The sequence below is a fragment of the Denticeps clupeoides genome, chromosome 15, assembly GCF_900700375.1.
Source record: "Denticeps clupeoides chromosome 15, fDenClu1.1, whole genome shotgun sequence".
NCBI lineage: Eukaryota > Metazoa > Chordata > Actinopteri > Clupeiformes > Denticipitidae > Denticeps > Denticeps clupeoides.
In genome coordinates this window covers 6,262,526-6,406,704 of record NC_041721.1, presented here as the reverse complement: position 1 = coordinate 6,406,704, position 144,179 = coordinate 6,262,526, and the positions used below count along the sequence as shown (strand labels likewise).

The window sequence follows — 144,179 nt, the reverse complement described above, 5'->3', positions numbered from 1 at the left end:
ACAAATAAACAAAATGATCTGTTTTTAGTGTGCTCTTTTACATACTTTTTCATTTTACTGTGTTTGAGGAATGGAGAAAGATCATGCGCAGTCACTTTGGCATTAATAATGCTGCTTTCTCAACGCCGAGTTAGTAATTATAATAATTACAATCCATAAATTAGCACACAATTCCTCAGTCTGTGTTAGGAGGTTGAACAATGGGCTTTCCTAATGAGGTTGTCATTGCCACACAGTTCACACACAAACTCTAGGCTGCCTCACAATATTTCACACCTTCATAGCCACATGTAGGTCAGTATAATGTCAGCTCTGTCAAAGACCCCGTGCTGGTGCGCTACACTTTTGTGGCGCAGGTGTAGGTGGGATAGCCACTGCACTGCCAGGGTGTGGCATGTTGTGTTTAGACTCTCATTTAAGTTCTTACCAACAACAACATCAACATTTATTTCTTATATAGCCCATAAACACATACAGTATGAGTCAATGGGCTTTAACGGGTCCTACAGTTGACACACTTGATGTCCAAAGTGCAGAGTGGAGCATCTGCCCATGTTTGGAGGCACTGCACAGTGCAGAGTAGGTTTTAGTCCAGTGTTTAGTTTAACATGCAGACTCAAATTGAAATAATTTTAGTGTGTAGGCGGAGTCTATAGGCGGAGTCAAGCAGTCATCACCCACTTTTATTGTGGATTACCCAGCAAAGAGAGCGCGGCTGCTCTTATTGCCCGGTCCTGCACACTTCCTGATGGTGTCTAACTCTCCACCTTCCCTAAATGTGTAACCCACAAACCTCATGCACATACTAACATTAACAGCTATTTATATGCCAACTCGTATGATTTTGTGTCATTTAAATGTTCCAAGTTCACTGAACAGTACATTTTGAATCGCATTAAAGTAGTTTTTTCACTGTAGCCATGTTACAAATAATGACACATACAAGAAAAATCAAGAGTAATTGTTAATGTAAACTATCAACGTTGATGGAGTGCAGCAACACGGCATCTAAAAATATATATATGCAAATAACAGTGCCTGTGGCATTCAGGCTACAAATAGCGTACTAATAGCGATAGTTTATTGAACAACAAAACACACTGATATTACTCAGTCTAAAGGTACAGCAGCTTGCTTCAACTCAGCTTGCCAGCGATGAAGCCTGTAATGCTTGGGCACAATGTCTTTCTGCTGTGTAGAACATTTACAGTAGCGGCACAGATTTCGTTTTATACTTGGGAAAAAAAACCCTGAAATACAAAAAGGAAAACATATTAATAACTGATTAAGTTATTTGTTTGCAGTTCACAACCTTACAAAAACCATAGTGAACTGTGCCAATAATTAAAAAATACTAGTTAAAAATGTCAGTGTAGGAATTATAACCTTTTTTTCAGACAATTTAAAGTTAATCAAAAATTAAGGAGTCCAAACATTTGGCTCCCTCACTGGCGCATTAATTTGCAGTCTTTTTTCTAATGGCCTTTGAAATCCATGTGACATAAGTAAGCATTAGTGGTTCCAGTAGATTAACATTAACTAGGGTGACCAAATTTGAGCTTGTGATAAACATCTTAGCAGTGGGGTGAGGGTGCTAGTGAAAATTCCACATGCGCGAGCGTGGGGTGTGTGTGTGTGTGAGACACAGACAGGTTCATTAGCAGTCTTTATTGTGAGTGATAACCATTACACAGTGGTGTAATGAGTGGTGCTACACTAATACGGGAACAGTGCACAGAAACGCACACTTGTGAAATTTTGAAGCTTTGGCTCTCACCGCCGTTTGCATTTTTTTTCCTGCCCAAAGGAGAGCAGTCGTCTCCCTGACATTTAGCTAATATTAATTTGCAGTTTATTTATATCCCTCTTCCTCGCGTGTTTACGGCCTCGGCTCCACAGAAGCTCCCGAGGGACTAGAATGTAAAATAAAAAAATCTGTTTTCTGATCAGTTTCCTTCTGGCGTGTACAGCACGCCACTGAGAACCTGGTTCATGGGCGGGTTGCTACTGATTTCACAAGGTGCTACAAATGCCACAGCTGCATCGGTCCCATAGGAGAGGCGGCTCCTTGCCAGAAGTTAATGCGGCCATTAGTGCTGGATCACCTTCTTAATTCCTCAGTTTAACTGGTTCTGTTTTTTCCACGCTGCGGCCGAGTGTGTAAAGTATCTCATCCACACGTGCACTCTGGTCACAAAATGCCCGTGCATAGTCAGGTTCATTAAAAAACTTATATAAGGGACATTAAAGGTTCTTAAATGGCTTTTTTTTCCCAGACTAAAGGTGTGGGTTACATGATGAAGTTTGGAGACAGATGACGACAGACTGGGGTGCATAAAGGGATTGTGTGCTGCAGCCACAATAAACAAAAACAATATTATGAAATTGGAAATTATGAAATATGAGCACATATCTGTCTCATCTTTCTCCATTTTTTTTCTCTCTCTTTCTTTTCCCCTTGTGGTGTTTCACTTTGCCTCTGTCTTATCAGCCTCGTTCTCTACTACCCGTCTGTCTCTCTGTTAGTCACCTTTTTCTTTTTTGTAATATCTCTCTTTGGTTTTGTGGATTTTATTGAAATTGACCCTGTTTAAGTGGTTTAAGAAATAAATTGTTGTCTTTCAACTTTTCAGAAGTTCTGTACATTAATGAAAATGCCAGGTCAGAATGAATAGTGTTAAGTTAATGTGTTGATTTGAAATATTGAATGCTGTGATCATGTTCTCCATACACAGATCCCTGAGCGGCTCTTTAGCGCTGATACCGCATATAAATAGAGTCTTATGTAAAGGGTCCTGTCCTCATGTGGCGAGATGTAGGGGGTTCTGGTGGAGTTTTGGCTCCGGGCTATATGGGATAAAGCACTGGCACAGAGAGACAGGCGGGAGGGATGGGGCTGTATAAGGAAGATGGACTGCAGGTGGGACAGTGACAGGCAGGTCAGAAGACTGGACATTGCACCGTTACATAAAGCTCAGGAATGTCTCTGCCTTGGAACAGGAAGCTCCATCGTGCACCCTGCGCCACGCCACTGGTCTGTATGTTTGTGTGCAGCTTGGAAGGGTTCAAGCAATCTGAAGTTTACTGAAATTCACTTACATTCGCAACCTAATTAACTTGGAGCCCCTGTGATGCAACAGGAAGTGGAGATGATCCTTATGTAAGGCTTCCTGTGGTTATGCAAGTGTTTCCTCACATATCTCCCTCTGCCTAAGTATCCCTCCCTCTCATATTTCATGCACAGATGTAATGACACGTTCACATCACAACAAAACTAAACCCTGCTGCCAACACTACGTGACGGTGTGATATGGGTCTTTTTTCGTATATGTTTGATGCATACAAAGATCAAGTCTCCCTTGGAGTTTTCTGCATAGACGTCAGGTGTTTGACTGATACATTCCACTCCTCTGTGGTGTGAACAGTAGGGAGATGATGCATAGCCTCAAGGTGTGTCGTTTTTTACGCTGTTCCAGGCTTTAACTCGAAAGGAAAGTAATCGGTGCCAGATTCATTCCCCAATCACCTCCCCAATATGCTTTTTGGCAACTTTTTTTTTTCTGCCGCCACCTACGACACAGCCATTTCCCTTCTATGGGGGGCAGCATCATCCCATCTCGTTCCATCTTGTTTTCAGACAGCTGGATGCCACCTCCGTGTCAGTATCTTTTGACATCTTCCTTCTGTACGCCTGGTCCTTGTAACAACAGCACAGCATGCAAAATTGCAAAGCTGCAAAGTTCAGGTTGCTTGTCACAGCCAATCTGCATCACTAAACATAACCTTTCAATATTTTTACAAGCGGGGCAATGGCGAATTTCTGAATTTCTGAATTCCAAGAGACTGGAGTACTTTTCATTAAATATGATATTAGGACTAAGACCTTAATCTCTTTCAAAATAGGTAAAAACAGAAAAAGTGGCGAACAGAAAATAATTTGGAACTGGTTTGTTTTTTGTTTGCTGATTTTATTTTACTATGGCAGTTTCCAAATTTATGTTAAAAAATAATTGTACATTTTTTAATTTTTAGTTTATATAAAAAATACATAAACTGTAACAATGTGAGCTACTAAACTCAAGTGAAAGTGTAGCACATATTTATAAATATTAATATTTTTTTTTCTTTATGGCCCTATTTCATGAATCTAGTGCACAATTGGAAGTGGAAATTACAGACATGTCCTTGACGGTTTATCTATTTTGGTGGTGGGAAAAACAGACTTCATGCAGCACAATATGTCATTAAACCTTAAAATCGTATCCACTCAAAATTTGAAATTTCTATATTATTAATTTTTATAGTATTTAAAATATTTTGTGAAGACTCTCAGTGCAAAAATGCTGTTTAACAAAGACAAGGAAAAGAAAGCCTTTTCTGATATTTAAAACCAAGGCTAATAATTAAGATAAGTCTGCCCCTGTCCAAAGTCCTCAGGGTCTCTGGATTTAATGACTCTGATGCTTTGTCCTTCTCCAGCCGAAGCAGCGCACATCCCTGTCCTCGTCCCAGGATGTCCAGCGGCCCAACCACAGCTACGACCCCTCGGAGGTGAGCTCCTCTCTGGGCTATGCCAGTTTCAGCACCAGCCCGCCTGCGAGCCCTCCCATCAGCCCTGCCAACTACTCTCTCGGCTCAACAGAGGACTGTGCCGTGCCCGGTAAGAGCTCTCGTCCCATCCCTCCCTCTCATTACACAAACCCTCACTCACCATTTTAACCACCAGGAGACTCTTCAAGGCTATGGGTTGTCTCTTCAAGATGCTGTGGGTTGTCCCTGCACCCAATATCCCGCACTTCCATGATATGGATTATGCAGTTATGGTTAGTGATTGAGTAGAAAATATTAGAAGGATGATTTGCCCTACAGTCCTTTTGGAAACTCAGCCCTGAACTGATCTAATCTGACCTGACCTGACCTGAACTGAACTGAACTGAACTGAATTTAAGAGTTGTTTAAGCAGATCGACAGCAGATGGCGAGAGTGAGTCTGATTGGTTTCGCACATGCAGACTGACCCAAGCCACTGCTTTCATTCCGGCTTCCCAAGCACAGCTCCTGCTGGGTGTAATAACTCAGCTTCTGAAGTATGCATAATTTATACATCAACCCTGCTTTTAATAATGAACGCAGGATATCAACAGCCTCCCCCTCCACAAGCAGCAATGACAACACAGCCCCAAAACAAGGCTGCATTCCATTCAAGCAGGAGCACCCTAGTGTGATGCCAGGAGTTGGTGGTTTGGCGAAGGAGCTCATAATGGGCTCCTGCTGTTAGCTCTTGGCCGAATAATGTTTTAGGGTGTGCATTTTTGCGGATTGAGGACAGGAAGTGAGATATTCCTGACCACCTGTAGATGTAGAAGGGCAAGTGGGCGGGATCTGTTCCTGGCTGTCAGCAGTGATGCTGTCAAGGTTACAAGGATTGTCACAATGATGGTGGCTATGACGACAGGTTTAACTGGGACCTCTCTGATCCTCCGACCATCTGCTGTTGTACTCATACCGTCTTCCACCTTCCCACACCGGCAGTCAGAGACTAATTCAGTCCAATTTGTTTATTCTTGGGGCCCGCCTGTTACTTGATAAAAGGGTCAAAACCGCAGCGTTCAGCAGTTTCATAAGTGGACAAAAAATGTAAACATCACTGAATGCACACTGTAGTATTCAGATTAAATCTGTTTGACTCATTTTTTGTTCTTGAGCCATATTTTCAGCATGCGGTTATTTTAGTGATCAGCACAAGGCTTATCAGTAATTTCCCAGACGCAAACAGGAGGGTTTAATATGCTCTTGCAGGAGGAAAGTAAGCTCAAGGTGCCATTCTGTATTTTCATGTATGTAGCACTTAAGACTTGGCAAATGCATTTTGCAGTATTCTAGCCAAATTTGAATCATGGCAACGTTCATGGCAACGTTCTTCGGATTCCTAATTTCATCTTTGCACGACTTGCAAAATGACAGGGAAAAGGGGGATTCATGTAAATTAGCTTGGAAGGAGGGAGGAAGCATGTAAATGGAGTCAAAACAAGGCGTGCATTAATTTCAGGTTTGTCTGTTCTCTAGAATCAGCACAAATCTCTGGTGACATTGTGTTTTTATTTGTGTCCTGTTAGTGTGTTGCATGTGTTTATTATTAATTGCTTAATATGATGCACTGGTGAGACCGAGGTGGTACCATTTAAACTTGAAAGAGTGTAAAACCAAGTTAAGCCTGGACCACATTAAAATGAATGTGAATTGTTAATTCGCGGTCACATTAAATGAACAGTTTCTAGCCAACAGGATGTCCCAGTCGGCTATAAATTCATCAATAAACACATCGGCATCCTGTCTTGTACAAAAATCTGTACAGTTTATTGTTTTTCTGTTACCCTGTGAAACAAAAGTGGTACTACAGCAATACTACTACAGTAACGTGGTAAACCGCGATAATACTACAGTGACACGGTAAACTGTGATAATACTACAGCAACAGAATGAACAGTAATAATACTACAGTAACAGAGTGAACAGCAGTAATACTACAGTAAGGCTGTAAACAGAAATGATACTACAGTATTATTATATTTTTTCTTACATAAATCAGACTATGTGAAAGATTCAAGTTAGTCTAAATATTGTCTAAAGAGTCTAAAGTCTTAAACTGCCATTTGAAAATACTCAGCGACTGTGCTCTTCTGACATTGAGGGGAAGTCCAACAATCTTGGGTCAAGACAGAGAAGAGTCTAGACGAGTGTCTTCCTTGTACCTCCAGTGTGTGGAGGGACCCGACCAGCAGTACTGGAGGGTCGGAGTATACGAGGTGCAGTGCGAGGTGTAATAAGGGCTGTGAGGTAGGATGGTGCTACTCCATGTTTTGCTTTGTAGGCCAGCATCAGTATTTTAAATCTGATGCCACCAGCAACTTGGGGGAGAATTTGGGAAGGTTGAAAAAGAGCTGTGCTGCTGCAGTCTGTGTTAGTTGTAGAGTTTGGATGGCATTCAAAGGTAGACTTGCTAGAAGGGAGTTACAGTAATCCAGTTTACTAGGAACTGAACAAGTATCTGGGTGACCTGTGTTGATAGCAGATCCATCTGATATTGTAGAGAAGGAATCTACATCAGCGGTGAAGATTGGTGATGTGAGTCTAGAAGTAACTTGAAGGTTGCATGAAGTTTCAAAAGGAGGGATCTGTGAATTGTCCAGGTAATTCAAATTCAAATTTTATTTGTCACATACATAGTCATTCACGGTATGATATGCAGTGAAATGCTTTTTGCGACTGCTAAAGACCACAGTATTGCAAATGTTGCAAGTATACAATGAAAATCAATATGCAAATTTTGCAAGCACAACCAAATATTACACTTTTATGTCTTTAACACAAAATATGTGTAACAGGTAGGGTGAAGGTGTGCAAATAAGTGAAAGTCAATGTGTAGATTTTGTGCAAAGAGTAAAAAGAGCAGAGATTTTGTGCAAAGTGATTTTGTGCAAAGAGTCCAGAGTGATTGAGAGTGAAAACATATAGATCCTGATGAGGTGAAGAATCTGCTGGATTGAATGTTATTTTGGTTTTGGTGGGATTGAGTTTTATATGATGGGCTGGCATCCAAGAAATGTCAGTTAGAAATGGAGAGAGCGTGGAGGAAGCATGTACTGTACATCTGAGTGAGGAAAAGAGAAGATGAGTTGTGTGTCGTCAGCACAGCAGTGGTAGGAAATGACCTCACCAAGTGATCTTGCATAGAGGGACACAGCACTCAAGGACCTTAGAAAGAAATGAGAGAAGAGACACTGGTCTGTAGTTGTTGATGTCTGCAGGATCATTTGTGGGTTTCTTTAGGATTGGAAGAACTCTGGGTGTTTTAAAGGCAGTTGGCACATGACCAGATGTAAATGAACCATTTATGATGTGAGAAATGAATGGGGATATGACCAGGAGAGATGGTTTGGAGCATTGTGGAGGGGATTTGCATGCGCTTCCGGTTTGGGCTGGGTGCATGCTGTGTGAGTGAATGGTGTGTATGTGTACGCCGTGTGGTGAGCTGGTGCCCTGCCCTGGGTGAGTTACCGACCTGGGCTCTGTGACACTGAGTAAAAGAAAAAAAAAAAGTCTATAGAAGGGTCCCACAGTTGACAGTTCATGTCAGAGCCTCTGAGACAAGATTATCTCAAGGCACAAATCTGGGGAAGGTTACCGGCAATTTCTGCTGCTTTGAAGATCAGGAAACCAGCGTCCTTTCTCTTAAATGAACTTATCCTTCCCTGCTGTTTGGTCCAAAGTGCTCTGCGAATAGATATCTTCACATATTTTCATGATTTTTCTCTCTCTCTCTCTCCATATCCACCCCCTTCACTCTCCAGCTCTCTTTTTACTTATTAGCTTTATAAGCTCTATTGTGTTGTTGCTGTGGCAACAGTGGCTGCGTAAAGCTCATGGGTATGTTTGAGATGGCTTTCATTTGTAATAGGGAATGTGAAGTTAGACCAAGAAAGAAGGAGATTTTTTGAGTGCAAAAATGGCAAAGAGCAGATAAAGGAGAGGAAGAGGAGGAGAAGTTGAAGACATTCTGTCAGACCTCATATGACCTCAGTGCTTCGTGTCTCAGGTCTGGCCTGGACATCTTGCTCTCAGTGGTGATGTAATACAAATGTACACATATCAAGGAGTTCTACCGCAATCACCTTTGACACTACACGTGTTTTAGTGTCAGATTCGTATTTCGAAACCTGACCTACGTTGTTTCAGCATTGTTCCACACTGGCACCAAAACATTGCTCACCGGGAACCAACCAGTGACATCACAAGAGGTGGATAGAGCAAGGAGGGCAACTTAAGATAAAGAAAATGGTGGAAAACAACTTTCACTTCAGAATCATCTGGAGATCAGGAGAAACTGAGAATGGCCTTGACCCGTCTGGGCTGCCTGTACTGTTATTGAAGTGGGACTGTTTAATAATGATGTGCTGGGGAAGATCACTGCTCATCTCAGCTAAAGGGGAAGGTTAATAGGTTTTGGAATGTAAATGAGGTGGAGGCCTTCTGTCAGTATAGACAACATCAAATACAGACTTCGGTTTTGGGAGTTTGGACTTGTCAAATTCAATTCAGCATTTCTTCTTCGTTTTACCTTTAATTAACCACCGAGATGATCTATTTTGGTCCAGGCGCAAGGTGCAGCGCTCAGCACAAATGTCTCAGAGCAAGACACTTAGCCCTGAGCCTGTCCAGGGGGACTGTCCCTGATTGTCTTTCTGGATAAGGGCATCTGATGTAAATGTAAGTGTCTGTAAATGTAAGTACATGTGTCATCATCTCAGGCATTCTTGACGAAAGCCAAGGAACTTTAAGAAATAATCTGTACTTGACTAAATGTGAACTGATAATGTATTGAGAAATAGCCAGATGAAGTACACAAGAAGTATCCGACAGGGCACGTAAATTGAATTTTGAACACTGCTGTGCGTCAGAACCTGTGATTGTTTTATTTCTCTACTCCCCTCTCTCTATTTCTCTGAGCACCTTGCCATTGAGTCATGGAGATGGAGGTGTGATGGAAACACAGAGAAAAATAAGCACACTTGTGCCTGCACACACACACACACACACACACACACACACAAATACATGCACATTGCACTCCCACGCAATCTCAATCCATGAAAATCAAATTCAGTATCTCAGTTCACTTCATCACTGCAGTGTAGCATTTGGCGGATATTGATATTTACGGTAGCCTAAGATCGGAGAACTTCAGAGCTGGTAGCTGCACTTTGATTTTCTGGTAAAACTGCTTATATCTTTGGGGTGCTATGGCTATTCCAGGGGCAGCATCTGTTTCTGTTCATTTTCTATGCTTGTAATACCCCTCATTTATGCAGCCATCAGTAATCATCACAAACATAATCTCTCTTATAGTTGACATATATATTTAGAGTATTTACAATTTAAAGTAAGCAGAGAGTTATAGTGCAGGTAAGATGATGATTGAGCATTATGTGCACAGTGGTACTGGGGGTATATACAGTAGAGTAGAGGTGTAATATTGCACAAAAAGGTTTTTTGCATTTCAAGACATATAAAATCAAGGTAAGACAGTTTAATAAATTACATGAGAAGTGCACAACAATTATTATTTCGAAAACAGCATTACATAATAATAGACATGTGCGGTTTGTGTGCATGTGCAAGTCCAGGGTAGTTGTAGCAGGATATGTATGTGGTGTGTGTGCCCGTGCAGAAGTCCAGTGTGTCCTGAGGTTAATGAGTTATCTTGGGACCACATCTTCTACCAAATGATACATGCAGAAAGAACCAGTGAGTATGACATTAGTGAACACTACCCAGCACTATAGGCTCTGTTTGCAAAATAGCACAGCTCTATATGCTAGTTGTACAGCTTGTTTGTCTTGTGTAAGGTATGGTCCCTGTTTCGTATCTACAGCACAGGCCAAAGGTTTGGACACACGTTCTCATTCGATGTGTTTATTTTCATGACCATTTTACATTGGTAGATTCTCACTGAAGGCATCACAACTATGAATGAACACATGAGAAGAGAAGAGACACTTTTGTTGGGGTTTAATAATTTCAGACACTCACAACGTGTTCTTAAATGATTTCTTTATAAAGAGTTTTTTAAATGGGCGGAGCACAATGATTGACAGCTCTCACATGCAATAAACATTCCAAACTTTTGTTTAGCATCAGTGGTGCACTACGTTTTATATAGCACTGCAAAAATACCCCCGCTTGAAGAGCAATCTCCCAAGCTCCAGCTTTAAAAAGAATATCGTGTGAAATTATGAACTTTTAATTTCCACCAAGAGGCCCAATTGCCCCACAGTTGAGTTGTTGCATGATACCCTCTGTGGGGAAATTAGGCTTATTATTTTATAATGCAGCATTTTGATCGCGCTGCAGTTTTGATCATATATTCTCTTTAAAGGTCTTCCTGCATTTAAGAGTGAACTTCCAGCAGCGTTTGTGCCTTTAAAACTGAAGCGCACACACACCACACATCTGCACCATGTGGGGTGTGCCATTAGACCTGAGATAAACACACACCCACACAAACACAAGCACAAAGACACATATGCATACACCTAGGGGCAGATACACTTAAGCATACACACATTTGGGCATTTATACTCATGCATACACACAAGTAAATGCAAAAAAACATATATTTGTATGATAAATATGTAAATAATGTGCAGAGTAAATGAAGAAGTTAGCATCATAATAGCTAAGTTGGGTTCTGAGGGGTCAGCTTTAGAAATATCAAATAACTGTCCTAAACCTGTGCCCACAGACAGTGGAAAAGAAAATTACTGTCTCCACACACTGCTCACCGGATGCACACAGGATAATAACTTGTAATAACAGGATCATATTTTTTTGCATTTCATGGTACTTAGTATGTGTATGATGTGTGTGGATTGTGACACACTGGTAGTGTTCATTGACAAAACTTTTTAAAGACTGGCTGGTTGCATTTAAGTTTAGGCACAATAAATAGTGATAGTGTTCTGTGAGGATGTTTTCTCTTTTTTCCCCATCCCATCAAGAGCGCTATGTCCAAGACCAAGACAAGACCAAGACACTACTACATATGGTACGGGATGAAGTTCACAGTCTTACCTCCAACCTCTTTTCCTCTTCCACTCAGTCAGGTGTGCAAAGTTCAAATGATCTGCACAGTTAGCTGCTATGTCTGTTTATATTCAGTTCCAGTCTGTTCATGTGCGTCATGTTACATTCACTGTAACATGCATTTATTTTTTCAATTTCAGACATTTAATATTAAATCAGAAATGATATGGAATAATACATGCAATGAATCTGAACACACCAATTGCTCCTACATGTGTAATGAATTTTTCATGTTGAAAATGAGTCCTTTATTCATGTGTGTGTGCGTGCGTGTTTGAGCGTGTGCATGTGTGTGTGTGTGTGCATGCACATGAGTGTAAAGAATAGCTTTGTCATGCCACAGACCCTCAAGCAGGTGCTGTGTAGCGAACAGGAAGGACACTGGTTGCCGTGGTAATATGGGCACTTTAGAAAGCAGGGCTGAGAGTACGAATTCAATATTTCATGGCTGAATCGAGCTCCCCAGAGACTGGGGAGGGACGGGGAGCTGCTGCACATCAAGCACGGCACGCATGCTTCTCTCATTCATTTCTGTCAGTGGACCTCTTCACTGGGTGTCTGCGGTGTGTGTTTGTGTTTATATGTGTGTGTGTGTGTGTGTGTGTTCTTTAAAATGACTGACATGTCTAAGATTGCTCTGCAGTTTTTAATAACTAAGAGTTGCCACCTAAAATAGAAACAGTATCTTGTCTGCTGCTCAGCTGGGACCTACAGTTTCTGTTTGTGTGTGTGAAGCTCCATTGACCAATTGCAGCTTTTTTGAGCAATTTGTTTGATTGTGGATTTAAAAAAAAAAAGTATCTCACCACCTGACAAAAGGAACAGCTGCAGAATAGCAGCTCAGCTCTTTTGTGCGTCTCACCGAGGGTGCCATCACCACAGCACTCACACAAACACACACAAGCACACACCTTCATTCTTGAAACTGCTCATTGCAACAGTCACGTCAATACACCCTGTCTTTGCTGTGGGGATGCTGCCGACTTTAACTGGCTTAGGGCTTTTCTCTCCCTCTCAATCTCTGTCTCTGACTTTAATTGAACTCGGCCCTTTACCACAGCACAGTAAACATTTGTTAACAAGCAATTAAACATGTGCCATCTAATCCTTTTCAGGAACTAGCCATCAGTCACAGTTCTTAAAGAACTTCTGGCTTTGACTGTGTGAATGTATAAGTGTGTGTGTGTGTATTTGCAACCATAAGAAATTCAAAGAAAGGCTCCCTATTTTGCTTTTACCTCGTGTTCATGGCTTTTTGCAATCTTTGAGAAATGGTAGGGTGAAGGGGTGTGAAAGTGTTTAGTTTGTCATGTTTGAGACCTAAAATCAGAATCTACAGTTTTCTTCCAGTTTTGAAGCATAGAAGCACATTCAGAGAGACATTTTTATTGGAACAGGGACATGGTGACCATAGCTTGTGAATGCAAATCATTCAAATAGTTGTGTGTTAGTGTTGCTGTAGAATACTGTGGTTTACAGGAGCTGGTTTTCTAAAGAATTTTACTTATTTATTGCAGCATGGGTCATGAAACCCTTCATTCACTAGCAAATTGCAAGTTGCAAAACAGATATTTTGTATGGAACTTAGCCATCATTCAGGTCACAGTTTCATCCACACTGTGGATGCAGAGACTTCCAAGACTGTCCATAATGCCAAAGCCTCTCCAAAACCAAGGTGTCCAGTAATCCACGAAGCTCCAAAAACCATGGAACAACATCCCAGATTTCCATTGAATCCTTTTTCATTATGATGCCATCAGCTGAGGAAATGGGATTTGTGGACATGCCCAAGTGATGAAGAATATTAATTCTATAGGTTTGCCAAAAATGCTTGGCAAACCCTCTGCAGATAAGGACAAGCTGAGGTGATGCAAATGCAAGAGAGCTGGGATTTTTACTAAAAACAAAATTAGGATGAGACCACAAAGCAGGCAGGCATGCCATACATTTAGCAATTAAACAAAGACAAAGACGAAAAACAAGGCAAGCTGTTACTGATCAACACAACATTGTAAAGTCTAGGTACAGTATCTCACAAAAGTGAGTGCACCCCTCACATTTTTTATATTTACATTTTACATTTACATTTACAGCATTTATCAGACGCCCTCATCCAGAGCAACTTACAATCAGTAGTTACAGGGACAGTCCCCCACCGGAGCAACTCAGGGTTAAGTGTCTTGCTCAGGGACACAATGGTAGTAAGTGGAATTTTGCACCTGGGTCTTCTGGTTGATAGGCGAGTGTGTTACCCACTAGGCTACTACCACCCTTAAATATTTTTTTAGATTTTTCCTTGGGAAAACACTGAAGATGTTACACTTTGCTACAGTGTACAGTAGTCAGTGTACAGCTGCAATTTTTGGTGCAGACCAGTTTTCATGCACACACACACACCAACCTAACTCAAACCTATCACACACACTGCTATCTGCGATCGTCAGAGAGAGGACTCCTATCCACATACTGATCGGTGTCTGAGGAAGGTGTCTGAGGAAGCATGATAGAACACGACAGCTTGTGAGCTGAAGTGTTTCTGTGTATTACCTCAGAGGAGGTATGTAGGTATGCAGTGTTGTGTAACAGCGGAATGTGTTTGCTGGGAAGAGAGTGTTTGCTTGTTAGATGGCAGTTGTTTTTGGCCACAGCTGCTGCTGCCTTTACTAGCCGGTGAAGACGGACGCCTGTCAGCTTGGCTGTTGACGTACGTCAGCTTCAGGTAAGTCAGACAGAGAGGAAGAGCGACAGATGGGATGAAGAAGGGAGAGTCAGGAGCTGGACAGGGTGTGTTTGTTGGATGTTTTATCTTCTGTATCTTATCGCTATGTAGAAATAAATGGTGTTTATTTTTTGGTTTTATTTCCTCACCCCCAAATCTTATCAGTATGTGAACAGGAAACTGATTCCTGTCAGGTTTTAACTTAAGTGATCCAACTGATCACAGTACCACAGGCCTTAAACAAGATGAAGGTCCCAATTGAGACTGGATGCCTTCCGCGCCCTTGCATTCTGGGTAGCAGAGACGGGACATTATTAATAAATACAAATAAACACGGCGCGATGGCCGAAAAACATTAGAAACAAAATGGGGAGAACTGAAACTAGCCCGCAGGCCTGTGCCGATTGCCAGAACTCAAAAACACATCAAACACATTGTCAGGTCCACACAGAAGGTCGAGCTCATAAACGAGTTCACGAAAGTGCCGCCGCTGCCGAGGGGCAGCTGCATGGCGCTTTTAAACTCCTGTCTTGATTGGCTGCAGCTTGAGACACACCCCGGCCCAATCCTGACAGTTAGAATGTTCTTTCCGGCATATCAAAGAGATGCATATCGAGTGCTACGGGTCAGGACACGTCAATACTTTAACACATTGTGACAACATTTACATTACATTTACATTTACAGCATTTGGCAGACGCCCTTATCCAGAGCGACTTACAACGTGCTTTCAAGTTGACAACTAACAATATTTCAATATGACAAATTTAATTGATTAAAAAAACTATTTTATGTTATGATTTAATATTGTTTATTTAATTCATGTAATTTTGAATTCTTTTTTATGTCCCATTTTAAATAATTAATGACACAGTTCGTTTTTAATTACTGGTTTATTTAATTTTGGCACTCGTCCTCCATATTTGCCCTTTTGAACAGTTTTATTTAACATGGCTCATGCGCAACCAGTGAATTGAGGCATGCTTTTATGTGAATTTGAATGAGGGCTTTAGATTTGATTTTGAAATGGTTGCAGACAAAGATTTGGCACTGTGTGCTTTAAATATTGGATTGGCAATGTTGTGCTGTGCATAAATAATTCCTTATCTATGCACTCATTATATGATTGATTGTTTTAGTCTAACTCACATTCCCTTTCTGAAGGCCAAACAGTCCAGGAAGCTAGGGTGCTGTTTCTATGGCTACCAAATGTCACCTGTTGCAGCTGCTGCAGGATGGAGAAAAATGAAGAGAATGAGAGGTTAAATGACTGAAAAGAGCCGCAGAGAAGGGAGTTGAACTGCCGCAAAGTGATTTTAAGCCTGACCTCAACATTATGAGACATTTTTAAACATTTTTGATGCTTTTGCTCACACACAGCCATTCTCTAGGTTCCATCTCGCTCGCATTACATTCTGTCACAGATAAACTGACTATCTTTTGCAGACCACTGACAGTGAAGTGTGAGGTTTGTTGGGACTAGGTGACAGAATCACAGCATCTGAGTGATGATTGGTGCACAGTTTAATGTGTGTGTGTGTGTGTGTGTGTGTGTGTGTGTGTGTGTTTCAACTGTAAAGTGGTTGATGAAAAGCTGACATTTGACATAAAGAGATCTCTTATCATTAGAATTTTAGCCACATGCACTTTTTAGTCTAGGGTTAGGGACAGTTGCAGATTTGTAAATCATATGGGGAGTGAAGGTTCTAATTCTTGATATCATTCAACAAAATTGCATTCCAAAACTTCAATATGCCCTTCAGTTGCATCATTCAAAATGTAGAAGTTGCTAATGAAGTTGCACAACCTAGGTCCTTGTGTGGGAAGTGATGCGTTACTATTTTTTCATTTATTTTTTGGAAATTGAAAACCATTTGCATGGCCATGTCATAACATTTGGATCCTTCAGCAACAATACCAAGTGACACCCAATACCAATGAGTGTAACTTAGACAGAACACATTAGCTGCATTCAGAGCCTATTGGAGCCTGTCAGTAATCACAGTGCTACATGCAAATTAATGAATGGATAAAAGAAGAAATAAATACATTTTTTAAAAAATGTGTCGTATTGACGTGCGCAATTTTAAATCATTCAGAATGAGGAAGCTGCCAATCATTGGACTCTAAAAAACATATTTAAATATTGTGTTCTGGGTGACAGAAACGATGATCAACAAAAAAATAGTTAAAAAAAAATAGAAATGCCTGACATCACAGTATTTGATTAGTGTATTTCAAATGCTTATGGTTTTTTCGTTTTAGTTGCAATTCAGTACTATGGTGTGCCAAATTTTTGATTCAAACCTGATTCCGGCATGAATAAACTAGCTGTAACCAGGATCTCCATGTGTGCTTGGTTCAGTTCCATGCACCACTGGTTTCTGATTGCCCATGCATCCTTTTTTGACGTTGTTGTTAACCTTTATATTCCAGTCGGGGTCCAGTTTGTTGCTGACGTAGACCTGGATTCTGCGACGGAATCAGTGGAAACCGCATCTCTGTCAGTCTCTTCCGTAAAGAAAGGATGGAGACAGCCAGTCCAGAGATTTACCCAGCAGCCCATTCTCCCTCGCAGCAGATTCATCCCTATCCCCTTGTCCGGCCGCTCGCGTGTGTAATTTGATCTTTATCAGGCGTAAACCTGTTTACATGTGCAGGAACACTGTTTTAATGCTGGGGTGTGAGTGGTCATGTATGGCCAGGCTAGTGGAGTGTGGTGGTGTTACCAGCCATGCTCTCTGTTTCACCCGCAGACAATCCAACACCACCTGTACAGCGCAGAAAGGGCACACTGATATCTGGTTCTTTTTTATTGACTTTCGCACCCACCCACCTAAAATATAAAATCCACAAACATACACTATCATTCAAAGGTTTAGGGGATTTATAAAGATCATTGTTTACAGTGAAATAAAGGACAAGATACAAGAAAATAAAGTTGAGCTTTATTGTCACTTCAGCTATATACATATTAGCCAGTACATAGTGAAACAAAACAACGTTTCTCTACAACCTGGTGCTACATATAACATTTGAACAATTAAACAGAGTTACATACTGACATAAAGTGCACGTGTGCCACACAGACAAACTGGGCCACATAAAGTGCAAACAGGGGACACAGGCAGTGCAAGAATAACATTTAACAAAACAAGTAGATAACAATGAGACAAACAGCGCTGAACAGGTCTAATGAATAATAAATGTGCAAAGTAAAATAGTGCAAACACTGCTGTGCAAAATGGAATGGGGCAATATTACGGACAGATAATATTACTCAATATAACAGATTTAGTGTATGTGTCAATCCAAAGTGGAAATTCCCTGAGTGTTTAGGTGTCTGATGGCCTCTGGAAAGAAGCTGTTGCACAGTCTGGTACTGAGGGCCTGAATGCTTTGGTACCTTTTTCCATATGATAGGAGGGTGAAGAGCGCATGTGAGGGGTATGTAGAGTCCATTACAATGCTGGTGGCTTTCCTGATGCAGTGTGTTTGGTAAATGTCCGTTATGGAGGGAAGAAAGACTCCAATGATCTCAGCTGATCTTCTCCTCACTATCTGCTGTAGGGCCTTGCATTTTACATTACATTTTACACATTTTATCAGACGCCCTTATCCAGAGCGACTTACAATCAGAAGTTACAGGGACAGTCACCCTGGAGCAAGTGTCTTGCTCAGGGACACAATGGTAGTAAGTGGGATTTGAATCTGGGTCTTCAGGTTCATAGGCGAGTGTGTTACCCACTAGGCTACTACCACCCTTGCGGTCTGATGTGGTGCAATTCCCAAACCAGACAGTGATGCAGCTGGTCAGAATGCTCTCAATAGTCCCTCTATAGAAGGTAGTGAAGATGGGTGGTGGGAGATCCCTTTCCCTTTCCACAGGAAGTCGAGATGCTGCTGGGCTTTCTTGGCTTTTGAGCTGGTGTTGAGATTCCAGGTTATAAATAAAGTTTATAAAATAATGGTTATCTGAAGAAGGCAAGTTTTATTGTTTAAGGGTTTTCTTAATAATTTCTGTACACAATGGTGGGGCAGTGGTGCCTGTCGAGTAAGGAAGCGGACTCCTTTCATGACTGTCCTCTAATTAAACGTAGAGGACACATTTCATTATGTGCACCATGTGCTGTGTTTTACTTTAATGAGATAAGCTTTTAAAGTGACATAGAATTCCACTGGACCTCAAGACTGATTGAAGCTCTCTACGTTTATGCAGACATTCCGTTAACAGCTATTTTCAGCTACCAGAGTAATTAACAATCAATTTTGATCAATTTTGTGCTGACCTATAGAATATTCATAGGTCTATGAATAGTCTTAGGTTAGGTCATCACTGCAGAGTAAACATCTGAAATGTTTGCTGAGTGAAAATAAATCTCTTTACATAGGATAGTAGTGGAAAATAGAGAATTGTTTTTGCCATTAATTATTGCTTCTGACATTCTAGAATTTGCTCTCAGTCCTGCATGGGATTCATTCCATGCTTGATTAAACCCTGCTGCATGCAGTAGGATGAGAGGAAGCGTGCGATTGGTTAATCACGGCTAAGCGCTGTGATCAGGAGGAAATGAGATCAGATGAGGTCTTGTGCTGCACGTTGCTGTCTGCTGCTATATGTTTCTTATACCTACATTTGGGCATGTGTTTTGCAGGTAGGAAGGCACACAGATGGGCAGACAGAAGGGCTGACAGACAGGATAGAAGAAAACTGAAAATAGTGATTAAAACAAATGTGTAGAGGCGATTTAAGGATGAGTCGCAACCAAGAGCATTACCAAGCAGTTACGGAAAGTGAGTCAGTGTGTAAGCAACGGGTTTCCAGTACCACACCACTTAGTTACAAAGGCTCAAACTCTCGGTTGTATCATGTGTGCATTTAGTGTGTTGACATTCACTTTGCATGCTTAAAAGTGTTATTTACCAAAATTGCTGAAAGGATGCAGTGAATCTATAAATCTACTATGATAAAGGCAGTGGGTGGTTATTTTCAGGAAACTTTCACATCTATTAAAGTAATCTTTTTTTTTTTCTGGAAAAGTGTCATGTAATATGAGCAGGATAAATATGTTGTGACTGATTTTTAAAAAGTGACAACAGTGAAGCAGGCTAAATAAAGTGCAAACATGGGACACTGGCAGTGCAAGGATAACATTTGAGGCAAACAAAACATGTAGACAGGAAAAAGTGACATTAAAGAGTGCCACTAAAACAGTGACATAAAAAAAATGAAGGTGCAAAGTAAAAATAGTGCAAATAACGTTGTGGTCAAAATGGAATAGTGCAGTAATTTCCAAAAAATAAAAGAGAGCGTGTATGCATGACAATACAAAAAGTGGAAAGTCCCTGAGTGTTCAGTTGTCTGATGGCCTGTGGAAAGAAGCTTTTGCACAGTCTGGCAGTGAGGACCTGAATGCCCTATATCCAGATGGTAAGAGGCTGTGCTCCATGAAGGCTACCAGACGCCAGCTACAAAAATCTGATCTCAGCGTCCATCATCAGGCCTTCAAAGACCACGGGCCTCCTTACCTCCATTTCACCTCTGGATGAGGTGAGGTCCCCAGTCTTAACCAGGCCTCTCACCATGGGAATGTTTCCCATTCCAGACAGTACAACTAAGACCTCAACCTGTCCACTGGACCCCATGGCCACAGACTGTGTCCAATCATGATATAAATAATTCCTCCCTACAATTCATGCTTTTGTCTGGACTACTGCAATGGATTGCTGTTTGGTCTCCTCAGACCTCAACAAATTTCAATACCTTGGTTTCTGGGTTTCTTGAAAGAAGCTATATGGTTGGTGTTGTTGCTGGATGTAATGAAACAATATAACTTTAATTAAGCAATTAACTTGGACGTAGCCAGAGAAAGCACAGTGAAGGGAAACACACCTTATAATTAAGGTCTGGTTCTCGTCTCCACCTCTGCCCTCTTACATGACTGAAAGATAATGTGCACTTTGGGGGCGCCCACCTGCTCCACCAATGCTAAAGGTGTCCCACTTTGCTAACGGCAACCGCATCTGATGGCAGCCCAGTGGACACAGTACAGAACCAGTCCTGTATTATACAGGGAAAATGTTTAAATCTTCTTGATCTTTATGACAGTAACTTTGAAACTGTTCCAAAAATACATGTAATAATTTGTAAAAACTGAAGGCTATTTGATTCCACAAACACCGTTGATATCTAGCAATCTGCTAGAACTGTTTGACATGTTAAATAAATAGATAAATAACATGAAATTGAATTTCATGTTATTAATGTTGTAAATGACTGGTAGAGGGGAATGGCCGTTAATGGAATGTCTGTATGAATGTAGAGAGGACCATTATCAACAACAATTAGTCTAAGGTTTCAATGGGATGCTGTGTTCACTAATGCAAGTCTGTCACTATAAAGGCTTGATTAATTTATTGTAATTACATCTAGAATGGCCAGCATCTGCCAAGCTGTAATTACTGCGAGTGGGGATTCTAAATTTTAAAAGTACATTTCAAATAAAGGCCAGTATTTCTAACTAGTACAGTATGGAGGTCTGACTTTAATTTTATTGTTTGTGTTCACTCATCCTTATTTTGGTCGCTTGATCAATAGTATGAATCTTTTGTGAAATATATTTTGGGTCATATTAGTTTAGCCCTAGCGCCGGCTATTAATGGACACACACACCTCATTGGACCGAGACAGTGGGCGAAAGACTTCAGTGACATCCTTTTGGGTCTCATGGACTGAATGCACCCAGCCAAGGGCACATTATCATTTAAAGAGAATACACACACAAGCACACACAGACACACACACATACCCTGGGATAGTGAAGGCGGTATCAGTGGTTGATAAATCACAGTTTTGTGGTGACTTTTCAGTTTTTTTCTTTCTTTAATCATCTGTCTCCCTTTGTGAAATGAAGTGATACACAGCAGCATAGCACACGGTGCACACAGTGAAATTTGTCCTCTGCATTTAACCCATTACCCTGAGTGAGCAGTGGGCAGCCATGACAGGCGCCCGGGGAGTAGTGTGTGGGGACGGTGCTTTGCTCAGTGGCACCTTGGCGGATCGCGATTCGAAGCGGTGACCTTCTGATTACGGGGCCGCTTCCTTAGCCGCTAGGCCACCACTGCCTTTGTCTCTTTGGGCTTCTGTTCTATTGCTGTATTTACAAATCGCACCGTGATCAGAACAGAAAGAGAGTAATTCTACGGGTTTATCATTTAGCTGCATGTTTATGTGTTGTTCGTTTTTTGTGTGTCATCTTTCCAGATGAGCCTGCATATCAGAAAGAGTGTGTGAGAGACGAGCGCCGGCGAAGCTGCATTCCGGAGCAGTTTGCGGGTCTCCTGCATGGTTCCTCCCCAGCCTGCGAGTTCCCCGACAACCCTTACCAGCTCTACGGCAAAGTCCGCAAGCTCTGCGCCCCCGACCCTGGTCCCGTCCCCACCCATTATCACGGCAACTTCCTGCAGGCACCCGAGTTCTTGGTGGCCTCGCCTTTCCCTCGTACAGGAAGTGAGGCCTCCACCTTAAAGGGACAGCGAGATTCCAAACCCCAGGTTCTTTACCGAACCATCTTCCATACCAGAGTCAATCAGAACCAGAATCTGGACCAGGTCAGCCCCCCAGGAACCCATGTGAGGAACGGGGAGGTGCGGAGCGGCGGCAGTAGCGGTGGCACGAGCCCTTCAGCGGGCAGCGTGGGTGGGGCCAGCGTCTGTGGCTACGAGGAGCGTGCTTGCACCCTCGGGAGGATGCGCTCGGTACCCCGCAACGTCCTGGAGCTGCAGCTCTCCCGAAACTTCTCCAAATCTGACTCTAACCTAGTGGCCGTGTCGCCCATAGAAGAGGAGCAAGGGCGAGGGGGCGGCAGGACAGGAAACAGCGTAGTGAAGGACAGCCCCAGCGAGCGGTTAGAGAGGACACCATCCTTCACGGCCGAATGGGAGGAGGTATCACCACCATCATCACACTGGAACTAACCTATCTTGCTTCTACAGGTCCCACGCAGTTCCACTCTGGTGGAGGTCCAGGGATGGAATGGCCAACGTCACTGCGCTCTCATAGTGATAGTGCCATTACAGCAGGTTCCACCACAGAACAAAGATTCAGTCAAAGCAAATGGCTGGTTTAAAAGATACATTTCATTGATTTCTCAACACATTCGAAGGGCCATTTTTTATTCATGTTGAATGGTGCTACAGAGCGTTCATAAGGAATATCTAAATTACAAATATCTCATTTGAAAACACCATGTCAGTTAGGCAAGGTTTGAAAACCTCAGTTGTGCCCTCCACCAAGGAGACTGTGGGCACTGTTTTAGAGTGTAAGGTCATCCTCAGGATTTATATAAATACATAGATAAAACAAGAAGGAAAGACTAACATTTGCGATGATGTTAATGACTCATGTGAGATGCAGGCATAAATCCATCCAGAATGAGGAAGTGTCAATCCCTGGGCTCCTCTCATGTTGAACTCTGTTTATAAGAACATAATTTAATGTCCTGTTATATCTATTTATCTATTTCATCTATCAAATATATACATATACAATTTAAATTATTAATTAACAAAAACTCTATACAAAATGTACTTTGCACATTGGTACACATAGGTTATTGATGGGCTTTCTCTAATTCCCATGACTAACTAGAAAAAAAAGCCTGTAAGCACAAATTATCATACAAGACCTTCTCTTGTCCACACTGGTTGTTGTATGAGAACAAAGTGAAAATATATTTAAAAAAATTATTAATGTCTAATAATACAACCAGTGATTTAGATAGGTGTAGGTGTGTAGTAGTGGCCTAGATTGTAAGACACTCACCTATGTAACAGACACCCATAAAGTCACAGGTTCACATCCCACTTACTACCATTGTGTCCCTCAGCAAGATGCTTGAGGACCCTCCAGGGGGACTGTCCCTGTAACTACTGATTGTAAGGCGCTCGGGATAAGGGCCTCTGCTAAATGCCATATAAGTAAATGTTAATGGCAAGGTTTTACAGGTAATTATTTGTACACTGTAATCACCTCCTGAGCAGATTTACATTAATTTACACTTAATGTTAAACACAGATATAGGGAGAGTCTTCTGTCTGAATGTATATTCTGTCACACATTAGCATATCATAGACAAGTTGAACTGTTCTAATTTATTTAATTAACATTATTAGCATTATGTGAGATTTAATTTAAGTTTATGCATTTATTTGCATTTATGGCATTTAGCTGATGCCCTTATCCAGAGCGACTTACAATCAGTAGTTACAGGGACAGTCCCCCCCTGGAGACACTCAGGGTTAAGTGTCATGCTCAGGGACATAATGGTAGTTAGTGGGACTTGAACTTGGGACTTGTGTGGTCTTCTTTGTGGTCTTCTGGTTCAGAGGCGAGTGTGTTACCTACTAGGCTACTACCAATAATCTATATAAATAAGGCTATAATTTCATTTATTTGATTACAGAAACTACAAAATAACATTATTAGTTTGTCATAAAAATATCCTTGGAGATGAAAGTGTGCTCTCCATTAAGGAATTGTGTCAGTTCTCATAACGAGGATGTGCACTTCCCCCCCGGGGGGAACCAAGCGTCCTTGTCATCTCTACAATTTGCCCTTCCTGGCTTCCTACTCGCAGCCTTTATTAGCCAATGGCTCGACTTTATTCACCAGCGCAGATTCTGGGTCATGGCAGATGTTGAGTCTAAAGGGGAGGGTGGGTGGAATGAGCTGAAGAGGTTTCGCCCTCCTCCAGGGGTGAGCTTTAATGGAATGACGGCATGTCTCTAATGAAGGGACTTTTTATCATTTCCCTAAAGAATGTGATCCCATAAAAAAAAAAAACGTCAACAGCAAGAAACTTCAATCCAAATTCTGTACTTCTCAGTTCTTTAGCGATTAGTAGGTTTTTCACTGAGCAGTTGTAGAATGTGGGAATTGGGGAGTGTGAGTGTGTGGGAAGGAAGCTCTCATTTCAGGACATGGAATCCCCCTCTCACTCTCTCCCTCCGCCTCCTCTCTGTAGATTGATAAGATTATGAGTTCCATCGGCGCAGGCATCGGAACAGGACTGGAGGACGAGGCCAGGGAAGACTTTTCAGGTGCGTGTCTCTTCAGGATGTTGCCTGGGAAACCCGGATTTTTTTTTTCCGTTTTTTTTTTTGGTTGTCCCTCTTTCTTACTTTGCTCTTTCCTCCCTCGCCACGTCCCTCGCTCATCTCCTCCTGTGCCACTGAGTATCTTCCAGCCGTTCCCTCACCGTGGCAACCACAAGTAGAAATCCTGTTTTGTGCTAAACCAGCTATTTCCCACCGACTGTCACAGACACCCACTGCCCATGTGTGTGTGTGTGTGTTGCATGATTGAGGAAATGTGCACGTTTTTGTGTATGTGGGCATGCGACTGAGAGCCTGTGGGTGTGTGTGGGTGTGTGGGTGTGGGGGAGAGAGTCAGCTTTGCTGGTAGACAAAGAGGCTGGTGCTGATCTGATGGTTATTATTGGTAGCGTGAGGTGAAGCTAGAGGGGGAGAGCGAGTGAGAGAAAGAGAGCGAGAAGGGGAAAGGGGAAGAGAGGGGGAGAGAGAGAGCGCCGGAGGAGCACAGAGCAGCAGTCTGCAGGAGCATACAGATGAGTGTAGGAGTAGTTGATAAAGAGAATTGTACCAAGCAGACAGGCAGCGCTCTCTCTACCCTCCCCCTCCTCTCTCACACACACATACACACACTCATGCACGCACACACACACTCAGCACTCCCAGCGCAGAGTCTCGAGCAGGAGCAACAGCTGAGTGGCGTCTTGCCGCGGCACAGCAGAGCCTCTTCGTCTCTGGATCTATGCTGAGCTTCACCATGGCAGCGCCGCAGATGGCCAGACTTTCACCACATCCAGGACCCTGAGCATCCTTCTCTCCTCTCCTCTCCTCTCCTCTCCCCACCTTTCCCTTCCTCTTCCTGCCTTTTTTTCTCCTTTTCTTTTGCCTTTCCCTCCCTCCTTTTTTTTTTTTTTTTTTTGGTGATTTTGGTGATTGCTCGGTACCAGGCATGGCGGGCTCCTTTGACAGCCACTTTGCACGGAACATGATGTGGCAGTGCCAGCTGTCCCAGCCGGACTGCCGCTGCTACCGGGTGGACGGGTACTCGTTGATGAAACGCCTGCCTCTGCACCCTCTCATAGGGCCGCGGTGCCCCGTGCAGTCGGTGGGACAGTGGCTGGACAACATCGGCCTGGTCCAGTACGAGAACCACCTGCTGGCCAACGGCTTCGACAACGTCCAGTTCATGGTGAGCCTCCCCCCTTCTCCTCTCTGTATCAGCGTGTCGGTCAGTGGGTCAGCCGGAGGGTCTCCCTGCCTTCTCTCACTTTGTCACTTTCTGTCTCTTTCTGCTATTTTTATTGCCACCCAACAAAAGCACTACTCACGGTTCCTTGCTCTTTTCATTCATTCATTCATTCATACATTGATTTGAGCTTTTTTTTCTTTTTTAAGTATGTAACTCGTAGCGGTTAAACTCTGGTCCCACCTCTTGTCTGATCTGCCACGTCCCCTCCGTTTCTCTCCTTATCCCGCTGAGCTGCGCCATTTGATGTATGATACGCGGCGCGGACACTGGCACCGCGTGAGCACCATGAACGGACTCCCTTGTGCCAGTGCGTTCATTCTGAACATCCGTGCACATACACAGACACCTTCACTCACACACACTCACACATATTTATTCATCATCATTTTCAGGTCCGCGTGTTATGCAACCACGTACCTCTAACAAGAGTTCTCTAGAACTCTGGTCCTAATATCAGCAACCCAGAGGATATTTTTTAGTTAATTTCATCTTTTTTATTTTACACTTTTCTTGGTCATTCTGGTGTTGATCTCTTGCCTTACACAAAATTCCGTTGCTTCTGATTTTTTGCGTCTTTGCATTCTGCATCACTGCAAACACCTGTTGGTCCTGCAAGCCTGTGCTGAAATGTGTGTGTATCACTGGTGTGAGTGCCCGTCCTGCCTTTCTATTTGGTGTTACGAACATGGCAGGCGCCTATGCAGAATAAACTCTTTTAATGGAGAGGAGTGAGAGAGGAGAATTTGTGTGCGTGTAATGAGCTGCTCTCCATCCTTTCGTTATGTGTTTGTAGCAGCATCATATGTATGCTGTGTCTATGTAGCTAATGACATTCTTTGATGATTTTGTGTGTGTGTGTTTGTGTGTGTGTGTTTAATGAGCCCTATAGTACCCACATCCTTCCCCAGCATGATCTGCTTGCTATGACCTGCATCTGTTCCTCTGGTTGCCCAGGCAACTGCAGTGGGACAATAGATGCAATGTGCTGCACACTGAAAGCTTCCGCATGTGTGTGTATGTTTGTGTGTGCAGAACAGTAAGTTAATAAATAGAATTTCATATAAAAGCATCTCCAGTGGAGGGATTCAGCTCAATGCCTATCATCAGTATCTGATAGCATGGTTCTGTGTGTGTATGTGTGTGTGTGTGTGTGTGTGTGTGTGTATGTGCGGATAAAGCCACACTTAGCCATTTAAGTCTCTTCTCTCAGTGAGGAGAAAGCAGGAGGAACAGGAGCCAGTGAGCAGAAGGTTTTTAATAGGCTGGTCTTCCCTCTTGTCAGCTTTTCCCAGTCTTTCCTCCATCCCTCCATGTGTCACACTTGCTCTCATCACATCCATCTTTGCTTCTCTCTCTCTCCCTCTGATTATTGGCAGGTCTTTCAGCCATTGCAATGGATAATTTTGCATAAAATGCTGGGTCCTGCAAGCTCTCATGTTCTAGTCCCTTCATTGATGTACAAGCTACACGCCAAACTCTCTATTTCACAGATATCCTTCTCACACATTATTGTGTTCATCATTTTGGCACTGTAGTTTTGTATTTGCGTTGGCTACACACTCGTGTCTTCTTTGTGTAATTGTTCCTCAAGCTGTCGCCATGCACATGATCATGCCTGTTTGTCTGTGTCTGTGCATCTCCTTATTACAGGTTAAATGTGTATAATGTCTATGTCTCATTTTTATAGGTTAAATGTCAACCCTCTGCAGAATGTATATTAGAAATGAGTAAAGACTCATATCAATAGACATTTTTTTAGGTCTCTGCAGGGAACTGACTGCTCATTAGATTCAGATCTAGATTTACTGTGGGGTCAAAAACAACAAGTATCCATAAAGAAACATAGAAAGAGAATCAAAGGGATTTTTTAACAAATCTGAATGCAGATTATATCAGGGCAAAAAAATGTAGTAGTCCTGGGACGTCTTGATGTATGCAATGCTTTTTTTTTTTCATTTCATCCATTAAGTATAACGCATAATTAATCATAATGGGTGCCTTAGTTTTTACATTATTAGGAGCCTCTTATTGTAGATATTAGAACCACATGACTCCTTCATCAAATAGTAGATGACAGGGTCACAGACTTGGGGTCCATTAGAACTCTGAATAACATGTCAAAGTTCTTTAGATTTGACCTCTGAACCAGCTGATCATCCAGCAGCAGCTGATCACGTGGTGTTAGGCCCATAATCAGTGTAGTAGCTGCTCGTTTAAGGGCACACGTGTGCTCACACTCAGTATGTTTACATGGTGTAAGCATATACGGGGCGACTCAGCTGTCCAGTGCACCTCTCATCTTTAACCACCATGTGCTTCACGGTTGTATCATGGTTGGGCATTGCTGGGGGGTTTCATCCATTTAGTGTGAAATAGTGGGCACATATCACACAGTTTGAAGTGTGCAATCTCGGGTAAAGGAATTCACACCCTACAGTCATGGCCAAAAGTTTTGAGAGTGGCACAAATGCTAGTTTTCACAAAGTTTTCTGCTTCCGTTTTTATTATGCCAATTTGCATATACTCCAGAATGTTATGAAGAGCGATCAGATGAATTGCAAAGTTCCATTTTGCCATGAAAATGAACTTAATCCAAAAAAAAAAAAAATTCACTACATTTCAAAAGGACCTTCAAAAGGACCTGCTGAGATCATTTCAGTGAGTGTTGACAAGCACATGGCTGGAGATCATTCTGTCATGCTGATTGAGTTAGAACAGCAGACTGGATGCATTAAAAGGAGGGTGATGCTTGAAATCATTGTTCTTCCTCTGGAAACATGTGCAGTCTTGCGTTACATAAAAAGTGCTTTACAGGCAGGATATTGCTGCTACTAAGATTGCACCTAAATCAACCATTTATCAGAACAAGTGTTGTGAAAAGGCTTCAGGGCACCCAAGAAAGCCCAGCAAGCGCCAGGACCGTCTCCTTAAGATGACTCAGCTGCAAGATCGGGGTGCCACCAGTGCAGAGCTTGCTCAGGAATGGCATCAGGCAGGTGTGAGGGCATCTGCATGCACAGTGAGGCGAAGACTTTTGGAGGATGGATTGGTCAAGAAGGTCAGCAAAGAAGCAGCTTCTCTCCAAGAAAAACACAAAGGACAGACTGATATTCTAAAAAAAGTACAGCCAAAGTGATAACCAAGTGGCTCGGGGAAAAAAGCATTGACGTTTTGGGTCCATGGCCAGGAAACACCCTGGACCTTAATCCAACTAGAGCTTGTGGTCAATCCTCAAGAGGCCGGTGGGCAAACAAAGATCCACAAGTTCTGACAAACTACGAGCTCTGATTATGAAGGAATGGGTTCCAATCAGTCAGGATTTGGCCCAGAAGTTGATTGACAGAAGAGGTCTTGCAAAACACTGCAAATATTGACTCTTTGCATAAACTTGATGTAATTGTCAATAAAAGCATTTGAAACTTGCTGGTAATTATACTTCAGTAGACCTCAGAAACAACTGATAGAAAGATCTTGAGAGAGGAGGACGGAGAGGTGACGAGGAGACGAGGAAGGAAGGACGCAATCGCTGACATCACAAAACCGGGGTTTAATGGGACACTGGTGAACATGGAACATAACTTCAAAGACCTGACGGCGAACAGAAACGCATTTGACACAGGTGAAAATGATTAGGGAACATTTCACAGGACAACAGTGAAACAGTAACCCCTTTCAGACCGGATCATGACAGATCTACACTGAAGCAGCTAACTGAAAACCAGTATTTGTGTCAATTTCAAAACTTTTGGCTAAACTTTTGGCCAACTGTACACAAGACAGTAGGGAAGTCATGGTGTCACAAACCCACTGTCCTTGGTACAGTATTCAAATATATATATGTTAAATATGTAATATTTATTGAACTGAGATTGCTGTGACTATTGTGAAGAACTGATAGTCATGTTGTGTCATTTGTGTGTGTGTGAAGCAGTGTGTCTGTATAGTTTAACAGTCAACAGTGGCTGCAGTCAAGCTGCTGTTACAGTTGCAGTTGCAGTCAGAGGATAGAGCTCTGGGCTACAGGCATATTCCCTGTCTGTCTCCACCCTCTCTCTTCTTCTGTCTCTGTCAATGGAAGTAAGGTTTACTCACAGGCTTACTCACAGTTTAACACTCATGCAGCTCAGCCCCTCCCCTCCTGACCATGGCCCTCAGTTTGGCCTCCCATCGCAGCTGAAATTACGCTTTATCAGCATTGTGGCCATCAGCACCTCTCCAAGTACCTTTGAGGAAGGATGGATGTTTGATAGCTTGTTCCTTTTTATTCTTTCCTTTAAAATGATAAACACTGAAACCTCTGACAGAGGTCTCTATGAACCATTGTTAGACGTAATTAATGTTGGATGAATAGCTATTGCTGTGGACGCCGGAGCTTCTTGGATTGAATTGGTTGAAATTCCATTTGTGATTTGCTCAGTTGTGCCCCTCTAAAGGCAGCAAGAGGCGGGTGATGCCGGCCATGTGGGATCATTAGCTTCCTTTTTATCATGCCTACAGTGAAACTCAGCCTCTTAGACACAGAAGATGTCTTTGTGGGATGTCAGAGCTGTGAAGACAAGGGGAAGCAGGAAGCAGATCTAGACCCCTTGAACTCTTCTTCTCAATTTGAACTGAAGTCTGCGCTGTCTAGTGCCCTATTCCCACACATACAGAAAAACATGTATTTACTACAACTTTACCATTATGTTGGGGTGTGGGAGATCGCTGCTAACAATAACAATAGCAGTGGTGGCCTAGCGGTTAAGGAAGGTGCCCCGTAATCAGAAGGTTGCCGGTTCGAATCCCGATTTGCCAAGGTGCCACTCAGGTGAAGTGATTGTCATTGTGAAACACTGCAGCACAGCACACGGTGACACAATGAAATGTGTCCTCTGCATTTAACCCATCACCCTTAGTGAGCAGTGGGCAGCCATGACAGGCGCCCGGGATGCAGTGTGTGGGGACGCCAACTGGCGACCTTCTGATTACGGGGTCGCTTACTTAACCACTGGGGAGGTGGAAGCAGATGATTCCCACAACACAAAAGCTGCACTGTATTGTATTGATTGCACAAAACCTAACCTCCAACCTGACCTACAACCCTGAATGCATCATAGGCATCTCTACAGTGCACATTTCTAATTAAAAGACAAAGCTGGAGAATTCCAGCAGTTTAACACCATGAAGGAGAACTATATGTGAAATGAGAAAAGCACTTTGGGTAAGACCAGGGAGTTAACTAACTAGCTACGTCTGCAAGAAATAATGATATTAAAGCAAGGAAATGTAGCTCACTTGTAATTGTAATTCACTCTAGCTACTTTTGCTTCTAGATAGCAAGCAAGCTATCTTGATGGGTTCATCGGTAAGTCTTGTTCCATGTGTGTACTTGTTCGGTTGTGGAGCAGTGCCAATGTGTCCTTCCATGCACCATGCCGCTGTGACAACATTTTGTACAAAATGCAATGTTTTCCATACGCACATGAAGAGCTTAGTGATGAAAATCACCAGCTAACTTGGTATTCTAAACATCCTTGTCACCTTGGGCTTTGAATGTTACTGTCCTTCTGTGGGCGTTTCCTTTCACCTTTTTCCTGTCCAGTGAAGGATAAGGTTAGAAGAATGATGGGTGGGCGGGATGATAATAGGTTTGGCCGTGTTACCATGGAGATGGTGACAAATTAAATCTCATCTCAGAGCGAATATAGAGCTTTTCACATGAGTGTCATTATGTCCTTGTGTGTGTCTGTGTGTAAACGTATATTCAGTGCTTTTGAACAGACATGAAGTGCAGCGCTATGCACTTAGCATGACGCTTGTTTGGTAGTGTAAGGTCAAAGGCATCACGAGGATTTACATAAATAAAAAAGAATAAAAAAATGGGACTAAACTGGAGCCCCACTGCAATTCACTTTCTGAGACTAGTCTGCCAGAAACTATGCTTTTTGATTGGTGTTTGCTCTGAAAGCGAAAGTGAAGTGATTGTCATTGGCAGCCATGAAAGGTACCCGGGGTGCAATGTGGATCGCGATTTGAACCTGCAACCTACTGATTACTCAGCCGCTTCTTTAACCACTAGGCCACCACTGCCAAAATGTAACACATTCAGAGGCAGTTTTGCTCTCTTCTTCAAAATGCAGATTGTTCTTATTTAGTCTATTTATAGAAATCCTAAGGATGCCCTTGACCTTACTCCAGTTAATAAACCCCACACTTATCGTGTTGCAGTTACCACCAATTAGAAAATAGAGCTCATTTAATCAGTAGTTCATTTGTGCACCATCTCTACAATCAGAGCAATTACTTTTTCAGCACTGATAAGAGCTCAACTGTTAGACTTCAATATGAAAGTATTTACTTAAACCATCTTACCAGGGTCTGCATACCCTATAAACTGCACACACAGACAGGAGAAACGAGCATTACACATAATATTACACATAATAGTGAATCATCTATTTCCTTTGAAATCAATAGTGTCTCCCAGGAACGTTTTACCCTTGAATTGTCTCTGATTATTTCATCATCAAGGATATATGTTAACCCAGCATGTGTCCTAATCGTCTGTGTGTGTGAGAGCGTGTCTGTTTGATTGAGAGAGATGAGAAATCTACATTATTGAAGCTGTTTAAAGCCTTTACATCTGACTCGGTCCTGCTGCTTCTTTTGGTCTTCTTTTTTTTCACGCTATCTCTCTCTCGCTCACTCTTTTCCTCCTCAGAGGGGGATACATGTGATTGATTTGAGTGAAAGGTCTCTAAAGGTCTCCATTTCAAACTAATTAAAGGTGACACTCAGTACAGGGGTTAATGAAGGGTGTGTGACATATTTCATTTCTGTGTGTGTGTGTGTGAGGGAGAGAGAGAGAGAGAGAGAGAGAGAGAAAGAGGTTGTGCGTATGTTTTTATAGATAAACGTAAAAAATAGTTTTAGAAAGCTGTCCCTGTTCTGACAACACATTAAGATCCAATATACTTGAACCAGTCATAGAATTTGTACACATTTCAATTGGCAGTGGTTGTTTTAATAGACGATGCATTTTGCACCACTACAGCATGCGCACATTATTCACACACTCACAGCTACTGCCAATTTAGTCACCAATTTACTTAGCACGCATGCCTTTGGACATGGGACTGCACTGGAGCCCCACTGCAATGCACTTTCCGAGAATAGTCTGCCAGAAACTATGCTTTTTTGGTTGGTATTTGTTCTGAAAGCGAAATTGAAGTGATTGTCATTGGCAGCCATGACAGGCGCCCGGGGAGCAGTGTATGGGGACGGTACTTTGCACAGTGGCACCTCAGCGGCACCTTTATGAAAGTTTGGTGGGTGTTTATTTGAATGTACAAAAAGCGAGGAGGTGGTGAGGAGGGTGTCTCCTGTTAGGAGGAGTTGTGTTCAGTGTCTACAGAAAGTACTCCTGCGGGACAATGGTGTTAGGACAGGACAGGAACTGGTGCTGAAATTTGGCAGCCGATCGCATTCCCCCTGGTGCTGACAAGTCTCGGCGGTCATCCATCTTTCTACTGGAGTTTGTCGTGTTGGGCGGGCTGGTGCCAGGCTCACGTCCTGACAAATGAACACAGTGGAAAAATGAGTCCCATAAACGATTAAAGCACTTTGACTCTGTGTAATACAAGTGAGGACGTCATAACTGTGTACATACATCCACTTCCAGGTAGAATAAGGATTCAGTGCCGTTCAGACATTTGCATCTAAAGAAATCTTCACACCTGAATTTAGAGCTTGTCTACTTGTGATTGGATCTTTCGTGCGACAGCATGTCTGATTGTCGACTGAGCGCTGGTCTGTTTATGTGTCCCTTAGGGCAGCAATGTGGTGGAGGACCAGGACCTGCTGGAGATTGGAATCTTAAACTCTGCTCACAGACAGCGTTTGCTGCAAGCGATTCGTCTTCTGCCACGGGTGAGTTCATTAGGTCTGAATTCTCAGGGACTTCTCTAGAGTGTCTTAAAACCATTTAGGATTTTTTTTTAAGCAGAACGATCATTGGTCAGATCCTGAGGATCTCAACACTGACGATGTGCAACACTATTGAATATAGAGTATGCATACATACACACATACACACACAAAGAGACACACTCCGCCCAGTCTGGGGCAACCCATTACACACCGCCACCTATCGCTTGTGTCTCGCATGCTGCAACCAGCCAAGAAAGCCTTTTCGAATCCAGTAGACCCTCAAACAACCACATACTGCAATACTACATGTTCCAGATTATCAGATGTGGGGCAGTATGACGATGAGGGTTATTACCAGAAAATTACCAGGGATGGTAGTAGCCTAGTGGGTAACACACTTGCCTATGAACCAGAAGACTACAGAGTCACAGGTTCAAATCCCACTTACTACCATTGTGTCCCTGAGCAAGACACTTAACCCTAAGTTGCTCCCTGTAACTACTGATTGTAAGTCGCTCTGGATAAGAGCGTCTGATAAATGCCATAAATGTAAATGTAAAATTGAAAAAAAGAAATCACTCAATGTTATTCTGCAATTGCTACAGCAGTACAAGCAGACAGATATTCTTACAACAGTGTGACAGATTGCGCATTTTGATGACAGAGACCTCTCTTACTCCCAAACATCTCTTTGAATCATCTAGTGGGAAACATCATTGAGGCAACAAATCTCCTCATGATCTGCCATCAGTGCAGAGAAAGTGTATTTTGGGAATCCTTTCATTAGCATTTAAACACAGATATGGATATGGTCTAACAAGAGCTGTGACCTGAATGCAGCCTTATTGGTTAAAATGTGTTTCAACCATGGACAGTAAACCATGGAGGGATTTTGGCTGCATAACAACATGCATCGAGCAGTGTTTCAGGTTTCTTTACTCTTTAGCAGGATAAAATGATAAGGCATGATAAGACAATCAATCTTCTTTTCAATCTGCCTAAGTTTGGCATAGAGAGCTAAAAGGGAAAAAAGGCAAACCTGTCTGAACGTCTCAGTGTGTGAATTTTACCGCTGGTGCCACAAAGAATATATGAAGCAGCCGTAGTGGGTTTCTCTGATGTTCCCCTCCTTGCCTCTGTCAGGTGCGGCCAGTCGGCTATGACGGTAATAACCCCACCTCAGTGGCCGAGTGGCTGGAGTCTCTGGAGCTGGGTGACTACACCAAAGCCTTCCTCATCAATGGCTACACCTCCATGGAGCTGGTCAAGAAGATCTGGGAAATAGAGCTCATCAATGTGAGTCCCACCGGTTTTGATGTGTTATTGATGAGGACGGGGACTGCAGCTTTTGGTCAAGAACATTTATTTAATAGCTTTAAGACCTCAGTAATGAGCACCATAGATGACTCCTCTTTATTAATCACATGGAAAGGCTTTCTGATATAACATATCATCAGCTTGACTAATGGCACTGTGTGTAAAGGGCACCAAAAGCAGATTGCAGAAAAAATCCAGGTTAACTCAAAAGTGCATGTATTTCATTATTTAGATTTGAGGCCTGTGAACTGCACAGTAGATAAATGAATGAATACGACCTTTGGAATGCCGTGATGGGCATCCTGTCCAGACCGGATGAGCAGGAATTGAAAGATGGATGGTGGACATGTGCAATGGCCATGAAAGCCCAGCTTCCTGTGTAAAGCTTGCTGTGTTATTGCACTACAAAGAAAACTTCAGTTGATCTGAATGTATTTGAAGTGCCCTGACAGGTCATTTGAAGTGCCAGCTGCATCTTCTTGAGCAAGCTTGTGATTTGACACTTTGATGAAGTTCTTGTTTTGGTCCAGCTGAGCCATCAGAAGGTGGACAGTCGAAGAGTAACAGAAATATAATGAAAAAAAAAGAGCCATTTATCAATTTCTGACTAGTCACCATGTGTTAAATAAGCAACCATTTGATTAATTGATTGATTGTGATTGAACATCTCTTAGAAACATCCATATTTTTGTATACATAGCTGGTTGAGTTGGTTAAAGATTTCCCATTCCTCACCTCTGATCACTTCTCATGTCAGTCTTTTCTCTCTGATAGCAAACCTTTTAGAACATAAACTATATTCAGTGCCTCTATGATTACATTGGCCCTTTGTGGAGAGTGTTGATGCCTAAAATGCTTTTTTTTTAATTCATGAAAAATCAATGACTTGTTCCAGTGAGAATAAAACAGCAACCCCCATCCCTTCTGGTCTGTGAGCATGTGTGTGCATGCATGTGCATGCATGTGCATGCATGTGCATGCGTAATAGCGGAAGTCACATTCTCAGCAAAACCACAGCATTATGCAATAACAATCAGAGAAAATGTTATATATTGATTATATGGTGGGTTATTAACGAGGGTGATGCCATGAGGGAAGAAACAGTTCCTGTGCTGGCAAGTTCTGGTCTGTAGATAACCATACATTTTTTTGTATTGTTGTGTCGAAATACAAAAATATTCAGATTTTTCTGACTTTCACATTATGCTGTGATGAGTCACTCCCATTGGATGGTTTCAACAAGCTCTTAGCATGCAGAGTTTCTTTGTGTAGGTGTGTGGTGGACAGAGTTGCAGGGATGATGATGATGATGATAAAAATAAGAATAAGCAGAGGTGAAGGCGGGTACGGTCCAGATTGGGCAGAAATGAGCCGTGCCGGGGATTTTGTGTCTACTGCAGGGGAAGAATATTAGAGGAGCAGCATGAAGCAGGGTGCAGATTATATAATGGTGTGGGCTGTGATTTCTCCAGCAAAGGCAAAAACGCCCACACACACGCAAAGGAGATGTTGCAGAAATCTGTGTAGCTTAGTGGCCACAAGAGGGCAGTGAAAATGTAAAACATTTCTGCGTCCGTCCAGGCATTTGGTCAGCTAGAAAGGGTGTAGTGCGTTGTCTCTACATCAGGTGTGTGTGCGCATGTGTGTGTGTTTATTGTGCTCCTATCATTCATTTACTTATCTATCTTTAATTGGACATGCAGGCGACATGTCGGCACCCCCTGACTGATCGTCATTGTTCCCCTTCGGCTGCTCCTGATCCTGTTATGATTCAGTGGAAGGGAGTCATGTGATCACACGTTACTGTATTGAACCACAATAATTCCTGTCTTTGTAAATAGCTGGGTCCAAAATTGTATAGTAACGGACTGTTAATGGATTGTTCTTTTTAATGCACACTGTTTTTGATTGCATTGGAGTGTATGGCGCTAGAGCCCTGCCAAAGTGTCACAAATACACTGAACGCTTTTCACAAATGTCCCAAGACCTGCCAACAGAATGAATGGCTATCAAAGAATACAGCATGACAACATTTGGCATATGTATTTAATTTTTTTTTTTTTTTTTTGTGGAAGCCACTCTTCTTTTTTTTTTTCAATTTGCAAGCCACGCTGTATTTTTTGATTGCAGACTTTTGTATTTGCAAAGCGCATGACATCTGTGTAAGAGCTATACTTTGTATTTATAAATCTTGATGTGCATATTTCCAGATCGAGTTTCATATGTAAATGCCGCTCATTTTGTTAGCAGATCATGGGACATTTGTGAAAAGTGCTCACTGTATTCGTGAAGCGTTGGCAGGGTTGTAACTCCATGAGAGTGCTGTTAGGAAGCCGTGCCAAGATACATTGATTGGTTGAGCTGTTTTAATTGGAATGAATAATACATTTTTATAAGTGGCTTTCTTGTCGCTATAAACAGAACTGACCACGTGGTGGCGCTAGTAACCCTGTTATAAAATCTGAAAACAAGACAAATGAAGTTCTTAGCTGGTCTTATGGAGGGAAATTAAGATGTAGTCTGGATACTCCTGAATTGGAGTGTAAGGTTTCAGTTGTTTCGTTTCAGTGAGTTCCGGCGTGATTCTGCATGCCTGAATGAGAGCATGTGTGTGTGTGCAGTTTTACCATCATTACTATCATTCCACACCAGTCCGAGCCTGCAAGTGTTTTTTTTTTTACTTCTGTACGTTTATAGTACATCTTCCGGAAGAATACCGCGGCTATTCTCTCTCTCATGTGCACATTCACACACACACATCCATAGGGGTATACACAATACTTATACTTCAGTGTTGGTACCTGTCTACTTGTAAAAATGTCACTATATCTTGTCTTGCCATTTACGTTGGGAGCAGTGGCACAACTGGAGCAGCCATCCTCACCTGGGCTCTTCATGTGGAGGATCTAAATGTTCTTGGTGATGGCTATGTGTATAAAATTGCGCCATTCCTCTTTATTCTGGTTGAGGCTTGTTTCTGAGTCTAATTTCCATGCCTGCTGTTCGGGCGGGGCTGCCGGGTGAATGGAGCCCAGCCTCTCAGCCGCTCTTTAGGGACCCGATACTCACAGTCTTTCCTCCAGCAGGAAGCAGTCTTCAGAACCTTAATGGTAGGCGGCCAAAAGTCATCAGCCAAGTAATAATAGTTTAGCGCTTTTATTCCGATCACTGTTGCCATGACGGTTTGGTGTTACTATAGCGACTACTTGCGTGCATCGAGGATTGTTTGTGGATCTGATGTAGGTGTGAGCGTTCATGTATGTTTCTGTGTGTAGTGTGTATTTTTCAGAGTGTGCCAGGGCATTGGGAATTTTTATGATTTTTTTTTTTTCTTTTTTGCAAATTTGAGTGACGTCCAGTGTTGCAATATATTCCATGCATGCAAATTTGCATGAGCTGCTGTGTCCGTTGTTGAGCTGGACTCCTGCTCCTGTATTCATTACCTCTCTGTCACCTCTCCAAATGGACAGATTGTCTCTCACCGCCATGCCAGATGGTGGGAGCCTTCGTTAGCAGAGCAGGTTTAACAGCTACGCAGCACACACACACACACACACGCACTCAAATACACACTACTCTAATGTGTGTTTTCAAAAAAAGCATGCTAGCCATGCGTTCGTTCTAATGTGCCTACGTCCCATCACACTCTCACGCAAGATACACACACACACCTTAATATGCAATTCTCTCTATATACATACATACATATAAACACGCATATATATGTGTGTGTGTGTGTGTGTGTATATATATATATATAAATTGTGGAATTTTTTTTCTACATAGAAATTGTGCATGTAGGACAAGCGAGGAATTCCAGATTCTAAAGGCATGCAGCATGAAGGGAGGGGGAAGATAGCAGCCATGCAAAGCCAGAGAAACAAGAGAGCGATTGGCTTCTTTGTCTGCAGTAAAGCTTCTTCTTTTTTTTTTTTTTTACTAGCAGCGTTTGCCTGCAATGAGCTCTCTGAAGGAGTTTATTTTTTTTTCACAGTGTCCAACGTGTACTACTGCCAGGTTACATGAAAAGCAACAGAATTCAGATATTCAGTCAGATTTGGGCTGGTTTAACACCACTCAGCACCAAAAAGCCTCTGCAACACCAAAGCGACACAGTCACCTGCATCAGCTGAAGCCCATCGCTGGATATGCACCGAGTATCCATGGTAACCAGAGAGAGCGAGGAGAGGTAGAGCAGGGAACGGGCAGAACCATGTACAGATCGAGACTGCCTCAGCTAGAAGACATCGTTGATCGCTAGAGCGCCAAGCCTCTGCAAAAAGAGAGCGAGGGGGGAGGAGAGAGAGAGAGAGAGAGAGAGGGAGAGGGGTAGAAGGAGAGAGAAGGAGAGAGAGAGAGAGATCAGTGCTCGTCTGCCAGCTCTCCTCCGTGGCTTGTAGAGAGAAACGCAGCGAGCGGGGGGAGAGACGGGGACGGGGACCTCGAGCGAGGCTGAGGCGGGAAGAACAGCGGTCCTTTCTGAGCTCGTGGACCTTTAACTTCAGTCGGCGCCGCAGCCCTCTGCTTCACGAGCTTATATGCACCTGCAGACACCAGGTGAGTTCTCTGGAGTGCAGTCTTTCTAACTTCAAGATGATTCGGTGTGGCTTTTTATCCCTCCGTCTCACAGGCTGTGCACTGCTGATTGCTTTGTGTTGCTGTGTGCACTGTTCCCTTTGGGGACATTGACCGTAATTCTGCTGGTGTGTGTCACTGCACTCTGAGTTGCAAGTGTGTTCGATATAGAATCGGAGGTTGACCTCGCACGTTCAGTCGTCTGCAGATAACTCAGAACGAGGCAGAGGAAGAGGATGGCAGCGAAGGGATTGGGAGTTTTTCATTCAAAGTGATAACATCAGGAAAAGGGACACAGTCCTATGAAGGGACTGGCTGGGTAGGAGATTATCAGCCTGTTGTCGTAATGTTGAGTACAGTAGTTCAGATGCATGAACCTACAGTTACCAGCACATAAGTGCTATGAGCAAAGAGTGAGTTTGTGCACAATAATGACTTTGACTCATTATATGTGTAATTATATTAATATGTTATAAATTCTTTTTTGGTGTTACCCAATTTTGGTAAATCTGCAAATCAGAAAAAAAAAACTCTGCATGTACTCCGCACAACATCTGCATGTAAAGTTGAGTGTTCCTGAAGTTAATTTTGCATTCCCTGTTTACCGTACTGAGCGAACTGTGCTGCTTCAATGAGTCAGGGCTCAGCCTACGCTGTTACCCAACATGCACTGATCCAGGGATGAGACCCGTGGCATTATCATTGAATTAGCTGGGTGTTACTCCCGTCTGTGTTAATGCAGACCCATTGTAAGGCACATTTCATTTCCATCTAGTCATATTTGGTAGCTTGGCTCTTTTCTGAATCACCGGGCTATTTAAAACTGCATCCTGGAGGCCAAACACACTGGCAAGCTGTGGCAAGATGGTACTCGTTCCCAGCAGCAGCTGTTTCGAACGTGGACGAGAGACCAAAGGCGGAGGAAAGTCCGTAAAGGCCGTTAAAATTCCACACTGGTACCTGTGCCGCCTAACAGTGTTTTTTGAGGTCAGACTTTTGCCTTAGTCCCTTGATCATATCACACACCCAAAAGCGCTCACAGCCCAAAGTGCCCTTTATAATCCACCCTAATCACATTATACCACTGGTACCCTGATGCCATCCTGTCCAGTCGCCAATCAGATGCAGTGCTAAATGCAGGAGCTGCCGTTTTTAGGAAAGAGTTCATCTCACTGTTTGTCTGTGCTCTGCTTGGGCTTCTCTGCTGGTGCCATAAAATTGCTCAGTAAACAGACTTTGGGTTGGACCATTGATCCACCTCTGGAGTTCTGCTGAATTATGGTCCAACTTTTTTTCATTCTGTGAGCGTTTTGGGGGAAGAAGCGAACTCATTTCTCAGTTTTACGGCCTGCTTTGGCTTTTGCTGTGGTTTCCAAACACATACAGTTAGTGCTATTTTATAGCACTATGTCCCTGACAAGCCATCTGAGCCAAATCTCACTACACGAAACGGTTTGAATGTGCTATTCAGAATACAGGAGGTTGCACTTGCTGTTTATAGGATTTCCAGATTTCTGCATTATAAAGACATCGCACAGGAACACAATCAGTTACCAAAATGCAGAAATACAGATGTGGATGATGCAGATGTGCCAGTTGCCCCATATGACATGCCATATTTTGGACTAAATCATTTCATGTATTTTGACTCTAATATTGAGTTTACGTAGAAGTAAAACCCATGTGTGTTTTTATTGACAGTCAATAAGAAAATAATATGTATTTTATTCATACATAAATTAAAAAAGGTTGATGCTGATATGCAAAAATTATTCACCATCCAAAAAAACAACAAAATGATACAGATACAGTTTTACAAATGAGTTTACAAATATGTATTTTAAATGTATTTCTGTGTTCTGTGAATACATAGATTTTTTTATGGACTGCAATGAAATACATTGGTGAAGACATTTATGTACGCAGTAAAGACACAATCAACTGGTTAAAGTATCCAACCAAAACCCCCACCCCCTGACTTCAGATCTCTTTTCAAAGTCACTCCTCCAATACACATGATAGAGAGCATGTTGGTGAGCGATGGCTAATTCACCTGTGAGGAAAATGTTAAAAATGTCCATAAGATGGAAAACAACAAACATGTCTATTCCCAGAACTCTACTACATTGTTAGCATTTATATTAAAAATGGGACTTATGATGTACCTTATGACACGCCGTGTAACGTTGCTACGTTGACGGATAAAAATAACTGTTTCTTGTAAGCCAATAACAACGGTCTTATAAATGTCCCAGAATATAGAAAATTTTGAGGTTTTGAACTGCTCTTGACTGCTGAATCATATGAAAACATTTTCATTAGGATTTGTGACCCTAAAAATTGGTATTGGTACTGGCAGGCTGGTATTTTGGGGAATTTAAAAGGGATAAAAAAAGAAACATAACCCACATTCCCATTTTCCCTTTTCAAGCCCAGACCATATTTTCACCACATGTCTTTTCCTGAGGAACCCAGAAGATTAACGTACAGGCTGTGTACGGCCCTTACAAGCGGTGGGTCTGTGATTTGCTGTGATTTCTGCCTCACAATCAGAGGCCAGGGAGCTCAATGTTGAATTATCATCATTGCTTTTGCTCAGAGTTGCAATGGTAGTGGCCATTTTTTTTCTCTGCCAGATTCATTAGTGCCATGAGCGATCTCCTTTAGGTCTACTGCACACATCGTGGTTGGAGAGTGTGGAGGGTCGTGTGTGTGAGCTGGTGCCAAAGTCATCACTGCCTCAGGAAAACCCGCTGCACTCCCTGCTGGAGGCGAGCTACACAGATCTCATCTTTTTCATCTGTCGCTTTGATGTCTCCACCAGGACCGTTCCCTTCCCTAACCCAGAAACATATCCCATTCCCAAACATTCCTGATCCCGTTCCCGTCCTGCTGTGTGTTACCCATCATATGACCTCTTCAGGGTCAGAAAGTAAGAGCATATTTATGAAACATGCAAAACATGTTCCTCATGCAACGTTGTGAGGGAGGTGTGTGCGTGTGTGTGTGTATTGATGTGTCTAGGCTTTCACTAAAGCTGTGTAATTTTGTACACAAATACACACACATTCATTCACCCAGATGCACATGTATTGGTCTGCTCATACTGCTCCCTCTTCTGCCATTGGCTCATTATCTGCTCATGAGATGAGATGACTCCCACCATTGGTCGGCTGTCTGTCGGTTGAGAGTGAGGTCGGCTGAATTTTTACGCATAGCGCCAGTTCCCGCCATAGTTGCTAGGTAACTGCCGGTCTCTGGTTTCTCTCCAGTTGTTCTCTGGTTATAAATGAATTGTGGAAGGAGAGGACTGCCGTCCTGTACTGTAACCACGCCGACAGCCAGGAAATTGCCATGACAGCCTTGAGCCACGGCAGCCTGAAATGCCAGTTCAGAGAGCAGAAGGACTTGCTTTCTGTGACCGTGGTCTTATTTTTCATAAAATGTAATTAGATTTTAAATGGACTCATTTGTAACATTTCGAAATACAGAGGATGCTGGGTTAATTTAGTTTTCCTGGTAGGAAAGGCGCAAACACTTGACATTTTTTTAAAAGAATGAGCTTATAATAAGAAAAAAGAACTGCACATTGGCTATGAAAAGAAAATTGAGTTGTAAACAATGAATTACAGGGATCAACACAACAATGCACGATGGTGGGCATTAGACATACTTATAATGGGTCTTGATCACTTGGGCATAATAGGCAACATGTGAGTGATCAGGACCCAGAACACATGGGAAAGGATGCCAGCTGGCAGGCCCATGGCATGTAAGCATCACTCACAGACACACATAAGACTAAAGTTGAAACATGCACTTTGTAAATCTTGAATAACAAAGTGTTCATCACGGGTGGTAATACCCTAGTGTTTAAGACACTCGCCTTTGAACCATAAGGTCGCAAAGTCACAGAATCAAACCCCACTTACTACCATTGTGTCCCTGAGCAAGACACTTAACCCTGAGTGTCTCCAGGGGGGACTGTCCCTGTAACTGAAATAAGTCGCTCTGGACAAAGCCATCTGATAAATGTCATAAATGTAAAATGAAATGAAAATGTAAATCTGCTATGCAATGCATATGTAATCTGCTGTAATCAGATCTACTGTTATGAGAAAACTGCTTGTTGTGGGAGCACACATTTGAAAATAATGTTATGTGTTCCTTGCATCAATCTGTGCCATATTCATATTTATGGAGATCAGTGAGATGAATGATATGTTTGATATAAAGTACTGTGCAAAAGTAGTGAAAGCGGCAATAATTTTCTGGGGATTGATCTCTCTCAACTACAAAATTTAATGAATTATCTTCAAAAACAAAAGTCTTCAGATGGAGAACAATATTGTATTTATACTCAGTGAACAACATAACAGAGCTGTAGAGAATTTTTGTATTCATAATGGGGCAGTGGTGGTCTAGCAGGTAAGGAAGCTGACCTGTAATCGGTTCGATTCCCGAACCGCCAAGGTGCCACTGAGGTCCCCTTGATCAACATACTGTCTCCACACACTGCTCCCTGGGAACCTTTCATAGCTGCCCACTGCCCGCGAAGGGTTAAAAGCCTTCACCGTGTGCTGTGCTGCAGTGGATCACAATGACAATCACTTCACTTTCACTTCACTGATCTTTAATGAAAAAAGGACATTTAGCAATAATAAAAATCAATATTTGATTAATGTTTGACAAGGGTGGTTTGATTTTCCACTCAGGGGTGTATGAAGATGATTTGTGATATGGATAAGTGATATGGAGTAATACTTTTATTTTATTTACAGGTGAGCTGTCTCTGCTGAGCTGGTGCTCAACCAGACCCTGGAGCTGCTCACTGAGAGTTTGACATAAGATGCCAGAAGGTTGTGTCAGCCTCACTGACCTCATGACCTTTGATCTCAGCTTCTGTCCCCTCTGTGTCCTAATATTGATGGATTGAAAGAAATAGATGTGGGCGAGTTGCACCAAACGAGAAAAAAAGAAAAGAAAAAGTCTTTTGTGTGTGCCTGTCTTCATGTCACTTATGGCCATTAGCCCAATCATGTCTGGATCCTACAGACATCAGCTATCAATGGTCTTCTGGGAGGGTGGGTGAGATGGATAAAGAATGAGAAATGGAGCGTGGGATATGGGGCTCACAAAAGAAGAGAAGCAGCTTTGTTCTTTTTATTGGGTCATTAAAAATCCAGTGTGCCGGTGGTGCAGAGAGATTCCTGCCCTTGTTTGTTCCTTTCGAACAGCACCGGCGTGTTGGGCTGACCCACGGGTGCGGCTCTTCAGCGCCCTTTGTGCTTGTGCTGCAGAGCGAAGCTCGTCGGTAAAACACCACATTGTGTTTTGATTGCTTCTGCCTGCTTGTGTCCAAGTGAAGGAGCCACCCCGGGTCACACTATTAACGACTATGATGTTGGTCCCGAAGACATGACAATATTCAAGAGGGATATATATGCTTGTACATTCTCGAGAAAAAGGGGCTATGGGGTAGGTTAAAGTTAGATAGTTTCACATTTATAATGCTAATTCCCATAACACATTGTTATGATCTTAGCTCTTGTACAGCACACAATGTGTCCTGTGCTTTTAAGCATCACACATGCTGAGCAGTGGGCAGCCATGACATGCAGTGTGTGGGGACGGTACTTTGCTCAGTGGTACCTCAGTGGTTCGTGGATTAGAACTGACAACTTTCTGATTACGGGGTTGCTTCCTTAACTGCTAGGCCACCACTGCCCCAGTATGGGTGTGTGTCTCTAGGACAGAGATTAGTGTTTTTCTGCCAGTAAAGACATTACCACTAATCAGACATATTTTTAACATAACATCACCAAACTTTAAGTAAATGATGGCAGTAAGCTAGTGGGTAAGACACTTGTCTATGAATCACAAAGTCACAGGTTTAACCTCACGTACTTCCATCGGGTCCGTGAGCAAGATACATAACCCTGAGTGTCTCTAGGGGGGACTTTCCCTGTAACTACTGATTACAAGTTGCACTGGATAAGGGCGCCAGATAAATGTCATAAAAATGTAAGTAGATTTTAATATTGTGGGGCAGTAGTGGCCTAGCAGTTTAGGAAGTGGCCCCGTAATCAGAAGGTTTCCGGTTCGAATCCCAGTCCGCCAAGATGCCATTGAGGTGCCACTGAGCAAAGCACCGTCCCCACACACTGCTCCCCGGGTGCCTGTCATGGCTGCCCACTGCTCAACCAAGGGTGAAAAGCAGAGGACACATTTTGTTGTAGGGTGGTAGTGGTTAAGAGTGAGTAGGTAGTAATATATATGTGGATGTTTGGGTTCAAATCCCACCTACTACCATTGTGTCCCTGATCAAGACACTGCCCCTGGGACTGTCCCTGTAACTACTGATTGTAAGTTGCTCTGATAAGGGCATCTGATAAATGCTGTAAATGTAAACGTTGTGAGTGCAGTGTTTTACACTGATAATCACTTTCACTATTGATTCTGCGTTCTACAGACATAAATCTAGGGCACATCCTGTTTCTCCAGTACTGCAATGCATGCATGTAATAAGTGCTTGCATTAAGTGTTTGTTTTGTCTTATTATGTCTTACCAAGCCACAATGTCAGGGTGTCCACCCACAAACATTTAGCGCTGTAAAAGCTGCATAGGGCCGTACAGGTACATTTACTCAACACACCAGTGGCTGGTGTTTTTAAACAGGGCTAGTTTAAACAGACTAAATCTTTGCCGAAGCATAGGAAATAGAGAGAGAGAGAGAGAGATTTAGAGAGAGAAAGATGAACTCGCTTCTACTCTACACTCTGCCTGGCTGCTTGACTGCTGCTTCATGCATTTGCATTTAGATTAAATTCAATCTCTGCGCATGTAGGCCACCGACAGGCATTGCAGCGCATGGTACAGTATTCTCAATATACTGCCTGCCGCGCTGTCTGTCACTACTGTACAGCGTCAGCGCTGGCATCACAGGAGAGTTCAGTCAGTTAATTACCCAGCGTTTCCTTTTTCAGGGCTTCCCCTTAAATGAAACAGTTTGGGTTGTGATTAGACTCAACCCTGATTTCTAGTTTTATACTCCCGGGGCCATGTATGTGTGCGATGCAGCAGCTGTAATGAGTCTAATGGAAGGTTGAGTTGGTGTGAGGAATACAGAGACAAAATACCAGAGACAATGCTGATTTGGTTACACAAATGTTTTCTCAAAACTCACAATACTTTTTTAGGGTCTACATAGGCTTGCTAAGCTAACTGAGTGATAGAAGAACAAAATCGACAGACAAACTTTATTGCATGAATCCCATTCCTCGCTACCTCGCAGCAGTGTGTTTGTGTAAAGACCCTCCCCCCTCAGCCTCTGATTGGGGAACTGTGAAGTTTAACTCAACCATAGCCAATTATGATTACTTATCCGGTTGTCTCACCCCTCCACTTTTCGCCACAGCAAAGAAAGAACCTGGTTGGACAAAAACAGTTTAATTACAGTCACTCACCACACACCATTGGCAGTAACGGCGTTGTAACAACGGAAATAGTAATTATTATTTTTTCAGTAACACCGTTATTGTAACATCATCACGGGTGGTAATTTCCATCACGGGTCGTATATGTGTTTATGAAGCCTCTTAATGGGTAATTAGGTTCTCACTGGCACTGCACATTGTGTCCTATTAAAATCCTGTACTGTTCCAACAGGATGGGGGCTTCAGCATCCTCTGGATAACCCCACCCCAGAGATTGTTCTCCATTAATCCCCTTCTCTCGCTCTCTTTCTCTCTCTCTCTGCAGGTGTTAAAGATTAATCTCATTGGTCACAGGAAGCGAATTCTGGCGTCGCTGGGAGATCGGCTGCATGAAGACATCCCCCAGAAGCCCCCGCGTGCCATCTCTCTGAGAGTGAGTCGCAGTCAGGGTGCCTCTGCTGAAACTAATGGCTGAACGTGATGGTCAACAGGGTCAACGTTTATCCCAACCACCATTAGTAATGTGGATCCTTTCTATGTGGACTGTTCGAATGTCTGTTCTGAGTTCAGTAGCATGTTGGGATGCTGGGACCCCAGTTCTAGCTCTTATTGATTTGCGAGGAAGGATATCTGCTCACCGGCTGCTCTAATTAGGTTCTACGTGTTTTCTTTGATTGTTGCTCATGTCCAAAAAGTGAACAGAATCTGCACTCATACCCGAGTGAAGGCATCCCAGTCTCGAAATTCAAGGAAACGCTAAGACACTATGGACTAAATTTGACATCACTGATACTCTTGGTACTCCCTGGTACTCTTATTTCAGTACGTCTCACTGTGGGGGTTTCCCAGTTCCTCTGAAATCCTCATCAATAATCTGACAGGAGGTTCCCTGAGCGCCCCGTCATTTGAAAGGTTTGCTCATAAATGCCTAATCATTCATAGTGAATTAATGAACATTCCTCAAAATAAAGTGACAAAGAGCAATGCCACTGGGACCACCAGTTACGACCTTGAACCATTAAAAATATGCCTTGGCTCTAACTATTGCCATTCAAATTTTAATCACCATTAAAGTGGTTATGAGATTGGCAGTCTTCCTTCTTTACGAAGCTTTCAGTAGCTGTACGTACAGTCCCATATTGTGTCACAAAGGGGACAAATGTGATGACACTAAGGGCACTATTTTTTCTATAAGTGCCTAGTACCATCATGGGCTTGTCCACTAGTCTAAGGTCATAGATATTCTCAGGAATTACATGAATAAATGGATAAAACAAGAATCTTTAATGACATTTGAACATGGCAGGTCTGACCATTAACAGTTTCTCTTCTTCAAGATACAGATAACTACCAAGCTCTTTCTTTTTCTGAGGATCTACACCCCATGGTTAGCATGCAGCATTGTGCTTTGCACCAGTTTGAAAATAGTGGCCTAAATATACTCAGAGGTGGACAGTGCCAGCCTCTGACTATTTACAGGCAGTCAATGGAACAGTAAATGCAGTAAATTTTTCTCCCTCTTCTTTATTGTCCTCTGTTCCTCAAACCAGTGTTTCTTCTCTCTGCTTGTCTAGGTGTAAATGATCATGGTTGATTTAACAAATCAAAATCAAATCAAAGCACTTTTATTGTCACATGACATGACACCGATACACATGCACAATTCATTTGAGTGAAATTCTTGTATGCAAAGCAGAAAAAATACATAGTATATGTATATAAATGAATTAATTGTATCTGCAAATGTGAAATCATTATCAATAAACATATATTGTGGGTACATATAAGTCAGTGCGGTGCTAGTTTGTGGTCAGACCTCAACAAACTGATGACCGATTGCTGAAATATTCCAGTAGTCTGCTGGTCCGTGACAAGTTTGAAGACTTTGTCACTGGGGTGACTGAGGTCTTGATAATTTTCCTCGTTCTCCTCAGACACCGCTTGCTGTAGATGCCCTTTTCAGAGCCCCGACTGCATTACTCTATGCAGAGCTGTAGGCAGTGCTGTTTCCATACCATGACCAGATGTTCACATTTCATTTAGTCAGAGTTAAATTATTAACCAGAAATCCTATTTCAGGTTATCTGTGCATTTCCTTGTTATTTATTACAGTGGTTTGTCACCCCAGATTTCTTTACGATGCAGTATAAATTGACTTGCTTGTAGAATACTACATAGTATATGGAAATGCCAACCTCGACTTGTATTATTAGGTTGGGTGGTGAATTCTTTATGGCAGTGATGAAGTTTGTGTGTGCTAAACACATCAAAGATATGTCCATTTCATAATGAAATTTGATGAGTTGAGGCAAATGATGCTCATTAAATCCTTATCTAATTATTGTGTGTTATTAAGGGCTGGGCCTATAATAAAATTTTCATTATTGATGTAAAATGTCAAATTTTGACATTCTGAGAACATTCATTATAATAACCAGGATTTTGAAGCATTGTTCTTTCTGTTGTGTTTGGTAGGAACCCGGCGGCAACCACACCCCTCCACAGCTGAGCCCGTCTCTGAGTCAGACGGCCTACCCAAACGCCGGCTCTCTGGACGTCCAGCACCTCATCATGCAGGCCGACGCCAGACGGCGACGCAATGACAACTACTTTGATGACGTGCCACGTTCCAAACTGGAGAGACAGATGGCCCAAGTCAGTATGGTGAGTGATTCGATGCACCATTGGAGATGTCAAGTGTAGATATAACAATGGAACTGAAATGCATTATTATGCGTTATTGAATATAGTTCCCTGAACCACTTTTAGAAACTGGAACAAGAATGACTACTGTAGCTGCGTTGACAGGGGTGGCATCAGGACGGTCACAGAATAATAATTCTCCCCAACACAGCACATTAACCTTTGAGTAGAGCTGCAACGTATGCAGTGTCTAAGCAGCACTGAGTTTGCTAGCTGGGCATAGGGGGAGGGGACGGAAGGGTGTCCATTGATCCCATGCCGCCAGTCCCCAAAATCAATGTGCTCACCAGCACGCACGCTTGTCCAAGAAAAGTGTTTTTGCTTGTGTGATTGTGTGCTTGTGGCTGCCATTGGTTTCGGTAGGGCCGAGTGAGCCATGGCACTCATTGTCACCTCTCACTTCAGGTTGTCCTTATTGGGCCCATACAGCATTTTTGAAACAATATATCAACATATATCAACTTTCTCATCTGATGCACAATTTTCCGAGTTGAATTGTCATTCATGTGGTGCATGCAGAGCAATAAATCAGGAGAAACATTTGAGATGCATGATGGGAGCAGGGGGAAAAATGGTTGTTCAAGAAAGCTGTGTATTTTGAGCTGATTAAACCTGGAGGACTCACCCAGCTTAATATAGCACTGGTCTTAATGGGGCGACGGTATTACTAGCAGTATTTGTTAAATATGGATAAAAGAGCAGAAGTCCAATGTGTTTTTTGCTGCTTTTGATTGGCCTTTCACTAGAGTTTACTTGACGCTGTTTAACGATTGTTGGGGTTTTGCTTGCAAAACCGAACGTGCAGCTGACTGAACTGTGTGGACGCTTCAATTTTCCCCACTGATTTACTCAGTCCATGCTCACCTGACACCACAAACATCACAAATACAAGTGTTATGATACATAGATCTTTGTATTGGCATGTAAAATTCTATGTAGATCTTAACAGCGTGCTTCAGACCTTTTTTCTATAGTGTGTTTAGTGCCTTTTAGGCTAGGGCCTTTTAAATAATATAATATATTATACTATCCCCTTGTCTTTTTTTTTCAGCAAGGGGAGTGGTGTGAACCAATCACTCTGCGTCCTCCAAATGAAGCCACATCATCCACTCCTGTGCAGTACTGGCAGCACCATCCTGAAAAACTCATCTTCCAGTCATGTGACTACGAGGCCTATGTGAGTTTGTGAAGTGTGTACGCAACAGCTAGAATGGCACCGTCTTGCATGTGTGTTTGTGTGTGGGACAGGGGGAGAAAGAGAGAGCTTAAGCACCAGCCTGTTGTCTAATATTCCTTCAGCTCTTCAGCTGTGTACAACAGAATCCCTCCCTTGGATTGATAGCACTTCATTCTGAGCAATTCTCAAATCATTTGTATTAGCCAGAGATTATGTAAAGTCACTTTACATACCAGAATATGACCAGAGAAATCTGATTTTCCTTTTTTATGTGGGGGCCATTGCCCTGTCTACACCCAGGATAAAGAGATTTGAAATTGGATTGATTGTCTGATGGCTAAGGAGACAAAAACCTGATCTGATTTTAGACTTTTTTTTTTCTCAGGCTTAATAGAGGGATGAAACACTTGTCTGTGTCTTACGCCACATCCCTACCCGACTTGCCCCAGAAAAGAACAAAGAAAGGGATAAAAAGGGAACAGAATGAGCATAGGAGAGAGGCAGACATCTAATGACTGCTTCATGTCAGTTCATATGTGATGCCACACGTTTGTTGTGTTGCAGCCCCATCATTCCCCCCCATCTCTCTGTCCCACCCTCTTCAGTGGAGCTGTCACTGCTCCACCATGTCTCACCATGCTGATTGCAGTAACATCATTATTTCAGTGCCTGGAGAGAATGGTGAAGCGCCACGGCTTAGGAGACAGCAGACACCGAATCAGTGGCCTCAGATAAACACTGCAGGCTGATCACATACAAGTCAAGATAAATGCACATAGATAGATAGACAGACAGACAGACAGACAGACAGACAGACAGACAGACAGTCAGTCAGTCAGTCAGTCAGTCAGTCCTCTTGGCAGAAAGGCACCCTCAAAAGAATAATGTTTCCGTTTCCATGTTTGACAATGGGGGACAATGTTTGGTCTCATCTGACCTCAACACTTTCACCCAGTCCTCCTCTGAATCATTTAGATGTTCACTGGTGACCTTCAGACAGGCCTGCACATGTGCCTTCTTAAGCAGGGGGACCTTGTGGGCACTGCAGGATTTCAATTCTTCACGGCGTAGTGTGTTACCAACTGTTTTCTTGGTAGCTATGGTCCCAGCTGCATTGAGATCATAGACGAAAATCATTTGCGAAAAATCACACCAGCTTGTTGTCACCTTCTCACCCGTCTGCTTAGCGATGCCCATTCCAGCCTTGTGTAGATCTACAATGTTGTCCCTGACATTCTTGGCAAGCATGGAAGGCTCCCAATGTCAGCTTGTCACCTGTATAAATACAACTGGGAGCCAGAAAGCTTGCTGATTGATAGTGGATCAAATATTATAATCTTTCAATGCATTATGTTATTGTTCTGTCTCTCATTGTTCAAAAATAATCATTGAAATTAGAAACTGATCATTTCTTTGTAAGTGGGCAAACTTCTAATTATTATTCCCCCCTTGACCATTTCAAGTCATCTACTAATTCATCTACAAAACTGGAACCTGTATTAACTTTGCTATGCCAGCAAATCCTGCAAGTAATTCACAGTTTACTTGGTTGAGGTGTGAACAACCCGGGGAGGATAGGTTCCTGTATCTGAGCCTTGCTTCCTCTAAAGGTTTCTCCATAGCTCTCTTTTCAGTGAGATTTTCCTGTCGCCTTTGGCCTGCTCACCAGGGGACCTTGAGCACTGCTCTAAGGTGCTTTATGCCAATGTACATGTTTAAAAAAAAAACTGTACTGTATGTAAATTGACTTAATTTTGTGACTTCATTACACTTGAGAATTGCAGTTGTGCAGTGATGGCAGGAAAAATCTGTCTGGTGTCATTAATGACTATCACAAAATCATTCTTCACATCATGGTCCACCTGAGCGCTGAACATTCTCCTTGTTCAGCACACTGTCGCAGTGGCCCATCCTCCCTTCCACCAGATAAACCGCTCTCGGGCCTTTTCTCTTCTGTGCTCCTCTGATGAAAGCTCTGGAGGTTTGCGGTTGAGACCAGGCAGCAGATTGACTCTGACAGTGTGCAGCAGGGAAGGTGAGGGATATCATATGCACATGGCATCCCTGACTGCTGTAACGTACCCATAAAAATCGGCGTCATGATCTCAAACCTTATTTAAAAAACATACTGCCCTTGACCGTCGGGTCAGCAGACACTCCCTACCGGGGTCCATAAATTGGTATAGCTCTCTACTGCTTTACCTGACTGGATCTTGTGATTGTTGGTTTGTGTCCCTCAGTACCTTGGGTCCATGCTGGTGAAGGAGCTGAGAGGCACGGAGTCCACGCAAGATGCCTGCGCAAAAATGAGGGTAAGAGTCCATCCTCAAGCCCATTCCTGTCACCACCTCTTGTGGGTGAAAGTAGGACAGGTGTGCACCTGCTGTCTGGGAATATTCACACACTTACACACACACACTTTCTCACTCTCTCACTCACACACACACAAACACAATGAGGGCCATGGTAATAAACATTTAGCATATAAAAAAACGACATCTATGTAGCAAGACTAAAGCTTAGTGGTGGTCTTCACTTTAATATAATCAAGAGAACACACACACTACAGTGAGGACTGCACACAGAAGCTGTGTTTTTGGACTCTTTTTCACTGGACCTGTGTAGTGGTGATGCATTATTCCTCTAGATGTACATTTATCGATCGTCTTGTATTCATTCAACACTTATTTTAATGTGTGGTGCCAGTTAAACATTTGAATGCACCTTGTTTTTTATGGAGGCTACAACAGTGGCTGTTTTGAAGAATAGTAATACAGGAAATCTATAATTATATACCCAAAATATATTTATCTCTTTATCATCATGACTGCCTTCCATCACACATCATAAGCATCGTTAACATAAGTGAAGTTCTGAACATAGCAACTCTTTCAGGACTGCTGGAAACCGTCCCCGTTGTCTAACTTAAGGTGGTTGAGAGAAGCCAAGAGTGTGAAATGCTGCCATCACAGCAAAAGTCTATATAGCCTCAAAATGTGAAACATTTTTTTAATGTATTCTACAAGGGCCACACAGTGATGCAGCGGTTAGCAGCATGGTCTCATGCCTTTGAGGTTGTGACTTTGAATCCTTTCTGTGTGCGGAGGCATGCTCTCCCCATGTCTGTGCGGGTTTCCTCCAGGTTCTCCAATTTCCTCCCTCCATCCAAATGCAAGCTATTTGGACTGGCAACTCTGAATTGTCCGTAGGCGTGAGTCCTCGCCCTGTAGCAGCAGTGACCCCGAGTAGGACTAAGCGGTAATGTCAAGGGGGTGAATGAGTGTTTCCTATGTTGCCTGACGTGTTTTACAGTGAAGAAATTAGTCAGAAAAGAAATGAGTAGCTTTCATGTCTGCTGTTAATGGAACTCTGGTAGCCTTTGGGCTTCAAATGTGTGCTGCAGTTGACCTGCAGCAGTTATGTTTGCCGTTGACAACATCCATGACAAAATGTTGATCTTCACTGATTCTGCAGTGTTGTTATTCCATCACACCACAGTGCTGTTACTGGATGCGGGTCAGAAGCAGTTATCAGACAGCAAGGGTCTGAATGCTAACAAACCCTCTGCTGCTCACGCACTCTGTACCCTCATTCTCAATCCTGACAGTGGTCTGCAGCCCTGCAAACATGCTGATACAGATGAGAGCGAGGAGACTGTATATGAGTTTCAGTAGTCAGAGCCCATGCTGACAGTGTGAAGCACAATTACATTATCAATGTTTTTTTTTTACTGTTATTGTACATTTTTTCAGATATAAAGTTTAGATGAGAACATGTTTCATATGTTATATCTGCATAAATAATATACATAAATATGTCAGGCTACGAACGTAAATTTATACAGATCATAAGTCATGTATGTGATGAGTGGGAATCCAGGAATCAGCAGCACAGTTTATACATTAATGCACCACCTTGTGCTGATCTCTCCTGACCTCTCTCTGTTTTCCAAGAAGTCTACGGAACAGATGAAGAAAGTACCAACTATTGTCCTCTCCGTTTCCTACAAGGGAGTGAAGTTCATTGATGCCACAAACAAGGTGAGAAAAGTAAAGCCTTCATTTTATTTTTATATTTCAATAAAAAATATGTGAAAATATGATATAGTTAATAAAGGTATCAAGTAGTTGTAAAGTAATACATCTGAAATAAAAGCGTTTTTTACCATTTAAAAAGCTCTCGTGGTTCTTGATGTTCTTAATTTCTAATTCCTTCCATACTTAGACTATATAGTGATATAAAATGATGTACATGTCAATTTACATAGTGGGAGCTGTGTATCATAACACATTTGTCTCCCTCTGTTCCAGAACATCATTGCAGAACATGAGATCCGTAACATCTCATGTGCAGCTCAGGACCCAGAAGATCTGTCTACATTTGCCTACATCACCAAAGACCTCAAGTCCAGCCATCACTACTGTCATGTCTTCACTGCCTTTGATGTGGTAAGATGGCTAATTATAAAGTAATCACACTTCAGATTAAAAAAGGCACCGTTACGCTGCAAGACTAATTGATTGTGATGTTCTGTCTGCAGAACCTGGCCTATGAGATCATTCTGACCCTAGGTCAGGCATTCGAGGTGGCGTACCAGCTAGCACTGCAGGCCAGGAAGAGCGGTCACTCGTCCACTCTACCCGAGAGCTTCGACAACAAACCAGCCAAACCCGTCCCCAAACCTCGCGTCAACATTCGCAAGTCTGTGAGTGCTGAGCGACACACACACAAACAACTATACATCTATTTAATGACCTTGTTTTTCTTGATTTATCATCCACTTGCTGCTTTCTTCTAGTTCTGTAATATTTTGACACCCCCTTCCCCCCTCAGTTCCAATTCCAACTATATCTGTACATACCCTTCACATTAGTCTGTGTCATATTTTTATCCAAATTAAGGGGTGCTTTTCAATAGAAAGCACTTTCCAACATGGAACAGTTTTTCTTTTGTGAACTATGTGTGTTAATAGAATAACATTTTACTGAAGCCCTTTCTGCCTTTCTCTAGAATTTGAAGGCAGAATGAGGGAGAATTGATTTCTATCTTTTTGTTTTTCCACTTACACTTCCCTTCCTTCCACTTTCCTTTCCTTCCATTAGTCCAACTTCCCACCTGCATCCTCCTCTGCATGTGCACCATCCTATTTGATCTCTTATACCTTATATCAGCTATTGCCCACCAGCATCTGGTTCATGGGACACATGTATAGTCCCCAATGACTCCCACTGACTCCCACGCCATCTTCCTCCTCCTCCTCCTCCTCCACAAATCAATCCCCATGAAGTTCAAATTCAGGTCTTCTTCCCTTATCCTTTCATTCCCATTGCTTTGCCTCTCTCTTTCCTAATTTTTATAATTACTGTTGCGTGCAGATTTAATCAGTCGCATGTGAGCCATCAGCTGTTTTCATTTCATTTCCTGCACCGTGTTGTACCTCAGCGTGCAGCTGCAGCTGCTGTTCCGACTGAAAAGCCGAGAGGATTAAGATATTTAATATTAATGCCTTCCCATATGCAAGACCTAGATAAAGAAATCCAAAGATTATCCATAGCCCTTCATAATGTGCATGTGCGTGTGCGTGTGTGTGTGTGTGTGTGTGTGTGTGTGTGTAAACCCTTGAGTCCTCTCAGAGATGCCAGTGTTCTTGAGCGGGATTATTATGGAATATTTTTACACGAAAGTGAAAGGAAGCACCATGGTAACAAGGAGGAGGCATTTGATTGGCTGAGGTTATAAGACAGCAAGAAAGAGGAGGAGGGACGGTTGTGTAGGTGGAGTCTATGCTGGCGTACAGTGCATATTTTCATAGAAATTTGGGGTTAATTGAGGTAATCTGTTTTTGTTTTCCTTACTTTAAATACAGCAGTATAGCACCTCACAGTCCATTGCATTGCTTATTGGAAAAATTATTATTCATTATAATGATATTTTATTTTGTGCTATTTCAATTTACTGGTTTAATTAACCAGCATGCATATGCTGCATTTAAATATGCAGCATGTAACTATATTTTGGCATTTAAAAGTAACCTAAATAAACCCTTTTTCTTGCTTAAACCTGTAAGCATATAAAGGTGACAGCTTTATTATGTACCGTAAAATAAACAATATATCATTATATCATACAGAAGGTTGCCGGTTCGAATCCCAATCCGCCAAGGTGCCACTGAGGTGCCACTGAACAAACCACTGTCCCCACAGTGTTTATCAGTGTCTTAAAAAGAAATAGTACAGTTATAGTAGATCTGAATCTGGACAATGTCTTGCTAATGCTTTTCTGTTGTCATATAAAGAAGGTCCACTAGATGGAGCTGAATAGAAATGATCTGAAATCTTGTGGCCTAAAACAGCTATTGTTCCAGATTGCTAACTAAATGAATAAATACGGGTGGTGTGCTAGCGATACCCCCACTCGTGCAAGTGGGTTGCTAGCGGTACTTTGACTGGCGTGAGCCAGGGCAAATCTAAAATCCCAGACCAGACACAATTTCCTGGTCTCAAAAAAAGGACATGTCCAGGGCCTAGTCAGTCTATGCTAACGCATTTTGCATTTGTCTGACTGTCTCTCTTGCTCCTTTATTGCTCCAGATGGAACAGCCCTCAATGGACCAGAAGGGCCATGCCAATGTTCCTTGGATAGTGGAGCCTGGACAAGAAGCCAAAAGAGGAGTCAACACCAAGTATGAGACCACTATTTTCTAATATACACCCACTGTCCGCTCCTGTGTGTGTGTGTGCCTTTCAGAGAGCGCCCTCTAGAGGCCCCCCACGAAGCCACGGGCCCAGTGACCTGTGACCTCTCTCTCTCCGGCCGGCTCGCCCGTTTACCGTGGCCTCTGCATGATGACGTTGCCGCCGTCACTCTCAATCTCTCTCCCCCCTCGCTCGCTCGCCCGCCCCATCCCTTCACCCTCTATCTCTCTCCCGACCGCGGGCACCAAGAAGCAGAGGGGGCAGTGGCCTCTCCCGTCCTGTAGGGGGCAGTCAGACAGTCAGGCTGTCCACGCGTCAGTCCCTCCACGCTCCACTCCGCAGATCTCTTCGGAGGGGCGATGCACACGTTATTTTTTATTTTTTTCTATCTTTATTTTAGACAGTATCACTTTCGCATTCTCCTACTCCATTATTTGCTTCATGCTTTTATCAGCCCTTTCTGGTCTTTTCCAAACCTCCCAGCTGCCTGAGCGGGGATATCGAAGTCTAATGCTGCTAACAGCAAAAAGACAAAAGTCAGTCTGCAGGCAGTCAGTTGTGTTCGGGTGACCGGAAAAAAAGAGCTTATCCATTATATCACTTTGAGAATAAAGAACCCACTTTTAAGGACTTTACGTTTTTTTGTTTTGATTTGATTTTTGGATGATGTAGCAAAAAAAACCATCAGCATCAAAACAAAATCAGCCATTCTGTTCTTTTTAATCTCAGTTCATCTTTTTTTTTTTTTTTTTTTGGGAAAGTCGTCACAACTGACTTTTGGGCAAACCGGAAAGAGAATTTAGCTGAGGGAACCAGATTTATTGGAATTTTTGGACCACTTGAGAAGACCACTTGAATCTTGTGTTGAGTAGGGTCTATGAATTATTTTACTTTAAACTCAGACGTCGCTCTTTGTTGTCAGATATGGGTGTGCTGGGTTGACATGAAGTGTAGACTACTTTTTTTTGCCTTCTAAAAGCAAACACTTAAGACGTTGAGTGCAACGTACGTTGTGAGCATGGCGGCCATTTTGGATTGATGACGGAAGGGGGGCCAGCTGAGGGGCGTCTTTTTGAAGGACACTTTGGATAAGTGCTGTAATCTCATTCGCAGGGCAGTGCCGGACGCCCATGTCTATTACTCTGGAATGCAAAGAATGTAGCCAGCCTTTAACATGGACCCTCTCACACACAATGCACAAGGACTACAAACATGGACGCTGTCTCGGAATCAAAACAGTGTTGAAAGACGTCAAACGTGACCCCTGTCTCGGAAATGAAGTCACAAGGACTACAAACTTGAATGCTCTGGCACACCCACGGACACACACACACACATAACAAGGACCGCAACAGCAGCCAGCGTTTTCCTGATCTGAATGTAAACGTTCACTGCTGATCCAGCGGACGTTCTGGGAACAGGGATTCTGTGTTTTGTTCCAGCTGCAGTTATCCAGGTGCCTTGGAAACACTGAACTGGAGTCACTTTTTCTGAGACAGGTGTCACACACCAAGGACTGGCTATTTTTTTTTTTGTGAACAGTGGCATGAAACAGACGATCCGGTTTGCCTTTTTTGATTTACATTTTTTTATTTCTTGTTTTTTTCTTGTTTTTCCTTTTATGGTCAATAATAAAGTATGAATATGCACAATGTGAATGGACTCACCGCATGGGACTGGCATTAAACAGATATGTCTAGTGCAGAAATCTATAATAAGAACGGTTTGCGGACATGAGTTTCTTGTCGTGCAAATCTGTATTCATATTGAGAGACAATTTAATGTTTAATATGAGATTATATTACCATTATTATAATTATTATTATTGTGCAAATCTTGTCCACTGTTGTCTTAATTGTTACATTATTTTTATATGATATGTTAAACTGGGTTAGAGAGTTATAGCCATTTCAAAGAAAATTTTAAAATATATTATAGAAATACAGAAAAAAAATGAATGTGTGGACTGCACCACTCCACTTTGGGTTTCAGGTAAAAAAAATAAAATAAATAAATAAATCATAAATAATAATTTCCTTTTTTTTTTCCATGGGGATAAGAATACCTTCAAGCAGATGTACTATTTTAAATGCAGTGTTATCATACAATTGACCATAGCTCTCTTGTACATAAATATTTTGCCAACTTCAATGTTCATATCTGTAATGTAGTTAAAAGATGTTTGCATTACCCTGCACTGGACACATGGTACCAAAATTCAAGTGTCAAATAAAAAAAAAACAGAGATTGTATGGGGAGTGTGACTATGGCAACATGACCGCAAACTAACGTATGTACATAGGCTTGGGCTTCCAGCACACATTTTGTAAGTTTGTTCATTAATTTATATATTTGAAGAAGCACATGAAATAAAACCGGACTTGTACAACCATCAAACTGTTCTGTATCCCACCCACTGCTATAGCTCTCCCACACTCAGGGCAACGAGGAAGCTCATAGTGACATGGGTTGAGACATCACATTGCATTGCTGTTTTGTCACTGAAACATGTGAAGGGGCGTGGCTAAAATTAGGGAATCCAGGCAGACAGCAGGGGGTGAAATGCAGCGCCCATTTGTTTAAGAGATTAATAGAAGCCTCCTTAGTATGGACAAAGTAGCTCCAAAAAGTACAGTGAATAACATATTATGGTGGCCTAGTGGTAAAGATGCGGCCCCGAAGTCAGAAGGTTGCCGGTTCGAATCCCGAGCTGCCAAGGTGCCATCATCCTCACACACTGCTCAGTGACCCACTGCTCACAAAGGACACATTTCGTTGTGTGCGCCATGGGCTGTGCTGTGTATCACAATGACAATCACTTCACTTTCAGTTTTTCACTTCAATCTGAAAATTGCATTGGTAGAAATACTATCTGTGCATTTGATTTCAATGCACAATGATGCAAATGAGATCTGGGCTAGAGAATGATTGCACACACTCATATACACACATGCATCTGACATCCAGATGGACTGACCCTGTTTTTCCACATCATGAGGAATCTGGTAGATCGGTTGTGACATCACTGTGCTGCTCATTGGACAGAGCGAGTGTATGGGTAAACGACTTAGAACAAGCACCAGAAAAATTTCTCATGTTCGTCTATGATTCTAGAATGTTAGACGTGCCAGCCTGTTTTCAGTCAGCAAAAGCTGAGTGTGACTGAAAATAAAGCGCTTTTCTGAGCACTTTCATGCTGTCATGCTGTCATTGGCGCAGCGAAGCAAGGATTTGACCAGTAGCAGCAAATAAGGTCGTAATGAAGCCTGACACAGTCTATCAGCCAACAGCCTTGAAGCAGCAGTGACGTTTTCTGACATGACTGTGTGTGTACAAGCATAGTGACATCACATGCTAGCAGCAGCCTTAAGGAAGATATAGGACAGACTTGTTGTGGTCGGATTTTCCATGTTTGTCCAATCCTTTTTCGCCTGAATGTTCACATACTTTACATTGCTGTTTCTGTGTTCCTGTGTGATGTGACACAGTGGTCCACTAAGCCTGAATTGGTTTTACTGGTAAAGAACATCGAAACCTAAATAAAGGAGTCATTAAAGGTGCAATATGTAACATCTGGTGAGGATTTTGCAGATTATAAAATGGGGTGATGGTGGCCTAGTGGGTAAGACACTTGCTGATGAACCAGAAGGCCACAAAGTCTCAGGTTCAAACCCCAACTTCTACCATCGTGTCCCTGAGCAAGAGACTTAACCCTGACTGTCCCTGTAACTACTGGTTGCAAGTTTGGATAGGGGGGTCTGATGTAAATGTTGTAAGCCCTTGAATAGCTACTTTCATTGAATTGAACTGCAGTATAAAAAATAGACCAGCCAAAACATTTGTTTATACTATGAAGAAACTTTGGAGAAAAGTCAACATTATATAAGATACAGAACAAGGGAAGCGATCCTCATGTTGAACCACAATTTATAAAAAGAGTAGAAATGGAAATGTATAAAACATTATGGGAAAAGGCAAAGAAAAACCTCAACCATTTATCATGCTGTTATCATGCTGTTGCCAGATTCTATTAGTCCAACTACCGTTCTGAGTTCTACTTTGGAGGTAGATGGAGGGAAGATGGATGTTCATGTAAATTAGGTCGTGAGAGGGGAGTGACTATTTAAATGAAGTCAGTGCATGGCAGCAATTGCTATTTTAGTTCCCATTGCACTTAGTCCTTAAAAAACCCTAATACTGTATCTGAAGTCTCTTTCCAAAATTCAGCCTTGGTGCAGTCATATACATTGAGGGAGTCAGGTGCAGCGAGGAGGGGGCGTGGCCTACACTGAGTGCTCCGAGAACTCTTGTCAAGTGTGCTAAGATGGCAGAGGAGCAGCCGTGACAAGACCAAGGCACTTGGGGTTCTGGTCATGGTATTGAGGCGACCAGGGCAGAACCTTAATTTTCTGGTCAGTTGGGCTTGATTTACACATTTTCTTTACAGATTTACATTTACAGCATTTATCAGACGTCCTTATCCAGAGCGACTTACAGTCAGTAGTTACAGGGACAGTTTCCCTGGAGCAATTTAGGGTTAAGTGTCTTGCTCAGGGACACAATGGTAGTAAGTGGGATTCTGGTTCATAGGCGAGTGTGTTACCCACTAGGCTACTACCACCCTACAGATCTAATGGAGGGACTTGGGGAAAAAACTAAAAACAGAATATAACAGAAGTTGGCATCTATTTTCATTATCGTTCCATTGATGATAATGGGACCTCATTCTAGGTGATTCAAACCCCTTTCAGTCAATACATAACACAACCAGGTTATTAGTTCACTGTTTAGAATGATAAAATACTACAAATGTTTAATATCTAATCGCCACTGAAGACCATTATAAAGTTGTCTAGACCATTATAAAGTTGAATTTTATTGCCGTTATAATATTATGAATATAATATACAGAATGCCTTAATAATATTATGAAGTTTCCCCTCTTTTATCTTTGTGCATTCAGTACATTACATGTACGTTTCCCTTTGCCTCATACGTCCTGTAAATAAACGGCCAAGTTTGTCAGTTATTAATGTCTTCATGCTGCGGCCGTCTGTCAGTCAAGTCACTGGATCGTTTGAAGCGGTGCCACTGGCACCCGGGCATACTCCCTGTACAATGCTCTTTCATCAGAGTTTAATCACACAGACTTGTTTAGGTCTCTGCTGCATTTTTCAGCACTCAGCTTCATCCTGGAAGAAGCATTTTAACCCCAGATCCAGTGGATTTTGTAATATAGGTGTGCCTCAGTTTAACTCATAAATTCAGGTCACAGTTCCTGGGTCGTTCTGTTTATTCCCGTCATTTTGTACAAATGATGACACATTATCTTCAGCAGAGACTAAACACTGACCTGAAAAGATCCCTTTTATATCTCATGCTGAGGAAGATCTCTTTCATATGAGGCACAGTTCACCAGGGGACAGGCCATATGCCACATTTCTGCAGACTCCTGCAGGCTAAACTCCCCACTGCTCTCCCTCAACGTCCTCCTACCACACACAGACCATTTACAGCCTGGCACCAAGGAAAGGAAACTGCTCCCTGCACAATAAAATAGTCCAACCAATCCCCACAAGGCTGTCATAAAAACGTATCATGTTTTATTAGATGGTAAGAAGAGCAAATTAAGGAGTGTGTTCAAGCAAGGAACCAATGGAGAGGGACAGAAGGGCAGCGTGTAGAGCAGCTCCAGTGAGGTAGCTGACAGAGAGACTTGTGTCCCAGATGGTGTGTGTCCTGGAGCGATTGACTAAATTAAGCAGTGGAGAATAAGCGTTTATGTAATAATACTACAGATTAATTAATAAAGACTGAGGGTGGAGGAAAGCCAAGGCCAGTCCCACATCATCCAAAAAAAAAAAAAAGAAAGAATTGCCTTGGGTGTGATGTTAATGACACATCACAAAAAAGCACAGAGGCTTTAGACAACAGTGGCGTGATTGGTTTGAGGACACAGGACAGCAGACCACATGTCAAGGTGCCACTGAGGTGCCAAGGTGCCCAGGTGCTTTCATGGCTGCCCACTGCTAACTAAGGGTGATGGTTAAAAGCAGAGGACACCTTTCATTGTGTGCACTGTGTGCTGTGCTGAAGTTTCACAATGACAATCACTTCACTTTCAAAGTGACTTCCGCCATGCAGCTTGGCCATGGTGCCACAGTGGAGGTGACAGGAGCGACTGAAAACAGGTGCCATATCGCTGTTTCCATGACAGCACACGGGGAAGGAATGGGAAGAGAGTCGTGTAGCAGCCAATGAGTGGGGAAATATTATGTGGGTGGAGCCAAAACAACTGCACTCATTCAGAACTGTGGGCGTAGACTTTGGGCCTTTACTGTCTGAAACTTTGAAGCTGGGACATCTTCAAGAATATATTTCAACATTTTCTGACCTAAACAAGTGTAACTGTGGATAACGTTTGGGTTAAATACTAATCCTTAGAATCATATAGTTTTTTTATGGTTGTTGGGAATGATAATAGCATATAGCATAAATAGCATAAATAGCATATTTGGTGGGTGCCAAAGCAAGCTCACAATCGGAAGCAGAATAATACTTGGTGCATGTTGTGTTTAAGGACTCCACCATTATAACCAGATGCTGGGTAGTTAAATAATACTAAATAAACGCTGACTGGACAACAACACCGGTTTGGTGTACAAGATGGACTTGGCTTGTACACATGGGTTGAATAATAACAGTGAAAATATTTTTTGGTGCAAAAGTCTGCAATAATTTTGCATTGAAGAGTGAAAAGAGCAAAAGAGCTGATGAATTATGAATAACAGTATTATGCTGTATAATGAGATTTTAGAACGGTGTGTGTGTGTGTGTGTGTGTGTGTGTGTGCAATATCATTCGTAATTCTTTTCTAGTGCTTTGTAGCAAATATTCACCATTTGTTTTTCTCACATATGATTTTAGAGAATATGACATAATGGCGGTATCTACATTTATGCTTGGTTGGGTGAATAGCTGAAGTTACAAACTCACAGTTTCATGATATGCTAACATTTTGAGTGGACTTGTATTCTTTCTTCCTCTGCTATGGTCAAATGGCACAGCAAAATAAAACACAGAACGTGCTGTAAGTCTCAGTTTCCCGTTCAAAACCATGTAAGTTAGTTTCAGAGACTGAAGAATATGTCAAATCTGCCCAACCTGGGATGAACACACCGTGTAAATTCAGCTGGACCTGACTGCAGAAACGATGATTAATTGCAGAAATATGAGGTGCAATGAAAGTGCTAAGACAAAAATGTGACCAAAATAGCAGCAGCTTTCACCTTTTTTCCAGACTTGAGGACACTCATTCTGCCACGTTTTATCTAGGCTCCAAGAGAGAGAGGTGGAATCTGCTTGTCAGAGTTAAGAACAAAGCTATGGAGCTTGAGAACCCGTACATCTTCACCACCCGCCCAGCCCGTCATGGGGTAACCAGCCGAGAGACGCTCTCTGAACCTCGCAGCGGTGGAGCAGATGAACACATCTGCTATGGGACCAGATAATGAGCAGCCCCTTCAAAGAGCCTCCTGTGTGTCAGACTGCTGTCTTCCAGACCCAGATTAGTCTGAACAGCGGTGTGTGTCTGTTTGTCTGACTGACTGACTGTCTGTCTGTCTTCTGGTGGTTTCTGGAGCAAAATGAGAGGTAACACACAGCCTCAAAAATGTCTCTTATATGCCACCAGAGTAGAGGAAATGTAATGGCAGCTAAACCACACATTGGAAAGGTCATTCCAGGTCTTTCTGAAGCTCTCATAAGCGGTCCTTGGCTGATAATTCTTTTCATTCTTCAGTCTGAGCACGTAGTCATGGTTGGTTTATGGTGAAATGATGTTCTTTCCCCTTCCACTTTATGATCAAAACAGTGATGACTGAAGGCTTCAGTTTTAGCTTTCCCATGTAGTGTATAGGCCATTACTTTCCATGTAATTTTTGCGCCTTTCTTTCTTAATGTGTCCTTTTTATTCCCTTTTATTACACCTATCTTCATTTCTTTATGCTGGATGAGATTTTACCAAGATCTGGTGAAAATTTTGTGTCATTAGCACCTTCAGAAAAATATTTACTTGGTTACTTGTTGATGTGTTATGCTTAAAAATGTATTTGTAACTTTACATTTATTGTTAAGGTTGATACTTGCATCATGCATCAGTGACCAGTTTTACTTCAAGATGAGGCTGGGCGATATAGCCTAAAAATAATGATAAATACCTTGATATTACCTCTAAATCACTGTGGCTAAACATACCAATATAATTAATTTAAACGTAGTTTTTCTTCTGAACCAAGTCATCCGCCTCCATCCCCAATTAATGTCTCTGAAAACCAGTCAGCTAAGTTCAAGGTAAAAGTATTTAAAAACCAGTCCTCCCAGATGGACGTTACAGCACACAGATACTGAGCTGGTTTCTAGCCACGCCTCTCAATTCGCAATTTAATCAGACACAGCAAGTCTGTGTCTCTGCTGTAGGAAACTGATCCACTAGCGCGAGTGGAAGTGAGTAGGCAAGTAGGATGCCCATGACCTGATAAACGTTCAATCAGCTCAAAACACGGACAATTCTGCAGGACATGTCCAGGGAAAAGAGAACATCTGGTCACAGTATTTTAGCTAATTTGTGAGTCTGCAATATCCAAGTTCCATGAGCCCAGGGAAGTATTACGTTACTTAAATGTTGGTCTTTCTAATCTTTCCTTATCCATGTTTTTGTCCAGCCTCATCCGATTTGCTGTTACTTCCGAGTTCTACTCAATTAATTCAATGGCTCCCTATTTATAATTCTATTATTTCTGTCCCAATAAACAACTTTCCATGTGTTATTGAATTAGAGTTATTATTAAATGCTATTTAAACATACTTTAATATTGGGTTATAAGAGCATCTACAGCAGGCATGGGCCTGGATAAATTGGTACATTTACATTTACAGCATTTATCAGACGCCCTTATCCAGAGCAACTTACAATCAGTATTTACAGGGACAGTCCCCCCCTGGAGTAACTTAGGGTTAAGTGTCTTGCTCAGGGACACAATGGTACTAAATGGGATTTGCACCTGGGTCTTCTGGTTCATAGGCGAGTGTGTTACCCACTAGGCTACTGCCACCCCTCCTGGTAGGGGTGGGGTGGTAGTAGCCTAGTGGGTAACACACTTACCTATGAACCAGAAGACCCAGGTTCAAATCCCACTTACTACTGAGCAAGACACTTAACCCTAAGTTGCTCCAGGGGGGGACTGTCCCTGTAACTACTGATTACTGATTGTAAGCCGCTCTGGATAAGGGTATCTGGAAAATGCTGTAAATGTAATAAATCAATATATTATGCCAACCTAAATAAAATTTTGGTGTTTTGTTCCTTACTAGTGAATGTGCTCAGAACTCACACATACACCATTCTCGCACCTACGGACAACTCAGAGTAGCTAATTCACCTAGTGCATATGCCTCTGGAGGGCAGGAGAAAACCAAGGCAATCGTGCCGACATGGCACGAGGTAAGGTCCAATGAGTTCATGGTCATGAGCTTTAAACTCACAACCCTGGAGTTGTCAGGCCATGTCACTAACTGTCATGCAATTGCTCTTGGGACAGATCAGGTACATTCATTGCTGAATATTACCATTTTGGGTTAGATGGGTCTCAACATCTGATGAAGTGTCAGTGCTCCCACGTCTCCTAGTTAATGGTTAGCATTGGTAAATGAGGACAAAGCTTCTACGAGAAAAAACAACCAGTTCTCCCAAATTCACACAGAAATTAGCGTTTTCTGCTTATTCAGCACCTTTGCTCACTGGACACAAAAGAAGCTGAAACTGGCAGTTGGGAGGGTTGATGGGTATTATCAGCACCGAGCAGTGTACCTCAATTTAAAAAAAAACACTAGCAGATAATCCACTAGTGTCCCTGAGGGAATTTGAGATCTGTCCATCATCCAAAGGCAGAAGAGGCCAGTCCATTTTTTGGCCAAAAACGTCCTGTAACTAAACTCTGATTTGATGTGATAAATGTTCTTTAAACCATTTAATTCACAACCATCACTACACACATGCTTCTGGAAAGTTCTGGACATGAAAATTAGATCTAAATTTGTGCTGAAGGTCATGTCACCAGCACATTTCACTTTCACTGTACTTTCAAGGTCCCAATCAAGGATGAAAATTCTAGAAAGACTTGAAAAGAGTCAGGTAGGAGTTCCGGCCCTGCTGGATATGTTACTGTATTGGAGGCCTGTTGGGTGAGGCATTACACTGACGGCAGTAGCATCTGCTCACAAAGTGCACAACCTGGACACGGGCCATGCGACCCGCCACGAGAGAGCAATATTGTAGGCACGCTGTGGTGCAACCAGCTGACAGAGACCTTCGCTCTGCCAGCCTTTCAGGAGTGCGGGGGGAGGATGTGAGCACGCGGGGCTCAGAGCAGACAGGAAACGCACACCCCGCCAAGATCGACAGGAGGGCCAACTCTAACAGGATGAAGCAGGAGCTCACAGGTGTCAGGAACCGGTGTTGTGCCAACAACAAGACTGCGGGAGGGGGGCAGTTGGGCTGCTAACATCTAGACGCATCAAGTCCACAGCTGCCAGGTACCACAGCGAGCTGGGCGCGGGCTACATAGGTGACTTTCCCCAGCTGCTGTCATGGCAGGGGGTGAGGCTGCCACTCTGCACTCGGCCTACCAAAAAAATCCCTGTTCCTGCCACACACCACCTTGAATGGTACCATCCTTGGGTCACATCAACAGAAGTTGAGCCAATGTGCTCTAGCTTTGACCTAACTCCAAAAAGCCATGTGACAGCAGTCCATGTAGAGAATATTAAGTAGTGAACAGTACATACAGGTAATAGTAAATATAAAAAATAGTAAATAAGTAAACAAATACATAACTTTGATTGGACATTTAAAAAACTCCACAAATTACATTTTAAAAGTATGATTCCAGAACCCCTTGGTCAGGAGATTATGTTGTGAGGGTCATTGAAGGAAAATGACTTGTAAAGGCTTTGCTTAATGATTTCTCCATAAATAGTCCTTTGCATGTGAAATTTCTTTCATGAATACTCCTGCTTTTTACCATGTTTTGCCTAGGTATACACTCTGATATTTTCCAATATGAAATTCACTGTTCTCACTGATGAAATAGGTTTGTTTTTCAGGTCTGAAGTCATGTAAATGGTGATGAATGCATGTGTTTATATTTTGGAAAGAAATTTGATATTGGACATCATTTTTTTAAAGAGCACTGATGTTGCATTGTAGTATCTCTACAATTATAGGCTAGTGGTTTATGGGCCCAACCAGATGTTGCTGTGAAGCGCAATCAGTAATGCACAGTAAAAACAGTGTATGTTTTTTTTAACTTCAGCTAATATCCATCTGCATATGATACAATTTGCAATGTTGGTACAGTCATGAATTTCAAAAATATTGTTATAATTGTGCCATGAAGGTCAGGACAGTTTTCTTTTGAAGTGCATGTGCGCGTGGGGGTGGTAATACTTGACAATGGGTCATGATCAGAAGAGCCCACCCCGACAGCAGCTAATAGAAAAGAGCCATGTGACTTACGTACGACAATACAACAGTGGTGCAAAATATCTTTCAGCAGCATTTTTAGCATGCTGCTGCTCTAATGGTTGCTCAACTAGCAGTTGAATTAGCAGTTGGTTGCTGTGTTTTATGAAATGCAGTGAGCGTGGTTAAAACAATGTATACTTGGATTTAATACATTTATTGCCAAATATGCCAATGGATTTATGTAAATGAGGGGAAATTATTAAGGACTGTTACATTTGCTTGTGATTTATCACATAACATATTCACCATATTAGTTTTGGTACATGGTTCTCTCTTTCTGACAGAGTGTGAAAGACAACCACCATGCTACCATTACCAAGCTGTATGCGTTTTAACACTACACCAGCTACAAAGCAACAGTAGACTCACAATAGGATTATTAAGTTAATACTCTTTGAGTATTAAGTTAATACTCTTTGAATTGCTAAAACATTACTAGATTATTAAAAAAAAAATTTATTTGGGGATTTTTTGTTCGTGTTGACTGTATGTAGTTTAAATACATCCATTTCCAATGGTTGTGTGGCAGAGAAGGACGCAATGACCCCACTCAATAAGCAATGACTTTTAATAAATTATAAATGGCCCATATAAAGACATATGGCAGAACAAGGACAGGACACAGCAAGGGTACATTTATACTATTTCTAACAGATGAAAACAATCATGGTAAAAACTCCGGTCAGGAGAACATGGTCTGGTAAACTGACAGGAATGTATGGGTTCTCCTGGTTCCTTTTTGCATTTGTTCACTTTTCTTTCCCTCACTTGCTCACTGGGTCTTTGGGAAATACAACTGTACCTCATTCCAATCTAAAATCTAATTCCTGTTTGCCACTGTAGTAGCTTTATGGGTTAATTGGTGTATATTGGGTGTATATTGGTTTGTTGTCAAGGAATCTCTTCAAATCTCACACCATTCTGACTGAGGCCAATGTAGTCACCTTGCACCTGCTGAGCGATTGTCACAAAGGCCTTTATGAAAATAAATCTGGGAACCTTTTCCAGAAACCACTGGCAGAGCCACCGCTATGCTGCAATGATGGAGAAGCCGGTCCAAGGTAAATGAGACTACAACTGTTGCCATTTTGTATTAGCAGGTCAGTCGAAGATAGAACTAGATTATTTTTCTCTGTCTTTCTCTCACCATGGACCTCTTCCGCCCGGCCTGCTCGTTCTCATTTATCTTTCAAGGCAGTATGGCACTACAGTGGGTGGCACTGGCTGGAGGGCCAGTGCAGTGGGTTATGTAATGTTTTGAGTAATAGCCTCTCTACAGTAATTTCTCTCTGTGTTTCTTTTGTGTGTGTGTGTGTGTGTGTGTGTGTGTGTGTGAGAGAGAGTGTGTGTGTGAGAGAGTGTGTGTGATTGAGGCCCCCAAAACCATGCTAGGAAGAACACGGCAGCCTGCATGGCTGGTCGGCAGAAAATAAGACAACTGAAAAATTAATGAGTGGGAGAATGAAGAAAGCACGAGCAAAAAAGGTTTTAAGATGAAAATTAAAATCTTGTCCAGACAGCAGACTGAGATGCCTGGGGACTGAATGCCTTAATTCAAACTGAGTCTGTAGAGCACAATGGGGCCCTTCACTTTGATGCGGAACGATGGATGTTGAACACTTTGCCTGACTCATTAGCCCCAACCCAGATCCATCATTGGACGCAGTAAATGAGCTGAAAGAGACCAAAGACTCAAAAGGGCGGGGGAATGAGAGAAGATGGTGGCGCCTTGGTGGTTTTCCAGCACCGTCGCAAGAGCATAAATCAAATGCTTTCATATGGGAAGTTTTACATACCGCAGCAGTCGTCTAGTAATGACCGCTGTCTGTTAACGAAGACTCAGACCTTCCTAATTAGCTCACGTTGCAGACAGTGATTAATATGCACCCTAACTGTGCCTACTGATGCTACCAGGAGCCTCTCTGCAATGATAGGGAGCCAAAGTAAAACCCTACTCAGCATAAATGAGCAGCCATAACATTAAAGCCACTTGACTGCCTAATATTTATTAGGTTCCTTTTTTAGCACCTAATTAGCTTTGGCCCATCAAGACTGGACTCAGTTGCCAATCATTGAAGCACTTTACGTGGTGAGGTGGTGGCATTAGAATTGCATGAGTTGCTTCACTGGTTGGATATCTGGAAAATTTGGAGGTCAAATTAACACCTAGAACTTGTTCTTAATTAGCCTAAACAATTATTTCAATAATTTTATTACATTCACCTAACACATTTTATGAGTGTATCAAAAACCTTTTGAATGATGCTTGAATCTTTTGGTGCCACATCTGGAGGAAGAGGCCATACCCATACTCATCATCCCTCTCCCACCTTGCTGTGTGAGAGTATCACTCATCTGTCTACAAAAGCTTTGCAAAAAGAAACGTGTCTTCATGTATTGATTGTTTTTATTTATGGAGACTGATTCTCTGCTTTTTTTGGCCATGCCAATCATACAAAACACTTTGCACCTTCAGATTTTACAAAATTCTTGAGGGCTGAAGCTCTGGAATATGATTGCCTCCATTGACACCATCTTCCAGTTCCATCAACCCAAAATACAAAAAAAAGATTTGCAGTTAGGTGGACCACATGGACCACTTCGAATGAACTTTTGGAGCTTTAGATAAATCAAGCATTTTACATGACTTTTAAAAGGAGACACGGTGCTGCAGAGGTGCTGGAATATGGAAGCAACACACATAGCAGCACGTGACATCGCTGCATAAAGCGAGCAAAGATACTATAGACCTCCGCTGGTTTTAAACATTGTAGTTGTAAATGTAGAAAAATGTTTCTTGTGTAGTCTTACGGGAACTGTGTACATATATACAGTTGTGTGTCAATCAGATTTCAATGACTTCTCCATGACTTATTCCAAAACTTTTCAAGGCCTGGAAAATTCTCTTTTCAAATTCCATGACATTTTCTGGTTTTTAATGACCGCAGGAACCATGTCTTTAGTACCTCCAGATAAAAAGGACATGAAATGAAATATGCAACAATAAAGAAAATTATTATTGTATGCTCCACTGGAATTTTGTGCAATGTACCCAAGGGACTGTTCATGATACAGGAAATTAACCATCAGCAATTTAGCAAGGTTGTGAGGCCGGACTTTCATAGACCACATACCAATAATTTATAATTTTTTTGTTGCAATACATTTTATTGATTTGTGATAACAGATGAAAAAATGTTGTGCAAACTGGAATGATCTGTCATTGCTTTTCTGCCACAGCGTGTCTCCTGACATTTGGATAAGAGGGAGGCAGGGTGTTGCAGTGTTCTCCTGTCCACCAAGATCTGCACGCTGTCAAAGCAAAGTGTCAGGAGCAGACGGAGCGTAACCACTGCAATGTCAGCATCGCTAGCCTCTCGAGACAGACACACACACACACACACACACACTCATACCCAGTATAAAACACGTGAGTCCACGTGAGACTGCACACACATTAACGCATTGCCAGATTCCCCCCCCCCCCCCCGTTTTTAACAAGAAATTGTCTATCAGCCAACCTCAACCATCAGAAATGTCACCATGACTGAACTGCAATGAAGGGGCATTAGATAAAGTCTCCCAAACAGAGTACACACCGCAGCAGCCTATAACTGCAAAATTTGGAAGGGTAGTTATGATTGTATGCTGCATTTCATATACAACAGGTATTTAATTGATGGAAAGTATTGATCAATTTATTGATAGTGTGTGAAACCCAGAAAAAAAGTCCTGTCAGCAATGTAATAAAGTGTTTTTTCATTAATTTTCCTAGATTAGACCAACAGAATTTAAAATGGTGTAGAACTCAATGCGTGATGTAGGTCAGAATGGATTAAATGGAGTAAAAGCACAGAGCATCCATATAGTATGCATATCTTTGTGCATACTTAGAAATACTTCCCCCTCCTAAGTGCAAGTGTTTTCATATTGTGGATTTCATTCTGTATCAATTGAACTGTAAAGCATGAATATGTGACATTTTCAGGGAACAACATAAATAAATGTACATTGATGCAGAGAATAGGAATTAAATTAAACACCATTCTAGTGATCATGACATGTTAAACATCTCGTATAAACTGCACCTTATAATACAAAAGAACATACAAAAGAAATTAATAAGCAGTTAAAAAAAATACAGACCTTAGCCAATGGCTGTAACCTGAGCAAGGATCTTTTCTAAGGCAATTACAGGCAAATTACATAGACATTGTGTTTAAATTGTTATAATGAACAAATACTTGGTGAACTGAATGACACTTGCATCCAAACTCATTTATAAAGCTGGATCATCAGTAAAATTGCACTAATCAATGACACTGTTTTAGTGTTAATCAGTGATGATGCTAGAAAATCTGGTTCACGAGTTTTAACATTGATTTATAATGGATAGTGTAAATGTTTCATAACTTGTATTAGAATTTTTGACTAGGAGAAGGTCTGGCCTAGCAAAGTTACAAAATCAATGGCAGTTGGTCTTTTTTGAGGAATCTGACTGCATCAGAGAAACTAAAAAAAGATATTTTCAGAGATGAAGGCCTCAATGCAAAACGCATAGGTAAGAATCAGAGCGAGGACAAGGCTGCCTGCTCCTTATTTTTTAAAAATCATCATTTTTTTTTACAAATTTAGGTCGCACAGCATATGGTGTATAATTGAACAGCAAAGACAAAGAGATTGTCCTAAAAAAGATTCACTTACCATCCAAGGCCACCAAGAAAAAAAACTCACAAAACTCAGTCAAAATAAAATGTAAAAAAAATTACATTTTGTAATGTAGAAAGACCATAATGCACATCTTCACAATTATCAAAGTACTGTAAGAAATACATGCCTGTGCTATTAAGTTCATAGTAAGAATGAATGTTTTTACATTTATTCCATCTCAGGAACAACCTTCTTCAGAATATACAGGATCCCAATGTTGTCAATGGTAATAAAGGTGGAGAAGTCAGGTGACACGTGGATCCTCTTCAGATTGGCTCCAGCAGTGTAGAAAGTCTGCAGGGCCTCGCCCGTCTCCACATTCCACCACTGCAAACAAACAAAGAAAAATATTACAAGTGCCTTCAACAGAATCAGAATGCCCTACAACAGGCCCAGTTCTTGACTGCATCAAATAGGGTGGTAGAAGTGCCTTGTGCTGCAATTAACTGTTATTTAATAAGTATTGTTTTTAACCAAAGCTTAAGTAAACTGTAGTTATACTTCATATGTTTTAACCCACTAATAGATTTCTTTCAGCTTCTGGGTCTGTGAATTGTCCCTTTCAAATCACATTAATTAAACAGGGGTGCTGGTCTTCACTATGGGGACATTCCAGCATCCACACCTTCTCCCATCAGGTCGTCCCAGTCGACTGTAATCTGTACCCTTTTTTCCCTGCACTTGCGAGACCAGATATCCAGTTTCTGGATATCCACGGATTCCCTTGTTGCCACAAACATAATCATGGATTCAGTTTCAGTGAGAGCAAATTAAGGGTATAATTAAGCACAATATCATAAACAGTGATAATAATACAGTAACACTGTACACAGTGGTAATACTACAGTAACGCATCGGAAATGCATTTTCTTTGTTAATTTCATATAGACAGCAATGTATTCCAATTAAAGAGATCATTTATGATGTTGTTATTATTTAAATGTATAAACATTTATTTAAACATTATTTATAGTATTGTTTCTTTTTTATTTATTATTTTTACATTATTTTATTGGTGCTTTTCACATCCTAATTATGACTTCAGTTGCATTCGTCAGAAAATAAGGGAAAATAAAAGTAAAACGGTCTTGGTTATCTTTTGTGAAAGTGAAGTGATTGTCATTGTGAAACACTGCAGCACAGCACAAGGTGACACAACGAAATGTGTCCTCTGCTTTTAATCATGACCCTTGGTGAGCAGTGGGCAGCCATGACAGGCGCCCGGGGAGCAGTGTGTAGGGACGGTGCTTTGCTCAGTGGCACCTCAGTGGCACCTTGGCGGATCGGGATTTGAACTGGCAACCATCTGATTATGGGGCCACTTCCTTAACCGCTAGGCCACCACTGCCCCAGTAATGTGCATGCGTGGTGCTACGCACAGCCACAACTAGAGTTGGCATGTCCTTTACATGTTCCTGTCTTAGATTATGCACTATAGCGTGGCCCTTAGAGACAAAAAAAAAACTTGACAGACAGTTCATCTTCACACGTCTATGAGGATCTGTTAGACTGCTCATTAACTCAGCCTTTTAAATGGCAAACGCACCATTCACACCACAGACAGCTATCTCTAGGATGTGTGTCTCCACAAGCTCAAAGGCAAACACTTCAGGAAATTATGAAAGGGTATTGGTGTGAAACAGTCTCTAATGTTTAAATTTTTTTAAACATTGAGCCTGTATATTAACTGATACCCTCAAGTATAAATAACTAACTTTGTAATCAAGGAGAAGCCAAAACGCTGCCGGACCACTGACCAAAATAAAGGACAGCACAGACATCTCGATGTGTATTTTTATCCAGATGCATGGACAATATGACCCTGGCATGAATTTTTTTTTCCAAAACCACAAGCACACACAGTAATATGTGACGAGAATCTTTAATCTGTGGCCTTCTTGTGGGCAAATCAGAGAGAATCACTGCAATTTAATTTTACTTTCGCTTGGTTCGAATAATCACATTTTGGCATCGATTCACAATGTGTCCCTAATATGTCCTTTGACTGCATCCCTATTAACCAATGACCAATTCGTTAGTGTAGCACCACCAGGAAAACAAAAATAGGAATAATAGGATTATATCATCACATACCCATCATGGCCCACTCCAGAATTTTTTTCTTGTTTCCTCTCATCACCCTTATTGTGTGGACTTGTCCATATGTGTATATATATTTTTTAAAATGCAGTTTTCAGTCACACAGTGCCTCAAAATGTGACATTCTAAATATTTTTCCTTTGTAAGAAGTAGTTCTTCAGTCTGATAGCGATGATCAAGAGGCATAAATGAGGTCCAGATTGGTCATCACAGAGGTGCATTGCTCAGGAATAAGCTATTTTTATAAAGGTTCTAGGGGGTAAGGAAGCAACTTTTTACCAACTTAATTACATTGCATTCACTGTGTCTGTCATGGCTGCACACTGCTGAATAATGTGAATGCGGTGTTTCACAATGACAATCACTTCACTTTCACTTTATGAAGACCCCCACTGTATCTCCAAGCTGTGGCCTCCCCCTCACCAATGAGTAGTATCACCAGGTGGCCAAGAGGGCAGCAAATGGCCTGAAGTGACAAGATGGGAAAGTCTTATGGTGGGTGGATGACCACTGAAGCGAACGTAAACGGATTGTCATTGTGAAGGACACAACTGAATGTGTCCTCTGCATTTAACCCATCACCCTGGGGACCTCAATGGCACCTTTGGCGATATGAGATTTGGACCCACAACCTTCCGATTACAAGTCTGCTTCCTTAACAGTTAGGCTACCGCTGCCCCAGGCCCCACTGTATTCCTGTATCAGTGGTTCTCTCTGGACAAGGCACAAACATCTGATTGGTCTGTGGCAACCGTTTTGTAAGCCACGTGTCCAGTATATGAGGTTCAGACCTCATTCGGGAGGTTCTTTCCACCAGAGCTGCTGGGGTTCTTCTCTTCTAGTATATGGGCTCTTCTTCTTCTTCTTTCCCCTTTCTTCTCTGAAGTCCAGGGCTCCCTCTCTGGAGTTTGCTTCTTGCTCTTTCTCTTTTTTCTGTCTTTTTCTCCTTTTCTCTAACTTGGGTCTTTCTGTAACATTGGTACCATTTTACATACAACACTTCCATGTAAATGCAATAGTAATCGGCGTTAATAAATTAAAAACTGTTCATTCATGTAACTTCTATTGTGCCATGCCTCTGTATGCCCAGGTAACATCAGATGAGTTCCAATACAATGCAATTAATTAGTCAGATTAAAAAGGTCAACACATTTTTCTGATTTCTCCACCTTTCACCACAGAGTGGTGAAGAGAATCAGCTACGATATGATGTTGACTTTTTTCAACATCATATCACTAAAATTAAATGTAGAAGAAGTATTGCCCCACATGATACTTTGAGTACAGGAACTGTGTTTATAACATATAAATATGATTTTTATATGACTGTAATAGCATCTGTCAGTGGAGATGGAACGATGATGGCCATTTCCTGCAGAGCTCACCAGAAAAAAAAAAGAGGCCATCTCTAAACAGACACACACAACCCAAACACAGCACAATCACACCAAACAGACTTATTAATCATACTTCAGACTGAATAAATGAGCCTCATTTGCATTTTTCTTGCAATCTTCCTGAGGCAAGGCACTCTCAGACAAGCAATTTCTGTCGCTCCCCTTCAGTCTTCTCTACAAGCATTGCTCCTGAAGGGGAAATATTCCGTACAACAAATGAATCATCTGAAAACGCAATTCTCAACATGATTCAACAACTGTGGAGCCCATGCTCAGCTAAACCTGTCTGACAAACAGATTCAGTTCTACTTCCTTGTAAGGGGCAGTGGTGGCCTAGCGGTTAATGAAGCGGCCCCATAAACCAAAGGTTGCCGGTTCGAATCCTGATCCAGCAAGATGCCACTGTGGTGCCACTGAGTAAAGCACCGTCCCCCCACACACTGCTCCCGGGTGCTGTCATGGCTGCCCTCTACTCACGAAGGGTGATGGTTAAAAGCAGAGGACACATTTCGTTGTGTCACCGTGTGCTGTGCTGCTGTGTCTCACAATGACCTGTGCATGAGTTATTATCACTAATAAGCATTTTTAACAGTTGTAAAAGATTCATACCATTCAGAGTATATGTATTAAAATTATAAACTGATTTGTAAAAATATAAATTGATACATAATAGAAATTAAAGGACTGAATTATTGAATCTGAATAAGAATTCCTAGGACAAAGCTGGTTCTGAAGCTGAATCAGATGGCACAAAAATGTGGCTGTGGGCTCTGGGGATGAGAACAGAATCTAGAGTGCTTTTAAAAAAATATCTCCACTGCTTTTCCCACCTAAGGCACAGGCAGACAGTAACATCCCCTATCTGGAGAGACCCGGGAAGTCCATGCACACCTAACCATTGCACACACACACACACGAATAAATGAGGAAACATTAGTTACATAAATATGATTCATAAATTCAGAGGCATTTAGGCCACTCTACACCACACCAGAAAACATGCAGATTCAAAGGTTACACTCTGCTCTCAACTAATAATGGGCTCAGACTCATAAACGCTGATTGATTGTGGCAGTGGCATTTTCCCCTTCATTTCTACTCTGCTGCCCGCTGGTTACTCCACATGGCCAGGGTGATATGAGAGGGCCAGTCAAGTATGTGATTGTATTCTAAAGCATGAACCCATGCAACAGCCTGCAGGGATTATATGTAAACAACAAAATAAACATGTACAGACGCACACATGCACATTGGCTCAACAATATGGTATAGATGATGAACACTCACTCACAGCAACAACAATTCTAGACCCAATCCAATCTAAATCCTATTCCTAAACCCAAAACTCAGAAACGACATTTTCATACATGGTTTTAATAACAGCAGATGAGGAATGTCATGTTTTGCTGTCTTTGTGGGGACATTTTGTCCTCAATATTATACAAATACACAGACACACACACACGCACACAGGTCAGCAGCATGATTATGAAATCAAGACAGAGGTGTCTGTGCTGGAGAAAGATGGTTTTTAATTATTCACAGCTTGAAAGCCTCTGCTTCTCTGTTTCAATGATTCTGACTCACGTCTCTCTCTTCCCCTCACTCTAAAGACAAATTTAGACATATTAGGTAAGGAGTCAACAAAAGGTAATACATTCGCATTTACACATCCACTAAGAAATGTGACCAAATTAGCAATCATCCAATACTGATTTTTTTTGGCATTTCGTTTAATGAACACAATAGCTTTGGTGACTGTATGATCTATGAATATGATATAAATTATATCATGTTAATCTGGATTAAGAATATCCTCATCAACTGAAGTGTCTGGCATGATTTTACATCACCCAGGAAAACACAGGTGATCATAATGAAACTGCTGTGTCTGCAGGTGTGAAAGCATTTTTATCAGTTTTAGATATTAATATTAATCCAATTGTACATTCATAGACTGGCTAATATGCTTCCAATAAGGCCCTTCAGCTATATCGCTGTTAAGATTTAGGCTACTCTTTCTGATGAAATCTCCTTTTTTCACACCATGATCTCTTTACCCAAAAGGTGCCTCACAAACTTTCACACACTACAGGGTGGTAGTGGCCTAGTGGGCCTATGAACCAGAAGACCTAGGTTCAAATCCCACATTGTGTCCCTGAGTTGCAAGACGCTTAACCCTGAGTTGCTCTGGGCGGGGGGACTGTCCCTGTAACTACTGATTGGAAGTCGCTCTGGATAAGGGCGTCTGATAAATGCTGTAAATGTAAATGTACTATATAGTCTATTTACAAGTACAATAAGATCAGATGATCTAAATACCAAGACTGCAGTAAGGATAACTGGTGATAATACATCAATACAATTCATATATCAGATATAGGCAAAAAAAAAAAAAAAAAAAAAAGACAAACCATCTCCCCATTCTGCATATGCAGGTGTAACTGCATATTTTTTTAAGCGATAAGATATAAAATCTCATCATCGTTAAATCCATGCTTGCTACACCAACACTTGCTACACTCAGCTACTTGAAATTCCTGCAGCACCAATGATTTGATCGGTGTAGGCAGCACTGCATAGTATAAACAACCAAGTAAATAAAACCCCTTATATAAGTATAGAAGTATAATGCCAAAGAACATGAGATCAGGAAAAAAAATTAATTAACGCAGTTTATTCTCTAAATACTAGTATCGGAGCAGTATTCAAGATCAGCAGTGAATAAAAAATATATATTAAGTGTTTGGGACAGACAGGGAGTGCTGGTTTTACTGCAGTAAAAATCTGTCACACAGACACGCATCTCACAGCTATAACGAGATTGTGCAGCTTGAAAAAAAAAAAACTAAGACTACTTATATAGAGGGTCATTTCAAAAGCTCAATATCAAACAGAGTATGATAACTGCTGCTTTGCTGAGGATGATGGACACAAGCAGCACTTGAAAGGTAGTTGGTGAATTTGCCTGCTGCAGGGAACAGAGTGAGCGAGAGGGACTGCTTGTTAGTCATCTGTATCTTGAAGAAGTGAAAGTAAATACAGTTGTTGATTCTGTGTAATTATTTCTGTACACCAAAACAGTTTAAAGTGGGAGTGGCCCTATGACACAAGCTGACACAATCTACTTGCTCATTCTGGATTATTTACACTGTCAATAAGTCGCAAACATCATTAAAGATAGTGTTCCTTTCTAAATTGGTCCATGTGCTTTTGTAAATCCTGAGGATAAACTCCCACGAATAACATTTAGGGTTGCGCTTGGAAGCAGTAAAAATTGTACTCTGAATTATTCCGGAACATAAGTAGCTATTGAGAAAGACACTAGTGGTGGGTTTGGGCTCCTCTAGGCTAGTAAGTAGAGCAGGAAGCTGGGTGAAGAAAGAAAATTACATTATTCATCTAAGGCTCCTCTGTCTAAAATATTGATGTTGAGAAGAATACCTTTTCCACTCGTCCCCTCATTCTTACCCTCTCTCCTTTGTCTGACTACTCACTTTATTCCACTATGTGGCTTCGATGAGCACACTCTGCATGCCACTCAGTCAATGTGTGTGTGTGTGTGTGTGTGTGTGCGTGTGTGTGAGGGGGATACTGTCAGCCATAACATCTCTCTCTGGTAAACACACTGACAAACGTGTTGCAAGGACGTTCTGGGACAACACTGCTTCAACAGGCCCTCCTCAGTCCAATTAGTAAGCAAAGAATATTTAACCCCAAGATTAATGTTAGGACAATTTAAATTATTGATTTTAAATGATATCAGAAAGTAACGTAGCTTCTACAGACTGTGTTTTCCTGTATGGGGTGGATTATGGAATTCTGTCAGTCTTGAAAAGAAAATCAGGGTTGTGTCAGTGAGTGTGCGTGTTTGTTGGCTGGAGTTTCCCCTTTATGCTGCTTATTAGAACGGCTGTAATGCAGCATATGTCTTATTCAAGGCCACATTCTGCAGCTCACAGACATATGAGAGAGTGTGATTGAATGGATAGGCGTGTGGTATCTAAGCAAATGCAGAATGTCTCACAGAGTGAGACCGATGGCATCACGTTTGTGAGTGAGATCAAAGTTGCAACAAAGTAGCACCATGTATGCACTGCTAATACCTTAGATGCAACGGCAACATGCCAAAATGTACCCAGCCATTTAAAAAACACCCCTACCAGTGCAATACATTAAGTGTTATTTTGAAGAAGTTGGTATATGCCAAGAAAATAAGCAACACGTCTGAAAGAATTACTCCCAGTCGACACAGTACTGCAACATGCCGCATGTTTGTTTTTTACATTTGTCTGAGCATCTCTTGTACATGTCTCTGTCATAGTTTTAAATTTGCATTATATAGTATGAAGAAGTCACTGTGATCAGGTTAGAGCAATTAGTCAAAATGTTCTAATATTAATATAGAAAATAATACAGCCATCATGGCTCTACTTACATAACCACAGAAGCCATGCCATGCCTTATGAAAGCATGTAAATAGTGAGTCAGATCACAGTTACTACATGCCGTTTCCTTTTCCTCTTATTTGCAGGGTTTTGTCTACGACTATAATAAATTATACAATTATTGGCCATGGATGCACAGGGAGTGGTACATGGGAGAAGGTGGCAGTGTGCCAGTCTCCATTAGAGTTCAGCCCATCCTTTCATCCTCAGAAGATTACCCGGAGGGACAATCTAATCCTTCATGAATGGCATACGGGGTGATCTCCTCTAAATCACACTCAGCGGTCCAAAAACTTTGATTCCTGTTTACCACAAACGAAGCAAGAAGGACCTCCAACCCAACAGCAAGAAAATCCAGCAGCACCCACTCATGGCCCTTTGTGCATATCACATAGAATAGAGCGTATGCAAGCAAGACCATACGTGTGGTCCCAGGATTCCCACATCAACACACGCACTATGTTCCCTAAAAACATACCACAATCATTTTAATACAAAAATCCCATTCTGAATTGCTGAATTTAACCAAGATATGTACTCAATTTGTATTTTTGTATAACTGGTGTGCCCATTATTGAGCAGAATAAGATGTGCACAGTGATTTTATCCCCATTACTGCACTGTTGCCTGATGTTACAACCATGCTTATGTAAAGATTTCTGCTGTTACCCCAAGGGTCATTTTAAGAGTCTAGCTCTGCCTCTGGGATGCTGCTAGCATGCAATAAGTGGTTTTCAACAATGGCATTTAAGAGAAGCTGTAGTGGAGATAGGAAAGTATTTAGAGGAACCTAAATGTTATGTGATGTTAACAAAAGACCTCTATGATCTGCTTGAAAAGCCTATCATTGTGATTGATCTTGATGGCATCAATCACAATCTAATTCGATGTAAAATAGGCACTGGTAACTAATGTAAAAATAAATAAATAAATAAATATTCTCAGATTCTAATCGATACTAAAGTTTTGTAGCAATTTTGATATCAATTAGCAAGGGTATTGATTGCATCCATCATTTCACAAAAATATCCCCAGCTACATCACTCTGAATTAAATGCAATAAAAGTTTCGAGAGGGGAGTAAAGTTGTTGTTCAAACTTAATATTAATATTTTAATTGCCACAGTCAAGCAATACTGCAGAAGTAAGCTAACTATAAGAATGGCTGTCTTCACTTCTCTCTACGTTTTACAACAATGTGCACAACACATTTCTTTTTCACCTCTGCAACATGAGAAGTGATGAGTGCTTTGTTTAGTTTGGTTCAAAAACATTAAAATTCATTTGTATCATTTATTAGTTTTTTTTTTTTAAATAAAATTAAAATGAATAGGATGTATGTGTATATACACACACACACACACACACACACGTACGTATATATAGTGTTCTGACTATTAGAATAAAAATATTCTAAAAACATTATTTTAATATTAAAAACAATTATTAAAAAGTTAGTTTTTTTCCTCCCCCTGTAGCATCAAAAGTAGTATTGATTATCATGTACAATCCTTATTATTGCTATCAAGTTTGAAACATTGGACCCTTTTCCATTATGTGCATAAAATAAATACATAAATACAACTGCATTTCAGCATGTTGTATCATTTTCACAAGAAAAATCAATATAAAGACCCGTTCATTCTGAATATGTTCACCACAATTTGTCTACATGGCATCCCATTTCATCAGAACATAGTAATAGAGGCCTAGGGACATTGAGACAAAATGTACAATACAAATTTCAGGACAAAAAAGAGGAGCCTTTTGAGTCCAATTTCACAAAATTCATCCACAGCACAAAGAAGATTAGTCTTCCAACTACCATGGACACAGTACTGAAAATTCTGGGCAAATTAATCCTTGTTCAATATCCCCTCCCCCTTTAAATAAAAATAAATGTCAGACCAAGACATTGCTTAGCCCTGTTTACTCCTGCAGAAAAATGTTTTATTTCATTTTTTCAGAAAACAGAAAAGACAGAGTAAAAAGGTTAAGAAAAATTGCTATCCAGACCACCTCCTCAAGCACTAACATTCCAAAAGCATATTTTTCACTCTTAAGACAAGAGAACACTTTACCAAGGACATTCACTCCACTGTGCAAATTTTGTTACTGGAACTATTTATATCTGAATATACAGTACTGTGCAAAGGTTTTAGGGACATGTAGAAATAAAAACGCTGTAAACTAAAAATGATTCCCTAAATCTAAACAAGTTTTTTTTTTTTTTTAACAATTTACTGAATGCAAAGTGATCAAACAAAATAAAATTTCATTATTTGATGTTGGTCCCCTATTCCCCAAAAAAACTGCATAATTTCTTATAAGTACACTTATCAGGGATTTTGCAGGATTATAGTCAGGTGTATTATCACCGATTATACCAAACATGTGGTAACAATACGTAAAAATGAATAAATAAATCACTGAAACAGTGATTTAATGAAACTGAAACGGCTGTATAAGAGGCTTAAAACACAGTGGGGAATAGCCACACTCTATTACCAATGTGAGGTTGTCATGACATACCCCGCAGCAAAACCGAATACCACAACAAGACACAACATCCAAAAGATCTTTTTTCAGAAAAAGATTTCACAGCAGACTGACTCTTCAAGAAGTGCAGTTCAAGCTCTTTTGAAGAAGCGACCAATGTTGAGCATAAGCAGTATAAGCAGTGGCCACAAATTTATTCTGCAGCAAAACAATGACACAAACCATCTTCAGCATAAAAAAAAAATAACAAGGGCTGGAAGTGATTATACACAAGTGATTGGTGTTTCTCCTCCGTCAATTCACTGCATTTTGTTAACTGGTTACTGATTACAATTTTGTCATTTTTGTAAACATTCTTAGTTATTAAAACTTTTTCACGGTTACATATTTAAATAACTAAAATACACAAATGTCTGCCTTGACCACATTCTACATGCAGTTTTATCGGCAACATGTGCATCCCAAAGAATTACTACACAAACATGAATTGTGATATTAAATAGTCATATATCTAACATAGTCAAAACCTTTGAGCTTTTACTGCCACCTATAGGACATGGGCAGTCATGGGCATCACAGAAAATGTGTGCATCTGTTTAATGGAAATGGGGCCAATAGGTCTGCTTTCTCATGCACAGTTTTCCATGTTATTCGCTACCACAGTACAGTGAATAAAATATGTCTACTTTTTATATCGATTGAGGAAGTCAAGCCAATGTCAAAGTTTTAAGTGTGTGTGTGTACACTTGTGCACTTATGGTTGGCTTTCAACTGAACTGTACAGGTTACAGGTCATGGAAATGGGTGATTATTTTTATGTTGCCACACAGGGGTGTGTACACTTTATATTTCCCCTGTAGGGGTAAAACATTGTAAGGTTCAATGTGAAACTAGGCAATTTATTCATACATGTTGTGGTAGAGAGTTACAGACTGAAGGCTAAAGGCTCTAAATCGGAAGTCAGAAAGGGAGATGTACAGGTCCAGGATGGTGTGCAAAGATAAGAGTGATAAGGAGGTAAATGCTCATCAGAGCATGTATAGGAACAGTGACAAAGAACAAGACAAAGAGAGTGGAGCAGAGTGGAAAGAAATGGGTTGTGCAACTGTGCAGTGGGTTTATCATGGAAAGAAGTCATTATTATGCAAATTATTAAGGCTATGCACCTCATTTCGAATGCATAGTAGGTTTTAATAGCTTTTATTGATTCTGTAAACAGCACCGGCCCCAATTTTGTTATGATTTTATTCAATCCAGGGACCTGTGATCAATATGATTTAGACTCTTTAGCTTCAGTACAGCAAGCAATAAAGAAAAGAGACCAAATATTTGATTTAAATATTTTTTGAATTCTTCTCACATTTTAAAAACACATTAAGTAGAACTTCGCCAGGGCATCTGAAAAGTACTCTTGCATTAACATCCATGTGTGGCTTGTATTGACGAACATATCAAATCTGAATTTGTGTGTGTTTAAAAAATAATAATAATAATAGCGGGGTTCATGCATCACTCCTGGATTGTGAAAGAGCAACTCAACCACTGCAGCTCCTTCACTCTACTGCTACCCAAGGGCAGATTAGCCTGGGATACGAGGTGTGAATTACTGTGGGCTTCCTCCCAGCTCAGGAGACAAAATCACAGAACAAAACTGTGTGTGTTCTTTTTTTTCCTGGAAAAGAGCTTCTTCACACATTCTATAAGTGCAATATCAGCACCCCAGATTTTAAATGTGTATGTGTTATGAAATATTAGTGTGAAAGGAAATGGGAATGTTTTTGTGAAACCAAATGCCTGCTGTAAGGAGTGAGTTCTATTCAAGTGCATTATTATAGTCTTTATGAAGGTGGTAGGTGCAAACACTGATTTCAACCAATTTAATTAGCAAAAATGCTTTTACAAATGCAATTCCAAGAAAAGTTTGGATGCTGTGTAAATAAAAACAGACTCCAATGATTAGTTAATCTCATAAACATTTTACATTATTCTAGAATTGTTCGGTTTTGTTTAATTTAATTTAACACAAGACTAGTAAACCTTATTATGGAGGTATTCCAGTGGTGCCAGGTCTAACACAAGCTACAACTTTATACAGCACAGCTCATGCAGTGTGTGTAGGAAAGTGCGAATGACAGCATAATAAACTGCAGCTGAGACCTACGCTCCCTGAGCAGAGGTGTAATGTGTGACCTCCTCTTAACTCTCTCCTCCAACAGGTAATAACTCACCCCCTCATCCAAACACAAGAAAATATATATACTCCCTATACACAAACACTTACTGTCACACACAAGATCTCCAATGTACTAGTTATCATAAAAACAAATCTTTTAGAGGACCTAGGGTAATGACTACAGAAATTTATGAATATGGATCAGCAACTACCAAGAGACATGACATTTAGAACTGTTGTGTTGTTGACTTATCCTGTATTGAACGGCATCATCATCATCAGGCAGCACTGGACTGATGACTGAGGACTGATATGTGCACATCGCATCATACAAATTATTATATAAAAATTGATCCGGAGTAGACATATGATTTCATAGATTGAAGAACACAAATACACCCACCCACCTAGCTACACACAGCCATAGGCATTGGTTTCCTGAAGCTTTTATAAGCTGTATAAAATGTTCAAAAGGGGGGAAAAAATATATTCTTGGCCAAGTGATTTAGTGCACAGTGATCATGCAGCACACCCTAAAATGTTAGTAAATCACGTTGGCATCCCCATCTCAGAGTGAGACGTACACCATCTGTATTTTTATTAAACATAAAGCCCACTGTAAACCCTGACAGCACGAGCCAGGTGGGATTTATAGCTGCTTCTGGCTCCTAAATCTCCTGGTCAATAAAGCCCCAAACTATCTGAGGAGGGAACACATATTTAATCAGTGCCTGTTACAACAATTTTTCCAGTCAACACGTCAATAAATTCAGCTATGCGGCTTTGTGTTTGTGCGTGCAATGCCCCCCACATAGAAATAATACCTTTGAGGCCATGGTGGGCAGATGTGAAAATACGGTGATAATGAAAGGCACCACCTTCAGTCTGAAAACACACACACAGGCACAGCCCTCCTGCAGAACGTGCCAAATGACTTGACAAGAAGTGGGCCATCTGACAATCTTATATCATTATATCTTAAACTGGCATATGGTCTGCTTTTCAGAAGACCCTTGGTTTTAAAATATTGCATAGTTCCAGAAGAGTTTTCGCCGATATTGCACACCCCTAGGACGACTTCCTGCTCCACGCTCTGACATGGTTTAGCATGGATGACCCATTTTGCTCACAATTTTTTTTTTGTTTTTTCCAGCTCAAACTCTCTTATGAGGATTTATCGACTTCTAAACCGTGGAGTACCCTTTTAGATTATGATTTTGGATTACTGACACTGAATCGTAGGCTGTAAATATTTAGATTGCCATTTAGAATATAGTTGTTGTGTTCTCCCTCTGCACTCTTAAGACTGTTTGCATGTTTGTAACCTTGTGCCAATAAATATTATGTGAATGAATTATAAAATCTTTTTTTTTTTTTTTATGTTGCCACACTTTGGCACATGTAAGGATCCTCTGGTGAATTAAAGTAAATGATCATTGATTGTACAGATTGCCAGCCCCTATGTGACCTGAATTCTTGTAAGGTAGAAGGATGAATGACCTTCAGATTGCAACACAGGTTCTGCCAGCTGCAGCCCCCACTGCTTTTCATTCTGGTGCAATCTGGTGCTGCCCTCACACACCATGGTTTCTTCTTCTCTGAGTTCTATCCATCTACAATGCTGTTCCCTCCCTAATGAAGAGTGGGGCGAGATGAACACAGACATTGAATCTAACACCTGCTTCACAAATTCTGCATCAAAATATACAACTGATAATGATATGAAATATTGATATAGATTATGGATATACTGGTGTCCATTATTTTTTTAGGGATTCATTGAAATGAAATTTTTTGCCGAAAGTGAAATGAGGAAACACTTGAAACACACAAAGTAATTATTATGCCATTTTTTTTGTATAATTGCTGTTGCGGCTGGACTGTTGTACTTACAAGGCGTGCCTAAGGTAGACAAATCAAGGCTTCAATGAAATAAACACATTTTGTTTAATTACTTTAAAAGTTTTGTAATGTTCACATTAGTAGTAAAAGACTCCACATAGTTATTAGCTTTAACATCACAAATAACGTGAGAACTGCATTAAATAAAGAAAATATTCTCGGATTTTATTTAAAATAACTGCATTATCACCACATCAGACATTATTATTCAGACATTTCCTGTGGTTGAACTGTGAAACTGGGCATGTAATGATGCTGAGTCTTGGGATCACAGGGGAATTATGGGAAGAAGACAAGGTGGGAGATGAACATGTGAACCTGAACCACATGCACATCCCATCTCTTTATGAGTCCCTACTCTTATATCTTGCACAGCATTAGACGAGACCATTAATGGGAAGAACAGGTGATCATGTGTCGGGACAGAGGTGAGGAAGGTCCAAGACCAACAAGGACTGTAATGTTTTAATGCGGGGAAATTGCTTTACCTTCCTGACAGCAGCAGAGCCACAGTAACGCACTTAATTTCTTAATATGTTTGATCGCTAAAATAAAAATGCAGATACAGATAAATTGAAGAAATTACTGTACGATGATAACCCAAGAGTCTTTCAAATCTCTAGCAGTCAGGGCAGTCTCACGACTCCACAGAACGTAGGCAGACCTGCTGACAATGATGGACGGTGCAGCTTTCAAATCGACTCACAGGCATATTAATCAAATACTGATTACTGGCCCTTCAACAAAGACCTCACTAATTATGGTCACTTGAGGCAATCCATCATCCCAATGCTGGCCTCAGACAGAAAGGCGACAACGGCATTGTCTGTTCAACCCCTTTCTCAACGCAAGTCTAAAAGCATGAGTGCTTTTTCTTTCACTATACAGGGGTGGGGTGCTTCCAATCAGCAGTGGTGACAACTTGCACAGCAGTGAAAGGAGGAATACACCATTGAGCAGAATTTTATAATTACACAAAATATATAAACAGTTTTATATTTGTGTGGTTTTGATTTGAGTGTATGCCTTTGCTTTTGTGAACAAAAGATCTTCAAGCACAAACTAAAATCCTTCCTGTTCATAAAAAAATTGGTCCAAAATAGTGTAGTGACCGAGGTAGACCTAGATCTCCAGTGCTAATCTCTTTCAGCAGGACAGTGCTCCTTGCCAGCCTGTATAGCTTGAGGAACATGACAAAGAGCAAACAGAGAAGCTGATAAAAAACGGAAGGAATGTGTTTACCGTTACAAAGGAGGAAGAAACATGTTTCTTTAATATTTTGATCTCTATGATGAATATTTATTTGCTTGAGGCATACGAAGACGCATGCACACACACGAGCTCACACACAGGTTGTAACACCACTATTGATCAAGGATGTGCTCTTCAGAGCATTACGTCACCTTGCTATTACACACCAGTTTGAGTGCAGCATGACTGGAACACAGTGTGACTACAACCTTAATAATTAAATACATTAGCAGAACCATTTCTTGTTTTCTAAATCACACAAAACGGAGCTTTACAGTTTAGTTCCTACAACAGAACCTAAAGAAGGGGAGGACTGTACTCAAAAAACAGTTTTATCGGATGTATTTATATAGTTTTGTGGACATGGACCCAAAATTTCAATGTTTTGTTCCCCGAGCCACTTAGTTCTCACTTTGGCCTTATGGCACAGTGTGCAATCACGCTGGAAAAGGCATCGTTCTTTACCCAACTTTTCTTGGATGGTTTGGCATCATTCTTTATTCATGGCTGTATTCTTCGGAAAAATTGTGAGTGAACCCATTCCCTTGGATGAGAAGTAGCCCCACACATTGAATGGTTTCAGGATGATTTACTGTTTTACTTTTTTCTGAATATCAGCCTGTCCTTGTTCTTGGAGAGAAGTGCTGGTCAACACTCACTGACATGATCCCAGCAGGTCCTTTTGAGTTTGTTTTTTTTCCCCCATGGCAGGAGGGACTTTACAATTCATCTGAATCACTCTTCACAACATTCTCAAGTATGCGCAAATTGCCATAATAATAGCGAAAGCAGCAAACTTTTGAAAACCAGTATTTGTGTCATTCTCAAAACATTTGGCCACATCTGTACACAGGTAGTGCTGTGAGCTCACACTACACAGATCAACCGATGGAGACGGAATCTAATCTGCATTCAGTCAGATGTTGTGAGTCAGCCAGGTATCTGGCTCCCTGCACATAGTGAAAGTGGAGTGAGTCGTCATTGTGATACTGCAGCACAACACACGGTGCACACAATGAAATGTGTCCTCAGTGGCACATTGGCGGACCGGGATTCGAAACGGCAACCTTCTGATTATGGGGTCACTTCCATATTTTACACATGGATGCTAATTAAAACGTGTGTGCATGTGTGTGTGTGTGTGTGTGTGTGTGTGTGTGTGTGTGTGTGTGTGTGTGTGTGTGTGTGTGAAAATCATCTTGCAGAGATCTAGAGCCACACCACACAGCTGTGGCTGTGTGTGATTTTGTGTTTTATGTCCAGCCTGAATGAGTGTGATAATTGAGCCAAGTGCTGATTACTTGTAGTTTTTAATTAGTGTGCTCCTGTTAATCTGATTCTTTAGCTCTTCAGTACAATATCTGGATGTCTTTCTTCCACACACACTCCCACACACACAACCAATTGAGGACTGACACAAACGTCCTGAAGTAAAACAATGTGTCTGATTTGTGTTCTCTGACCTTAATGTAACCTCCTGTAGACACAAGCACTTTGCTGTCAGGAGAAAAATGCAGATCAGTCACCCATCCCCCGTGCAGAGAGTCCATGGAGTCCTTACTGCCTCGGGAATAGATTTTCAGTGGAGCTCCATCCCGAACATTCCACAGCTGAGGGAAGAGTAACAGGAGAAAATACTCAGGGGGTCCTCAAAATTTTTATCCGCATTATAAAATCAGTATATCAACTAGGTTTACAGCTCAAACATGCTTAATAAAAATAGAGTAGATAATCACAAAACACTAAATACATTAATGATGTCCAACCCAATGTGAAATATTAGGCAATTTACAGGTACACAATACAGAGCAAGCAGAAACAATGGAAAAAACATTTCTTTATTAGTGGAAATTACATTTTGTTTTTCTGAGAAAGAGGACCACAGTACATGCCTTTAAGCCAATACACTTAATGGTCAGCCATCTGTAATACACACTCCTCAGGTGTCTCAACTCACTCGGATCTCTCCGTTGTCGTCCCCAGTCGCCAACCGCCTGCCGTCCCAGGAGAAACGGCTGCTGCGGACACAGTCTCTGTGCCCCTTCAGCAAGTGTAGCATCTTCCAGGAATCACAGCTCCAAACCTGAATGCAGAAATTGAAGGTCAGAGGACACAGCCACATACATTGAGGATAAAAAGTCTGACTTGTTTTGCTTCAGCAATAATGGGGGGGGGGGGGGGCTTTGCCTGATGAGCAATGTCTACTTACAAATGAAAAACCAAAGCCATGCTAGCCTAGTGTTAAGGATTCTACAAAAATTTAAGCTCTAATCTCCAGTCATGCCATAAAAAACCAACAAATCAACCATTGTCCATCCAGGGAGCCGCAGAAATGTGGACAGCACAGGCTGAGCCTTTCATATACAAAATCGATGTGGTAATAACCTATAATAATTGAGTCATGGTTGAAAACACATTCAACAATGCGACAGAAGGACAGCTCAACATGTGTAATAGATTTTTATGTCATTTTAATTGTTGGTGAGAGCTGACTTTTTCCAGAGTCTTCAGTCTCTTAACCTTTGTCATAATGTTCGGACTTAAAATACAGAGACACAGCGATGTTAGTCGATGTGCTCTGGGTATGAAGTAGGGAACTGAAAGCACGCCATGCTCCCGATCCAGTCAAAATGACTGAAACTGACAGTCGAGGGTAAAAATCTTGCACTTTAAACCATTAGTTTGTCAGTCTTTTCAGTTACAGCTCACAAAGCCTGTTCCAAACAGCACAGAGGGTTTAAACATCAGCCTGGCCTGCCCGCTCACTCTGCCCCTCCATCAGCGATGGCTGAGTGACAGGCGTGGATGCCAGTACGATTATCCATGTACACTGAAGGCTGAAAGGCAGCACTAGAACATCGGGCACATTGTTTTACCTCAGGAAGTTAGTGTCAGTCCTCAGTTTGTAGTGTGTGTGTGTGTGTGTTTTGAATTTCATGGTTTCTGCATTGTCATAAATGTTAAGAAAATGAATTTGGAAGTGTATTATCGCATATTATCATAAAAACATCATCCCAACCGTGAAGTAGGGTGAAGCACCGTGAAAATACAGGAAGATAATGTGAAAGTGTCAGTACATCAGATAACCCAAAATATTAAAGAAAGTCCACAATAGAATGGCTTCAGCAAAACAAAACCCACATTTTGGAGTTAGGGTTAGGGTTTGTGCTGACCTAACCCCAGGTCAAAGCCCAGACTTCAACCCAATAGCGATGCTATGGCTTGAAAATCACATGAAAAGTCCAAAAGCTAAAGCAGTTCTGCCAGGAAGAACAGGCTGATTCACAGATACAGGAAGCGCATGGTTGAGGTTACTGCGGCCAGCTAGTTATTAATTCCAAGGGTTTACATACTTTTTCACTAGCAATGAATTGTTCTCAATAAAGATAAATATAATAAAACAACAACACAAGTTATCAATACCCTTGGGTTAGATAAAGATTTGCTTAGGATAGGAAATTCAAAAGGGTTCACATACATGCCAATGTATTTGCATGTGAAAAGAACATTACGTGTAGTCAAGAGGACATTATTGAGTGGGGTGATACACTGCTTTTTAGATGTTCTATGATGTAAATAAGTTCATAGCAGCACGAAATACAGTACAGCACACAAAAGAAGTTGTCTTGCAGCTACCCATCCCCTATACTGTGGGAAAATAACAACAAGATGATTCAGGTCATGCTGATCACGGACTGTGAGATTATTATTGGTCTCTCTATTTAGTTGTTTTTAGTTCAATACCATCCTCATTCTCATTTATGAAGTAACAGAGAAAGACAACATTTCCCATTACAGCAGCACACACACACTCGACTGCAGGCAAACATCTGTCTCGCACTAATGCATACAGCTAAACCAAGTTGAAACAGACAAAGCGCAATAGCAAGCCTAAGCTCACACATTAAGAAAATTGACCAAAACCAAAGATTTTTACAGTGTAACTGAGATAAAGTGTATTACCAATGCACTGTACTTGTTATACAGATATGTGTTTTCACCCTTAAGGTACCCCTGACCTGAAAACCTCCCACATCTGTCTCAACCCTTTTCACTCCATATCCTGTCTCCACTACCGAATGGATATAGACTAGATGGTTGAAAGAGATCCCACGAGGAGTTGTCTGCTGGATCTTCTCATAGAGGTTCACCTCTTAACAGATCGGACCTTGTTTTCTCACCTTTGCAGTCTTGTCAGCAGAGGTGGTTGTGAACCTTCGGCCATCTGGGGACACGTCACAGGAGAGGATGGCTCCTTGGTGACAAAGGATGTCTTGAATCTTCTCCCCGTTGACCATGTCCCAAACCTATGGTAGGAAATCACAGAATATGTCTTATTAATAATCTTATGTTTGTATACTATATGTAAACAGACTACCTCTGCATTCCAATTATATTAATGTTTAAACACAGGCGTGAGTGATAAATATATCCTCAATACCTGGACATCAAATATATCATAAATTACTGACTGTTTTCAGAACAGTATTTAACACAGAATCCAACTGATTTCCAGAAAAGTTCTCCCTCTTCTTCAGCCTGTGGACACAGTGTTCATGATTACCAACAAGAATGCCAAATATGGACTTGTCTGACCATAGAACACTTTCCCACTCTGAAACAGTCCATTTCAAATGAGTCTTGGCCCACAGAACATGACGGCGCTCCTGGACCATGTTCAAATATGGCTTCCTTTTTGGCATCTGCCAAATGCACGGTGGACTGTGTTTACAGACAGCGGTTCCTGGAAGTATTCCTGGGCCCATTTAGCAATGCCATGAGTGATGCAGCATGGTCTGAGGGCCCGCAGACCACAGGCATCCAGTAAAGGTCTTCGGCCTTGTCCTTTGTGCACGAGGTACTGGTGATGTTATGCACAGTCATCCCTTTTACAGCTAATGACATTACACACCTAATATCAATTAACTGAATTAGTTGCAAGATGTTCTCTATGCAGAATCTTTTTAAACATACTTGCTTTTACAGCCATTAGTTGCCCCTATATCAACTTTTTTGGGACCCATGGCAGGCATCAAATTTGAAATGAACTTGATAAGCATTTAAATCATAAATTTTCTTACAAAAGAATAAATTATATATCTGGAGTGGTAATAGCAACGAAATACTCTGCCCATGGAAATGGACAAAAAAAAATTTCTGATTTTTTCTGTTTGATTTTTACAGCACAATATGTATGACACAGTGCATCCCGGGTAACCATTTGTTGCGTCATATAGCCTGAACAGTATTATGGATAAAGACCAGCACACTGTTTCTTTTCTGTCCGCCTCCAAAGTCTAAGAGGCTCCTGAATTATTTTCCGTTTTCAGCCCAAAAGGTCCGTGAGGTCAGATGAGTTGCTGTAAGCCTCTTAGTGATCCACTCTGACCCATCCCAGTTTCACATGACTACCTCGACAGATCCCCTGTCCCCTCTACCCTTCCAGCAGTTTTTTCTGTGACAGGGGATATATGGTGTCTGCCCAAATGTCTAATATGTCACTCACTGTTCCCTGCACTTAATGTTTTGTTCGGATATTCTCCATGCATGTCCCTACTTTTAAAGAAATATGACATTCTAAAGTCCATATTGTTTTGTGTGGTGAGTGATGGACAGTGACATCGGTTTCAACATAGAGCCACTTCTGGGTTTGTTTTATAGCATCAAAAAGAAATTACCCTTTCTCATGGATGTATCCTCAGTATATCTTATAACTTAGCCTTTTGGTCAGGTGAGAGTGGTAAAGGGGCATATTACCTTGACAGTCCCATCAAATGACCAAGACAGCAGCCGCTGAGGTGTGGCAGAGGTGTGAAGCAGAGAAAACCTCCTGACTGGCTCAGTGTGACCCTTCAAAATGACACACTCCTGCGTCCGCCACCTCCAGACCTGCAAAAGAGAGGGAAGGAGAGAGAGATGTGGTTATGCTGCAATTGTTGACCTTTTAACATGGGAATACGGGAAGACTAATAAAGCTTAAAATACATCTGTACGAAAGGTACATTACACCAAGCAGCGGGTAAATTTCTCTATTCTGATTGGTCAATGGGTGTACATCATTGTGGTGGTGACGGACATGATTAATCACCATTCAGGATTAGTCCATGTAAAAACACAGGAACCTTGTAAATGAGCAGCAAGTCTTTCTTTTGTCATTGCCAATGTAAAAATAAACACGCTTGCTCCTGCTTGATCAGATTTATGGCAATGTAGAATGTGGAGTGAACTTTATTTGAAACTAGCCCATATTAAATAATATATATTATTAATAATATGAATTTTTAAATAAAGAAAAAGATTTTGTTTATGAAATCTCAACAAAAAATGGACTGAAAGAGGATCTGTGGTATGGCAGGACGTATCTGGACACCTCTGTACAGGAGCAGGGGAGAACTGAAGGCATGCCAGTGTACAGGACACCCCAGACTTGTCCCTGTCAACAAACCTGCATACAGTGGCAGGTGTAGCAAGACAGCAAATCGAAGGAGACTGGTTACCCTGATGGTGGTGTCCTCCGATGAGGTGACCAGAGTCTGTCCATCATGACTGAACTGACAGTGGAAGACAGTTTTGGTGTGACCTTGGAGTGTCAGGGTATCTCCTGAGGGGACTTCCAGTACCTTAGGAAAGGGAGGGAGAGGGAGGGACAAAGGAACCAAAATTCAGAGAAAGAGAGGGTGAACAATGAGATTACATTCCCCATTTATCAGATGCCATCATCCAGCGTGATTTACAAGCAGTTGAAAAGTGAAGTGTACAGCACACAGTGCACATCTGTATTTCACCCATGTAGAAAGTAGCACCTTGACAGTTCGGGATTTAAACCCACAACCTTCCAACTATGAGTCTGCTTCCTTACCCGCCAGGCAACCACTGACAATCTGGGTTTTTACTGACATCTATGTCAATAGATTTGTTTACAACCCGAATTCCAGAACAGTTGGAACTTTCCTTAATTTGAATTAAATGAAAACTAACAGACTTTCAAATGTGTAAATATTTTAATCACAGCAGAAAAGTGATGAAAAAAAAAATTTGCAAACTGGGAAATTGTACACTAAATTAGCTCATTTAGAATCTGATGTCAGCTACAGATCCCAAGAAAAGGTTGTCATGGAACCAACTACTGGCTGTAAAAGCCAAAAAAAATGTAAAAAGATTCAGCTGGGAAATCATCTATCAGCTCTGTAGCATGATCAGCTATAAAAGAAATGTCTTAGAGAGGCAGAGTCTCTCAGAGGTAAAGATGGCCATAGGCTCTACAATCTGCAAAAGACTTCATCCTCAATGTCAAATTGCAAAGGTTTTGCAAATCTCATCATTTATAGCGCATAACATCATCAAAAGATTCATAGAAACTGGAGATGTGCACAAGGGATAAGACCTTTGCTGGATGCCTGAGGTCTATGGGCCCTCAGACGATGCTGCATCACACATGGCATTACTAAATGGGCCCAGGAATACTTCCCGAAACCCCTGTCTGTACACACAATCCATTTTGCCTTCTGCAAATGCCATCTACAGTTCTATCATGCAAAAAGGAAGCCATTTTTGAACATAGTCCAAAAGTGCAGTCATGCTCTGTGGGCCAAGATTCACTTGAAATGACTATTTTAAAGTGGGAAAGTGTTCTATGGTCAGACGTGTCCAAATCTGACATTCTAGTTGGCAATCATGAATACAGTGTTCACAAGGCTAAAGAGGAGGGAGACCTTCCAGCATGTAATCAGAATTCAGTTCAAAAGACAATATCTCTGATGGTATGGATGAGTATAAGCATACCGTATTGCATGTTCTGGAAGTAACTATGAATACTGAAATGAATGAGCTTTTGTTCGTAAAATTGTACAATTTCTCCGTTTGAATGTTTATGTTATATGTGTTAAGAATAAACATAAACAGTATTACAAGTTCACATCATTCAATACATGAACATAGACTTTCAAAGAAAAGGCTTTTTGGAATAAATGAAATAAAGTGAAATACACTGAAATAGGTTAATTCATGCTTTATTACTGTGCCATGCAAGACAGTGCTTAATGACCACTAAGTGCATTAAGGTCAGTAAAGATGGGCTTCAATAATTAAATAAATTAGATAATGGAGTTCAAAGTTTCCTTCTGAGTCAGACTACAGAAAAAGACACCAGAAAGGCATTTGGTCTGACTGCACAAGGAAGGGGTGTAGTACATAAGTCTCTGTGGGCACTTTTCCTCTCAATTTACGCTTCATTCCTAGTTTCACCAGCCCCCCAAACAGTGGGGTCCTGGGGATTTATTGTCATGAATCAGGGATATAATAATTTGACACTGCGACAGGCCACTCCACAATGATTGAACTAGTTACAGCAGATTACATAATCTGTTACTATGACAGCACATACAGATCCATTGAACATGAACACAAAGGCATTAGAAACCAAACTTGCGAGGCTACAAAGACCTCCTCAGACTAAAACATATTGAATTTAATATGTATGTTCTCTAATGTTCATTATCAAAGATCACTGATCCTAGTTTGCTTTTCCGACTAGTTCTGCCTGATAAGCATGCTTGTTAGTGTGCGGATATGCAAATGATGCTGACACACACACACATGCACTCTTACTATACCTGTACATTGCCTGTCTCTAGCCCTAGTGCTAGCACCTGTCCCCTGTGTGGGGTTAACATCTGCAGAGCCCTCCAGCCAATATGCCACAGTACCTGCCTAGCTGTGGTCATCTTTGCCTGTGACAAACACACACACACACACACACACACAGTTCTGAGAGCCATTGCATACACAAATATGTGAAATCTATAGACTTGATTCTGTTACTGGGGTTGAAAAGAAAGCCGTTACTGGAAAGAAAGGAAAAAAAACAAATGCACCAAATATAAAATAAAATAAATCTGTTTTTGTCTGTGTGTGCGCGAGCAAAGGTTTCAGGCAGTAGTGAAACTAACTAAAAGTTTTTAACAGTCCAATTCTGAACAATCTAAAAGTTTAACACAAACAATAAAGCACTCTGATAACAATAGAATAACAGAGTTATAGAGACTTTAGTGACTCTTTCTCTGTATACATTAGGGATCAACAAATCATCAGTCTGGCCAATAATTGGGGGCAGATTATCGGTCTCTGCTTTTTATTTCAGCGACACCACACATATTAAACAATTATGTGTGCTATTGCAGCACTGCTGCACTCCCTCCCCTCTCGCACTAAAGCAGAGCAGTGCAACCTCTTCATGGATTACTTTACCTCCAAGATTGCACACTTTCGTTCCATCCTCTCTGGTCCAACAATACAAACAGTTCCCTCAACATGTGCCATCTCCCAACCCCTAAACTGCTTTTCCTGGTTTCATCAGAAGAGGTGCAGAACATCATCAGATGCTCGGCTCCTCCTCACTCTTCCTTTACTCCCATGGGGTAAAATGGACCCCAACTCACCTTTGAATCTCACATTAAACAACCTCTGAAAAACCTCTTTCTATAACCTCCGGAATGACTATGCTCCATTCTCTCCCTATCAGACACTGAAAAGCTGGTCCATGCCTTTATCTCCTCCAGGCTGGACTACTGCAATGCACTTCTCTTCAGGATCAGGTAGAATCCTGATGAGAGTGCGCAAACATGAGCAGATCACTCATTTTCCTGTTTTTGGAATAATTCCCATAATTCAAACACACTGCAGCACTGCTCCCTGCTGGAGGAAATCACCCCCCATACATGAACACATTCTGTATATTATATTCTGACTATATTGTTATTAAATATTAATTATATATTCTGGTATGACGCCTGACTGACTGACGCCTGGACAAAAAATATAAATAGAAAATTGCATTGTACTGAAAGAAACTACAGATCCATGTGTATTTAAATCGATTTCTTAAACTGTCAGTTTACACTGGCATTTCTGTGTGCCATACAATAACACAGAATGAATATGAGTCCACTGTAATAATGAACCTAACTGGACAGGGATAAAGGGGATTTAATTCATTTGGAGGTCGCCCAGACTGAACAGCCACTCAACATCAGCCACACCTGATGACTCAGTCCATCCATCTGCCACCTGTGATGGCAAAGTCACATAAAAACCACAGGACACAGAGCCAATGAGAGGATGGCCATGACCATCAGCGCATGGACCCATTCATCAGGGAGCCGAGGGAGGTAGGCTAAATGTTGGGATAACAATAGATATAGAGGCAGGGGGGCAAGGCTACATTCTGTCTCAATCTGAGGTGAACACTGCTCATTACAGAAAGCAACAAAGAACCTCCTCAAGCAAGGTGATGGTTATTTTTACCCACAGTCCTGGCAGAGAGAGTAGCGGGTCGTGCAGCGAGGCAGTGAAAGGGGATTCTGGTCTTACCCTCACGGTTCCGTCCTCTTGTCCAAATGCCATGAGTCCAGGCTGGCGGCAGATGCAGGTGCAGCGGATTCTCGACTCTTGCGCCGCGGATTCAAACGTTAAAGTGCCTGTTGTGCCGTTCCACATCTGAAACATGAACACGGAATGTCACTATTTATTTTATACCTTCCACCGCTGATTTGACTGATTTTGTTCATATTCAGGCTACCTGCAGTTGGTTTTGATTGTTGGTGGAGATCACAGTAATTCCGGTTTCTTCAAACAGCACATCAGAGTCCCTCTTCAGCAACGCCACAGATGAGGTGTGAACCTTGTTTGTCTCCCAGAGCTAAATAAAGTAACATAATCAAAATCAACCCTCCTGCACAGCAAGAGAAGCGGAGCCTGTAGCCTATCAGCCTTACTCTGATGGTCTGGTCATCGGAGCAGGAGAGTAGTTCAGATCCGTCCGGGGAGAACTGCACACATCGTACCCAGCTCAGGTGACCACTGCAGTCGGCCACCTTCTTCTTGGACTCAAAGTCCCACAGCTAATGCATGCAAATGAAACAGCTAATTTATTTAGTAAATAATAAAAAAAGCAGTTAAATTCACATTTATGCATAATGATTCATCTGGCAAGAGCGATAAAATCAATGAATGGGATCCACACTGTTATTAAGAAATACACTGATTAAAAAAAAAAGAATAGCTGTTCACCCTTAAGGCTTAAAGTGTTTAAAAACAGTAACTCGGCAACTCTAAAAATAGAAAAGTGCTTCCCAATTTCTATAAAAATTGGACAGAATTCACCATTTGATTTTCAAATTGCTTACTGAGACAAACTGCTTTCACTGTAATTGTCCATAAATATAAGTACAGTTGGGTTTTGGAATGACATTTATTGTGTACAAATAAAACTAAATGGGAGAATGAATGGGGGTAAATTTGCTGCCATTTGGCAGCATGAATTGATCCCACCTCCACGGCATAGTGTGACAGAGCGATGGCAACCAGCTGGCTGTTGGGGCAGGCGTGGCAGAACTGCACTGTGCTCAGACGGCTCGTCCGAATCTCACACAGCAGGTCAGTGGTGGCCACACTGAACACCTGGGGGCAGAAGCACAATGCAGTTCAGGATTGTCGCATTTATCACTATCTCAGGTATCACACACAAACACACTCACACTCAGCAGCTGTAAAATAAGAATAATTTTAAGGCTATGCTAAATGTGATTACACCCCAGGTCACAATACCACTGTTTTGTGTTTGCTACTTTGTTTTCCCAGTCACTCTTAAATGCCGCACAAAGACAAGCACAGAGACAAACACACACACACACACACACACACACAAATATAGTACACTCACAAAAACAGCATTCTTGGCAACACAGATGATCTTTGAGCCATCGCCTGACCATGTGCTGCATTTAACCAAGACCTCAGACTCCTCTGCTTCCTCCTTCTCTGGGAAGAGGCAGCTCACATCTATGGTCTTCCATTCATTCGTCGAAGATACTTCAAATAGCTGCAGATGTTAAAACCAGTAGAAGAAAAACATTCAAACTCTGTCAGTTACCCACTAGGCTACTACTACTTGATATTGGCGAGTCGGTAAATAGTCCAGTTATAATCAAATACCAACACACTTCCACAGGTAATGAAAGCAAGCCCACCTTCAAAGTACCATCGCTGGAGGATGTTGCCAAGTAAGCATCACTCGGAGAGAAGCAACAGTGGTTGACAGGCTCCATGTGACCAAACAGTGTGTTCTGCGAAGATGCCTTGTTGAGGTTCCACAGCTACAGGTTCCATATAATGGAAAGAAGATAGAAAGAAAAGGCAACAAATGAAGAAGTGAAGATGTCGCTCAGGTGTAGTTTGGCAGGACACAGCTCCTACCTTGGTGTTGACAAATTTGTCATTGGAGCAGGTGGCCAGTAGGAGCGGTCGGGAGGTGTTGGTAAACTGGCAGTGGTTAATCTGCTCTTCGTGTTCCTCTTCGAAGGACCTCAACAGGCAACCCTTCTCTATGTTCCACACCTAACAAAAGAAATTTTGTATGTCATAATGTCATCAGGTGGTAGGTGGGGTCAGGGTCTGCAGTTAATCATTGTGGCCATACCTTCACCTTCCTGTCACTGGAGCAAGTGGCGATAAGTCTATTGTCAGGTGAGAACGTGCAGCATAGAACTTCATCATCATGGGCCTGGAATTCCTGAAGTTTCTCCCCAGTTGTACTTTTAAACATCTAAAGAGGGAAAATTGCATTTATACACACACACAGTGTCGTGATGTTAGCAACCAATCAATCAATATTCTTAAACAGGCCTTACCCGTAATCGTTTGTTGGCTCCACAGGATGCAATCTTGGTTCCATCCTTTGAGAAGCATGCATAATATATGGAGCCCTGATGGGGCTGCAACACTAACCGAGACAAGTTCTCCAGACTGTGTTTATTGCTGAGGAAAATTAGATCAGACATTAACAGATATGCTTCTGTATTTTAGTTACATTTGTGATTCAGACTATGACCATGTCTATATGGGATATGAAGTCTAACATACATCCAGTCTAGATAGAGCGCACCCTGGTGAGCCTTCTGCTTTGCCTGCAGCAGGGCTTGGCGATACACTTCAGAGGAGTTTGGCTGTGACAGAGCCAACTGCACCACGTCAGGGAACGGCCTCTGGTCCAGGTAGTGGCCATTGAGAGACAGGAACTCCTGAAACTGGCCTCTCACCACACCATTCTGGCACAGGAAAGAGAAAGAGAAAAAGAGTGAAAGTGAAGTGATTGTCATTGTAATACATAAAACAGCACACAGTGCACACAACAAAATGTGTCCGCTGCTTTTAACCAGTCACTCTTGGTAAGCAGTGGGCAGCCATGACAGGCGCCCAGGGAGCAGTGTGTGGGGACGATGCTTTGCTCAGTGGCACCTTGACGGATCAGGATTCGAACCAGTAACCTTCTGATTACGGGGCCGCTTCCTGAACCACTAGGCCTATTGTCATATAGTCATACAACATAGTATAACATGCAACTATACTATACACTAAACAATGATAAAATAATACAAATAATAATAATAATAAAAGCCCTATGTTCTTGAATAATAATTAAAGAACATAGGGCTATAACGTAATGGGCTTTATAAAACCGAAAAGCACAGACCTCTTTATCCAGTATGGCTCCATATTCCACGTAATCTTTAATAAGATGGGCTGGTCCCAAAATCTGAGCTTTGGCTCTGACCCAGTCAAGTGAAAACATAAGGGAGTAAAGCTCCTACATACAAACACAGAAACGCAGATTAGGAGTGAAATCAGTCTTCGCTGCAGAATGCGGTAAAAACTTAAATACCTGTGACAGACCAGCCTTGGCCATGTGATGCGGCAGAAACCTGATCCAATAAAGGCACTCAATATCCCCGGATGTGGGCGGGCCTTTCTTATAGTGCTTCTGGAATTGACTGACAACTTTAGTGTGCAGTTCCTACAAAGACACAAAATAACGCCACTTGTAGTTTTGATGTGAAGATGACTCCCTGATGAGTGTTGGGTTGAATGTGAGACCCACCCCTAGCTGTGTGCGATTCTGCTCCACCAGGAAGTCCAGCTGAAGGTCATGCAGGTAGTAGAGGTATGGCCGCTGGTTGCAATCGCGGAAAAGCAATGACTTGTTAACAAACTCCTGTAGCACATCCTCAACTTCCTCCACCTCCAGATTCCAAAGAACAGACAGCACCTGAAGAAGATCGTTTTTTTTCTTTTAACAAATGATCTGATGGAGTTGATTATAATGTTTTATCTTCTCTGTCTCTGAACAAAAATAAAAGTTACACACTCTAATATGTCAATCCAAAGATTTTCAATGAGGTTAAGGTAGCCAATCCATGTGTGAATATGAGGTCTCATGCTCCATGAACCACTATTTGAGCCTGATGAATGCTGGCATTGCTATCTTGGAATATGCCCGTTCCATTAGGGAAGAAGATATTCTCTGATGGAATAACCTGGTCATTCAGTATTCAGGTAGTCAGCTGCATAATGCTGCATAATGCTGCTGAGCCTCGACCTGCAGCAACCCCAGGTGAAGTGGAAGTGAAGTGAAAGTGATTTGTTGTCACATGTACCCCACAGCAAACAGTGAAATATGGTCACTGCTTGGGTCATTTAACCCATCTCCTGAATGAGCAGAGGGAGCCATGAAAGGCACCCTGGGGAGCAGTGTCTGGGGATGGTACTTTTCTCAGTGTCACCTAAGTCGCACTTTGGCAGTTCATTATTCAAACGGCAACCTTCGGATTAGGGGTTTGCTTCTTTAGCCACTAGGCCACCACTGCCCCCATAGGCTATGGTAGGAACTGGGCATGATGGGTATAATCACTTCTTTGCACCCTGATGCCCCCCATTACTCTGGAACAGGGAAAACATGATAGTCAATGATCAGTGACGTTCTTAAGGCTACACAGCTGTTTAGTCCCTTTAGCTTTTGAGCAAGTGGAAATGCTTGTACTGTCACGATTGAACATGGTCGTTTAAGTTCAGCTGTTGTTTTTCAGCAAAGATAAATCCTTCATTCCAGTTTTATATTAATGCGTTGGGCAGTTAACCCAATTTTTAGATATTTTCTTTGATGCATGTCAATACGTTGAACCTTCTGAAACAGGTTCACATAATTTCCATAACCATAGGATATCTGAGTCATCTGACATGGTCTTTTAAGAACACACATACATATATACACACATTTATACACATGTTTGTATGTATGTGTGTGTGTGTGTGTGTGTGTGTGTGCGCGTGTGCGTGTGTGTGTGTGTGTGTGTGTGTGTGTGTGTGTGTGTGTATATATATATTCCTATTCAAGTCACAGCTGGACACTAAAACACAGCTGGACTTGAAGGTGTAGAACCATCTCAAGGATGATTAGATGAAATCATCCTTGAGTGAAAATTTAAGGCGATCTGAATATTTTCTGGACCCACGCTATTTACAGTATATAATCTCAGAATTCCTCTAAATGCCTCTAATGCGTGAAATTACATATTGTGCTAACATCTTCTTAATTCCATTTCTCGTATTGACTACAGTTGTCTGTATGCTACCTAAAATGCTGATATTATGTTAAAACATTCGTCTGAAGTAACATGTTCATTGGTACATTCAAACATGGTGCTGTTGGACCTTGGCTGGAATTTTGACATCTTTCTCCAAGACGGTGAGGTCCCTGTAAAGTTCCTTGTAGTCCTCCTGTAGCACCTGGATGCTGGCATCCATGGCCTGGTCCAGGGCCTCGTAATCATAGGAGGAGGACTTCCTAATTCTCTTGAACTGCTTTTTCTGCAGCTGCCGCAAGTAGTAGTCCCAGCGTTCAGGAAACTCCCTCAGCAGAGCCCCAATGAGGGACACCACCAGTGGAGAACCTGGCAGGAAAACAACATACTCAGCCAAGGATCACGTTTACTTTCATAAAACACCTTCTAGATGACAAGAACTATAACATAAATCGATTCCTATTACATAAAGAGGGCTTGCTTTGATAAACTTATTTTATTATACACATTTTTTCAAGATCCTGATCACATAATGAATTATTAGGGTAGTAGGTCAAAAATCACTGATACACACCCTACACAGCTAACTTACATCAGGTATTTTGCCAGCCGGTGCTCTCCGCGTGTAGAAATGATGCTTGGCATATGACCAAGACCATCACAAAAAGCTGCATGTTACGGAGATGTTATGGTCAAGCTAGACTTCACAATACTGATTAGAATTGGGAGTATGATCTATGCTTACCTTTGCACTCCCTGACGATGCTGAGGGCCTGATCAGGCAATTTCTGGACTTTTCCAATTGTATAAAGAGACAGAATTTCCAGCGCTTTTTCTTCCTCTAGTCCACTATCCACAGGCACATCCAGCCGCAGACCTGTGGAATGTGCATAAAGGAAAACAACACAGTAACAATGGTGCCTTACAAAGCTGAACAAATTAATGTATTGGGCTAGTTAAGCCTAAAATAGACCAGAAAAAAACATTTAGTCTAGGACTAGACTTGAACAGGAAACACCCATTATGTTTCATTTGTATACTGTTATTATTGTAGTTATTATGTACATACCAGAAACTGAATCAGTGAGGCTTTTGTCTCTTGTAGTTATTATGACTCGGCACTGGATGTCAAATGCCCTGAGGACCACACTGTCCCAAATGTCATCGAGGATCAAGAGAGATCTGGAAGAATAAAAAAAAAAAAAGCCTTATCGAGACACGATCTTCATAGTTACTATGCCACTTTGTGTTGGTGACAACTGTTCAGCACTCACCTCGGGTACCTGCGGAGGATGAGGAAGCGCAGACGCTCTTTAGCCTCCTCGATGGTGCTGGGTGGGCGAGGGCAGGACTCACCACTCTGGTTCTGGTCCAGACGGAAGCACAGAGACTGCATCTTCACTAGAAGGTCTGGCCGATCCAGCTGGCCCACAGAGAGCCAGTGAACGCCATCAGGAAAACACTCTGACAGAAGGAGAATTTGAAGAAGAGGGTAAAGAAGGTTTTCAAAAAGCCAGGGAGGGTTAAATTGCAAAAGCTAATTAATAAATATAGAATGTTAATAACATGGGTGCTTTCCTTAATTTTAGAAAATAATTAATTTAATTTAGTCCCTTACACATGTAAAGAATGTTCATTACAAAGCAACTTAGAAAAAAAGTTATTCTTGACAGACATCATGAAGGAGTGCAAAACCTTGTGTGTTTATTTCATTTTTAAAAATGCATTTCTTTAAACACATGGGTGACTGCAAAGAGTGAACAATATTTCATTTCACCAAATGCTTGTGTTGTCAGTGCCAAGTCATTTGTTTTGTTTAATATCAATGTATCATATATTATTATTATTATTATTATATAATTTATTCATATTCTTTTCTACAGTAGAAAGTTTTCCAGCCAGTGTCACTTATTCCCATATTTTGGCACATCATAGAAATTTTTGTAAAGTGCCACCAGAAAGTATTTACAACCCTCCACTTTTTGCACATTACAACCTTTTTTTTTTTTTTTTAAACAAAATCTACACAAAATAGTACATAGTCAAATTGTGAATGTGTTTAAATAAATGTAATGAAATATCTATAAACACAATAGGTACATAAGTATTTACATCCAGGGCTTAGTATTATGTTGAAGCATCTTTGCTATAAATTACAGCCTCAGGTCTTCTTTGGTATACCTCTACAAGTTTGGCAGACTGGTCCTGGGGGATCTTCTACTGTTCTTTCCAGCATTGGATTCAAGTCCAGGCTTTGGCTTGGCAACTCATGGTCATGTTGGACGATGAATCACCTAGTCTCCAGAACAGTCTAGAGCAGGGTATCCTGAATTATATCTCTATATTTGGCTGCTACCACCACCATTCTTCAGGAAAGATTTTGTTTTCACCAGACATACACTCCAAGTGGGCTGCCAATTGCCTTTTAGTAAGAGGTTCCATCTGGACAAGAGGCCTTATTGGTGGAGTGCACTTGCTATGCTTTACCTTCTAGATTGTCCTCCCATCTCCACAAGGGAACACTGGAGCCCTGCCTAAGTGACTTTAGGGTTCTTGGTCATCTCTCTGACCAATGCCTCAGTTTGGAAGGGCAGCCAGATCTGGGGAGGCTTCCTGCTCGTTCCAAATGGCAATTTCTGAATAATGGGGAGCACATTGCAGTTTGGGACCTTAAATGCTGCCAAAAGGTTTTTGTCAGATTTCTGACTTGATACAGTCTGGTTTAAGACGTTAATTAAACTTAGACTTCATTGCTAGGTTTCTTCTCTTGTATGTACTGGAGTTTGTGCCATTCCATATCACTTTTACATGCTGCTTTAGAACTTAAAAAGGCCGTGTGAACTCTCTGTGACAAGGCCTGGCAAAGTCAGTCATTAACAGAACAATAACATTTATCAGCATATGAACAAATAAGCACACCTACAGGGGCAATGAGCACATACACATGCGTAGTAAAGGCCTTTTTGGCCATTTTCTTTTTAGGTCAAATTTCACACTTAGCAAATACAGGTGGAATTAACATTCGGGGACAAACTCATGAAAATCAAATCCATGAGACCAATGCCTGCCTCAATTCCTTAGTAAAAGAAGCTTGCTACTTTATTCACTTCACTTATTCTCTGAGATAGACTTTGACTAAGACACAACCCAACTTTTTAGTTCAATTTCAAGTGTGGTTTACAAAGGTTGTGAACCACGTACTTACTGGGTTTAAATGTTTCCATTCTTTATAATTTTAATAAAAGGATGTCTGGTATCACAACAACAGAAGTAGGCAACCATGACCGGTCAGAGGAAAAGGTTACATGTAAAATGCTGTGGTTTAATATTGATGAGTGTGACATAATGTGGACCGGATTAACCTATGTGTGATGCAGTTCATGTATGGAATATGCCAGAGCAATAAAAACTAACTCCTGCATGATCAAAATGACTGAGTAATACAAAAGTGTATATAATCAGGTGGCAGATCAACAGAAATATGCTCAAAATGTAAATAATGCAGTGCAATAAAATCTGCAAAATCACCTCAAATGTGACAAATCTCAGTTGCACTCCTCACTAAATTAATCATTTTAAACGCAATTCCCAAAACACAAAGTAAAAATATTTATCTGCAGAAGCCATACCAGACACGAGTGTATGGTCCCTCAAAGCCTCAGATGCCATCACAGACTTCCCTGATCCAGCCATGCCGTACACAGTGACCCAACCGGATGTGTTCTGGAGCTGGTAGAGTTTTTTCTGAATTTGGTTCAGCAGTTCGGGGCGCTTCACAAACACCACAGGTCTCTGTGGCACTCCACCCTCACTTAGTTTCATTTGGACTGGTGTAGATACAAACACACACACATATTTTTCAATGTAAGTTTATCAAGCAACTATCTATTGCAGAACAGGATTTGGCTCAGAAATAAAAGTATCACACAGATACTGTCCGTCTCAGACACAAGCTACCCACGGAAAGAAGTGCATCCATCTGCAAAGCTCTTCTCAGCTTCTGGTGACACCAGAGGCAGATCATTGTGCAGTATGCCAGCCAAGTCCCCATAGTTCTCCCTGACCAGTGCATTGTAGAAGGAAATGTAGGCCCTGTTGTCTTTACGCAGCAACACCTCCAGCAAGGCTGCAGCCTGCTCCTTCCTGTTAGACTGGAGAGATACAACTCTGCTAAGCTTGTATCAGAATAATTAGTTAAGTCAAATGGGATGGATTGAATTTTCCCAGACATACCTTGCCCAACACAACCTCCTCCTCATCGGGAGAAAGCACTCCATCGCTGATCATGTGATCCATCAGGTAGGAAGCCTTGATGTCCTTCACCAAAGTGCTGCGAGAGCGCAGTAGACAGCTCCGAGCGCGCTCTTCCATCCTCACGTAAAGGGGCAGGGCAAAACATACAGGCCTGTGCTGCCAGCCACCCTGAAAGGTGACGAACCTGTGGAGCCTGCAGTGTGTAAAAAAAATTCATTGGGTGCTGGACAATAATGATTTTTTTTTTTTTTTAGTTACCAAGTGCGTATATTTTTACAGTCAAGACATTCACAAGTTTGCATACACATAACCCGGTTACAACTTGGACATTGTCATCATGTAAAGAGATTACAACATATATTATAACCATTTGCATATGAAGTTTAAAGATTAGTACCTTTGGTGGGCACGTAGAGAGCATTTCACCCTGTAGGGTCACTTAATGTCAGTGATCATTCAGTAGCGTCCACAGTGTTCCATAATGTGCTAAGCTGGCTACTAAATATATGACTGAAGTACGGGGAAAACAATATTTCATTTTCATATAGCTGCAATTAAAACAACATATTTAAATGTTGATTTACAGAAATCTGCACACTAGCAAAAACATGGCAACCACAGGTACATTAATTAAAGGTGGGTTGGTGCAAATCGGAATTTCAGTACTTAGGTAGTTAAGTTGAAAGTTTCTTGTTCTGGAAGGCTCACTTTATCCACATGACAATTTTATATTTCAGTCAACTTTACATTCAAGGCAAAATTATTTACACTTACAGTTATCTCACAGGCTGCTGTTTTATTTCAATGTAGTTTTTTCAATAATTTGACTCGTAATTATTGAAAGAAAGAAAGAAAAAAAGAATTTCTGATAGTAAAAATAACCATAGAATTATGACAAAAAGGGGTTAAAGTGAGATGGAGAAACACGTGTGCTATTTCTTTATTGCCAAAATATAGAGAACTTACTTCCGCGTGTGTTTCCACTGCCGACGTTTTAGTGGCTTGGTAATATTAAATCCCCTCCAGCTTGAAGTGACTCCGGCAGTCCGTATAAAAAGCCCTACCCAGTATTTTGAAATGGCCACTTCCTGGCTCTCGACAAAAACAGCTTCCCAGGTGGGAGTTGGCCAATAGGGACGCGCACCGCTAGCACGTGGTGTGATTACGTCATGCCGGTCACTGGGCAGACGAGCCGCCTAGCGGTGAATGACGGCAGCCCGGCAGGTCTAATCATGCATGACAACCGGAGGCCATGCAGTTTTCTGTTTTTTTTGTTTGTTTGTTTTTTTACTTTCAGCAAAACATGAACAGCAAAAATATGTTTTAAATGTAATTTAATAAATACTAACAATGTTTTTACACTCACTTCACTTTCAATAGACTTTATTGCATTCATGGACACACTCTGTACGGTATACTTTGTTCCTGGGATATAAAATCTGACTGTGGGAGACAGATCTGAACGTCTCTGCTCTGTGAGGAGTTCAGGAGGGAAAGCCTGTCAGGCAGGACAATGGTCCTTAAAGCTTGTACACGACGCTCTTCCTGCAGCCAGTACAGCATCTCAGTGCGGTCCCACCGCATCTTCTCCTTGTATGGTCTTCCCTGCCAGAGTCAGAAAACTGTTTTAATACATTCCACTTGCTACTAATAACTGTGAAGCAAACCTAATACTGTATTGTGATTCTTATGAAGCCTACAGGCAGAATGTGTACTGAATGTGCACTGTATCCTTAAGTGATTTCATCATCCACATCATGTATATGTGTGTGACGTGATGTGTGTCTGAAAAAGAAACATCTGACGTCCTTATAGGAAGTAGTGTGTGTCTGTGAGAATGACACCTGGCAGGCATGTTACTCACGTTATAAGTGACAGTATCACCGAAGCGCTTAGTGATCTGACTAATAGTTTTGGACAGCACCTTGTCCAAGGTGGCTATCTGCCCATTGAGCTTCTCTCGCTGTTTTGATTCTTCCATCCTAATAATGGATGAACCATGGGAGCCTGTGTGAGAGAAAAAATGAGATATACATCCATCTAGATATCCATCTGCTGAACAAGGATATCTACAGATTATATATATTTCTACAACCTGCCACACTTATTATTAGGCCATTAAGAAATGCTTGAACCCAGTTAAGGTAGGGTTGGAGTCTTTTTAGCACATGTTCTTCCAGGTCTGTGTAATAACCCTTCATACCCCTCCTTTGTGTAAAGTACCATGAAGGAAGAACCTCCTGGGGTCAGATGCATGCCTCTCGAAACACTCCAGCTTACACAGCACCGCCTCCCTCTGTTGGATCAGCCGGGCAGCTTCCTCCCAAGCGGCAATGACCTGAGTCAGAGACAGGGTTGTGAGGTTATGCGGAATATTCCACGCCATATCAACACAGACACAGCAGTGTGGTATTAAAGCACCTGCTCTAGGCGGCTCTTGTATTTAGTTGAGCTGTATTTGATGGCCATGTCCATTCTCTGTGCCTCTGGGAGACAGAGGACCCTCCAGATTTTTTCCAGGTGGTTCTGTTGGTGTTTACCATCCACCTGTTCCTCCACCAAAGTGCTGGGTTCTGTGACCAGGGAACCATCCATCTGGACACAGAAAGCTATTCTAGTTTATTATTGCACTCAGGAAAAACACTCGTAATGCTTATTAGGTAATTGTTTCCAAAAAGGCATGCGTCAAATATTTAGAAATTACTACATTTACATTTACAGCATTTATCAGACGCCCTTATCCAGAGCGACTTACAATCAGTAGCTACAGGGACAGTCCCCCCCTGGAGACACTCAGGGTTAAGTGTCTTGCTCAGGGACACAATGGTAGTAAGTGGGACACACTCGCCTATGAACCTGGGTCTTCAGGTTCATAAGCGAGTGTGTTAACCACTAGGCTACTACCACCCCTGGCTGTTTTAGCTGGCTGTTACTGTGTGCTGGATGTGGGTGAATAAAGTAGGACTGAACCTGATTAAAACTGGAAGGTCTCTCTTCACTGTCCTCTTCTGCAAAATATAATAGATGCTTATAAAGCAACAATTCAGATTCTCAGCATTTTCACATGTGAAATACAATATTCAATCTGGGTGACATAGAATTAGGGGTGGAACCAGTATGTCTTTCTCTAGTGGTAGATCACTGAAACACAGGTATCCATTACTGGTGTATTTAAATTTTGCATAAGAATATTTAAAGTATCATTTTCATTTTTCTTCATCGTATTTTTTGCAAACACAGCGTTGTGATTGCAAATGAGTCAAAGATTTTAAACGGCAAATCTGAAAAGATGCTCACCTTCAAGCACTGGCTCTTTCCACAGACCTCCAAACAGTACAGAATTCATATTCCACTCGCCCTTCACATATTCATGCTTCATCTCCTTCAGAGCTTCTAACATCTTCATGCGTCTCCTATTGCACAGACAAAAACACAATCAAACTGATGACATTTTTTAATCGACATACATGATAAAGTACACGTATTCACACCATAAGCCTTCCCAGTGAAAGGGCACAAATAGCTTTTTCCACAAATTTTTGGTACAAAAGAGAAGAGACATACTGTTTTTTCTCCTCTGTCTGAAGGTTTTTTGCCCTTTCTTTGTCATCACCACATTCATTGTAAAGATGGAAAATGACAGGCAAAAAGTCTGAATGCTGGAAGAATGAGACAGAGGCACAAACAGGAATCAATGAACAGGGTAATATCTTAAAATATACGTGAAATTTCAGTGGAAAGGCTCACCTGATTGTTAATTTTACCTAAGAAGTCATCAACAGAGAAGTCAGATTTGTGATTTGACTCGGTGTATGTAAGAGGTGTCACATCAACGCCCTTCCTGTTACTTTCTGTTCTTTTTCTGAAACTATACAGAGTTGCATATGAAGCATGTGAACAGATTTAAGCCACAAACTGAGACACTAACAATAAAATGCTCAAAACCTCTTCTTTGTCTGGGTCTGAACAGACCTAATGGCTTTGGAATTACCTTTTTCAGACTATTTTAAGAAACAACTTTAAATGTTTCACAACTTAAAATGGTTTTATTACTATTTTCAGTTTAATTAATTTTACCGTGGGGAAATAAATATTTTTACAATTGCAAAAAATGAAGTGAAGTGAAGTTACACAGCAGCACAGCACACAGTGAAATTTGTCCTCTGCATTTAACCCATCACCCTAAGTGAGCAGTGGCCATCCATGACAGGCGCCCGGGGAGCAGTGTGTGGGGACGGTGCTTTGCTCAGTGGCACCCCAGTGGCACCTTGGCAGATCGGGATTTGAACCAGCAACCTTCTGATTACGGGGCCGCTTCCTTAACCGCTAGGCCACCACTGCCCCAAAATGGAAAATTCATTGCAGGTACACCTCAACTATGAACCACATTGTATGGTTTTCATTGAATGAAATAAGTATTTTATCATCTACCAAACAGTAAGAATTCTTCCTCTCACAGACCTGTTAGATCACCTGTATTAACTGCCTCTGTTTGAATTTGTTACCTGTATAAAAGACAATCAACCTCCAACCTCTCCACTATACACAAGACCTAAGAGCTGGGTCACAAGGCTGGGACAGGCTACAAGACAATAGTCCTTCATCTTGGTGAGAAGGCAACAACTATTGGTGCAATTATTAGAAAATTGAAGAAACTCAAGATGGTTGTCAATCTCTTTTGCTCCATGCAATCTTGGCTCTTGCAATATTTCATCTCATCACAGTGAAGTGACGTGATTGTCATTGTGAAGCAGAGCAAGGACCACAGTCTCATTACCATTACAGATATGGACAAAAATTCTGTAGCACACAAGATCCCCATGCTCAAGCCAGTTCAAGTCCAGGTCCATTTGAAGTTTGATGTTTGAAAGATAATCCCGATGAGGCATGGGAGAAGGCCATGTAGTCAGATGAGACTAATATAGAACTTTTTGGTATGAATGCCACTCGCTGTGTCTGGAAGAAGAATAATGAGTACAATCACACAATCACCATCCCAACAGTGTAGCATGGGGGTGAAAACATCATGCTCTGGGGGTTCCTTTTCTGCCAAAGGGACATGACGACTGCACTGTATTGAGGATCTAGTGGGTGGTAGTAGCCTAGTGGGTAACACACTCGCCTATGAACCAGAAGACCCAGGTACACTTAACCCTAAGTTTCTCCAGGGGGGCTGTCCCTGTAACTACTGATTGTAAGTCGCTCTGGATAAGGGCGTCTGATAAATGCTGTAAATGTAAATGAGGAGAGGATTGATGGGGCCATGTATCACCATATTTTGACCAAAACCTCCATCCATCTGAAAGAACACTGAAGATGGGTCGTGACTGGGCCTTCCTGAATGACAATTACCCAAAACACACAGCTAGGTCAGCAAAGGAATGGCTCTATAAAAAGATCCTGGTGTGACCTAGCTAGTCTCCAGGTCTGATTTTCCCTTATTTTCCCCACTGTATAAACTTTCTTTCTGGTACATTTTATGTTTATGTGATGTATACTATATGTGTATGCTGTATATTTGTTATAAATTATATTACGTTTTATTAGCATTTACACATAGAGTGACTATAAACTTTATAAATCACTTATAAAATCCCTTTTTTTATAAAATGTTAAAAAAAACTTTGTAACTCCCTTAGTTAAAACCACAATTTTGGAAAAGTTTGGATGTTCTTTAAATCTGAATAAAATGAAAACTAAAATACTTTTAAAATCATATGAGCTAATATTCCATTCAAAACAGAACACAGATAACATAACATTTGTTTAAACTGAGAAATTGTATAATTTTATGCACAAAATGAGCTTGTTTCAAATTCACATTTGCAATGAGCTCATTTAGTGGATACAATTGTCATTAGAATGAAAACACACGGAGGCAAAACACAGGGCACTGCAGAACAGAAACTAAATACAGGGATCCACCCAGTATATGGATCCTATATCAATTTGAATGGATTCTTCTTTAGCCTATGCTTAATCTTTAGACCACTACAGGAGAACCAGTCGAAAACCACTAAGAAAAATATGGCATAGATAGCAAAGACAAGTGTAGGTTAAAGTAAGTAGTAGTTGTTACCTATAAGACATGTTACTGGTGGTTTGACATTTTAGCATCGTGTTGATTAATGTCTTTTCGTAATTCCTTCTCTTCATGCAGTAATTTTCATCTGTAATGGCCGGCTCTATCATTGGATCCTACAACAGACAACCAACAAAAACTGACATTTCCAGTGTTACGGTGAAAGTAAAAATATTACTTTCAGTCTTACCCTTTCGAAAGTAAAGTACTCAGTTGAGACACTTTTGGATAGCTCCTCTTTAACTTGTGTCATGTCAGTGGCAGCACAAAGACTGTGGTCAAGCAACTCAACACTGGACAAGTCAAGCTGGTAAAAAATGTAGCAATTTTGTGAATTACAGAGTTATGAATTATAGACTTAGGGCACTATTTTCAAACTTGCACTAAGTACAGCACTACACGTAAATCATGTGCTTTGTTCCTTTCTGTAAATTCTTAAAATCATCCAGAATGAGGAAGTAGCATGCATGATTTTCTTCAAGACGCAAATATCTACCATGCAGCTATTTCTTGTAAATTTATACAAATCCTGAGCACGACTAACCTGGCTCTAGGAAACACACTTAGCACATAGTGCTGATGAAAATAGTGCCTTTACTTTAAGTTACAGTTTGTATGAAGCTGCATATGCGTTATTGGTACCTCTCCAGTGAGGTGATTGTAAACTGGAGACTGCACTTGAACATTTATGCTGTCTTTCAGGACCCTGTCAGAGACTCGAGATGGGGACATGTGGATGATGACCTGGTGGGACCTGATGGTGACCGTATCTGCCTGAAAAGGCCTGGATTGCTGCACAACTCTGCTTTTCGTCTGACACCTCTTCTCCTCAGCGTGTCTCTAAAAACGAGAGAGGGTCTGGGTAAGATGCATCTTGATGACTGAAACAGAATCACATTTGAAATCCTCTTACTTCAACTTCCTGTTTTTTGTAGTTCATGTATGATGAAGCCATGATTAAGGGTGGTAGATCTAAATCAGAGACAGCAACCTCAGAGCTCTTTAAAACATCCCAGCCTTGTAGTAGTCTGCACATAAACACACAGAGCTATAGACACAATGTCAATAATGCAAGAAATCAGAAATTTGAGAATAAATTACCTTTTCAGGTCCTTTTCAGAATCAAGAGTGTGCTCTTTGGTGAAGCAACCACTGTTCAACAATAACAGAGGTTGGGGCGGTGTTGACGACCTCTGCAGATCTGGCACAGAATTACAGCCCTAATAAATCAACAAATAGATAGATTTCCATGGTCAACTGTTTACATTTGGAGACACTCGGGGTTATGCGTCTTGCTCAGGGACACAATGGTAGTAAGTGGGTGTTGAAACGGAAACGGTTTTGGGGCTGTCTTTCACGGTTTGGGCTTGTCACCTTTCTTCCAGTCAAGGGCAACTTTAATGCTTCAGCACATACAAAGACATTTTGGCCTTGCTTTCAACTTTGTGGACACAGTGTGTGAAAGCCCCTTTTCAATAAAAAAAATAACATGTTTGAATGTGCTTGGTGTGGAAATACTGGACTGGCCTGCACTGACATCAAACACATTTTGGATTAAATGGAAACAGAAATGAATCATGTATTATAATCATGTAACCAATTAGTTATAATTGATGTTGAGTCTGAGACACTTGGTTCTGAATGTGTCTGTTTCTTGGAAACAAAAGCTGCATATCCATGGATAACTGTGAATAGAAAACCACATGGATACATCCATGGTGTACAGAGATCTAGCAGAACCTACAATCTGTAGCATTTTTTAATAATCATACCTTGCGTCTGGTGCAACAAAGATGATCAGTTACTTCTTTTCCTATTATTGAAGCTTTTGGGTGGCTTGAACTAGCACCTAAAATACTTTGTAGTTCTCCTTCCCTTGTGATATCCTGCAGGTAGGGTACGAAGTCAGAGGCCCCCTGTAAGAACAGTTATCCCATTAATCTGGAAATCATAAAAAGGTCTTTCCCAAAACTACCCGGTTTCACATATTCGCCATTGATTCTGTGAGTCATTGTGAAGTTAATGATGAATGATGAATTATTTTCTTTCTTTCGCTCACACTGTTGCAGATATCAACATTTGTTGAAATTTATTTTGACATATAACTCTTTTGCACACATTAAGGTCAACATCAACATTACATTCTAAACATAGATTAAATGTCACATTTTATGACATTAATGCAGAAAACCAGGAAATTCCAAAAAGCTTCAAACACTAGGCACGGTAATAAATAATAAAAATCATGATAATGATTCAAATTAACCTAAAAACATGTCTGCATTTTTTAAGAAATTGTGTCAACACAAGTATTTTTTACTACAATTTGCATTAAATGATTTATTTTTATAATTTCATTTGATTACAGTGGAGGTTGGTAAATAATTGAATTTTATTAAAGCACACTATAAATTCCAGAAAGGCATGAACATGCAGTACCTCCTGACTATCAGGGACCTCAGTGGCAACTTGCTCCTTCCTGCAGGTTTGACTCATGTGCAGCCGTGCAAGAGCTGAGTGTGTCTCGGTTGGACCGTGCATTTCACCTCCATCCTTCCATTCCATTCCAGATTTCCTCGCAGCTCTGATTCCCATCGTCACTTTCCAGCAAATGTTGTGAACATTCAAACTGCAGACAGAAAGCATCACATGACTCTATCTCTTTCCTAAACCTTGTGGTTTTAAAGTGAATATTTTGTTTCGGGGTAGTCTCTGCTTTCTGCCATCTGCACTCACAAGGTTCTGCAGTCTCCAGTCATCTGAGCGATGACCTGGCTCTGGCTCTTCTGGTCAGTGACACCATGCCTCCTGTGGAAGTCTAGCAAGTACAGGTTGCTGAGGTAAAGCTGTTCAGACAGCCGTAGAACCTCACTGCATACATCAATGCGGAGCTGTTCGTTTTCTCCCAGCGTCAATGAGGGGTCATGTCTAAGGCTCTTTAGCTCTTCCCAAATCAGTCCCAGTTCTGATGTCATCACTGAGGTCTGAAGAAAAAAAGCACACAAGGTTTTTCATAAGCATTTTAAAAGTGAGTTACTAAGATATGTTAGACCCACAATTGGGCTCTGGTCCTCTAGGAGCGCAGGGGGAAGTCCTGCATGTCTCCTTATCTGCTCCTGCAATCTCTGCCAGAGTTCAGATTGTGATTTGGGAAGCGTCCCCATCTTGCCTTAACTTTGATTGTGCATGCTGTCTGAAAAGAAAACCACATACTGTAGAACCTGATAAAACAACAATAAAAATAATAATCTTTACGTTCTTGCACAACCAGACTCGGAGTCAGACTGCTTCTTTCTGCTTCTCAACGTGTACGCATTCATAACATGTTGATTACATAAAAAAAAAACTTGATGATACCTGCTGCCTTATTCGTTTCGTTTACTTCTATATTTCCAATACGGCGTGTACGTCGCGCCCTGGCAACCGCGATCTGCGGTTACTATGGTTCCCCCGTAGACATATGTCGCGTTGACTGCGGCGTATACGGGACCGAATGCGTCGACAGAGCCGCCATCTTGGGAGGGTCTGGCGCTGCTTTTAAATTAAGGAACGTCTATCAAGGCCAAGGTGGAATACAGAATTAACGAGCCATAAAGAAGCGATTTTTGTTGTGTTGGTTCGTTTCAATTGTCAGACATATAAGACAAGCTTTTTTTTAACATAGCACAATTTTAGATATTATTTCATTCGAAATAAACTAAACTACACTCCTACTACATGCAGAACAATGCAAATACAGTACAGGTCACACCTTCTCATTCAATGTGTTTTCTTTTATTTCATGACCATTTACATTGGTAGATTCTCACTGAAGGCATCGAAACTATGAATGAACACGTGGAGTTATGGACTTAACAAAAAAAGATGAAATAACTGAAAACATGTTTTATATTCTAGATCCTTTGCTCTGATATCTGCTTTGCACACTCTTGGCATTCTCTCGATGAGCTTCAAGAGGTCGTCACCTGAAATGCTTTTCCAACAGTCTTGAAGGAGTTCCCAGAGGTGTCATACATGGTATGATATGCAGTGATATGCTTGCAGGGCTCTCCTGTCCTGAATGGTGCTGTTCCCAAACCAGGTTGAGATGTTTCCCATCAGGATGCTCTCTAAGTAGTAAAGTGAAGTGATTGTCACATGTGATACACAGCAGCACAGCACACGGTGCACACAGTGAAATTTGTCCTCTGCATTTATCCCATCACCCTGAGTGAGCAGTGGGCAGCCATGACCGGCACCCGGGGAGCAGTGTGTGGGGACGGTGCTTTGCTCAGTGGCACCTCAGTGGTACCTTGGCGGGTCGGGATTCGAACCGGCAACCTTCTGATTACGGGGCCGCTTCCTTAACCGCTAGGCCACCACTGCCCCGTAAAGAGAAGGAAAACAGGGCTTTCTGTCAGAAGTGGGATTCGAACCCACGCCTCCAGGAGAGACTGCGACCTGAACGCAGCGCCTTAGACCGCTCGGCCATCCTGACCTCTGTGGTGCAGGAGTAGAAGTTCTTATGAAATGTTATGCTTCTGTAGCGGTTCTTCTCCTGTGCTGTGTATTTTTATTTTGCTCCTTGATTCGCAAATGACAAAATGACACCACGAGATTTATTAACCATGAGTATTTTTCTTCACAAAAAGCAACGTTGCATCAGTAAATCGCATTTTCCTCTTTCATGAGCTTCTTTCTTACAGCACATGCCACATGTTCAAGAGAACGAAACCAGGCCTCTAATGTCCTTATGGTCATGTAAACCACTGTGGTAGTAGCCTAGTGGGTAACACACTCGCCTATGAACCAGAAGACCCAGGTTCAAACCCCACTTACTACCATTGTGTCCCTGAGCAAGACACTTAACCCTAAATTGCTCCAGGGGTTACTGTCCCTGTAACTACTGATTGTAAGTCGCTCTGGATAAGGTGCAATTTTTGGGGTGTGATCTGAGTGTTATAACTTTTCACAATAACTATAAATTACACAAACAGAAAATTATAACCAGAAACACTAACAATTAATTAAACACCCAGGTTGTCACTATAATTCCCTTACCCACACCAGACTACAGGTAACCAAAATAAGAAAATAAAAGACACAAAGCACACATTTAGAGAAATACACTTATAAATCTAATGTAAACCACATCACTCCGGCACACCTCGATGAATGAGCTTGGAACCTTGTCCAGGGGCAGTGGTGGCTTAGCGGTTAAGGAAAAAGGCCCTGTAATCAGAAGGTTGCCGGTTCAAATCCCGCCAAGGTGCCACTGAGCAAAGCACTGTCCCCAGACACTGCTCCCCGGGCGCCTGTCATGGCTGTCCACTGCTCACCAAGGGTGATGGTTAAAAGTAGAGGACACATTCACATCTGGTGTTTGTATCCACCTGGCTCGCCAATGACCGCCAGTCCGACAGGCGGCGCTAACTGTGCAGCCGCAAGAGTCCCCGAACCCGGTTCAAAGTTGAAAGGTCCGATCTCCGGCAACATCGTCCCTCTTTTTCGGCGGCGAGGCGTGCGGGTCGCATCACTGAAACGCGATTGAATTAAAAACGTTGGCGGAAACAGGCGGCACTTCGTCGGCATGGTCAGTGCGTGTGCTGGTTTATCACCCTCGCCGTGGTTTCCACGGTCGAGTCCTGAACCGTGCGATACATACAGAACGTTAGCTGTTAGCTTCTTAGCCACGATTGTTCTGCGTTAGCGATTTATGTTACGCACACATTTACATTTTATTTGTATTGTTTGTGGGGTTTCTTCAGACAGACGTCCCAGAATACGCTTTAAACTTTTTGTACTTTACTTTGATTTAACCAGATATTATTAGACAAGGAAATACCTTTTAAAATATTGGCGGATTTAACTTAAACTACCCAGGAATTTCCCACACGCAGTATATCTGTAATAATTTTTTTCATGTAGTGTGATTTTTGGAATTGGCACGACAATACGTAGACTCATTGTCTTCTTTTTTTATTCCTGAACCGCAGAGTTTGCCACTGAATCCGAAGCCGTTCCTGAACGGTCTTACTGGGAAGCCGGTGATGGTGAAGCTGAAGTGGGGGATGGAATACAAAGGCTACCTCGTGTCAGTAGATGGATACATGAACATGCAGGTAATCTATCTGCGTGGCCGTAATGCAGATCTGCCCGTGACTATTACTCTGAAATAAAGTCTGTTCCGTTTTCCCCCCGTCTGTAATAGTTGGCGAACACTGAGGAATACATAGACGGAGCGCTAGCCGGACATCTGGGAGAGGTTCTGATTCGGTAAGTTATATTTATTTTACCAGCACATTGATACAATGTATTGCGTTTTCACTTAACGAGCCTATTTAAGGCAAGGTGAAAACCTGGAGGTCACAAGCCATCTTCCCTCAGATTGACAAAGTTCTGTGGAAAGTCCAGTTGCCATGACTCAAATTTCAGACAAATTCACCTGGATGACAGAGAATCTTCCAGACATTGTATAATTTAATTAAATGTTTTTTTCCTCCCCCCCCTCATTTAGATGCAACAATGTTCTGTACATAAGAGGGGTGGAAGAGGAGGAAGAAGACGGAGAAATGAGAGAATGAGAAACTTTTTTTTTTTTTGTATTTGTTTGTGAAAGATGTTTTGGTTTTTTTGTAATACACATTTTTGATCAGCAGATAAAATAAACATTGCATCGTTCGTTTTTTTTCTTAATGCTTGTGGGATTTATTTGTGGTGTAATTTTTCTATACAGTTCAAGGAAAAGTGACATCAGCTCTGTTCATCAGACTGTGTTAAGTTTCCAAACTTTTCTCAGCTGAGATGAACAATAAAGGAGAATGGTACCATGTTAATACACACGACAATACAAAAACACCCCTGATGTTATTTTTTTGTAAAGAGTGAAATCCAGATTTCTTTGTGAAAGATTCTCCTGTTAAAATATAAAACACAGAAAAGGCTGCAGACCCCAATCATGATGCAAAGCTGACCAGATTTTATTTTCTAGTGCAGTAAATTATATTATGACTATTTTAAGTTATTGTTTTATTTTTAAGTATGTGAAAGTGAAGTGATTGTCATTGTGAAATACTGTAGCACCGCATACGGTGACACAAAGAAATCTGTCCTCTGCTTTTAACCATCACCCTTGGTGAGCTGTGGTCAGACATGACAGGCGCCCAGGGAGCAGTGTGGGGGCGGTGCTTTGCTCAGTGGCACCTGTCATATTTAGAAAAAAATATCATATTCACGTCTGTCTATGTAATGATGATGATCATTAAACTCAGGCACATAAGTACAAATAAATAATCATTAATATTACATTCACTGATCTTCATATTATAGTTGGATGTTCACATCTTCACATCACATCTTCAAGGTTGGTGAATATTTGATGAATATTAATGTTGACTAGTTATCTCCCATTGGGATGCCTACCTACTGCGGTGTATTACTGCTGTGCAACAGAAACTAAAACGGCAATACACATTAAAAAATAAAATGTTTACTGGTCTAACACACAATAAAATAACAATAAGATGAATCATTTTTCTTTAAAACACGAAATGTATCTTGTCTTAATGTGATGGGAATGTGATGATATACAGGTACCTGCTCAGAACTGCCTGCATCATGCAGGAGCTCAAATTCAAATTGTATTTGTCACATACATAGTCATACACGGTATGATATGCAGTGAAATGCTTTTTGCGACTGCTACAGACCAATTGCAAATGATGCAAGTATACAATGAACCAATATGCAAATATTGCAAACATAACAGGTAGGCAGGGACGGATTATGGGTCATGTGGGCCCCTGGGCAAAACTTTCGCAATCCCCCCTCAAAAAAAAAAAAAAAAATGGCAGCATTGTCTGGGATGGCTAGTTGTACATCACCATGCCATTTGTGGGTCCAAACTAGTGCGGTGTACCGTGTTGTAAAAGCAGAATGGTGTTGACAAAATCTTTTGCCGCTTTTTACCTCGGAAAAAGTGAAAAGAAGGTGGCTTAAGTTGATACAGTAAGTTGGATATCAAATTATAATCAGTATAGCCTAATGCCATTACCTCACGTTAATGTTAGCACCAGGTTACCCATCTCTGTTTATAGAGACAGGCAGCAACGTAGCACAACCAGATCGTACCATAACAAACATTATTTGTTTGAATAATCCAGAATGTGCTAGTTTGAAATAGAAATGGAAATGTCTATAAAAGTGAACCAAAATGCCATGTACCTGTTATAATCTGCAATTGTTGCTTTGCAGCTTTCCCAAAGAAGACAATTACATCCTCGTAGCTAGGGGGCAGTCATATCATGAGCAGGGCCAGTGCTGAGCTCATCTTCATTGCTAGAACTCTGGTGACTGCTAACATTAGCAATACTCATCTCACTTTTATCCAGCGGCTTATGAAAAAAGTTTGATATTAAAGGAACATCTTTTAGGAAAACTGCCTGCTTTGTCTCCTTCATTTTTTTTGCTTTTCTTTTTGAAGCACCACTTTTTTGTTTGGGATCCATGTTATTTATGGAAATTATATGTTTTTATAAGGTGATCTAGAATTACTCTTGCAATACTATAGCTAATACTATAACAACAACCTTTTTAAAAGGCTGTGACTGCTACTTAGACTAGCCTTTAAAAAGGCCTGGATCCTTGGTGTACTGTTATTACAACTAAGAACTATAATACAGTATAAAATAATATGCTAGGACTTTCAGCCTGTTATAAAACTAGAAAACCATATACTTCTGGTAATGAATAGTACAGAATATAATATGCATTATATAATATAGTATAATATAATTACAAATAATATTTTATGCAATTATATAGAATAAGAGAGAGAGAGAGAGGTGGAAAGAGAGTGAAAGTCAAGGAGATAGAGGGAGAGAGATGCAATATAAAAGGTAATGAGCCTTTAAAAAGGCTTTTGGTTGTTAATCTTGTGATAACAAAGAAGTATAGAAGACAGTATAGAGAGTACAAAGCAAGTTCTCAAGCTGAACTGTCTGAATGAGGAGTTTTGATACTGGCAGGGGGTTTAATATCTGGAGTGAATTTTCAGTTGGATTTTGAAAAGTGCTCACAACACCTGATTGGCTGACTGGAGGAAATGGAACAATTTTGCAACACTCTGAGTGAGAGAGTGGGGGAGGGGTAGGTACTGTCTACTACAGCATGCTGTCTGCTGTTCTAGCATCGAATGAGATAACCATCAGACAGAAGTCAGAAAATATTAGAACTTGTCCAGTTTTAATCAACAATGCAAACTGATCATGCAGTTTGAATGTCATACAAGTCATGCTCTAAATCAAAGCACTTTTGCTAATCATCCCATTTCTATTCAGTGGCCTGATCATTACCATGGGAAAAGATTTTTCCCAAGATTTTTGCAAGTTCTCCAATGTGAAAAAAACCTGTTTGCGTTGCAAATTGTTTTGGGCTAGGGGCCCCACGGGCCCCCTGCACCCCAAGGGCCCCTGGGCAGCAGCCCCGCTGGCCCGGTCCGTAATCCGTCCCTGCAGGTAGGGTGAATGGGTGAAAGACAATGTATAAGATTAAAAACCAAAAAAAAGGAGTAAAAAGAGCAGAGATTTTGTGCAAAGAGTCCCGAGTGATAGAAAGTGAAAATGCTGGAGTGTAATGGAGTTCTATGTAGTGTTGTGGTTGAGAGCTCGGATAGCCTGCGGGAAGAAGATCCTCCTCATTCTCTCTGTGTATGATTTCAGGGAGCGAAAGTGCTTCCCTGATCGCAGCAGAGAGAAGAGTCCATTGTTGGGGTGGCTGAGGTCCTTCACTATATTCCTGGCCCTGGTCCAGTACCATTTGCTGTAGATGCTGTAGATGCTCAGACAGCTAAAGCAGAAACTGGTTTCTATTTCAGATCATCAGGCATGATGCAGAGTTATACATATAACTTCTCAAACATTTTTTATAATATAGAGGCTTTCAAACAAATGTGATTCATTTTATTCCTGTTGATCATAGATTTGTTTGCTTAATGTATTAAAGCATGACAACTTGCAATGGTAGAAAATGATGAATAAAATGTCAGTCTTCAATGATGGAGTTTGAAAGGTAGTGTGTGACAGACCTGCACAAAAACGGCGAGGGAAGTGAATACGTAGCACCTGTCACAACTGAGGGTGCAAAAGGGGACTGAAGGGTTTTTATTAACTCAAGAACAAAACCAGGCATGATGGCCAAAAGGACAAATAAATGGACAAAAAAAATTATATCAAAATGCAAAGTACTATTTCAAAAGCTGTAGCAAATTTAATGTGGTATAAAATATCAGCATATGAAAAATGTGTAACTTTGTCATGACTACGGGCTTACGGGGGAAGGAAGCGCAGAGGTCTGACATGCTGGGAAGGGGTTTTATTATCAAACAAACAGTAAACACAAATAAACAATGGCGCGGTGGCCAAGAACGGGAAACAAAAGGGGAAAAACTAAAACTAACCCGTAGGCGTGTGGCGATTGCCAGAACTGAGACCTGGAAGGGGCGGAAACATCCGGCATTTAAGCGCTGTCAGGATTGGCCACCGGTGTTTGAGCACAGCTGCAGTCAATCCTGACAAACTTTATCCAGGTTTTGTTCATGTACTCATGTTATCTTAGAAAACCGTGTCTTAAATTGTCGTACTCCTGACAGTCAGCCTGACTGTTATAATAACCTCCATATCTAGGGCTATTTAGAATTTTTATATTTAGAAAATATTTCAATGAAAACTACTGATTCTTGTATTGGGCCAGTTCTGCTTCAGAACCTCGTGGATAAAAACTGAATTCTTGGTGTTTGAGCAGGTTCCTATAATCTATTTGGACACAGTACAGACGCTGATGATCAGGCATTTTGGGAAGTGAAACCAGAATGTGAAGAGATGATCCTCTTTGCATATACAGGGTTGGATGGTTCTGATGCTCCCAGAATAGAGCTGAACTCCTAGCAGATGCTCCTCAGCACCCATGGGCTCTGAAAATATCTAAGAAGCAGCAGCTGATTGATTTCAATCAATCAATCATATAAAAAATATATGGAATTCATGAAATTCCTAATAATTCATTTGTGCAACTGTTTTTCAGTGGCAGTCATTATGTTCATAATAAAATCCCAAAAAAGTAAATTGTTTAGGAAAATGATTTTATTGACTGAGGAAGATATTTTATGGTTTTTGATCTGGTCACATGAGATGGAGCAAAGCAAAATGAGTAATAAAGCAGAAGTGATAAAGAGCAGGTAGCCAGTGTTACATGTGAGCAGGTTCTACTCAGAACAGTCGCTTCTCCTCAGACTCCCAGTAACAGCAGCCTGGGAGCCATAGGTGGCCTCACAGGTGACTGAGGTGACCTTGTTCCAGTCGGTGGCACTGAGAGTCAGGGTGCTGCTCCAGCTGTACAGGCCGTCCTTCTGCAGGACCCCATGACCATCCTCCCCACTCTTACTGCTCCCATCCACCTTCCAGCTCAGACTCCAGCCAGGGGGGAAGCCCTTGTTGGCCAGACACACCAGCGAGGCTGAACCCGTACTGGACACCTCCTCTTTAGATGGGGGGAGGACTGACAGTGTAGGACGGGTGATTGCTGGGAAAGAAAACAGGAGAATTTAGCAATGAAGTTCCTGTCCTGTCATTACAATTCATATTCAAAATACACAAATTATCAAGATACAAGATGAACACAGAATGAAAATGAACTTAATAGAACAAAAGACCAATTGATGGCACCTGAAGATGAAGAAAAATGTTACACTGTTCTTCCAGAAAACGTCTTTCAACTTTTTTGTGTAACTATATGTCTGGGATGAAAAATAAAGATCTTTTATATCTTGAATAAAAGGTTGTTTTCGATTTTCAATGCTTGTGACATAACTTACAAAAAATCAGATGCTTCAGAAATGGTTTAGTTTAATATTTTAGCAAATTTTTTAGCATAAATGTCAAGTGTTTTTTGGAACTCTACATTTATTAAATTCAGTAAAATACCACAACCACAAGCCAGAAAAATATAATAAAAGGAGATAATAAATGAGTTATATGAATATAATAAATGAATTTTGGAACAAAACTCATTTATTAAATTCAGTAAAATACCAGAACCACAACAAACAAGCCAGAAAAATATAATAAAAGGAGATCTTAATAAATGAAAAATAATCTTTACTTACTGCCAAGTTCCAGTCTGGTGCCGCCACCAAACGTGAACCACAGTGATGGACAGTAACTGAGACGCCGTACAAAAACCTCTTCATGCTTCAGCGCCGGTGTCTCTGTATGAAACAGCAGATACTCTAATGTCTCCATGTTGGGACTTTATTCTTTTATTAGTTTCTCCATCTTTACTGGTTCTGGTTCATATGAGTCAGTTAGTTTGTATAGTCATGAGAGTCATGTGTGGCTTGTTCTGTCTAATCCGCTCCTCAATATAAATCAGGGGTGATGAGATGATCCTTTATTAATCCCACAAATGGGACATTTACAGGATCTGGAGTCTGCAGATCCTGTAAACACAAAAGCTGAGGTGTTCCCCACGTTGTCTATCTGCCATACTGGTCTGTGTCTGTGCTGCGATGAAGTGTGTGTTTGGGGGTGTGTGTATGTTTGTATCATACATGGTCATGTGTAGTCACGAAGGACTGACTGGTCTGGGACTGGGATTGACTGGTAAAGGACGTTCTGTGCTGCCTATGCACGGCGTTGGACTTGTGGAGAAGGGGCGGTCGGCTGTGACAGCAGACAGCACCCAACACAGAGAACTTTGTTTTCAGTGCCCTGTTGTCAGCACCAATCAGCCTGACAACAGGGCTCTAATCATGCAGAGCTGCCGCCGGTCAGGCGTCCATGATTAAGGCCCTGTTATGAGGAAGGAGATGGCAGCAGAACGATGCTGCTGCATATATAAATGGGTGACATATACTTTGTGTTTGTGTTACTCCTACTCCTAGTTACTACACATGCCTTAGGGTTTGTTTTGGTTTCATTTTTCCCTTTTTGTGTTATCCATTTGACCCTCGGGCCATTTTGTGTTTTATTTATAATAAAGTTCCCTATTCCTCAAGATGGCCTTCTCCTGCGCTTTTGTCACCCCCCAGTCCTCACATGTGACAATCATAGTAGTGTACCAGATTTTAGTGCATAATGTTTTACGGTGTGACAACTTGCAATGATGAAAAATTGTAATGGTCTTCACTGATGGAGTTTGATAGGCAAGTGTGTGAAAGACCTGCACAAGAACGTTGAATGAAGTGAATTCATAGTACAGAACATGAGATGTTCCTCTCGCTTCAGCACCTGCGATGTTGTCGCCGTACAGTCTGAGGGAAGTTTTTGTACGACTCTGTATCACTGTGTGAACACACCACTGCCACTGATGTCATGATAACTTTGACAATAGTAATCTCCTGCATCTTCAGGCTGAATTCTGCTAATGGTCAAAGTGAAGTCAGATCCACCACTGGATCCACTGCCACTGAACCGCTCTGGAGTTCCAGTGTTGAAGTAAGTAGTATAATAGATGAGGAGTTTAGGAGCTTTTCCAGGTTTCTGCTGGTACCAGGCAAAGTACCAGCCACTAATCCCTAAGCTGGTTCTGCATTTCAGAATGACTGTATTTTGTGACTGAAAAGTTCTCACTGTGGGAGTCTGTGTTACAGTAATCTTACCACTGACCTCTGAAAAATAAAATCAAATAAAAAACAAATTTGAGAAAATTATTAAATTAGTGACATTAAATACTCAGTTAACACATAATTATTCCTAAAATAAATATATATATTACCTTGTACACAGAGAACAAACACCCAGACAACGATGATGAACATCATTATTGATGATTTCTGTGAAGCACGAACGTGTGTCCCCTTAAATCTGCTCTAAACTCTGTTAGAGCGCTGAGGCATGTGCTGACAATGCAAAGTGGCTCTGCTATGTAAATCACTAAATTATCCTAAAGGAAATATATAGACAACATACATATGCACACAGACACATATCACCACACACATACATCCTACAAAAATACAAAGGAAGGTGTCTGATGTGTTGCGTTTACAGTAAAGTTAATTGTAATTTCAATTAGCTTCATTCCTAGTTAAACAAAGTTTAAAAATTAAAAAGAAATCCAGAATATGTATATTTGCTACAATATGAGGTATTTACTCAATTAGTTTGATCATGTTTGAATTCATTCTGTGCATAAAAGTCGTGTAATTTGCTTGTTTTTTAATGAAAACATCTAGATTCTAGTCAACATGATGGTTTAATAAGGTACATAATAGCTGCTGTAATGCACAGACGGTTTGGTTATAGGAGGATACAGAGTTCATGAGTTGAGAATCATATTGCACTGGCCAAGAAAGCACAGCAGCGTCTCTACTTCCTCCGCAAACTAAGAAGAGCAAGAGCACCAGCCCCCATCATGTACACATTCTACCGAGGAACCATCGAGAGCATCCTGTCTAGCTGCATCACTGTGTGGTTTGGAGCCTGCAATGCGTCCTGCCAAAAAACTCTCAAACGCATAGTCAGAGCAGCTGAGAGAATCATCGGTGTCCCTCTCCCCTCCCTCCAAGACATCTACAGCACACGCCTCACCAAGAAAGCCCTCGGCATAGCAGCTGATCCCACCCACCCAATGCAAACCTTCTTCAGCCTGCTGCCATCAGGGAGGAGACTGCGGAGTCTCCAGGCCAGGACCAGCAGACTGAAGGACAGCTTGACCCATCAGGCTGTCAGGAAACTCAACTCCCTCCCAGCTCTGCACCCACTCCCCTCACTCCCCTCTTCAGCTCCACAAACTTTCTGAACTCTAACTCACACAAACTGACCATGCACCAGTCACTCTGTGCAGCTCTGGTCTGCCAACTACCTCACTTGTCACTTCGTCACTTTAAACTTACCTCTGTTGCACTACATGGTTTTGCACTCTCCACCATGTGCCCTTATTTGTATATGGTGCTTTTAAAATTGTATATTGTGTTTTTTAAAATTGTATTTATACCTTTGTATTCAACGTTACTGTTTTGTATTTAATGTTACTTGTATGGGTCTGAGAGTAATGTAATTTCAATTCTCTGCATGTCCTGTACATGTGGCAGAATTGACAATAAAGCTGACTTTGACTTTGACTTTGATATTTGCATTGGTACAGTTGGGTGGTTCGGAACACAGATGTTCATCAGTCCCAAAGTGAGCAGGACAGTTCCAAGACGAGGGGGATCTGTTGCTGCGTTGTGGTTATAACAGAGTATCATTTCTGTGTAAACTACAGCACAGATCAGTGGTTAACTTTTTGTTATTTTGCCATCATAAATGTCTAAAATGTTTCCACATTTTGAGTAACTGAAAGTCAATTAAATATTTATCCAGAATTAATTTTACAATTTACAATTATACAATAATGACTTTAATATATGAAAGAACAGTCATGGAGAAGCAGATTTTTAAAGCAACAGATGCATTTAATTATTACATAAAACATCAGAGTTGTCCAAGAAGAAAGCCCATGAGAAGACTTGATTTAAATTGTGAATTCATAAAGCGACCAGTAATAAACTCAGAAGACTAAAGAGCAGGTAGCTGCTGTGAGATGTGAGCAGGTTCTACTCAGAACATTTGCTTCTCCTCAGAATCTCAGTAACAGCAGGCTGGGAGCTGTAGGTGGCCTCACAGGTGACTGAGGTGACCTTGTTCCAGTCGGTGGCACTGAGTGTCAGGGTGCTGCTCCAGCTGTACAGGCCGTCCTTCTGCAGGACCCCACGACCAGCCTCCCCACTCTTACTGTTCCCATCCACCTTCCAGCTCAGACTCCAGCCAGAGGGGGAGCCCTTGTTGGCCAGACACACCAGCGAGGCTGAACCCGTACTGGACACCTCCTCTTTAGATGGGGGGAGGACTGACAGTGTTGGACGGGTGATTGCTGGGAAAGAAAACAGGAGAATTTAGGAATGAAGTTGATGCTGTTTGTTCTGTTTGTCCGAAGCAGAGGCTCATGTTTGAGGAAATATGGTGAATAATAAGTTTGTAGTTTCTTTTCAACATTGTCAAGTTTGATGGTTCTGCTGAATGTGAACCACAGTGAAGCACAAAATACAGCTGCCCTTCCTCTCACTATATATTTTGTTACACTATTCAACTTCATGTTCTTTTTGTGTAACTGAATATGTTTGGTCTGAAAAAATAAAGATCTTTTAAATAAAAGATCTTGAATAAAAGGTTGTTTTAAATTTTCACTACTCGTGGACAGTCTTTTAACTTACAAAAAATCAGATGCTTCAGAAATGTTTAATATTTTAGCAAATTCTTCTAAATTTTAAATTGTGAGATAAAAATTTAACCCCATTTTACTAAAGCTGAAAACTCTTAACTACATAAATGTCAAGTGTTTTTGGAACATTTCTTTAAAGAATCTACATTTATTAAATTCAGTAAAATACCAGATCCACAAGCCAGAAAATTTTAATAAAAGGAGATCTTAATAAATTAAAAATAATCTTTACTTACTGCCAAGTTCCAGCCTGGTGCCGCCACCAAACGTGAACCACGGTTATGGAGTGTAACTGAGACGCCGTACAAAAACCTCTTCATGCTTCAGCGCCGGTGTCTCTGTATGAAACAGCAGATCCTCTAATGTCTTCATGCTGGGACTTTATTATTTTATTAGTTTCTCCATCTTTACTGGTTCTGGTTCACGTGAGTTAGTTAGTTTGTATAAGGGGGTGTAGTCACGATGGACTGACTGGTCTGGGACTGGGACTAGGATTGACTGGTAAAGGAACTGGATGTTCCATGCTGCCTATGCAAGGCGTTGGACTTGTGGAGAAGCAGAACTTTGTTTCAGTGCTTGGCACGGTGTCTCATTTCCCTGTAGTTTATATTTGTGTTAAATAAATTAAGTGCATTTCCCTTTAACCCTGGAGGTCCATCGTCTTCCCCTTGACACCTCGAGCATGACACTCATGTTAAAATTAAATGTGTCAGCATTTTGAGGAACAGTGACGCCATTCTGTCACGTCCGTGAACTGACACGGAACGAAGTGCAGAGTTGGGACATTCTGGAATTGAATTTTATTAATAAACAGAAACAAAACCAGCGTGATGGCTGAAAACAGGGAAAACAACGGGGATCAACATAAACTAGCCCGTAGGCGTGTGGCGATTGCCAGAACTCAAAATACACACAGAACAGTTGCAAGGTCGATGTCATCAGGTTTTCTCTGAAATGGCACAATAGTAACGTTCAGACCGTGAAGGATCATGCAGGTACAAGCAAGAGAACAGACAGCTAAAGCAAAACTGGATTTTTTGTACAGACCTGCACAAGAGCTTTGAATGAAGTAAATTCATAGCACAAAACATGAGATGTTCCTCTCTCTGCAGCACCTGCAGTAGGAGCAGATGCAGCGATGCAGTCACTGTACAGTCTGACTGAGGGAAGTTTTTGTACGACTCTGTATCACTGTGTGAACACATAGCTGCCACTGATACTATGTCTACTCTGACAATAATAATCTCCTGCATCTTCAGCCTGAATGCTGCTGATGGTCAAAGTGAAGTCAGATCCACCACTGGATCCACTGCCACTGAACCGCTCTGGAGTTCCAGTGTGGCGCACATCAGCAGCTTTGATTAGGAGTTTAGGAGCTTCTCCAGGTTTCTGCTGGTACCAGTTTAAACCCCAACCATCAATTCCAGAGCTGGTTCCGCATTTCAGAACGACTGAATCTTGTGGCTGAAAAGTTCTCACTGTGGGAGTCTGTGTTACAGTAATCTGCCCACTGACCTCTGAAAAATAAAATTTAAAAAAAGTTGAGAAAATTATTTAGTGACATTAAATACTCAGTTAACACATAATTAGTCTTAAAATAAATATATATTACCTTGTACACAGAGAACAAACACCCAGACAACAATGGTGAACATCATTATTGATGATTTCTGTGAAGCACGAACTTGTGTCCCCTTAAATCTGCTCTAAACTCTGTTAGAGCGCTGAGGCATGTGCTGACAATGCAAAGTGGCTCTGCTATGTAAATCACTAAATTATCCTGAAGGAAATTTCTCAGTCCAGTCGCTGTATAGACAACATACATATGCACACAGACACATACATGATACAAAAATACAAAGGAAGGTGTCTGATGTGTTGCGTTTACAGTAAAGTTAAGTTGTTTCATGTTTCTATGATTGTAATACTGCTGACTTTGTCAGGACAATTTTCCAAAAGTTATTTGTAATCTCAATTAGCTTCATGCCTGGTTAAACAAAGTTTTTTTATATAGATTTTATGTATATTTGTTACATTTTGAGGTAAAACAAAGTCCTGATTTTTAGTGTAGAGTGCAGATGCCATACCAGTTTATTTAGCCATTTACTCAATTAGTTTGATCATGTTTGAAAGAATTCTGTGCATAATTTTCATGTAATTTGCTTGTTTTCTTATGAAAACGTCTAGATTCTAGTCAACATGATGGTTTAATAAGGCACATAATAGCTGCTGTAATGAACAGACGGTTTGGTTATAGGAGGATACAGAGTTCATGAGTTGAGAATCATATTTGCATTGGTACAGTTGGGTGGTTCGAAACACAGATGTTCATCAGTCCCAATGGACATAAGTGAGCAGGACAGTTCCCAGACGAGGAGGATCTGTTGCTGCGTTGTGGTTATAACAGAGTATCATTTCTGTGTAAACTACATTACAGATCAGTGATTAACTTTTTGTTATTTTGCCATCATAAATGTCTAAAATGTGTCAGCATTTTGAGGAACTGAAAGTCAATAAAATATTTATCCAGAATTTATTTTACAACAATGACTTTAATATATGAAAGAACAGGCATGGAGAAGCAGATTTTTAAAGCAACAGATGCATTTAATTATTACATAAAACATCCGAGTTGACCAAGATGAAAGCCCATGAGAAGACTTGATTTAAATTGTGAATCAATAAAGCGACCAGTAATAAACTCAGAGGACTAAAGAGCCGGTAGCTGCTGTGAGATGTGAGCAGGTTCTACTCAGAACAGTCGCTTCTCCTCAGACTCCCAGTAACAGCAGGCTGGGAGCTGTAGGTGGCCTCACAGGTGACTGAGGTGACCTTGTTCCAACTTGAAAGCACGTTGTAAGTCGCTCTGGATAAGGGCGTCTGCCAAATGCCATAAATGTAAATGTAAATGTAAGTCTGTGGCACTGAGAGTCAGGGTGCTGCTCCAGCTGTACAGACTGTCCTTCTGCAGGACCCCACGACCGTCCTCCCCACTCTTACTGCTCCCATCCACCTTCCAGCTCAGACTCCAGCCAGAGGGGGAGCCCTTGTTGGCCAGACACACCAGCGAGGCTGAACCCGTACTGGACACCTCCTCTTTAGATGGGGGGAGGACTGACAGTGTAGGACGGGTGATTGCTGGGAAAGAAAACAGGAGCATTTAGTAATGAAGTTACATTACAATTCATATTCAACTCAGACAAAACTTCAGTCAAAAGGCACAAATAATCAAGATACAAGATGAACACAGAATGAAAAGGAACTTAATAGAACAGAAGACCAATTGATGGCACCTGAAGATGATGGTATAAAATGAAGAAACGTTGTTCTTGTTTCACTGATGTTTGTTCTGTTTGTCTGAAGCAGAGGCTCATGTTTGAGGAAATATGGTGAATAATAAGTTTGTAGTTTCTTATCAACATTGTCAAGTTTGATGTTTCTGCTGAATGTGAACCACAGTGAAGCACAAAATACAGCTGCCCTTCCTATAACTATATATTTTGTGTTCTTGTACTAGTTTGTCTTTCTGTTTTTTTTGTCCATCTTGCCTGGTACTAATAAATGCTACACTGTTCTTCCAGACAAACGTCTTTCAACTTTTTTGTGTAACTGTATATGTCTGGGCTGAAAAATCTTTTAAATCTTGAATATAAGGATGTTTTCAAGTTTTACTGCTCATGACAGTCTTTTAACTTACAAAATCAGATGCTTCAGAAATGGTTTAGTTCATAATTTTAGCAAATTCATCTTGTGAGATAAAATTTAACGCCATTTCACCAAAGCTGCAACTTCAAACTCTTAACGGCATAAATGTCAAGTGTTTTTTGGAACAATTCTCTACAAACTCTATTAAATTCAGTAAAATACCAGAACCACAACAAACATGTCAGAATAATATAATAAAAGGAGATCTTAATAAATGAAAAATAATCTTTACTTACTGCCAAGTTCCAGCCTGGTGCCGCCACCAAACGTGTACCACGGTTATGGAGTGTAACTGAGACGCCGTACAAAAACCTCTTCATGCTTCAGCGCTGGTGTCTCTGTATGAAACAGCAGATCCTCTAATGTCTCCATGTTGGAACTTTATTATTTTATGAGTTTCTCCATCTTTACTGGTTCTGGTTCATGTGAGTTAGTTAGTTTGTATAGAATCCAGATTTCTTTGTGACAGATTCTCATTGTCACATCCATGCCGGCTACATCCCCACAACACACTCCCGTCCCCCAGAGTATTAGGATCTGTGTCAGTGTCTGTGTCTTGTGTTGCTTGTAGCCATGGGCTCCTGGGTCCATCCCAATCCTGTAGCGTGTACTTGGCGGGCGGTGGAGTCCAAGTCACAGGATAGTGATCCTCCCCAGTGTCATGAGAGTCAGGTGTGGCTTGTTCTATCTAATCTGCTCCCCAATATAAATCAGGGGTGATGAGATGATCCTTTATTAATCCCACAAATGGGAAATTTACAGGATCTGGAGTCTGCAGGGCGGTTATCCAACACAAAAGCTGAGGGGTTCCCCACGTTGTCTGTCTGCCATACTGGTCTGTGTCTGTGCTGCAGTGAAGTGTGTGTTTGGGGGGGTGTGTGTATGTTTGTATCATACATGATCGTGTGTAGTCAAGAAGGACTGACTGGTCTGGGACTGGGATTGACTGGTAAAGGAACTGGACGTTCCGTGCTGCCTATGCAAGGCGTTGGACTTGTGGAGAAGGGGCGGTGAGCAGCGACAGCAGACAGCATCCAACACAGAGAACTTTGTTTTCAGTTCTTGGCATGGTGGCTCATTTCCCTCCAGTTTATATTTGTGTTAAATAAATGAAGAGCATTTCCCTTTAACCCTGGAGGTCCATCGTCTTCCCCTCAACACCTCGGGCATATTAAAATGTGTCAGCATTTTGAGGAACTGAATGTCAATCAAATATTTATCCAGAATTAATTTTACACAAATGATTAATTTATGGAAGAACAGGCGTGAAAAAGCAGGTTTTTGATGCAACAAATGCATTTTATTATCACATAAAACATCAGAGTCGACCAAGAAGAAAGCCCATCAGAAGACTTAATTTAAATTGTGAGTTCATAAAGCGATCAGTAATAAACTCAGAAGACTAAAGAGCAGGTAGCTGCTGTGAGATGTGAGCAGGTTCTACTCAATACAGTCTGGTGCCGCAACCAAACGTGTACCACAGTGATGGACCACGGTGAAGATCTAATGTCTTCATGTTGTGACTTTATTCTTTTTTTTTTTTCGTTTTTCCATCTTCACTGGTTCTAGTGTCTTGTAATGTTTATTTTATAGAATTCAGTTTTTTTTTGTCAATGATTCGCATATTAAATATGAAACACAAAAAATACCACAGACACCAATCCTGATGCAAACTGACTAGATTTTATTTTGTAGTCCAATAAATTATGTTATGCATCTAAATTATTTTTTTCATGGTCACATAAAGATGCACTGCTATAACTATGCATGTGACAAATAAAAATATTAAATCTTGAATTTAAGGTCATTCAATTAGAGTAAATGTCATGTTAAAATCTGATGTGGAATATCCCTGAGGGATTGCCACCTTATCGTGATCAGGGGGGTTTGTGTCCCTCAGTTCAAATTCAACTTTTATTTGTCACATACATATTCATACACGGTATGATATGCAGTGAAATGCTTTTTGCAACTGCTACACATCACAGTATTGCAAATGTTGCAAGTATACAGTGAAGACCAATATGCAAATATTGCAAACATAACCAAATATTACACTTTCATGTCTATAACACAAAATATGTTTAACAGGTAGGGTGAAGGTGTGCAAATGAGTGAAAGACAATGTATAAGATGAAAAAAGCAAAAAAAAGAGAAAAAAAGCGCAGAGATTTTTTGCAAAGTGATTTTGTGCAAAGTCCAGAGTGATTGAAAGTGAAAGTGCTGGAGTGTATTAGAGTTCTATGTAGTGTTGTTGTTGAGAGCTCGGATAGCCTGCGGGAAGAAGGTCCTCCTCATTCTCTCTGTGTTGGACTTCAGGGAGCGAAAGCGCAGAGAGAAGAGTCCATTGTTGGGGTGCCTGAGGGCCTTCACTATCTTCCTGGCCCTGGTCCAGCACCGTTTGCTGTAGATGATTGATGGTCAGGGAGCTTTGTACGGATGATGTGTTCGGCTGATTGAACCACCCTCTGTAGGACTCGCCTGTCCTGCATGGTGCTGTTCTCGAACCAGGTTGAGATGTTTCCTGTCAGGATGCTCTCTATGGTGCAGGAGTAGAAGTTCCTGAGCACCTTGGAGGGCAGTCTGAAGTCTCTCAGGTGTCTGAGGTGGCCGGGCCTTTTTCACCACGGTGTTGATGTGACAGGACCATGACAGGATCTGCGTGATGTAGACACTGAGCTAACAGAAGCTGACCACTCTCCCCACTGGGCTCCTGTTGATGACAGGGGTCTGGTAGGTCCTCTCCTGCTTGGTAATCAACAAGTCCACTATTAACTCCTTTGTCTTGCTGACGTTCAGGTGGAGATGGTTCCTCTGGCACCAGTTCACCAGATTTCCAACCTCCTTCAGAGATCAGGCCCACCACAACGAAGTCGTCAGCAAACTTGATGATGTTGGTGGAGTTTGTAGTGGCTGTACAGTCGTATGTGTACATGGAGTACAGCAGGGGGCTCAAAACACAGCCCTGGGGGACTCCAGTGCTGAGAGTGATGGAGGCTGAGACATGCCCGCCCATCCTTACTGCCTGTGGTCTCCCAGTAAGGAAGTTGGAGATCCACTGACAGAGAGATGAGCTGAGTCCCAGGTGCTCCAGCTTGGTGGTGAGTGTGGAATTGATTATTGTGTTAAACGCTGAACTGTAGTCAATGAAAAGCATTTTAACATAATTTCCCTTCCGAGTGTCCAGGTGGGTGAGTGCAGTATGGAGGAGATGTGATATAGCGTCGTCTGTGGATCGGTTGGGACGGTAAGCAAAAGTGGGTCGGAGGTGTATCTGGTAATGAAAAAATGATGAAGTCTCTGACCAGCCGTTCAAAGATCTTCATCACTACTGAGGTGAGGGCTACAGGGCGGTAGTCGTTGAGGAAGGCAGGATGGGTTTTCTTGGGGACCGGAACAATGATGGACTCCTTGAAGCATGTGGGGATCACCGACTGAGATAGAGAGAGGTGGAATATCTCTGTAAACACAGGTGCTAGCTGGTCCGCGCAGGCTCTGAGGATACTCCTCGAGATGCCGTCTGGTCCTGCTGCCTTCCTGGTGTTCACTCTCCTGAAGGCTTTCCTCACGTCATGCTCGGTGATGACGAACGCGTTCTCGGTGCTGGCAGTGTCCTCCTGTCTAGCATCACTAGCGTCTTTAGCTGCAGCCTCGAAGCGAGCATAGACCGTATTTAGCTCGTCTGCCAGAGATACGTCCGCGTTCGTCGTACCGGATGTTGGTGCTTTATAGTCCGTTATAGTCAGTGACCATAAGCTCAGCATTCAGATGGGACCCCCAAGTTGGACAGGTCTTGACCAATTGCAATCCCGTTAGGTGACAAAAACAGATATCCAGAGCACCTCACCTCATCCCTTTCCCACCTCCATTGCCACCATGTGCCCCCTTCACATTTCTATCTGCCCCTCATATAAGCCTGTCTAGAACAGCCCTGGCATTACAAAATGTAGCAAAAGCTACTAAATAGCACTAGTGAACATATCAATGCTGCAAATATTGGGAAGAAGTTTAGGAAAATGTTCCATAATTCCTGGGGTTCTAATTATTCTACCTCAGCTGTATAAAACATCCAGTCACTGAGCTCTTCATGATCATTGCATGTCATCAATGTCATCAGGTTTTCTCTGAAATGGCACAGTGGTAATGTTCACTACTTATCTCTGAGTGAAATGTGTTAGTACGGTAATATAATGCTGCCACACCACAAAAAGAAATATGGACCAAATCATGAAGTGAATTCATAACACAGAACATGAGATGTTCCTCTCTCTGCAGCACCTGCAGTAGGAGCAGATGCAGCGATGCCGTCACTGTACAGTCTTGACTGAGGGAAGTTTTTGTACGACTCTGTATCACTGTGTGAACACAGCACTGCCACTGATGTCATGATAACTCTGACAATAATAATCTCCTGCATCTTCAGCCTGAATGCTGCTGATGGTCAAAGTGAAGTCAGAACCACCACTGGATCCACTGCCGCTGAACCGCTCTGGAGTTCCAGTGTGGCGCACATCAGCAGCTCTGATTAGGAGTTTAGGAGCTTTCTGCTGGTACCAGTGTAAACCCCAACCTGCAATTCCAGAGCTGGTTCTGCATTTCAGAACGACTGAATCTTGTGGCTGAAAAGTTCTCACTGTGGGAGTCTGTGTTACAGTAACCTGCCCACTGACCTCTGAAAAAAAAATTTTTTTTTTAATTATTAAATTAGTGACATTAAATACTCAGTTAACACATAATTATTCCTAAAATAAATATATATTACCTTGTACACAGAGAACAAACACCCAGACAACAATGGTGAACATCATTATTGATGATTGCTGTGAAGCACGAACGTGTGTCCCCTTAAATCTGCTCTAAACTCTGTTAGAGCGCTGAGGCATGTGCTTACAATGCAAAGTGGCTCCGCTATGTAAATCACTAAATTATCCTGAAGGAAATTTCAGAGTCCAATCGCTGTATAGACAACATACATATGCACACAGACACATATCACCACACACATACATGCTGCAAAAATACAAAGGAAGGTGTCTGATGTGTTGTGTTTACAGTAAAGTTAAATTGTTTCATGTTTCTATGATTGTAATACTGCTGACTTTGTCAGGACAATTTTCCAAAAAATATTTGTAATCTCAATTAGATTCATTCCTGGTTAAACAAAGTTGAAAAATGAAAAAGAAATCCATAATATGTATATTTGCTACAATATGAGGTAAAACAAAGTCCTGATAGTCCTATAATTTCCTGAGAAAGTACATTTCAGTGTAGAGTGCAGTTGCCATACCAGTTTATGTAGGCATTTACTCAATTAGTTTGATCATGTTTGAAAGAATTCTGTGCATAAAATTCATGTAATTTGCTTGTTTTTTTTATGAAAACGTCTAGATTCTAGTCAACATGATGGTTTAATAAGGCACATAATAGCTGCTGTAATGCACAGACGGTTTGGTTATAGGAGGATACAGAGTTCATGAGTTGAGAATCATATTTGCATTGGTACAGTTGGGTGGTTCAGAACACAGATGTTCATCAGTCCCAATGGACATAAGTGAGCAGGACAGTTCCAAGACGAGGGGATCTACTTTTACATTTACAGCATTTATCAGACGCCTTTATCCAGAGCGACTTAGAATCACTATTACAGGGACAGTCTCCCTGGAGCAATTTAGGGTTAAGTGTCTTGCTCAGGGACACAATGGTAGTAAGTGGGATTCGAACCCGGGTCTTCTGGTTCATAGGCGAGTGTGTTACCCACTAGGCTACTACCACCCTGTTGCTCTACCATCTGTTGCTGCGTTGTGATTATAACAGAGTATCATTTCTGTGTAAACTACATTACAGATCAGTGGTTAACTTTTTGTTATTTTGCCATCATAAATGTCTAAAATGTTTCCGCATTTTGAGTAACTGAAAGTCAATAAAATATTTATCCAGAATTAATTTTACAACAATGGCTTTAATATATGAAAGAACAGGTGTAGAGAAGCAGATTTTTAAACCAACAAATGCATTTAATTATTACATAAAACATCAGATTGGACCAAGAAGAAAGCCCATCAGAAGACTTGATTTAAATTGTGAGTTTATAAAGCGATCAGTAATAAACTCAGAAGACTAAAGAGCAGGTAGCTGCTGTGAGATGTGAGCAGGTTCTACTCAGAAAAGTTGCTTCTCCTCAGAATCCCAGTAACAGCAGGCTGGGAGCTGTAGGTGGCCTCACAGGTGACTGAGGTGACCTTGTTCCAGTCGGTGGCACTGAGAGTCAGGGTGCTGCTCCAGCTGTACAGGCCGTTCTTCTGCAGGACTCCATGACCGTCCTCCCCACTCTTACTGTTCCCATCCACCTTCCAGCTCAGACTCCAGCCAGAGGGGAAGCCCTTGTTGGCCAGACACACCAGCGAGGCTGAACCCGTACTGGACACCTCCTCTTTAGATGGGGGGAGGACTGACAGTGTAGGACGGGTGATAGCTGGGAAAGAAAACAGGAGAATTTAGCAATGAAGTTCCTGTCCTGTCATTACAATTCATATTCAACTCAGACAAAACTTCAGTTAAAATACACAAATAATCAAGATACAAGATGAACACACAATGAAAATGAACTTAATAGAAGAATTGATTGCATTTGAAGATGTTAAAGGGTTTTATGGTATAAAATAAAGAAACTGAGTTCTTGTTTCCCTGCTGTTTGTTCTGTTTGTCTGTGTGTTTGATTTCTTATATTTAGTGTTTTATTATAAGAACTAAAACAGAGGCTCATGTCTGAGGAAATGTGCTGAATAATATGTATGTTTTAAAAAAGAATCCCTTCCCGTTTATGTATTTCAATTAATCATTAAATCTAATAAACATGTTTTAACCATAAAATGTTTTATTTTGGATTCACAACACAATATGTGCTGCATTAATTGCAATGTCTTTTACTTCAATATTAACTTACAAAATCAGACACTTCAGAAACAACTTACTTTAACGTTAAGAAGCACAACAAACAATTAAGCAAAAAACAATAATAGTAATTAATTAAACAAAAAAATCTTTACTTACTGCTAAGTTCCAGTTCGGTGCCACAACCAAACGTGTACCACAGTGATGGACCACAATGATGATCTTTATGTTGGGACTTTATTCTTTTATTCGTTTTTCCATCTTCACTGGTTCTAGTCCCTTGTAACGTATATTTTATAGAATTCAGTATTTTTGTCAATGATTTGCAAATTAAATATGAAACACAAAAAATACCACAGTCACCAATCCTGATGCAAACTGACTAGATTTTATTTTGTAGTCCAATAAATTATGTTATGCATCTAAATCATTTTGTTCATAGCCACCCAGTGGTGGCCTAGCGGTTAAGGAAGCGGCCCCGTAATCAGAAGGTTGCCGGTTCGATTCCCGATCCACCAGGGTGCCACTGAGGTGTCACTGAGCAAAGCACCGTCCCCACACACTGCGCCTGTCATGGCTGCCCACTGCTCACTCAGGGTGATGGGTTAAATGCAGAGGACAAATTTCACTGTGTGCATCGTGTGCTGTGCTGCTGTGTATCACATGTGACAATCACTTCACTTCACTTTACTTTACAATGATGCACTTCTATAACTATGTATGTGACAAATAAACATCTTAAATCTTGAATTTGATGTTGGCCATTCAATTAAGGTAAATGTCATGTTAAAGTCTGATGTGGAATATTTATTTTTAAATGTTTGAGTTTCCTCCCTGAGGGAATGTAACCATATCGTGATCAGGGGGGGTTGTGTGCCTCAGTGATCGTAAGCTCAGCATTCAGATGGGACACCCAAGTTGGACAGGTCTTGACCAATTGCAATCCAGTTAGGTGACAAAAACAGATATCCAGAGCACCTCACCTCACCCCTTTCCCACCTCCATTGCCAGGAGTACAGGCAGCTAAAGCAAAACTGGATTTTTTGTGCATACCTGGACAAGAGCGCTGAATGAAGTGAATTCATAGCACAGAACATGAGATGTTCCTCTCTCTGCAGCACCTGCAGTAGGAGCAAATGCAGCAATGTCATCACTGTACAGTCTGACTGAGGGAAGTTTTTGTACGACTCTGTATCACAGTGTGAACACAGCACTGCCACTGATACTATGTCTACTCTGACAATAGTAATCTCCTGCATCTTCAGCCTGAATGCTGCTGATGGTCAAAGTGAAGTCAGAACCACCACTGGATCCACTGCCACTGAACCGCTCTGGAGTTCCAGTGTGGCGCCCATCAGCAGCTCTGATTAGGAGTTTAGGAGCTTCTCCTGGTTTCTGCTGGTACCAGTTTAAACCCCAACCTGCAATTCCAGAGCTGGTTCTGCATTTCAGTACGACTGAATCTTGTGGCTGAAAAGTTCTCACTGTTGGAGTCTGTGTTACAGTAACCTGCCCACTGACCTCTGAAAAATAAAATCAATCAAACCAAATTTTAAAGAAAATGATTAAATTAGTAAAATTAAACATATTTACTCATATTTATTAATGGATTAAATGTAATTCCTTTACCTTGTACACACAGAGCAAACACCCAGAAAACAATGATGAACGTCATTGTGGACTATTTCTGTTGTGTAGCACAAACGTGTGTCCCCTTAAATCTGCTATAAACTCTGTTAGAGCACTGAGGCATGTGCTGACAATGCAAAGTGGCTCCTGTATGTAAATCATGCTGCTGGGTGTGTATACAGTGGGTTGCAAAAGTATTCGGTTACCTTGAACTTTTCCACATTTTGTCACATTAGTCAAAGTCAAAGTCAGCTTTATTGTCAATTCTGCCACATATACAGGACATGCAGAGAATTGAAATTTCATTACTCTCAGACCCATGGTGCTTACAAGTAACATTAAATACAAAGGTATAAATACAATTTTAAAAACACAATATACAAATAAGG

At 41.4% G+C, this 144,179-nt stretch overlaps 4 protein-coding genes, 1 non-coding gene and 4 gene segments (V, D, J or C); 2 read left to right on the top strand and 7 right to left on the bottom strand.

Moving 5' to 3' along the window:
• Positions 1-59,914, top strand: part of anks1b (ankyrin repeat and sterile alpha motif domain containing 1B) — a 155,540-nt gene extending 95,626 nt beyond the window's left edge. For 2 of the 5 annotated variants that reach the window (XM_028955381.1, XM_028955384.1), the window contains 15 exons: positions 4,480-4,660; positions 21,629-22,311; positions 24,390-24,465; positions 25,539-25,645; positions 33,515-33,613; positions 34,757-34,909; positions 47,268-47,375; positions 49,418-49,606; positions 50,697-50,822; positions 53,063-53,134; positions 54,776-54,862; positions 55,133-55,270; positions 55,363-55,527; positions 57,413-57,504; positions 58,631-59,914. In XM_028955381.1, the coding sequence (XP_028811214.1) occupies positions 4,480-4,660; positions 21,629-22,311; positions 24,390-24,465; positions 25,539-25,645; positions 33,515-33,613; positions 34,757-34,909; positions 47,268-47,375; positions 49,418-49,606; positions 50,697-50,822; positions 53,063-53,134; positions 54,776-54,862; positions 55,133-55,270; positions 55,363-55,527; positions 57,413-57,504; positions 58,631-58,679 (2,325 nt within the window). In that variant the 3' untranslated portion in view covers positions 58,680-59,914. Of the gene's footprint in view, positions 1-4,479; positions 4,661-21,628; positions 22,312-24,389; positions 24,466-25,393; positions 25,646-33,514; positions 33,614-34,756; positions 34,910-47,267; positions 47,376-49,417; positions 49,607-50,696; positions 50,823-53,062; positions 53,135-54,775; positions 54,863-55,132; positions 55,271-55,362; positions 55,528-57,412 lie in introns of those variants that run through there. The other 3 variants (XM_028955382.1, XM_028955383.1, XM_028955385.1) reach the window with 3 other exon arrangements.
• A 12,334-nt stretch (positions 59,915-72,248) lies between these two features.
• On the bottom strand, positions 72,249-110,324 carry apaf1 (apoptotic peptidase activating factor 1). 2 transcript variants are annotated; one of them, XM_028955333.1, is made up of 28 exons: positions 110,214-110,324; positions 109,227-109,440; positions 108,955-109,144; positions 108,623-108,820; positions 106,268-106,457; positions 106,063-106,175; positions 105,739-105,870; positions 105,124-105,362; positions 103,514-103,681; positions 103,298-103,429; positions 103,109-103,222; positions 102,499-102,683; positions 102,267-102,393; positions 102,056-102,181; positions 101,833-101,973; positions 101,607-101,732; positions 101,300-101,458; positions 100,909-101,037; positions 100,353-100,478; positions 100,157-100,276; positions 99,949-100,074; positions 98,193-98,309; positions 96,078-96,200; positions 95,338-95,469; positions 93,762-93,887; positions 91,538-91,663; positions 91,044-91,190; positions 72,249-74,138 (listed from the first exon to the last, which is right to left on the bottom strand). In XM_028955333.1, the coding sequence occupies exons 2-28, from the start codon at positions 109,362-109,364 to the stop codon at positions 73,980-73,982; spliced, it is 3,909 nt and encodes a 1,302-aa protein (XP_028811166.1). In that variant the 5' UTR covers positions 109,365-109,440; positions 110,214-110,324; the 3' UTR covers positions 72,249-73,979. The 2 variants fall into 2 exon arrangements, with proteins under 2 accessions (XP_028811166.1, XP_028811167.1); XM_028955334.1 differs by lacking the exon at positions 98,193-98,309.
• Positions 110,325-110,564: 240 nt separating this feature from the next.
• On the bottom strand, positions 110,565-118,773 carry ccdc87 (coiled-coil domain containing 87). Of its 3 annotated transcripts, none has more exons than XM_028955288.1 (18): positions 118,687-118,773; positions 118,386-118,522; positions 118,066-118,313; positions 117,769-117,958; positions 117,102-117,245; positions 116,431-116,549; positions 116,243-116,357; positions 115,972-116,169; positions 115,520-115,636; positions 115,327-115,445; positions 112,995-113,115; positions 112,812-112,906; positions 112,545-112,660; positions 112,218-112,255; positions 111,669-111,842; positions 111,471-111,585; positions 111,112-111,254; positions 110,565-110,852 (listed from the first exon to the last, which is right to left on the bottom strand). In XM_028955288.1, exons 2-18 carry the CDS (start codon positions 118,491-118,493, stop codon positions 110,640-110,642), a joined length of 2,373 nt encoding a protein of 790 aa, XP_028811121.1. In that variant the 5' UTR covers positions 118,494-118,522; positions 118,687-118,773; the 3' UTR covers positions 110,565-110,639. The 3 variants fall into 3 exon arrangements, with proteins under 3 accessions (XP_028811121.1, XP_028811122.1, XP_028811123.1); XM_028955289.1 differs by having other exon boundaries at positions 112,995-113,109; XM_028955290.1 differs by lacking the exon at positions 118,386-118,522 and having other exon boundaries at positions 118,687-118,757.
• Positions 118,774-119,723: 950 nt separating this feature from the next.
• On the bottom strand, positions 119,724-119,806 carry trnal-cag (transfer RNA leucine (anticodon CAG)). The gene has a single exon. It is a non-coding gene; the product is annotated as a tRNA-Leu (tRNA).
• Positions 119,807-120,768: 962 nt separating this feature from the next.
• snrpf (small nuclear ribonucleoprotein polypeptide F) lies at positions 120,769-122,004 on the top strand. The gene is made up of 4 exons (XM_028955002.1): positions 120,769-120,901; positions 121,305-121,430; positions 121,520-121,584; positions 121,826-122,004. The coding sequence occupies exons 1-4, from the start codon at positions 120,899-120,901 to the stop codon at positions 121,890-121,892; spliced, it is 261 nt and encodes an 86-aa protein (XP_028810835.1). The 5' UTR covers positions 120,769-120,898; the 3' UTR covers positions 121,893-122,004.
• Positions 122,005-126,428: 4,424 nt separating this feature from the next.
• Positions 126,429-129,124, bottom strand: LOC114764828 (immunoglobulin kappa light chain-like). The segment is given in 4 exon segments: positions 126,429-126,885; positions 127,469-127,520; positions 128,673-128,971; positions 129,079-129,124. Coding segments are annotated over 4 exon segments (714 nt in total).
• A 1,614-nt stretch (positions 129,125-130,738) lies between these two features.
• Positions 130,739-133,247, bottom strand: LOC114764826 (Ig kappa chain V region Mem5-like). The segment is given in 4 exon segments: positions 130,739-131,217; positions 131,802-131,839; positions 132,767-133,082; positions 133,178-133,247. Coding segments are annotated over 4 exon segments (717 nt in total).
• A 1,041-nt stretch (positions 133,248-134,288) lies between these two features.
• Positions 134,289-140,803, bottom strand: LOC114765194 (Ig kappa chain V-V region MOPC 21-like). The segment is given in 7 exon segments: positions 134,289-134,429; positions 134,491-134,703; positions 135,507-135,540; positions 135,721-135,728; positions 139,643-139,942; positions 140,033-140,090; positions 140,774-140,803. Coding segments are annotated over 7 exon segments (759 nt in total).
• A 406-nt stretch (positions 140,804-141,209) lies between these two features.
• LOC114765352 (Ig kappa chain V region Mem5-like) lies at positions 141,210-143,877 on the bottom strand. The segment is given in 4 exon segments: positions 141,210-141,742; positions 142,321-142,383; positions 143,397-143,684; positions 143,791-143,877. Coding segments are annotated over 4 exon segments (714 nt in total).
• Between the last annotated feature and the right edge of the window lie 302 nt (positions 143,878-144,179).

Excerpts from the sequence above, each read along its gene's own strand:
- apaf1 (XM_028955333.1), bottom strand. The coding sequence starts at position 109,364 with ATGGAAGAGCGCGCTCGGAGCTGTCTACTGCGCTCTCGCAGCACTTTG. Across the intron at positions 103,682-105,123 it reads ATGTCAAAATTCCAGCCAAG|GTGCTGTCTGTTCTTTGGAA; the intron begins GTCCAACAGCAC and ends GATCTTCTTCAG. Across the intron at positions 103,223-103,297 it reads CCAAGGCTGGTCTGTCACAG|GAGCTTTACTCCCTTATGTT; the intron begins GTATTTAAGTTT and ends GTTTGTATGTAG.
- ccdc87 (XM_028955288.1), bottom strand. The coding sequence starts at position 118,493 with ATGGGGACGCTTCCCAAATCACAATCTGAACTCTGGCAGAGATTGCAG. Across the intron at positions 115,446-115,519 it reads AGTACTTTACTTTCGAAAGG|GATCCAATGATAGAGCCGGC; the intron begins GTAAGACTGAAA and ends TGTCTGTTGTAG. Across the intron at positions 111,586-111,668 it reads ACAAGAGCCGCCTAGAGCAG|GTCATTGCCGCTTGGGAGGA; the intron begins GTGCTTTAATAC and ends TCTCTGACTCAG.
- snrpf (XM_028955002.1), top strand. Across the intron at positions 121,431-121,519 it reads ATGGATACATGAACATGCAG|TTGGCGAACACTGAGGAATA; the intron begins GTAATCTATCTG and ends CGTCTGTAATAG. Across the intron at positions 121,585-121,825 it reads CTGGGAGAGGTTCTGATTCG|ATGCAACAATGTTCTGTACA; the intron begins GTAAGTTATATT and ends CCCCTCATTTAG.